We start from the raw sequence: 142,544 nt of genomic DNA on the forward strand, positions 1-142,544 counted from the left end.
GCTTATGCTGGTCTGATCTTTTATTGTGATTTTCCTCCTATCTATTGGAGTGAAAATGTTTGCTCCTTGTCATTGTGCATGTGACGTGTATAACTTGTTTTTACCTTGGAACTGAGAAGACTTCAAGTCTATCTGCCTTAGCTTCCTTCCTGACTGCTGGCATTCTAGTCCTGAGCCACCATGCCAGGCTCTGAATTTATGTTTCTAACAATATAAAAACTATTGAGATTTGAGATAAACATGCATTTTGTATTATGAGGTCGACATTAGACCTTATGATCCTGGAGTGAAATGTTATGGTTTAAAGTGATTTGTTTCAGTATTAGATTTGTGAGAAACCTTTTTTTTTTTGTCAAAGATGGCTAGCTCACCAAGGGGCAGTATTCCAAGAATCTCCCTCATCATGTGAGACTCTTGTGTATGTGCTTGAATGTCCAATCTCTGATATTCCGTAGACTCAACTATCACAACCTTTCCCTTCACACAAATTATTATTACTATTATTATTATTATCATTATCATTATTTGGTTTTTCGAGACAGGGTTTCTTTGTGTAGCCCTGGCTGTCCTGGGACTTTGTAGATCAGGTTGGCCTCAAACTCACAGAGATCCTCTTGCCTCTGCCTCCTGGGATCAGAGCAGATGCATTTATATCCTGTCCACGAGTTGGTGTTCATGGCTGAGAGCCAGGGGTTTGGGTATGCTCCTTGGTGTATCTCTGTATGATTGTGTTCCACTCTGTTGTGTTATAAATAATTCTGGTTTTTGAAAGAAAATGCTCAGCGGAGTTCCTGGTCTGCTCTTTATGTAAGGAATAGCTCAAAGAACAAAACTATTTTTGGGGGGTTAGTGGGGTTCAAGGCATGGTTTATCTGTGGCTTTGGAGGCTGTCGTGTAACTAGCTCTTGTAAAACAGGCTGGTCTTGAACTCACAGAGACCAGCTTGCCTCTGCCACCAGAGTGCTGGGATTAAAGTTGTGCACCACCACTGCCCAGTGCAAAGCTGTATTTCTAACCAAGTTTTATTTAAAGTTGTTTGGCTTTTAGTCAAGCTTTATGTAATATTACACAGTAGCTAAAAGTAGCAAACTGGTGTAAATGAGCTTCCATGTCTTCTGTAACCATAGTTAGAGGCCTATAAGGATATTCCCAGACATTTTATTAAAAGGGGACAATAGTTTACTCCTTCTACCCTAATGTCAACTAAGTCCCAGGGGCATCTCCTGAATTGTCCTGTAACTGTAAGGAAACACCTACTCTTGTGTTCAGGGAGGCCATGGAGGCCTCACCCAGTAAACTGTAACCAGTCTACAAAGAGGAGGGTCAAGGCAGAGGGAGATTTATCTCAGTGCTGTCAAGTGGAGCCACTCAAGCAAGGCCTTTGGCTTCTCCTCACATGGATGGAAAACTTGTAAAGGGCAGGTTAAAGCAGCAGAGGTTCCTCTCAAGTCCAAGTGGCCCTGAAGACCAGATTCTCAGTGGACTTGACAGTGTGTATTAGCTACCGTTCTGTTGCTGTGATAAGACACCATAGCCAAGACAACTTACAGAGAGATTTATTTGGGGCTTATAGTTCCTGAGGGATAGGAGTCTTTCAGCACCATGGTGGGAAAGCGAGGCAGCAGGAAAACCTTGGTCATGGTGTCTCTTGACATCAACAGAACAATAACGAAGACACTCTTTATTCATAATGAACACTATTAACTTGTTTGTTAAAACCAACTATGTGTTGCGAATTAAGGAGTTTCGATTAAAAAAAACTGATGTCTGTATTCCTCCCTTAGGACCACTACAAACCTCTGTACTTCTCATTTTCTGTAATTATTTTCTCAAACTGCCAGGCGTTGGTAGCACACATCTTTAAATCCCAGCACTCCTGAGGCAGAGGCAGGCGAATCTCTGTGAGTTTGAGACCAGCCTGGTCTACAGAGCGAGTTCCAGGACAGCCTCCAAAACAATATAGAGAAACCCTGTCTCAAAAAACCAAAAAATAAAATAAAAATAAATAATAAGTTTGTGAAATCAAGAGCAAAATGGTAAGTTCCTGGTGAGCTTAGTCCAGGCAGCTGTGGACAGTAAGGGCCTCTCATTGCAGGTTTTGATCCACAGAAAGTGTTGGGTAGAAATACAGGTGGAGGCAGAGCTCCTCCTGTGGTGGATTCTTCTGGGGAAATGTCTCAGCATGAGATTTTCAGTGTAGATGTGTGAGGTTTTCAGTTTCATGACAAAAGTGTGTTAGGAAAAATACGGAACAGATCATAAGACTGGAGAGATGCTTGGAGGGTCAAGAGCTTCTTGTGTGTGGGTACCAGTGTTCTGGTCTCTAGAACCATTGAAAGCTGGGTGGGCATGGTGGCCTGCCTGTGACAAACACTGGGGAAACGGAGATGGAAACCCTGGAGTAAGTTTGCTACTTCCTGCCTGCAACAGCCAGCGCCAGGTCCATATATTTATATGGCAAAGAGTGATCAGGGAAGAAACCCTGTGCCAACCTGGGGCTTGCACACATACACACACGTATACACATGCTTGACCAAACACACACACACACACACACACACACACACACACACCCCAAAATTATAAAATATTGACTGACATGCCCATTGCTCAGGTTTCCTGTGTCAATCATCCCTCTAAATCTTTAGGGTCTGATGGCCGTAAAAGGGGAGATATTTGCCATCATTGGCATCATGTTAGAAAAACTGGCATAGACTAGTCACTACAACCTCCCAGAGTCTTCTTCAGGCCTTCTCTATTCAAGAAAGTGGCAGTGGCCAAGGACTCAGCCCCTCTGTCTCTATGACAGTGAACATGAGGACAGGCTCGACATTTTATTTGTTGGTGCTTCCAAGACTCAATTAGACAATGAACAACAGGCGACAGTGGTGAGTTGCCACTCACTGGGTCTCTCTAGTCTCAGTGTGGCCTTGGAGAGTTGGGGCTAAGCGAGTAGAGTACAGCCAGCCTCCTTAAAGGGAGGGCTCAGAACGTGGAGGAGGGGCTTTGGGCTACCCTTCAGATCCAGATGTCAGAACTGCAGTCACCGCCTGGGTATCGAAGCTCATGAGCCAGCGCTGGACCAAGGGGCTCCTTCCCAAAGTCCACCAGAAAGTTGGGGTTCAACTTGAGCCCTCCATTTGCAGTGTCGACATCAATCTGCAGCATCACGGAGCCTTCCCTGGAAGAGAAGAAAAGGGTAAGTGAGAGGTCATATGTGACCAGCCCTGCACCCCAAGATTTGGTGAGTGTACATGGGTTCCTGGGGATGGGACAGGGTCCAAATGGGTCATCTGTATGATGGGATTCAGGTGGAGTTCCTGAGGAGTCTTCAGAAGCCAACTGATCCTTCCAGAGAAGTCTGTTGGAGAGGAGATCCTGGGCTCTGCTGCTCACCTGATGAGATCAGGGTAAAACTGCTTGTCCCAGGCACTGTACAGTGACGAGGTGACATACAGACGCTTCCCATCTAAGCTGAGCTGGATCATCTGAGGGCCTCCAGGAACTCGTTTTCCCTTGGGGAAACAAGAGGTCAGACTCCAAGTGACACACAGGTAAGGGATTGGCACACTGCCTGCATCCCAAGAGCATCCCACCAGACAGTAGTTGAGCATGGATCTGAGGCGAGGCCAGGGAGATGTTCTCACCTTGACCACTAGGGGCTCAGGCTGACACTTCAACTCTTGGTCCTCCAGCACCTGCACAGGGCCTCCTTTAACAATGCTGCCCCCAAGGAAGATCTGGGTTCGGGGGTGCAGAGGACAAAGGGGTACAACAGTGAGAGATGCAGCGACGATTAATTTCATTATCAACTTGATAAGAACCAGGGGGTACCACACCCCTGGCATGTGCGTGGGGCTTTTCAGAGAGCTTTATTAGAGGGGAGAAGCGCCCTGAAAGTGAGTGGCGCCAACCCATGAGTTGGCTTTCGAGACTGAGTAAAAAGGGAGACAAGCTGGGTTCCCGCATTCAGCCGTCTGCCTCCTGTGACTGCATATGTCTTGTGACCAGCTGCCCGCACTCCAGTACCTCACATTCTGACTTGATGGACTCCACCCTTCCTCAAACACCAGATGGATTAAACCTTCCTTTCCCTCCCTCGTTTTTGTTGGATATTTTGTCACTAAAGGGCAACTCATGTAGCTGTGGACATTGCAGAAGAGCTGTTTACCTTCATTAGAGCCCTGAGTGTGTGTGTGTGTGTGTGTGTGTGTGTGTGTGTGTGAGAGAGAGAGAGAGAGAGAGAGAGAGAGAGAGAGAGAGAGAGAGAGAGAGAGAGAGAGAGAGAGAGTCTCACTATGGAACTCCGGCTGGCCTGAAACTCACTATGTAGACCAGGCTGGCCTTGAACTCAAATGCACCCCTCTGACCCTCTGACTGTCTCTGTTCCTTCATACCAGCTAGCATCCCTTTTGATTCTGTCTCAATCTCTGTGTTCATCCCTGACTCTCCAGTCCTGAGCCTGTACCAGGCTCACATTTGTCCTTTTCCTGCTCCTCCCTCATCACACCCTCCCGGAGCTTTCCCCAGTCTCTGCCATGCCCAGTCTCCTTCACTGGTGCCTCTACCTGCCCGGCAAGGCGGGGCTTCTGTGGGTTAGAGATGTCATACTGCCGAATGTCCCCGTGCAGCCAGTTGCTGAAGTAGAGGAAGCGGTCATCCAGGGACACCAGGATGTCAGTGATCAAGCCTAAGGAGTGGGTTGAGGGACTTTAAGCTTAGAGTCTTTCTTCCCAGGCCAGGAATCCACCCTCTGACTCCCACCATCTCCCGGCACTCACCTGGCATTTCAGGCAGCAACCAGCCCTTCACTTTCTTGGAGGGAACCTGGATCACCTTCTCCACTGACCAGGTGCCTCCCTACGTGGGGAAGAGAGGCAGAAAGTGTGCTGAGAGCGAGGGTCATGGAGGAGCAGACCCTGGGCCTTGTGGCTAGGGTCTCCTTCCTTGCAAGCCCTAAGGCAAGGAGCTGCTTCCCATGGCACCGCCAATGCCTGTCAGAGTGGCTGACAGATGCTCACTAAGTGATGTTTTGTTTTCATTCGTGAGACAGTCCCATGTAGACCAAGCTGGCCTGGAGTTTGTTTGCTGTTCCTCCTGCTCCACTTTCCAAGTGCTGGGATCACAGGCAGGGACTACAGTACTACTTTAGGTTCTGAAAGAATGTTTCAATATGGCCAACTAGGTTTCAAGTGTCAATGCCAAAAGTCATGCTGAAATTCAATTACCATCGTGAGAAATTAAGAGGTGGGACCTTAACTGGGTTTCTGAGACAGAGGTCTCACTGTGTAGAAGAGGCTGGCCTTGAACCCGCTCCCAAGTGCTGGGGGGTTAGAGGTGTGAGCCTTTCTAACTGGCCAGATGGGACCATTTGTTTTGTTTGTTTGTTTTTAATTTAGTTTACTTTTATTTTGTTTTATATGTGTGTGTTTTGTGTGTGTGTGTGTGTGTTTGTTTGTGTCTGTGTGTCTGTGTTCAGAGTCTAGAAGAACACTCATATCTCCTGGAACTGGAGTTGCAGGCAGTTGTGAACCCCATGTGGGTGCTGGGAATGGAACCCAGGTCCTCAGGAAGAATGGCAAGTGTTCCTAACTGCTGAGCCTTCTCTCGAGTCCTGTTCATGACACAGGGTTTCAATACACGGCCTTGACTGGCCTGGAAATTGCTGCATAGCCCAGGCTGGCCTCCCCTTCACAGAGATCGCCTGCCTCTGCCTCCCAAGCGCTGAGATTAAACTCTTATGTCACCACCTGGGGACTAGGTGGAATCGTGAAGTAGTTAAGTCAGAGCTCACGGAGGATGGGCTCACCTAGAGAGGATTCGTGGTTATCTTGATAATGAGTCTGTTTAGGAAGCCTATTTGTTTGCACATGGCTCACTGTGTGATGTCCCTGGAGGCAGAGTTCCCAACCACAAGAAAGCCCTCACCAGATGCCACTCCTAAAACTGGATGGGCTAATGTCAGACCTCTGAGCAACTAAACCTCTGTTCTTTGTAAGTGTCCTGCTTGTGATGCTCAGTTGCTGGGTTACAGCACCGGGAAACAGACTTGGCCCAGCGAGGAGAGAGGTAGGCTCTGTAGCAGCATTTCTTCCTGGAGCAGCCTTAGGCTGGTGAGACCAGCAAGTGTGAACCCTCAAGCTACAAGGATGTCCTCATGAGACTCTTGTAGGAGCAGTGTGGGGGAAGGGCGGGGGAGTCGCAGAGTTACCTCGTTCTTGTAGAAGCGCTGGATGCTGGAGCTGAGGGCACAGCCTACAAAGCCCTGGGTGGCAGCTGGGTCGTGGAGGAAGCGGACCTCCAGAGGGATGAGCCCATCCTTCATTTGCAGGGTCTGGATAATCTCACGACGCTGCCAGTCCCACACGTTTATGCTGCTCCCGTACAACCCTGAGGTGGGAGGGGATAGGCACCAGTGGCTCGGCTCAGGTTCGGGTGGGAGGGCATGGGACAGAGGCCGGGTGCTGACAAGGATGGAGAGCTAGGAATGGGCACGGAGGACTCTTGAACAGGTCAGAGCGCTCTGAGCCCCTGGCACGTCTTAGCCTAATACAAGTAGGGCCTGCAGATCTGGTGTAGGTTAGAGGGTGCAAGCAGCAGGTGTGGCCCAAGACTCCTGTCAACCCAGAGGCGATTCTCACCGGCTTCCACGTCAGCAGGGTTGAAGCCGTCTTTGAGGACATTGGGTGCTGCCCACTCAGTGCTGACCATGACATTGTGTCGTGGTTGGTACCAGAAGTCATAGCCCATGGGAGCCTCGCTCCCAGGCTTCTCCCATGTCCCTTTCACCTCAAAGGTCTCCCCATCCAGCAGCACAAAACCTCCTGAGAAAAGGGGAAGAAAGGTAAGAAAGAGGCTTAGACAGAGCCCGTGAGCATTGCTGGCCTTCCCACACAGCTGTCTGGATTCTTAGACTCAGATGCCCAGACCCCATTTCAGAGAGAGCAGGGGTGAGGTAGGGGCCTCACTCTGCCCTCTCCCTCCTAGGAACTTTATCTTTGTCTTAGAGCTCTTGGGAAAATGTGCTTCCCCTAAACAGAGAGCTCTGGGACTCGGCCCCATAAACATTTGCCCAGGCTGCCACAACCACCATGGGATTCTAGCCCAGAGTCCAAGCTTTGTTGGGCGGCTACAGGTGGGCCTCCAGTCATGTAAGCCAGCTGTCCTTTGTGTAAGCAACATTTTTGTTTGTTTCTTTGTTTTTTGAAACAGGGTTTCTCTGTGTATAGTACTGGCTGTCCCAGAACTTCCTTTATAGACCAGGCTGGCCTGGAACTCACTGAAATCTGCCCGCCTCTGCCTCCCTAGTGCTGGGCTTAATGGCCTGTGCCACCACTGCCTGGCTGTGTACTCAATACTTTTCCCCCTCTCTCCCACCCACTCTCCCTCCCTCCTGTCTTCCTCTCCTTCTCCTTCCTCTCTCCTTTATCACTCCTCCTTTCTTCCCTTCCTTTATTCTCTTTCTTGAGACGGGATCTCTCTCGGTAGTTCTGGAACTTGTTCTGAAGACCAGGCTGGACTCCAACTCACAGAGATCCTCCTGCCTCCTGGCTTCCAAGTAGTATGATCCAATACACACACACACAGACACACACACACACAGACACACACACACAGACACACACACACACAGACAGACACACACACACACAGACACAGACACACACACACACAGACAGACACAGACACACACACACAGACACACACACACAGACACACACAGACACACACACACACAGACACACACACACAGACACACACACAGACACACACACACAGACACACACACACAGACACACACACACAGACACAGACACACACACACAGACACACACACAGGCACACACACACAGACACACACACACAGACACACACACACACAGACACAGACACACACACACACAGACAGACACAGACACACACACACAGACACACACACACAGACACACACAGACACACACACACAGACACACACACAGACACACACACAGACACACACACACAGACACACACACACAGACACACACACACAGACACAGACACATACACACAGACACACACACAGGCACACACACACACAGACACACACACACAGACACACACAGACACAGACACACACACACAGACACACACACAGGCACACACACACAGACACATACACATACACACATAGACACACACACAGGCACACACACACAGACACAGACACACACACACACAGACACACACACAGACACATACACACAGACACACACAGACACAGACAGACACACAGACACAGACACACACACAGACACACACACACAGACACACACACACAGACACACACACACAGGCACACACACAGACACAGGCACACACACACACAGACACACACACACAGACACACACACACAGACACAGACACACACACAGACACAGACACACACACACAAACACACACACACAGACACACACACACACAGACACACACACACAGACACACACACAGACACACACACAGACACAGACACACACACACACAGACACACACACACACCAACTAAGCTAAACCAAGGTGATGGTATTACATTGTGTACTTCCTGGGTTCACAAGTGTGTTCATATCTTTATAACCGACTCCTGACTATGCCTTCTAGCAAACTCAGCAGTCACAGGTCATTTTGTATGTCCTTGTGTTGTGAGTGTAAGTGTGTGTATGTGTTCTTGTACTGGGGGTTGAACCTGGGACTTCACTGATGGAAGACAAGTACTCTGTCACTATGGTTTATCTCTAGCCTTTTATGTTTATTTTCAGACAAGGTCTTGCTAACTTTCCCAGGCAGGCCTTGAACTTGTTATCTTTCTTCCACAGCCTAGAGAGTATCTGGAATTATAGCCTGCACCACCAGGCCCAGCTGAGCCTTGTCACTGTAGGAACAGTTGGAACAACTGATGGTACTTGCTGACAGTTTAGATATTGGTGGATAGGACTCAGCCAGCCGGTTCTCCCTGGTTCCTCACTCCATTGCTCCCCAGGCTTTGGACCTGCTACCACCCAGCAGCAGTTTCGCACACTTCTTTTTTTTTTTTTTCTGGTTTTTCGAGACAGGGTTTCTCTGTGGCTTTGGAGGCTGTCCTGGAACTCGCTTGGTAGTCCAGGCTGGTCTCGAACTCACAGAGATCCACCTGCCTCTGCCTCCCAAGTGCTGGGATTAAAGGTGTGCGCCACCAACGCCCGGTGCTCCCATACTTCTTATCTGCTGAGGGTTCGGGGTCCTCAGTGCCAGCAGATACCTTTGGCATTACCCTGGGCATCCCCCAAGGTGCTGATCATCACTTCTCCGCTGGCCAGGCAGTGGCTGGTGTGCAGATTGCCCAGGTTGCACTTGGTATGGAATTCACTGGGTTCAATGACCTGGAGAAGGTGAGGAATGGGGTCAGACTTTACAGAGCTGGGGGTCTCGCTCGACTCCCTGGTTCATTCTCCTGCTTTATCTGTGGACCTGCCTTCTTGTCCTCTACTGAGAGAGGACAGCATGGATTCAATCTGCTAACTGGGGAGCAGCAAGAGAAGGGCCCAGAAGCCACCATTGACTCCTCAGTCAGACAGCATCATCTTTCCCCTATCTCTCCTGAAGGCACTCCCAGCTCCCGGGGCCCCTCCCATGCCAGTGTTGGCTCTGCACCCTCAGCAGCCAGCTGTGAGCATCTGGTGTGGAGGGAGTGTGTCCAATGGAGTGTTGAGAGGAAGGCCTGGGCCTCCTGCCTGGGGGAAGCCATGAGCTCCTAACTGGGTGGGGAAAGATGGCTCTCCTGCCCCTCAAGAAGAAGTCCTGTCTTCAGGCACCAGCCCATGCTGCTGGATGCTGCCAGCCCAGCAGGCCAAGGAAGCTTCTGAAGTCTGCCCTCCTTCCCTGCTGCTGAGCCAGACCCTGTGTGCCAGCTGGAGGCAGCTGGTCTAGGACTGTGGGGTCAGTTGGTGCGAGGCTCTCCATCCATGAGGACAGAGGACTTGCCTTGTGTAACTTTGGGGCTCGAGGTTCAGAGCCCACGTCCACCACATAGAGGCGGGAGGATATGAAACTGGGTAGTATCAGCTTGTTGCGCGACTTGGTGCTGTCCCCAAAGCAGCTGCTGCAAGTGTTCCATCCCGAGTGATGAAGCTCATCCTTCAGGTAGGGCATGGGCAGCCTGTGGATGACCTAGGGTGGAGAGGGGCAGGAAGTGCTGCTTGCCACGGTCATGCCTCTATAGACTCATTTTTGACTTGGCATCTCAGCACTTGCAGGGGTTCAGCTCAGCACCCCCTGCAGTGAAGAGCCCATTGCCATAGAGGGGTCATAGAAGGATGGAGTCAGGGAACCAGAGGTGTGGTTGGTGTCTCAGGGGTGACAGTGACCATACTTCACCTCACCTGGCTATACTGGGGAGACTTTGGGTCAACATCCACAGTGGCCAAGTAATCTGGGGCCTCAATGCCTGTGTTTCGGTAAATACAGGGCAGGTAGACAATCTCCTCTCGGGGTCCTGGGAAGTAGAGAGCAGGTTATGGTCATGGGCTGGGCAGAGGGAGCCCAGGGTGAGTGAGTGAGAGATAGAGGGCTTTGGCTAGGCCTCAAGTCCTCCAGTCCTACCATGGGGTGGGCAGAGGGATGCTGGCTCTCAGATGTGCAATTACCTTTCATGGCCTCCAGAGGGGTAGGGTAGCCTGGGCCACACTTTCCACATTTTGTAGCTGTGGAAACAATGGGATCATGTTAGCTGCAGTCTGCTCTGGAGCAAGAATTCTCCCTCTCTACAGCCTGTAACAGACACCCAGAAGCCAGGGCAGACTCACAGCTGTCCCTGGACCCTACTCCAGCTCTGTCACTTTGGCCTATCCTCCTTGATCCCCGACTCTGATGGGTGTAAAGGGGTGGTGGGAGAGAGTGGCCACTTGACCTGGAAGTGGACAGACTCTGGCTGGGTTTGGACGAGGTGGGGCAGAGGCTGTGTGCTTAGTAGTTATGACATTGACTTCAATTCCAGCCTCAGCCTACATGGCTGGTCTTAGGAACTTGGGCAAATTATCTAACTCAGTTTCCACTTCATCTGTGAAAAGCAGGTATTGAGAGTATCACAGGGGACAGGGCATTGTGACAACATCTATAGGGGCAAAAGCAGGAGGGGCATGAGTTCATGAAAAGCCTTGCTACATAACAAAATCTGAGTTGGGGCACACTACTTTAACCCCAGCATTGGGGAGGCAGCGGGAGAGGCAGGTGGAGCTCTTGAAGGTAAAGGTCAAACTAGTTTGCATAGTTTTAGGACAGCCAGGGCCACATAGAGAGACCCTCTAAAAGAACAGCAACAAACAAAACTGAGTTAGGCACCGGAGACATGGCTAAACAGTTCAGTTCCCTCCAGGCCACTCACAGCCACCCAGCATTCAGTAGGTCTGATGCCTGTGACCCCTTGGGCAATGGTACTCAACAGCACACACTCCCACCCAGACATATGCGATAATTAAAACCAAAATAAATCTTAAAGGGAAAGAAAAAATCCAACAACAAACCACTGAGGGAGGCAGCTCAGTGGGAGAACATTTGCCTATTGTAAGGCCTTGCTTGGATTCCATCCTAAATATGACAAACAAAACAAAATATACACAAAATCCCCAAGGGGCATTTGTGGGACCTAACCCAGGTGGGCAGTCTTCCTGATGTCTGTCCTTGAGGAAACATTCTTTGGGAATGGGGCAGGCTGCAAATGCCCAAATTTATCCAGGGCAGGGCTGGGAACTTCCTGCTTACAGCCCTGGGTCCTGAGCCAGGCTGCTGCTAGCCACGCCCAGGATTATACAACCAATCCAGATGAGGGGAGACATGTTTGTGTGTGGTCAAGACTGATAGCCAGATGTGTGTCCCTGGGCCACTGTCTACTTTCCTACCCACCACAGCTGTAGGGAGAGGCCCTTCCTGACCCTATGGTGTGACAAGAAAAGTCACCTTAGTCACAAAACAACCGCCAGGATTCCAGTTTGAGAGTGTGAGCCAGACCTTTGGAGTGTTGAACTGGGAAGGGGTTGATGCAGATGAAAAGAAATCCTGGCATGGAGTCCACGAGGACTGGGCTCTACATAGTCACAGACCAGACAGAGCAACACAGTGAGACCCTGCCTCAAAATGCCAAAAAACAAGCAAATAAAAACCCCCAACAGAACAACAAAATGAAAGCAATAAAGGGCTCATTTGGGGCTGGACAGTTTGGGCTGGAGAGTTGGGGCTGGAGAGTTGGGGCTGGAGAGTTGGCTCAGGAGTTAAGAGCATTTGCTGTTCTTGCAGAGGACCTGGGTGAGGTTCCTAGCGCCCACATGGCCACTCACAGATGTCTGACACGTGGCCTCCACAGGCACTAGACAGGCCTGCGCTGCACACACGTACACAGAGGCAAACACTCTCGAAGTAAAGACATCTTTGGAGAGAGGAAAGAAGTGGAGGAGGCTTGTCCTGCTATCCCAGGATGTGGTCCAGGCTGCTGTGTTGCCTGAGACACCAGCATTCTTTGTAGGGCACCCTCCAGTAGTAAGCATCTCAAGCAAGGTCTCTGGCTTTCTGGGTTTGGGGAGTCCAGGGAACATTTAAGTGGGGTTTCTATGTCAGGCTGTCCACTGGATTGCCTACTAGCCCAGGCGAGAGCCAGCTGCAAGGGGAGCAGGATCTCCACATTCTCACCCCAGCCAGAGCTCTCAGCCTGACACCAGGAGCTCACAGGCCAAAGGATGAGAGTTGCAGGACTTGGGAAGGGTGCTGAAACAGGTCCTCAGTGGGCCAGTGTGGCCATCCCTTACCCCCCAACTGACTGGTGTTCTGGGCTGGGAAGGCTGCTCTGTCCCGCGCCCCCCGCCCCCTTGCCAGCAAGGTCTGTTTGCTAGGGTGATAGCCAGAGATATAGGGGCTCTTCCCCAGAATCCCCATCCCCTTGGATTTTCTCAGTTCAGAGAGACAGTCCCTTGCCCCTGTCCCGACATGTGTGCTACCCCTGCCCTTGTCCCTGTCCCCTACCTGTATTTCCTGCCCCTGTCCCTGTCTGCTGCCCCTTCTCCTGTTCCAGGGCCCCTCCCTCTTTCTACTGCCCCTGTCCCTGCCAAGGCTGGGTAGGATGCCCAGACTACCATTTCTGGCAGTCCCTCTCTGCTCCTTCCTCAGAACTTCAGCTGGCTGGGAAACACTGTGCATGAATGCCTGAGTTTGAGCTGCACCACGCATGCCTGCAGGGTAGCAACAAGAGTACAGTTTTCTCTTCCCTGCCCTCTCCAGTTCTGAGTGTCTTCCTGGAGGAAGGAGGACCCTCTAAACTAGGGCTGAACGATCCATGGTTTTGGAAAACCCCTTTCCTTACCCATGCTGATGCTCTGATCCTTCAGGATTTGCCAGGAATGGGCAGAGGCTCAGCAGAGACCAGTGCAGAGGCTGGAGGCAGACTGTACAGGGAGGGGGCCAAGGGAGGGAATTTATGCAACCAATTGGGGGAGAGGTGGGGCAAGGGGAGGGACCTGGCAGCCATCCAGGGTAAACTACACAGGGCCCCTGGCCAGGATGCCAGCAAGTGGCCTGCCTGTTCAATTTACACTGTGTGTGTATACATGTAATACATGTGTGCTGTTAGTGAGTACCTATGTATGTATTAAGTTTGTGTGCCTGTGTAACATTGTCCTGTGGGTTCCATGCTTGTGCATAAGCTGCTTGCCCAGGGAAACCCCTGTCCATACACTTCAGGGAATTCGACTGTCTGCAGAGGCCACTTTCATCCTTTTAGATGAAAGCTGTGAGGTGAGGCATTCACTCTTCCTGTCAATATGCTTGCTTATGTGCGGCTAAACTCCCTTCTGCAGAAGTCAACCGTCTTGCCTTGCTCAAACACTTCGGATTGTATGGTTTCCCAGTTAAACTCAGCTGTTGGTTGGACACAGCCTAGAGTTATTGAGGGAGTTTCTGTTGAGGTTGCCCTATGGGGCTCTCAGTTGCTAACTGATGAAGAGTTCAGCCCTCTGTAAACAGTGCCTGGGCTGTGGGAGAAAGGCAGCTCAAGCAGGTAGGGAGTGAGCCAGTGAGTGCCTGTCCTGCATGGTTCTGGCCTCTGTTGCCTAACTTAGTGAATATATTTTGAGATTTTTATTAGTCAGGAGACTGTTAGGCCAGAGAGAAAGTTGAGGAAATTGGCCTAAGATAGCTCAAGATAATTTTGGTGACCCTTTGTTTGTTTGTTTGATTTTTGAGACATGGTTTCTCTGTGTAGCTTTGTAGACCAGGCTAGCTTCAGACTCACAGAGATCCACCTGCCTCTGCCTCTGAGTACTGGAACTAAAGGTGTGCACCACCATGCCTGACTGGTGACCCATTTTTTTGCAACTGTGATTTTTGTTTTCCTTTCTTTTTAAATACATGGTTTTGGGGCTGGAGAGATGGCTCAGTGGCTAAAAGCACTGGCCACTCTGATTGCTCTTCCAAAGGACCAGGGTTCAATTCCTGCCACCCACGTGGCAGTTCACAACTGTCTAACTCCAGTTCCAGGGGATCTGGCCTCTCACCCAGACACACACGCAGACAAAACCACAATGTATATAGGGAAAAAAACTTTACATGGTTTTACTCTAGTCAAGTCTGACCTTGGGTCCTCCATGTACCACATGTTCATCGTGAACTCACTGCAATCCTCCTGCTTTAATCTCAGAGTAGTTTTAATTTGCATTTCCTTGATGTCTAGGGATATTGAACACTGTTTAAAATAGTTATTGTGTTGCAGGTTTCATGGCACACAGCTTTTCCCAGTACTAGGGAGCCTGGGGCAGGTGAGACTTTGTGAGTTCAGGACCAGCCTGGTCTACACAGTAAGTTCCAGGCCAGCCAATGGTACACAGAGATGCCTTTTGGAAACTGTCTTCTTTTGGAAACTGACTTTTTACTCTTTGGTGCTTGGCAGTTCTATTTCATTGTTAATTAACTTCTACAATTCTTGGTAAATTCTGGATGTTAGCGCTTTGTCTGAATTGTGGCTGGTAAAGATTTTCCTCCATTCTGGGGGCTGTCTGTTTCTTAATTCTGAGAATTGTTTGCTCTGCTATACAGAAACTTCATTTTCCTGTAGTTCTGTCTGTTACTACTTGGGGTTAGTTCCTGTACAGCTGGTGGCATTTGAAAGAACTCTGGCTATACAGTCCTGGATGACCTGGAACTTGCTGTGTAGATCAGGCTGGCCTCAAACTCACAAGAGATCCACCTGCCTCTGCTTCTAGGATTAGAGGTGTGGTCAGTTTTGCCAGCACCATTTGTTGAATAGGTTATCTTTTCTCCAAATTATGTTTCTGTCTTCTTTGTCAAATATTATGTGAGTTTTGTCATTTTAGTGCTGGTTCTCTGTTCCATTTCATTCGCCTGTCTGTCTCTTTCATCCCAGGACTGGGCTGTCTTTATCATTATAGCTCAAGGATGTAGCTTGTCGTCAGGCGTTTCAATATCTCTAACAGTGTTAGTCCTCCCTAGGAATACTTATCTACTTGTGGTCTTCTGTGGTTCCATGTAGCTCTTGTATTGTTTTTTCTAACTCATGGAAAATGGCTTGGAATTTGGATAGGTATACATTCATTCTTTATCTTAAGTTTTCAGTACAGGTATTTTCACAATACTAATTCTGCCTATTCAGGAAAATGTAATAATTTCCCACTATTTGATATCTCCTGCAATCCTTTTTCAGAATCTTGAAGTTTTCATTGTATTCAGTTAAATATATCCCTAAATGTTTAATTTGGGGGCAGAGTTATTTTGAATGGAATTTGTTTCCTAATTTCCTCCTCCAGGAGTAGACTGTTAGTACAAATGAGTATGACCCTAGAGACAAATGAAATTGAAAGCACATCCCATCACAGCCTCTGGGATGAAGCCAGGGAAGCCCTAAGAGGAAAGTTCATAGCTCTAAGTCCTCAAATTAAAATCTGAGAGATAGCCGGTGATGGCATTCACCTTTAATCCCAGAACTTGGGGGGCAGAGGCAGGTGGATGTCTGTGAGTCTGAGGTCAGCCTGGTCTACAGAGTGAGTTCCAGGACAACCAGGGCTACACAGAGAAACCCTGACTCAGAAAACGAAAACCAAAACAAACAAACAAAGTCAAGAGATATGAAATAATGTAATGATGAACCGTCAGAAATCGAGCAGCCACCCCTAAACATAGTAGACATCAAGAAATGATACAGATCAGGGGAGAATAATGAAATTGAGATTAAAATGACAGTACAAAATCAAAGAGTTGGTTCTTTGAAAAAGTGAGACAGACAACTTTTAGCTAATGTGACAAGAAGACAAGTTAATAAAATTAGAGGTCAAGGGTGTCGCACTGAAATCAGAGCGTATTAGAAATTACTGTGAACAACTGTACTCTGAAATGCTGGACAACTCAGAGGAAATTTTCTCACCTCCCATCATCTCCCAAGATGGGACCTGAAGATGCAAAGAACTTAAACAGTGTGTGTGCGCATGCACACAAGTCACAGCACTTGGGTGACGGTCAGAGGACAACTTGCTGGAGTCGGTTCTCTCCTCTCACCCTATGGGTCCTGGAATCTGACTCAGGCCATTATGCTTGCTTGGTGGCTTTACCCGCTGAGCTGTCTCTCTGGATTGCACTCAGGGTTCCAGTGGATGCTCTTTCAAGCTGTCACTTGCATTACTCTTTATTTTGAGAGAATCGTAGGTTCATATACAGTTGTGAGCAATAATCCAGAAAGCTTTCATGTGCCCTTCAGCCCATTTTACTCACTGGCACATCTTACGTAACCATAGTACAATATAATAACCAGGAAATTGGCACTGACACAATCAGCCAAGCTTATCTAGATTTCACCAGTTTTACACGTGCTCATTTGTGCGTTCATATTTAGATCTCTGTGATTTTTATCACATGGTAGATTTGTGTGACCACCACTTAGGTCATGAGACTGAAGAGTCATCACCACAGTATACCCGATGTTACCCTTAACCCCTGGCAACCATTAACCTGTTCTCTGGTTACATGATTTTGTCCTTTGAGAATGTTTTATAATCAGAATCATTTTATATACACATACACACATATGAAACAATAAATATCTTTGTGTGTGTATGTGTTTTCATTGGGCTGGTAAGATGGCTTAGTGAGGAAAAAATTGCTGCCAATTGAAGAATTAACCTGTATTGTGGGCCTGTCTGTGAGATGTTCTCTTGAGTTAATGGTTGATGTGGTGGTACCTAGCTCACTGTGGGTGGTGCTTCCCCAAGAAGATGGTCTTGGGTTCTATAAGAAGCAAACTGAGAGCCGGGCATTGGTGATGCACACCTTTAATCCCAGCACGTGGGAGGCAGAGGCAGGCAGATCTCTGTGAGTTCCAGGTCAGCCTGGTCTACAGAGCGAATTCCAGGACAGTCTCCAAAACAATACAGAGAAACCTCTGATGAAGGACGTTTGGACTGTTTCTAGTTTGGGGTTATTGCCAGAAAAGCTACTATGAATAGTTGTGTACTTGTTTTTATATGAATATACATTTTCAATAGCTCTCCAGAAATAAATGCACAAAGGGCAGTTGCTCGTATAGAACCATACTTAATTTTCAGAAGGTCTGCCAAACTATTATTTTAATGTGCATTGTTGTTTTGCCTTCATGTTTTGAAAGACCTCGGCATCAAAGCGCTGGGCACTGAACCGAACCCTCTGCCCAAGAACCGGGGCCAGACCACTGGCTGCAAATGCAAGAGGTGATTTATTGAGTACACAGGCGCCTGCGGATGCTACTGCAACTCGGGTGCAGAGCATACCTAGCTTCCAGGGAGCACAATATTTATAGAATTTTAATGGTTACATAAGTATCAGCATAGCAACAGGCATTTCATTGGCTCATCTTGGGGGCAGGGGTAGTTCCCACGGACTAAGTTTCCTGGTATTACCTCATGAAAGACCCCGGCAAGCTTCAGCAATTATTATCCGGGTCCCATGACTGCTCTGGTGACCACAGATCCTGTTTGACATCCTGCCAGCTGGGCGAGGCACCTGGTCTGGGTTTTTTCATTAGGCAATGGCCTGGCCTTGTTTTTCTTTTCCTAGGGGGTCCTGGGTAGGGGTCTTTCAGTTTGTGTGACTGTGTAGGCTTCCTTGGACCTGGAGTTACAGACAGATGTGAGCTGCCATATGGGTGCTGGGAATTGAACCTGGGTCCTTTGGAAGAGCAGCCAGTGCTCTTAACTGCTGAGTAATCTCTCCTTCTCTGCCAGTGAGTGGCACACACTTTTAATCCCTGCATTCAGGAGTCACAGGCAGGCAAATCTCTGTGAGTTCAAGGCCAGCCTGGTCTACAGAACTAGTTCCAGGACAGCCAGAACTGTTACACAGAGAAACCCTGTCTCAAAAAACAACAAACAAAAAAGGATGGTTGTTTTGTGCTGGAGAGATGGTTCAGTGGTTAGTAGTAATAGCTGCTCTTCCAGAGGTCATGAGTTCAAAGATCAGCAACCACATGGTGGCTCACAACAATCTATAATGAGATCTGGTACCCTCTTTTGACATGTAGGCAGAACAGTGTATGCATAATAAATAGATCTTAAAAAAAAAGAATTGTTGTTCCATGCCTTCCTATCCATGATAGACTATACATTTGAACTATGAGGCAGAATAAACTGTTGTCTTCATTAAAAAAAAAAAAAGAATAGCTATTCCTGGCGCTGGTAAGATGGCTTAGTGGTTAAAGTGCTTTTTACACAAGCATGAGGACCTGAGTTTAGATCCCCACACCCTTGTAAATGACATTTTACATGGCAACCCACCTTTAATTCCAGTCTTGGAAAGCTGAGATGAGAGTCCCAGAGTAAGTTTGCTAGCAAGGTTAGTTGTATCAGTAAGCTGTGTGTCTGATTGGGAGATCCTGATTCAGTGAATAATGGTTGATGAATAAAGCTGATTTGGCAAATGGCCAGGCAGAATAGAACCAGGTGGGAAATCCAGAGTTATGGAGAAAAAGGAGGCAGAGTCAGGGAGACTCCGTTAAACCACAGGGGAAGCAAGGAGTGAGATAACAATCCAGGCGCCCAGGAGCCTCGTGGTAAAATATGGAATAATAGAAATGGAGTAAGCCTGTAAGCCACTGCCATGTGCTACACGGATTAGTAGAAATGGGTTAATCTAATTGTGAGACCAAGTCAGTAATACGCTTGAGCCACTGGACAAACTATTGTAATAAATATTAAGCCTCATTGTGATTATAAGTGGCTGCAGGAAGGGTGGAATGCATAAAAGTTTCCAGCCACATTGGTCGCCCACTGTCTGGTATGGATCCACATAAGACCTAAAAAAGCTTTAAAAGGGTTCTAAACACACAGAAACAGAACCTCACTAGGGTTTCTAGTCTTTTATGCTGGCTGAGATGCAGAAAGAGAGGCATTTCCGCTGAGGGGGGGCCACCAATCACCATGTGCTAAGCAGCATGGCAGATTCCCCAGTCTCTTAAAGTGGCTGCAGTACAGAGAGAGAGGCTTCTCCCAGCCACTGACTGCCTGTGGGCTTGAGAAGTAAGAGCTCAGCTGTGTGCTACTTAGTACTGCTTCCCAGAGTTTGGGAAGTGTGATTCTCTCTGTTTCCTCCCCTGTTGGAAAGCCAAAGCTGCCACTCTGGTCCTAGCCAGTCCCGCTTAACAATTTAAGTCAACGGTCACAAAGTGATTACAGATGCGTAATAAGGACAGATTCAGACAAAGAAGGGTCACAGTGTGTGGTAAATGTGCATGGGCTTGAGAGAGAGAGAGAGGATAGAGGATGGACAGAGCCATAGATAAAAAAATAATTTAAGGATAATAAACTGAGGTCCTTAAAGAAAAAAATTATAATGGGCATGTAAAGATGGAAAATACACAGAGAGTCTGGATTATGTATACTACTGTGTTTTCTTGTTTTTTGACTGTTAATGAGCTAACTACAGAGAGACAATTATTGGGCCACTAAGCTAAACATAAAGGTATCTTGCCTTTGAAATTTGGGTCTAAGAATATGTTGCTTTGGAAAAGAGGTTCTGCTTTCGCTTCTACAGAAGACCAGAAGCTGTGGATTCCTTCTAAGCTAATATGGTTTGATCAAACAAGACCCCCCTGAATCAATGGCCCATGTGATCCAACATGCAGAACAGCTTCAGGACTGCAGGTTGAGATGGACCAACCACACAAAATACCCCAGGCAGGACTTGACCATAAATCTAAATTTTCTCAAGATCCCCATAAGATTACCAATGCCCCCAATCAGCAGGAAGTAGTTCTAGAGTGCCCAAATTCCCAAATATTGTTTATAAAGGTTTGTTTTAATTTAAAGGGGGTTGGATATAAATGGTTAATGGTCACAGTCAATCTGTTTCTAATAAAAAAAAGAGGATATGATATAGAAATGAGTACTTTAGGCCGGGCGGTGGTGGCGCATGCCTTTAATCCCAGCACTCGGGAGGCAGAGGCAGGCGGATCTCTGTGAGTTCGAGGCCGGGCTGGACCAATAGCCTCCGAAACAATATAGAGAAACCCTGTCTCGTAAAATAAAAACAAATAAATAAATAAAAAATAAAGAAATGGGTACTTTACTTTGGTATGGATTTGGGTTTATCAATATAAATTTAAGATCAATTTTGTTATGCTATATATATATATATTTCTACTCTTGTTTAAGGTATTATATCTATACAGCTCATTTTAAAGTGTAATGTATAGTTAAATACAAATTAATAGTCATCTATAATAGTCAAACTTACAGTCACATTAGGTTTTCTAGATATGCAGTGATGTATTTCAGATGGCTAGATAATTTTCCAACACTTCAAAAACTTACACAATATAGTATTAAAATGTTTTAAGATCTTAGACTTTACTGGACAGTGAGACATGTCTGCTCCTGGCAGCAACAATTACTTCAAGAGGATGATGGGCATTGAAGAGGCTTTTTATGGAGTTTGCTAGTCATTTGGGCAAGAAACTGCTCTTGCCTGATTGCTTGATGGTATGCTGTATAAACTGGACATGTAGGATCCACAGGAAAGTGACTGTTGAACTTGCCAAAAGAAGATGGGATGGTTCTTTGGGTTTTCTGCTTCACAGAAGAAACTGGTCGACAGTCTACACGACACAGAAGGAAGCAGCTGATGAACTTTGCCAGTACAAGTTAGAACATATCTTTAACTTTCCTGCTTCACTGAGAAGTCCGCCAGGTACTCTAGGCCTATAGGCTGAAGATGGGTGCCCCAATGTTACAGAAGAACTTTGGGTGACTGTCCAGGCAGCCAGATATCTCTGTCATTTCTAGAGTTTTGGAAGTTGCTTATGATGAACTTACTGTTTACTTAGATAATAGTATATCCTTCTGGGGTCTTTGATGAAGTTAAAGGCTAGATACTTATAATCATGGCTTCCCTTAGTTATGATGAAAGATAAATTAGATATAAAACTTTAAACTCACTAAGATAGAGTAAATGATAGAGTATTTTCTTTAATTTTGGCAAATAGAAATAGACTATTATAACTAATTCTTACTTTATACCTGTTTTTTATATACAATTTTATATGTTAAAGATAAAACCTCCTTTGTAATTAGACACAAAAGGGGGAGATGATATGGAATGCCCCTCTGTATGCTACAGTCATGTTTTATTTTATTTTATTTATTTGTTAATAAAGAAGCTGATTTGGCAGTAGCCAGGTAGACTATAGCTATGCAAGCATAGATACAAAGAGAAAGAAGGTAGAGCTGGGGGGCACCGTGCAGCTGCTGGAGAAGTAGGATGCCAGAACATTACTGGTAAGCCACGCCACGTGGTGATACACAGATTAGTAGAAATGGGTTAATTGAGTTGAGAGAGCCAGTCAGTAATATGCCTGAGCCACTGGCCAAACAATTATAATTAATATTAAGCCTCAGAATGATTAGTTTATAAGCAGCTGCAGTACTCAATAGCTTCCAACTACATATAAGAAAAACATATACCGGGTTTTGAATCCAGAGTCTTCATGTACGGTCAGCAACCACAAGCTACATGAGCAGCTCAAAAATGGGGGGAAAGAATGATTCCTTTTACATTCCAGCAATGCAATGAATGATCTAGTTTTTCTATAGTCTCACCAGTTTATTTCCTCCTCCTCCTCCTCCTCCTCATCATCATCATTTTGGTAGTGAGAACTGAAGCCACAGTCTTACATGCACTACATCACTGAGATATTGTTATAGAATTTAAGACCACCGGGAAAAGACCAGCAGACTCAATTGAGATTATAGTTAGCCAGATTTATTAAAGCTGCTAGCAAGGCCACAGTCTCTAATCCAAAATCAGAGATGTGCTACCCACAAACAAGTGAAGAAAGAGCTTTTAAAGGGAAAAAACCCACTAATTTCTGCAGAATTTACAGCTGTGTGAGGAACTGCCTGACTCCCCCTGCACACAGTGATAAGTGAGTTTACAGAACCCAAAGCAAGTGGTTAATCATTTCATAATACTTACGCAATTCTGGGGAGCCAGGAGGAGTCAGGAAATTTATCCTTTAGGAATTTAGAATGGATGCCTAGCACAAAACAGAGGCTCCTTAGCCATCACAATATACCTGTAGCTTCAATGTTTTTTTTTTAGTTGAACTATTTTAACAAGTGTGTAGTGACAGCACATTGTAAAGTGCATTTATTAATTTATTATCATTATTGTTTTTTTTTGTTCATTTTTGTTTTTTGGTATGAGTCCAGGCTAGCCTGAAACTCACAGTTTACTTGCCCGAGCTTCCCAAGCCCTGGGAACACGGGTGTGTGTCATGTCCTGGCTTGAGATGCTTGGTTTTCTGCCACTGAGTTTTGTGAGTTTCCATGCACTTTATCCACACGTCGTTTTCAGATGTGTCACAGGTACTCGAGATGTAACCCAGCTGTCTAGTAGATGAGTTCCTTTGACTGTCAGTATACCTAGATTAGGAAAGCCCTGGGGCGTCAGTGATGCAGGCCTTTGGATGAGTGGGTGGGGCATCCAGAGAGAACTGAGGGATGTGTAAGGCAGCATCTCATCCAGTGGGGACGGGGCTCTGGGCTGAAGAAAAAGGGAGAAAGAAGCCAACTGAGTGCACCATTGCCCTTCCTCTGCTTTCTGATCTCTGAGACAGGAGCCAACAGTCTTCTGCTCCCATGCCTTCCCCACCAGTATGGGCTGCATGCCCTGAGCCACAAGGCAAGCCAAACCAGTCTCAAGTTGCTTCTTTCAGGCATTTCATTATAGCAACAAGAAAAGTAACTAACACAAAATTAGTACTGGGAGTGGGGTCTCTACTGTGGCTTCCTAACCTTGTATTGTTAATACTACAGATCATAAATAAGACCCTACCTGTTGACAGAATTTTGTATCCTACCCTGTCCTGCAGTTGTTGAATACCAAATAAACACACAGAGGCTTATATTAATTATTAACTGTTTGGCCTCTTGCTCAGGCTTATTACTGGCTAGCTCTCTCTTAATTATTTATCTATGTATCTCCACATGGTCTTAGCTTACTGGAGAATGCCCAGACCTCTTGCTTCCTTGGAAGCTACATGGTATCTCCTGTGTGACTCACTCTCTGCATAATTCTTCCCAGAATTCTCTTAGTCTGGTAGTCCAGCCTACACTTCCTGCCTAGCTACATCATGTCTGTCCATTGGCCAAAACAACTTTATTCATTATTCAAAAAGGGAAACATATATTTACAGCATACAGAGGGACATCCCCCATCATCTCCTGTTTTCTGTCTAAATAAAAATGAAGGTTTTAACTTTAACATAGTAAAAATATATATAACAAAACAGTTTTTTTTTTTTTTTGGTTTTTCGAGACAGGGTTTCTCTGTGGCTTTGGAGGCTGTCCTGGAACTAGCTCTTGTAGACCAGGCTGGCCTCGAACTCACAGAGATCCGCCTGCCTCTGCCTCCCGAGTGCTGGGATTAAAGGCGTGCGCCACCAACGCCCAGCAACAAAACAGTTATTAAGCAAAAATTATGGTTACAATATTTAGTCCATTAAGATTTGGCAAAATTTAAAGAGAATATTCTATCATCTTTTCTATCTTTGTGAGTCTATATTTTTATGTGTAACTTATTTTTTGTCATAACTAAGGAAAACTATAATCATAACTGTAGGTCTTCAATTCCATCCAAGACCTCAGAAGGATAATATATAAACTACAGAGTTGATAGAGACATCTCACTGCCTTAATGGTCACCCAAAATGACACACTACCTCCAAGAAGACCACACCACCCAATGCTCCTCCATTTGGGGGGAATTTTTTTCAGAGCACCACATTCTACTACCTGGCACCCAAAGTCTTGTAGCTATATCATAATGCAAAAATGAGCTGAGCCTTGGTGGCATACCCCTTTAGTCCCAGCACTTGGGAGGCAGAAGCAGGCAGATCTCTGTGAGTTCCCAGCCGCCCTGATCCCTAGATTGAGTTTCAGGAAGGCCTCCAAAGCAATACAGAGAAACCTTCCCCCACAAAAAAAACCAAAACAAAAAATGTAAAAATGCATTCAGTTCAATCTCAAAAGTCCCCAAAGTCTATCACAGTCTCACCAGTGTTTAAAAGTCTGCAGTTCAAAGTCTCTTCTGATATTCATGTAATTTCTTAACTGTAATTACCTTTAAAATAAAAATAAAAAGCAAATCACATACTTTCAACATATAATGGCACAGGATATACATATTACCATTGCAAAATGTACAGAAGGGTGCATAGTAAAGAAATACTGGACTAAAGCAAATCTAAAAACTAGCTGGGAAAACTCCAAACTGCCTCTCCATGTCAGATGTCAAAACACTCTCCAGATCTCCAGCTCCATTCAGGTTTGACTGCAACACACCTCTTTCTCTTGGGCTGAGTCCACTCAGTATTAGCAGCTCCCCTTGGAAGGTATCCCATGACTCTGGCATCATGGGGTCTCCAAGGCAATCCGGGATTCAACTTCACAGCTTCATGCAATGGCCTGTCTAGGCCTGCATTCAGGGAAACCCCTGATACATGCTGGGCCTCAGCAGCTTTCCTTAGTCCCAAGGACAAATTCCACCGCCCCTTTCTTCCATCCTTAACTCGAGAACCACGTGGCTGAAGATGCCAATTTCATCTGCTACTAGGGCTGGAACATGGCCCCTTGTTCAATGAAATCTTCACCAGCTTTCTTTCTTTCACTGCCTAACCTTGGCTGTGCTGAAACTGGATCTGTGGACCAGGCTGGCCTCAGATTCAGAGGTCTGCCAGCCTTTGCCTTCCCGGTGCTAGGACTGAAGGTGTGCACCACCACACCTGGCTCTAATCTCTTCTTTAGTTCCTTTGCACAAGTTACAAACTTAGCTGGGTGGACTCTTGCCCTCAGGTCACCACTCCCTTTGTTCCATTTCTTAATCTGTTTATCTCTTTGAACACAGGGCCTAAGCCCATTCCATTTAACTCCATTCCGGTTTTCCTCAAAGTTTTTATTTTATCACTCATTTTCATTATAAATCTTCACTAGAGTTCCCACTAATACCCACACAACAGAGTCTATACTAGGCTGTTGTGAGATTTCCTCTGCCAGTGGAATTAATCCAAATCTCTTCATTTTAGCTTCAGGCAGACTCTTCAGACAAGGGCAAAAAGCAGCCACATTCTTCACCAAAACAGTCACAAGAAAGATGTCTAGGTTACATACTAACATTCTTCCCCTCTGAAACCTCTGGAGTGAACCCCCAACAGTTCAAGTAGCTCTCTGCATCACTCACTGTCTTCCATGCCCCTAAAGTATGGCCCATTAAGCAGTGCCAAAACATTCCACTGCTTTCCTAACCCAAACTCCCGAAGTACATATTTCTCCCAAGAAAAACACAGTCCAGCCTATCAGAGCAATACCTCGATCCTTGGTACCACCTTCTTTCTGTCTTAGGGGTTTTATCCCTGTGACCAGGGCAACTCATAAAGGAAAAACATTTAATTGGGGTAGCTTACATTTCAGAAGTTCAGTCCATCACCGTCATGATGGGAGCATGGTCTCAGTGTCAAACTGACCAAAGCCAGGGCAAACAGACCTCAAAGACTGCCATCACAGTGACATACTTCTCCACAAGACCACACCTACTCTCCAAGGCCACACCCCCCAATAGCGCCACTCCCTTTTGGGGCCATTTTCTTTCAAACCACCACAGTGGGACCATGCTAGTAGGAACATGGAAGACAGTGGTGCTGAAAGTAATGTAAGTTACAATGGCCTGGCTCAAGAGGTTTCAGAAGAGAAGAAATATCAGTAATGGGCCTAGAGACTGTCCCTGTGATATTTTGGTCAAGGCTATGGTGTTTTGGCCCATGTCCTAAAAATCTGCCTGAGGCTAAATCCAAGACTTTTGGATTGACAGCATTGGCAGAGGAGATTTCAAGATAGCCAAGTATTGACTGTGTTGCTTGGTTATTAATCGCCACTCCTAGGCAGATCTATAATGAAAAGGAGCAGGCCAGTAAGCAGCCGTCTTCCATGGCCTCTGCATCAGTTCCTGCCTCCAGGTTCCTGTCCTTACTGCTGTGGATGATTAAATGGAACTGTGGATAAAATGAACCCTTTCTTGCCCAAGTGGCTATGGTCATGGTGTTTCATCTCAGCAATAGTAACACTAAGACAAAGCCCCAGGATGCTAGACATGTCAGGATCATGAATCTTGTACCAAGAAAATCTACAAACCCAGAGCAGCTGCTACCCAAGAGAGAGGCTGTGTATGCCACAGGTAACGGGATGTGAGGGGTGGGGCCGAGTCTGTTGTAGCTCATATAAGGCCACATAAGCCCTGTGAGCTCTTGATAATGGCTCAGGAGTTGTGTCTTCCCTGCTGCCTCTGGGCTTATGCTGGTCTGATCTTTTATTGTGATTTTCCTCCTATCTATTGGAGTGAAAATGTTTGCTCCTTGTCATTGTGCATGTGACGTGTATAACTTGTTTTTACCTTGGAACTGAGAAGACTTCAAGTCTATCTGCCTTAGCTTCCTTCCTGACTGCTGGCATTCTAGTCCTGAGCCACCATGCCAGGCTCTGAATTTATGTTTCTAACAATATAAAAACTATTGAGATTTGAGATAAACATGCATTTTGTATTATGAGGTCGACATTAGACCTTATGATCCTGGAGTGAAATGTTATGGTTTAAAGTGATTTGTTTCAGTATTAGATTTGTGAGAAACCTTTTTTTTTCTGTCAAAGATGGCTAGCTCACCAAGGGGCAGTATTCCAAGAATCTCCCTCATCATGTGAGACTCTTGTGTATGTGCTTGAATGTCCAATCTCTGATATTCCGTAGACTCAACTATCACAACCTTTCCCTTCACACAAATTATTATTACTATTATTATTATTATCATTATCATTATTTGGTTTTTCGAGACAGGGTTTCTTTGTGTAGCCCTGGCTGTCCTGGGACTTTGTAGATCAGGTTGGCCTCAAACTCACAGAGATCCTCTTGCCTCTGCCTCCTGGGATCAGAGCAGATGCATTTATATCCTGTCCACGAGTTGGTGTTCATGGCTGAGAGCCAGGGGTTTGGGTATGCTCCTTGGTGTATCTCTGTATGATTGTGTTCCACTCTGTTGTGTTATAAATAATTCTGGTTTTTGAAAGAAAATGCTCAGCGGAGTTCCTGGTCTGCTCTTTATGTAAGGAATAGCTCAAAGAACAAAACTATTTTTGGGGGGTTAGTGGGGTTCAAGGCATGGTTTATCTGTGGCTTTGGAGGCTGTCGTGTAACTAGCTCTTGTAAAACAGGCTGGTCTTGAACTCACAGAGACCAGCTTGCCTCTGCCACCAGAGTGCTGGGATTAAATTTGTGCACCACCACTGCCCAGTGCAAAGCTGTATTTCTAACCAAGTTTTATTTAAAGTTGTTTGGCTTTTAGTCAAGCTTTATGTAATATTACACAGTAGCTAAAAGTAGCAAACTGGTGTAAATGAGCTTCCATGTCTTCTGTAACCATAGTTAGAGGCCTATAAGGATATTCCCAGACATTTTATTAAAAGGGGACAATAGTTTACTCCTTCTACCCTAATGTCAACTAAGTCCCAGGGGCATCTCCTGAATTGTCCTGTAACTGTAAGGAAACACCTACTCTTGTGTTCAGGGAGGCCATGGAGGCCTCACCCAGTAAACTGTAACCAGTCTACAAAGAGGAGGGTCAAGGCAGAGGGAGATTTATCTCAGTGCTGTCAAGTGGAGCCACTCAAGCAAGGCCTTTGGCTTCTCCTCACATGGATGGAAAACTTGTAAAGGGCAGGTTAAAGCAGCAGAGGTTCCTCTCAAGTCCAAGTGGCCCTGAAGACCAGATTCTCAGTGGACTTGACAGTGTGTATTAGCTACCGTTCTGTTGCTGTGATAAGACACCATAGCCAAGACAACTTACAGAGAGATTTATTTGGGGCTTATAGTTCCTGAGGGATAGGAGTCTTTCAGCACCATGGTGGGAAAGCGAGGCAGCAGGAAAACCTTGGTCATGGTGTCTCTTGACATCAATAGAACAATAACGAAGACACTCTTTATTCATAATGAACACTATTAACTTGTTTGTTAAAACCAACTATGTGTTGCGAATTAAGGAGTTTCGATTAAAAAAAACTGATGTCTGTATTCCTCCCTTAGGACCACTACAAACCTCTGTACTTCTCATTTTCTGTAATTATTTTCTCAAACCGCCAGGCGTTGGTAGCACACATCTTTAAATCCCAGCACTCCTGAGGCAGAGGCAGGCGAATCTCTGTGAGTTTGAGACCAGCCTGGTCTACAGAGCGAGTTCCAGGACAGCCTCCAAAACAATATAGAGAAACCCTGTCTCAAAAAACCAAAAAATAAAATAAAAATAAATAATAAGTTTGTGAAATCAAGAGCAAAATGGTAAGTTCCTGGTGAGCTTAGTCCAGGCAGCTGTGGACAGTAAGGGCCTCTCATTGCAGGTTTTGATCCACAGAAAGTGTTGGGTAGAAATACAGGTGGAGGCAGAGCTCCTCCTGTGGTGGATTCTTCTGGGGAAATGTCTCAGCATGAGATTTTCAGTGTAGATGTGTGAGGTTTTCAGTTTCATGACAAAAGTGTGTTAGGAAAAATACGGAACAGATCATAAGACTGGAGAGATGCTTGGAGGGTCAAGAGCTTCTCGTGTGTGGGTACCAGTGTTCTGGTCTCTAGAACCATTGAAAGCTGGGTGGGCATGGTGGCCTGCCTGTGACAAACACTGGGGAAACGGAGATGGAAACCCTGGAGTAAGTTTGCTACTTCCTGCCTGCAACAGCCAGCGCCAGGTCCATATATTTATATGGCAAAGAGTGATCAGGGAAGAAACCCTGTGCCAACCTGGGGCTTGCACACATACACACACGTATACACATGCTTGACCAAACACACACACACACACACACACACACACCCCAAAATTATAAAATATTGACTGACATGCCCATTGCTCAGGTTTCCTGTGTCAATCATCCCTCTAAATCTTTAGGGTCTGATGGCCGTAAAAGGGGAGATATTTGCCATCATTGGCATCATGTTAGAAAAACTGGCATAGACTAGTCACTACAACCTCCCAGAGTCTTCTTCAGGCCTTCTCTATTCAAGAAAGTGGCAGTGGCCAAGGACTCAGCCCCTCTGTCTCTATGACAGTGAACATGAGGACAGGCTCGACATTTTATTTGTTGGTGCTTCCAAGACTCAATTAGACAATGAACAACAGGCGACAGTGGTGAGTTGCCACTCACTGGGTCTCTCTAGTCTCAGTGTGGCCTTGGAGAGTTGGGGCTAAGCGAGTAGAGTACAGCCAGCCTCCTTAAAGGGAGGGCTCAGAACGTGGAGGAGGGGCTTTGGGCTACCCTTCAGATCCAGATGTCAGAACTGCAGTCACCGCCTGGGTATCGAAGCTCATGAGCCAGCGCTGGACCAAGGGGCTCCTTCCCAAAGTCCACCAGAAAGTTGGGGTTCAACTTGAGCCCTCCATTTGCAGTGTCGACATCAATCTGCAGCATCACGGAGCCTTCCCTGGAAGAGAAGAAAAGGGTAAGTGAGAGGTCATATGTGACCAGCCCTGCACCCCAAGATTTGGTGAGTGTACATGGGTTCCTGGGGATGGGACAGGGTCCAAATGGGTCATCTGTATGATGGGATTCAGGTGGAGTTCCTGAGGAGTCTTCAGAAGCCAACTGATCCTTCCAGAGAAGTCTGTTGGAGAGGAGATCCTGGGCTCTGCTGCTCACCTGATGAGATCAGGGTAAAACTGCTTGTCCCAGGCACTGTACAGTGACGAGGTGACATACAGACGCTTCCCATCTAAGCTGAGCTGGATCATCTGAGGGCCTCCAGGAACTCGTTTTCCCTTGGGGAAACAAGAGGTCAGACTCCAAGTGACACACAGGTAAGGGATTGGCACACTGCCTGCATCCCAAGAGCATCCCACCAGACAGTAGTTGAGCATGGATCTGAGGCGAGGCCAGGGAGATGTTCTCACCTTGACCACTAGGGGCTCAGGCTGACACTTCAACTCTTGGTCCTCCAGCACCTGCACAGGGCCTCCTTTAACAATGCTGCCCCCAAGGAAGATCTGGGTTCAGGGGTGCAGAGGACAAAGGGGTACAACAGTGAGAGATGCAGCGACGATTAATTTCATTATCAACTTGATAAGAACCAGGGGGTACCACACCCCTGGCATGTGCGTGGGGCTTTTCAGAGAGCTTTATTAGAGGGGAGAAGCGCCCTGAAAGTGAGTGGCGCCAACCCATGAGTTGGCTTTCGAGACTGAGTAAAAAGGGAGACAAGCTGGGTTCCCGCATTCAGCCGTCTGCCTCCTGTGACTGCATATGTCTTGTGACCAGCTGCCCGCACTCCAGTACCTCACATTCTGACTTGATGGACTCCACCCTTCCTCAAACACCAGATGGATTAAACCTTCCTTTCCCTCCCTCGTTTTTGTTGGATATTTTGTCACTAAAGGGCAACTCATGTAGCTGTGGACATTGCAGAAGAGCTGTTTACCTTCATTAGAGCCCTGAGTGTGTGTGTGTGTGTGTGTGTGTGTGTGTGTGTGTGTGTGAGAGAGAGAGAGAGAGAGAGAGAGAGAGAGAGAGAGAGAGAGAGAGAGAGAGAGAGAGAGAGAGAGAGAGTCTCACTATGGAACTCCGGCTGGCCTGAAACTCACTATGTAGACCAGGCTGGCCTTGAACTCAAATGCACCCCTCTGACCCTCTGACTGTCTCTGTTCCTTCATACCAGCTAGCATCCCTTTTGATTCTGTCTCAATCTCTGTGTTCATCCCTGACTCTCCAGTCCTGAGCCTGTACCAGGCTCACATTTGTCCTTTTCCTGCTCCTCCCTCATCACACCCTCCCGGAGCTTTCCCCAGTCTCTGCCATGCCCAGTCTCCTTCACTGGTGCCTCTACCTGCCCGGCAAGGCGGGGCTTCTGTGGGTTAGAGATGTCATACTGCCGAATGTCCCCGTGCAGCCAGTTGCTGAAGTAGAGGAAGCGGTCATCCAGGGACACCAGGATGTCAGTGATCAAGCCTAAGGAGTGGGTTGAGGGACTTTAAGCTTAGAGTCTTTCTTCCCAGGCCAGGAATCCACCCTCTGACTCCCACCATCTCCCGGCACTCACCTGGCATTTCAGGCAGCAACCAGCCCTTCACTTTCTTGGAGGGAACCTGGATCACCTTCTCCACTGACCAGGTGCCTCCCTACGTGGGGAAGAGAGGCAGAAAGTGTGCTGAGAGCGAGGGTCATGGAGGAGCAGACCCTGGGCCTTGTGGCTAGGGTCTCCTTCCTTGCAAGCCCTAAGGCAAGGAGCTGCTTCCCATGGCACCGCCAATGCCTGTCAGAGTGGCTGACAGATGCTCACTAAGTGATGTTTTGTTTTCATTCGTGAGACAGTCCCATGTAGACCAAGCTGGCCTGGAGTTTGTTTGCTGTTCCTCCTGCTCCACTTTCCAAGTGCTGGGATCACAGGCAGGGACTACAGTACTACTTTAGGTTCTGAAAGAATGTTTCAATATGGCCAACTAGGTTTCAAGTGTCAATGCCAAAAGTCATGCTGAAATTCAATTACCATCGTGAGAAATTAAGAGGTGGGACCTTAACTGGGTTTCTGAGACAGAGGTCTCACTGTGTAGAAGAGGCTGGCCTTGAACCCGCTCCCAAGTGCTGGGGGGTTAGAGGTGTGAGCCTTTCTAACTGGCCAGATGGGACCATTTGTTTTGTTTGTTTGTTTTTAATTTAGTTTACTTTTATTTTGTTTTATATGTGTGTGTTTTGTGTGTGTGTGTGTGTGTGTTTGTTTGTGTCTGTGTGTCTGTGTTCAGAGTCTAGAAGAACACTCATATCTCCTGGAACTGGAGTTGCAGGCAGTTGTGAACCCCATGTGGATGCTGGGAATGGAACCCAGGTCCTCAGGAAGAATGGCAAGTGTTCCTAACTGCTGAGCCTTCTCTCGAGTCCTGTTCATGACACAGGGTTTCAATACATGGCCTTGACTGGCCTGGAAATTGCTGCATAGCCCAGGCTGGCCTCCCCTTCACAGAGATCGCCTGCCTCTGCCTCCCAAGCACTGAGATTAAACTCTTATGTCACCACCTGGGGACTAGGTGGAGTCGTGAAGTAGTTAAGTCAGAGCTCACGGAGGATGGGCTCACCTAGAGAGGATTCGTGATTATCTTAAAAATGAGTCTGTTTATGAAGCCAATTTGTTTGCACATGGCTCACTGTGCGATGTCCCTGGAGGCAGAGTTCCCAACCACAAGAAAGCCCTCACCAGATGCCACTCCTAAACCTGGATGGCTTAATGATAGACCTATGAGCAACTAAACCTCTGTTCTTTGTAAGTGTCCTGCTTGTGATGCTCAGTTGCTGGGTTACAGCACCGGGAAACAGACTTGGCCCAGCGAGGAGAGAGGTAGGCTCTGTAGCAGCATTTCTTCCTGGAGCAGCCTTAGGCTGGTGAGACCAGCAAGTGTGAACCCTCAAGCTACAAGGATGTCCTCATGAGACTCTTGTAGGAGCAGTGTGGGGGAAGGGCGGGGGAGTCGCAGAGTTACCTCGTTCTTGTAGAAGCGCTGGATGCTGGAGCTGAGGGCACAGCCTACAAAGCCTTGGGTGGCAGCTGGGTCGTGGAGGAAGCGGACCTCCAGAGGGATGAGCCCATCCTTCATTTGCAGGGTCTGGATAATCTCACGACGCTGCCAGTCCCACACGTTTATGCTGCTCCCGTACAACCCTGAGGTGGGAGGGGATAGGCACCAGTGGCTCGGCTCAGGTTCGGGTGGGAGGGCATGGGACAGAGGCCGGGTGCTGACAAGGATGGAGAGCTAGGAATGGGCACGGAGGACTCTTGAACAGGTCAGAGCGCTCTGAGCCCCTGGCACGTCTTAGCCTAATACAAGTAGGGCCTGCAGATCTGGTGTAGGTTAGAGGGTGCAAGCAGCAGGTGTGGCCCAAGACTTCTGTCAACCCAGAGGCGATTCTCACCGGCTTCCACATGAGCAGGGTTGAAGCCATCTTTGAAGACATTGGGTGCTGCCCACTCAGTGCTGACCATGACATTGTGTCGTGGTTGGTACCAGAAGTCATAGCCCATGGGAGCCTCGCTCCCAGGCTTCTCCCATGTCCCTTTCACCTCAAAGGTCTCCCCATCCAGCAGCACAAAACCTCCTGAGAAAAGGGGAAGAAAGGTAAGAAAGAGGCTTAGACAGAGCCCGTGAGCATTGCTGGCCTTCCCACACAGCTGTCTGGATTCTTAGACTCAGATGCCCAGACCCCATTTCAGAGAGAGCAGGGGTGAGGTAGGGGCCTCACTCTGCCCTCTCCCTCCTAGGAACTTTATCTTTGTCTTAGAGCTCTTGGGAAAATGTGCTTCCCTAAACAGAGAGCTCTGGGACTCGGCCCCATAAACATTTGCCCAGGCTGCCACAACCACCATGGGATTCTAGCCCAGAGTCCAAGCTTTGTTGGGCGGCTACAGGTGGGCCGCCAGTCATGTAAGCCAGCTGTCCTTTGTGTAAGCAACATTTTTGTTTGTTTCTTTGTTTTTTGAAACAGGGTTTCTCTGTGTATAGTACTGGCTGTCCCAGAACTTCCTTTATAGACCAGGCTGGCCTGGAACTCACTGAAATCTGCCCGCCTCTGCCTCCCTAGTGCTGGGCTTAATGGCCTGTGCCACCACTGCCTGGCTGTGTACTCAATACTTTTCCCCCTCTCTCCCACCCACTCTCCCTCCCTCCTGTCTTCCTCTCCTTCTCCTTCCTCTCTCCTTTATCACTCCTCCTTTCTTCCCTTCCTTTATTCTCTTTCTTGAGACGGGATCTCTCTCGGTAGTTCTGGAACTTGTTCTGAAGACCAGGCTGGACTCCAACTCACAGAGATCCTCCTGCCTCCTGGCTTCCAAGTAGTATGATCCAATACACACACACACAGACACACACACACACACACACACACACACACACACACACTAACTAAGCTAAACCAAGGTGATGATATTACATTGTGTACTTCCTGGGTTCACAAGTGTGTTCATATCTTTATAACCGACTCCTGACTATGCCTTCTAGCAAACTCAGCAGTCACAGGTCATTTTGTATGTCCTTGTGTTGTGAGTGTAAGTGTGTGTATGTGTTCTTGTACTGGGGGTTGAACCTGGGACTTCACTGATGGAAGACAAGTATTCTGTCACTATGGTTTATCTCTAGCCTTTTATGTTTATTTTCAGACAAGGTCTTGCTAACCTTCCCAGGCAGGCCTTGAACTTGTTATCTTTCTTCCACAGCCTAGAGAGTATCTGGAATTATAGCCTGCACCACCAGGCCCAGCTGAGCCTTGTCACTGTAGGAACAGTTGGAACAACTGATGGTACTTGCTGACAGTTTAGATATTAGTGGATAGGACTCAGCCAGCCGGTTCTCCCTGGTTCCTCACTCCATTGCTCCCCAGGCTTTGGACCTGCTACCACCCAGCTGCAGTTTCCCACACTTCTTATCTGCTGAGGGTTCGGGGTCCTCAGTGCCAGCAGATACCTTTGGCATTACCCTGGGCATCCCCCAAGGCGCTGATCATCACTTCTCCGCTGGCCAGGCAGTGGCTGGTGTGCAGATTGCCCAGGTTGCATTTGTTGAGGAATTCACTGGGTTCAATGACCTGGAGAAGGTGAGGAATGGGGTCAGACTTTACAGAGCTGGGGGTCTCGCTCGACTCCCTGGTTCATTCTCCTGCTTTATCTGTGGACCTGTCTTCTTGTCCTCTACTGAGAGAGGACAGCATGGATTCAATCTGCTAACTGGGGAGCAGCAAGAGAAGGGCCCAGAAGCCACCATTGACTCCTCAGTCAGACAGCATCATCTTTCCCCTATCTCTCCTGAAGGCACTCCCAGCTCCCGGGGCCCCTCCCATGCCAGTGTTGGCTCTGCACCCTCAGCAGCCAGCTGTGAGCATCTGGTGTGGAGGGAGTGTGTCCAATGGAGTGTTGAGAGGAAGGCCTGGGCCTCCTGCCTGGGGGAAGCCATGAGCTCCTAACTGGGTGGGGAAAGATGGCTCTCCTGCCCCTCAAGAAGTCCCGTCTTCAGGCACCCAGCCCATGCTGCTGGATGCTGCCAGCCCAGCAGGCCAAGGAAGCTTCTGAAGTCTGCCCTCCTTCCCTGCTGCTGAGCCAGACCCTGTGTGCCAGCTGGAGGCAGCTGGTCTAGGACTGTGGGGTCAGTTGGTGCAAGGCTCTCCATCCATGAGGACAGAGGACTTGCCTTGTGTAACTTCGGGGCTCGAGGGTCAGAGCCCACGTCCACCACATAGACACGGGATGATATGAAACTGGGTAGCATGAGTTTGTTGCGCGACTTGGTGCTGTCCCCAAAGCAGCTGCTGCAAGTGTTCCATCCCGAGTGATGAAGCTCATCCTTCAGGTAGGGCATGGGCAGCCTGTGGATGACCTAGGGTGGAGAGGGGCAGGAAGTGCTGCTTGCCAGGGTCATGCCTCTATAGACTCATTTTTGACTTGGCATCTCAGCACCTGCAGGGGTTCAGCTCAGCACCCCTGCAGTGAAGAGCCCATTGCCATAGAGGGGTCATAGAAGGATGGAGTCAGGGAACCAGGGGTGTGGTTGGAGTCTCAGAGGTGACAGTGACCATACTTCACCTCACCTGGCTATACTGGGGAGACTTTGGGTCAACATCCACAGTGGCCAAGTAATCTGGGGCCTCAATGCCTGTGTTTCGGTAAATACAGGGCAGGTAGACAATCTCCTCTCGGGGTCCTGGGAAGTAGAGAGCAGGTTATGGTCATGGGCTGGGCAGAGGGAGCCCAGGGTGAGTGAGTGAGAGATAGAGGGCTTTGGCTAGGCCTCAAGTTCTCCAGTCCTACCATGGGGTGGGCAGAGGGATGCTGGCTCTCAGATGTACAATTACCTTTCATGGCCTCCAGAGGGGTAGGGTAGCCTGGGCCACACTTTCCACATTTTGTAGCTGTGGAAACAATGGGATCATGTTAGCTGCAGCCTGCTCTGGAGCAAGAATTCTCCCTCTCTACAGCCTGTAGCAGACACCCAGAAGCCAGGGCAGACTCACAACTGTCCCTGGACCCTACTCCAGCTCTGTCACTTTGGCCTATCCTCCTTGATCTCCACAGTGAGACCCTGCCTCAAAATGCCAAAAACCAAGCAAACAAAAACCCCAACAGAACCACAGCAACAAAATAAAAGCAAAAAAGGTTTAATTTGGGGCTGGAGAGTTGGGGCTGGAGAGTTGGCTCAGGAGTTTATTTGCTGTTCTTGCAGAAGACCTGGGTGAGGTTCCTAGCGCCCACATGGCCACTCACAGATGTCTGACACGTGGCCTCCACAGGCACTAGACAGGCCTGCACTGCACACACATACACAGAGGCAAACACTCTCGAAGTAAAGACATCTTTGGAAAGAGGAAAGAAGTGGAGGAGGCTTGTCCTGCTATCCCAGGATGTGGTCCAGGCTGCTGTGTTGCCTGAGACACCAGCATTCTTTGTAGGGCACCCTCCAGTAGTAAGCATCTCAAGCAAGGTCTCTGGCTTTCTGGGTTTGGGGAGTCCAGGGAACATTTAAGGGGGTTTTCTATGCCAGGCTGTCCACTGGATTGCCTACTAGCCCAGGCGAGAGCCAGCTGCAAGGGGAGCAGGATCTCCACATTCTCACCCCAGCCAGAGCTCTCAGCCTGACACCAGGAGCTCACAGGCCAAAGGATGAGAGCTGTGGGACTTGGGAAGGGTGCTGAAACAGGTCCTCAGTGGGCCAGTGTGGCCATCCCTTACCCCCCAACTGACTGGTGTTCTGGGCTGGGAAGGCTGCTCTGTGTCCCCCCCCGCCACAAGGTCTGTTTGCTAGGGTGACAGCCAGAGATATAGGGGCTCTTCCCCAGAATCCCCACTCCCATTGGATTTTCTCAGTTCAGAGAGACAGTCCCTTGCCCCTGTCCCGACATGTGTGCTACCCCTGCCCTTGTCCCTGTCCCCTACCTGTATTTCCTGCCCCTGTCCCTGTCTGCTGCCCCTTCTCCTGTTCCAGGACCCCTCCCTCTTTCTACTGCCCCTGTCCCTGCCAAGGCTGGGTAGGATGCCCAGACTACCATTTCTGGCAGTCCCTCTCTGCTCCTTCCTCAGAACTTCAGCTGGCTGGGAAACACTGTGCATGAATGCCTGAGTTTGAGCTGCACCATGCATGCCTGCAGGGTAGCAACAAGAATACAGTTTTCTCTTCCCTGCCCTCTCCAGTTCTGAGTGTCTTCCTGGAGGAAGGAGGACCCTCTAAACTAGGGCTGAACGATCCATGGTTTTGGAAAACCCCTTTCCTTACCCATGCTGATGCTCTGATCCTTCAGGATTTGCCAGGAATGGGCAGAGGCTCAGCAGAGACCAGTGCAGAGGCTGGAGGCAGACTGTACAGGGAGAGGGCAAAGGGAGGGAATTTATGCAACCAATTGGGGGAGAGGTGGGGCAAGGGGAGGGACCTGGCAGCCATCCAGGGTAAACTACACAGGGCCCCTGGCCAGGATGCCAGCAAGTGGCCTGCCTGTTCAATTTACACTGTGTGTGTACATGTAATACATGTGTGCTGTTAGTGAGTACCTATGTATGTATTAAGTTTGTGTGCCTGTGTAACATTGTCCTGTGGGTTCCATGCATGTGCCTTTATGTTTGTGTGTGCGTGGTCAGAATTTTTTGGTGTTTGCCTGTGTGTGGATGTGTGCATGCTTGTGTGTGTTCATGTGAGCAGGTACCATGTGAGAGAATTGGGAAGTGTTTATCTGTATGTAGTCACATGTTCCTGTGCTTTCAGATGCTCATCTATGTGTCTGGCCCTGTCCCTGGACATTTGGGGTACCCAGAGCCGTGGACCTGTTTGTTTGGACTTCTACATCCAAGGGCAGCTTTCCCTTAAGATTGCCCTCTTTTCCAGACATCCATGCCCCAAAAGGCAGGTTCCTGCTCACCCAGACCCCTTCCTGTGTCTCTCTGCAGCAGCTGCCTAACAGAGTCCAACGGGAGGGTGAGCCTAGGTTCCAGGTTTCCCAGAACCACTCATGACCCTTGAGCTTTGAAGTGGGAGAAAGCCTAATGGTGTAATTACTGTCAGTCACCCCCTAACCCTCAGGGTGTGAGAGTGCACTTCCTCCCCCTAGTCTGGTGCCTCTGGGATATGCGTTCAGGATCAGAAAGGGATCAACAGAATCTACTGTCCCAGCTGGCCTGTGCCAGAAAACGCTCAGGGGCACTGTCTTGGGGTGGGTCCCCTAGCTTGAAGAGTGAGTGTCTGATCAGGTTGTTAATCCTGCAGCTGCAACTGCGATGTGTAAGGGACAGGCAAACCACCAATGCTCGCTGAGGAACTCTTAGTGCCCCTCAAAGCTACGCTGAGCCTGGTCCTGCTACTCCTTCTGGGGCTGCCCTCCATCTTGGAAGGTTGGTGTTTGAAGGGCTATGGCAGAGAGGACTGTGGGACCTTCTCAAAGTGTCTCCACCATGGAGACAGTGATTTCTCTCTCCTCAGCATAAGCTGCTTGCCCAGGGAAACCCCTGTCCACACACACTTCAGGGAATTTGACTGTCTGCAGAGGCCACTTTTATCCTCTCAGATGAAAGCTGTGAGGTAAGGCGTTTATTGGATAGGGAGACGGGTAACATTTGGACTGAATATCACCAGTAGAAATATCTATGGGGTCAAAGTAGTGTCAGTGAGGAGGCCTCGGCAATCTCTGGGGCCTCGGGTAGTAGATCAGTGTTTGTCATGGCATACGGATGAATTTTGGGAGCTCATTCCACAAGAAGGGATGCTCTTTCAGCCTGGACACATGGAGGAGGACCTAGGTCCTGCCCTGGATGAAATGACAGACTCTGGAGTTCCCCTATGGAGGGCCTCACCCTCCCTGGGGAATGGTGTGGGGATTGGGTGGGGGTTGGGAGGGTCAGGAGATGAGGGGTGGGAGAGGGAGATGGGATTGACATGTGAAGCAAGCATGTTTCTAATTTAAATAAAAAATATATTGGAAAAAATAGAAAGAAATGACTATAGGGACAGTGACAAGGGGAGACAGTCTCTGCGGGTAGGGCTGGAGCTGAAGTGGTGCATCATAAGCCATCCTCCACTTCTGAAGGAATTAGCTAGAACCCAACGGAAAGGCCTGAGAATTTCTCTGGACTGACTCACCGTGTGTAGCTGTGGGATGTCAATCCATTGCATAGAATGAAAGAAAGGCAAAGGAAGGACGCGGCCTGGGAGCAAAATAGGGTTTGGTGTAGTGTACACTGCCATCGTCCCTCAGACTCCTATCAGAGAGTTCATGTCCCCATCAAGAAAGGTCCTCTTGCCAGGAGGTGGTGGCGCACGCCTTTAGTCCCAGCACTCGGGAGGCAGAGGCAGGCGGATCTCTGTGAGTTCGAGGCCAGCCTGGTCTACAGAGTGAGTTCTAGGACAGCCTCCAAAACAATACATTGAAACCCTGTCTCGAAAAACCAAAAGAAAAAGGAAAAAAAAAAAGAGAGAAAGAAAGAAAGAAAGAAAGAAAGAAGGAAAGAAAGAAAGAAAGAAAGAAAGAAAGAAAGAAAGAAAGAAAGAAAGAAAGAAAGAAACTTTCTCTGGCTGGTTATAGCAGTATATAGCTATAATTCCAACAAGGATTCAGAGGCCAGCCTGGTCTACATAGTAAGGGCCAGGCTAGACCTTCTGTGGCTCAGAGGCATAAGCTTCCAAACCTGGGTTTTCCAAAAGTTAAGTTAAGCAGATATAAGTGGGGGGCTCAGTATTTAAGAGCAATTGCTGCTCTTGCAGAGGACATAGGTTCAGTTCTCAGCACCCAACAATGGATGGCTCTCACCATGTGTAACCCAAATTCCAGGAACTCTAATGCTCTCTTCTGGCATCTACAGGCACATGGTGCACACCCATATGTTCAGGTATGTGTACACACACACACACACACACACACACACACACACACACACTAAATAAATAAATATTTTTGAAATGTCACTCAGAGCCTCTTGTCCCTCCGTCGTGTCATCCTCCCCATTCACCAGACAGACAGAGAGCAAAGTTGGCCTCCTGCGTGCGGCTGCCCTGGCTGCTTCCTTGCTTCTGCCATCTCTCTGCCCTCCGCTCGGCCTCTGCACAGCTGCCTCCTGACAATCCAGCCTCCTCCTCCTGAGTTTCTGTCTGGGTTACTTCCTCTTTACTCTCCAGGCTTGAGCCAAGGCTAGAAAGTAAACAGCTTCCTCCACTGCTGGCAGCAGGGCCTGTAGGTCCTACTAACTGCTGCTCGGGAGCTGAAGGGCTGGCTCCCTCCCCAATCTGGTTCACCCTTCGCTAGCCTGAAGCCAACCAGACTGCTTGAGCTTGTGGAAGTCACCATTAGTGGTGCCGTCTAGGGATGACCCAAATCTGCAAGGCAGAAGGAACCCCATCCTGGGCCTCTCAAGTCAATAATCCCAGAGGAGGGACTAGCGTGTTTTGTTTGTCCTTGAGTCTGTTTTGACAACCAGGTCATCCAAGGCCCTGCACTCTGACCCCGCTGGTCTTGGCAGTGTCTCCATAGCACCGCTAACTTCTGCCTGCTGTTTTCTCACTGACTGCTTACTTGAGAGCTGAGAGGCTGTTTTAGGGGGGAGTTGTCCCAGTCTGGGGAGAAGCCAGCTGCTAACAGAACTACCCCTGGGCCCTGGGCTTCCGGAGTTGGGATGGAAGGATCTTTGCCCACTACTAGCAGCAGGGGCTGCAGGTCCTACTAATTTTGCTTCTCAGGAGCTGAGGGGCCCCTCCTCAAACTGGTTTGCCATTCTGAGCCAGAAGCTAACCAGACTGATGAGTATGTGTATTCACAGGAGTGGCGGTAGCTAGGGAGTGCCCAGAGCTGCCACAGCCCACGGAAGGCCGGGGCACGGGCCTGCGTGTTTCAGTGAGTTCTAAGCCCAGGCCATGGCAGCTTTGGAGGAGGCAGAGGGTCTAGCTAATGTTGCTCATGGTCTTTGACCCTGGGCTCTGAGAACAGGAAGTGGAAGCCCTGACTGTGGGCACCCCGCAGGAGGTCAGGCTGCTCTGGGTGCGCCCCCTTTCACCCACCTTCAGCTAGAATGCCTGGCCCCATTAAGCAGGTTTCAAGACCTCTGATGGGTGAGATGGAAAAATGATGGAAACCAAAAGCAAATTAAGCCTAATGAAGAGAAGGGAGGGAGATGATGAAACTGATCTCCAAAAATAATTTAAAATGGCAACAGAAATTGTGCCTGGTGGCACAGACCCGCAGTCTGGCAACATAGGAGACTTGGATCTGAGGATCACAGTTCAAGGTTTAAAGAGTGTGGTGGCTGTTCTTGGTTGTCAGTGTGACTGTTTCTGAATTACCTAAAAACCCAAAGATGGAGGAACACGCTTGTGAGGGACTGTTTCTAGATTTGAAGCAGGCAGGTCCATTTCTAATCTGGATCTTTGAGGTGGGAAGACTGGCCTTTCTTCTAGATCCTTTGAGGTGGGAGACCCACCACTAGTCTGGACCAAGTTCTCTGCTGAAAGCCCGTGTCAGGACATGGGAAAAGGAGCTTTGCTTCTTTGCCTGTTTGTCTTTCTTGGGTCCTAGACTGGATAAAACTGAGAAGGCTAGAGGGCAAGCTTCCGTGAGTGGCTTCTTCCTGAACACAAGGTGAAGGTGACAAGCTGGCTCCCGCATCCGCCGCCTTCCTGCCATATTTCTTTATCTTTTTTAAAGATTTATTTACTTTATGTGTGTGACCATTTCTCTGCCTGTGCGTGTGTGTGTGTGTGTGTGTGTGTGTGTGTGTGTGTGCCCATGAGACAGTCCACTTCCTGTTGCCTGTGGATCAAGATATAGGACTCTCAACTCCTTTCCAGCAACATGGTTGCCTCCATGCCACCATGTCTGCCTGTCCACCACCATGTCAGCCTGTACACCATGTCTGCCTATACACCACCATGTCTGCCTGTATACCACCATGTCTGCCTGTACACCATGTCTGCCTGTCCACCACCATGTCAGCCTGTCCACCACCATGTCTGCCTGTACACCATGTCTGCCTGTACACCACCATGTCTGCCTGTATACCACCATGTCTGCCTGTACACCATGTCTGCCTGTATACCATGTCAGCCTGTACACCACCATGTCAGCCTGTACACCACCATGACAGTCTGTACACCACCATGTCAGCCTGTCCACCACCATGTCTGCCTGTATACCATATCAGCCTGTACACCACCATGTCAGCCTGTACACCACCATGACAGCCTGTACACCACAGGTCAGCCTGTACACCACCATGCCAGCCTGTCCACCACCATATCTGCCTGTACACCATGTCAGCCTGTACACCACCATGTCAGCCTGTACACCACCATGTCAGACACCACCATGACAGCCTGTATACCACAGGTCAGCCTGTACACCACCATGCCAGCCTGTCCACCACCATGTCTGCCTGTACACCATGTCAGCTTGTACACCATGTCTGCCCATACACCACCATGTCTGCCTGTACACCATGTCTGCCTGTACACCACCATGTCTGCCTGTACACCACCACGTCAGCTTGTACACCACCATGTCTGTCTGTACACCACCATGTCTGCCTGTACACTACCATGTCTGCCTGTCCACCACCACGTCAGCCTGTCCACCACCATGCCAGCCTGTCCACCACCATGTCTGCCTGTACACCATGTCAGCTTGTACACCATGTCTGCCCATACACCACCATGTCTGCCTGTACACCATGTCAGCTTGTACACCATGTCTGCCCATACACCACCATGTCTGCCTGTACACCATGTCTGCCTGTACACCACCATGTCTGTCTGTACACCACCATGTCAGCCTGTACACCACCATGACAGCCTGTATACCACAGGTCAGCCTGTACACCACCATGCCAGCCTGTCCACCACCATGTCTGCCTGTACACCATGTCAGCTTGTACACCATGTCTGCCCATACACCACCATGTCTGCCTGTACACCATGTCTGCCTGTACACCACCATGTCTGCCTGTACACCACCACGTCAGCTTGTACACCACCATGTCTGTCTGTACACCACTATGTCTGCCTGTACACTACCATGTCTGCCTGTCCACCACCACGTCAGCCTGTACACCACCATGTCTGCCTGTACACCACCATGTCTGCCTGTACACCACCATGTCTGCCTGTACACCACCATGTCAAACCATGATGATACTAGACTTAACCTCTGGAAATGTGAGTCTCCCAATTATATGTTTTTTTCTTTGTAAGAGTTGCTATGTTCATGGTGTCTCTTCATAGCCACAGAAACCCTAACTAAGACAATATGTGTCTGTGCATTATGGGCATGCCTAATGCCCAAGGAAGCCAGAGAAGGCACTGGATCCCCTAGAACTGGAGTTACATATGGCTGTGAGCCACCATGTGGGTGCTGGAAATGGAGCTCAGATCTGCAAAAGCAGCCAGTGCTCTTAACTCCTGTGTCATCTCTACAGCACCAGCGCCCTCACTCTGTTTTGCTTTTTTTTTTTTTTTTTTGCTTGTTTGTTTGTTCTATTGTTTTCTTGAGACAGGATTCCTCTGTGTAGTTCTGGTTGTTCTGGAACTTGCTTTGTAGACCATGTAGGCCTCAAATTCAGAGATCTAGCTGTCTCTGCCTCCCAAGTGCAGGAATTTAAGGCATGTACTATTACCACCTGGTTCTCTCTTTCCCCTTTTAAAAATTAACTAGTTAGTTAATTAATTTCTGGCACAGGGTTTCTCTGTATAGCCCTTGCTGTCTCAGAACTCATCATGTAGACTAGGCTGGCCTTGAACTCAGACATCCACTTGCCTCTACTGTCAAGTACTGGGATTAAAGGCAAGTGCCATCACCATCCAGCTTGATTTATTTATTTTATAAGCATTGGTGTTTGCCTGCAAGTATGTCTGTGTGGGGGAATCAGATCCCCTAGAAGAGGAGTTACAGACAGCTGTGAGCTGCCATGTGGGGGCTGAGTTTTGAACCCGGGACCTCTGAGAGAGCAGCCAGTATACTTACCCCCTGAGCCATCTCTCTAGCCCCAAATTTATTTATTTCTATTTTATGTGCATTGATATTTTGCCTGCATGTATGTTTGAGTGAAGGTATTGATCTTCTGGTACTGGAATTACAGACAGTTGTGAACTTCCAGGTAGGTGCTGGGAATTAAATCCGGTCCTTTGGAAGAGCAGCCATTGCTCTTAACTACTGAGTCATCTTTCCAGACCAACCCTTCCATTCTTAAATTGCTTTTGTTAGAGTATTTGTTACTCATGCTGAGTAGCCTTGCCTTTAATCCTAGTACACCAGAGGCAGAGGCAGGCAGATCTCTGTGAGTTCCAGGACAGGCTCCAACACTACATAGAGAAGCTCTGTCTTGGAAAACCAAATAAATAAATAAACAAATAATAAATAAATAGTCAAGGTCAACTTCTGGCCACATGTTAACTGCACCTGCATACAAAGGTGCACACATATGACCACACATACACATGAACACTCATATACACAGCAGGATACAGGGAGAAGAAGGAGTAATTGGCTTGCATCAGTCCATTTAGTCTTTGCTATATCATGTAGGTAAGACCATCTACATGTTAGCTTCAAGGAAGCTAAGGTGCTTGACAGGGTCAAGGCCACTGGGGGATAACAGAGCAGGACGCCTAGCAGCTTCTCTGACTCCAGGACACACCGTTCTTGCAACCCAATATGCTGTCTGTGTTTCCTTTGCTTTATTTGGTTTGGGGGGAAGGAAGAGTGGGAGGTGGGATATCCTGAAAGGAACCTACAACTCTGGGGGTTTGTTTCTTGGAAGTCCCAGGACAGACAGGCGGGTTCTCTGAGGGGACAGAACTGAAGGAGCAGTTGTGTGCAGGAATGAGAAAGGAGATCCTCGTGGGCGGAGCAGTGAGGCCTGGGTGACCTTGTCTCCCCAGAGGAGAGACTAGAAGGGTTTACAACCCCAGTGCTAGCGGCTGTCACCTATGGAATGCTGATGAGGGATCAGATGATTTCCATGGCTACTTAATATGCTTTTGTGCTAAAAACAAACAAACAAATAAACAAAAAAGAAGCAAGCAAGTAAGCAGGAGTCTTCGTGGCCAAGACATCAGCTCTTGCCTCCAGATTCCTAACCTGTTCTTGGCTTCCCTTGATGGACTGTAATTCAGGATAATAAGCCCAATAAACCCTTTCCTCCCCACCTTGCTTTTGGTCATGGTGTTGCATCACAGCAGTAATAACAGAGTACCACATTCTATAACGTCTGATATGTAAAGTGTGCAGAGGTGTACACACAACTGTATGCAGGGTGTCTGGAACTCGAAGATGCAGCCTGTAGAGGCCCGAGGCAGGCCTGGCTAGACGAGTTGAGATTTCCCCCAGCTAAGCAGACTCCAGGACTCTGTATTGCTAATTTTTCCTCATATTGGCTGACCAAGTACACACCCTCAGAGGACCAGAGCATTGGGACTAAACCTGTTCCCCAATATGGCTGACACCAGGTCAGGCCTGGCTCCTAACAGTTAGCTCAGGCACAAAACTCAGTAGAAGACATTTTTTTTCCTTTTTGGCCTTACACCGAACTTGTTTTACCAATTCACTCAGTGATCACATTCACGTTGGTTTTTTCTGAACAACAATGGAGCTCAGAATACTACTAAGAGGAAGAAAACTTTAAGATGACGCTGTCTCTGCCAGGCTCCTGTGAAGAGCAGGATTCGAGCAGCACCAGAGGACCTTCTCCCATCTCCAGACTCTCAGAAATACCTCCTATCCGTGGTGCTTCAAACTCACCATTTCCAGTTTCTTTATTTGCACTTAGGGTGCCCTCTGGCCCTGGGCTGCAGGCTTATCTCTGGGGTAATAACTCTTTAGATTCCTGGTAGCTCCATGAGACTTGGTTTTTTTCAGAAGTGTGTTTCAAAGTGGGCAGCACTGAGCCTGGTCTGTGGCCTAATGACTAAGGATGTGTTTTAAAAAGCAATTGCTGGAACCCCTGGCAGTGAGCAGAGATGCGTTGGTGGTGGTAGGTTTTGTTTTGGTTTGGTTTGGTTTTTCAAGACAGGTTTTCTCTGTATTGTTTTGGAGGCTGTCCTGGAACTCGCTCTGTAGACCAGGCTGGCCTCGAACTCACAGAGATACACCTGCCTCTGCCTCCCCAGTGCTGGGATTAAAGGCGTGCGCCACCAATGCCCAGATGGTGGTGCTGTTCTATCAGCCAGGGGCAGAGCAGATGGCAGTCCTTTGTTCATCCTAGCTTGACGCCTGGCTTGGTGGCCAAAGCAGTCTCATGCCTAGGGCACATAAATGATGGGAGATGTCACTCTGTAAATATGTTTCTCTTATTGTTTGATGACTAAAGTACCGTTGGCCGATAAGGAAACAAGATTGGCGGGTTTAGGAGATGAGGAGGATTCTGGGAAGTGTAGGCACAGTCATCATGTAGGACACCAGAGGAGTAACATGTCTCTGGATATTTCTCCTGTAAGGTAAGACCACGTGAAAATACTTAGACATAGAAATGGGTTAGTAATTAAGATAGAGCTAGCCAATAAGAAACCATAGCCAACAGTCAACAGCTTTATAATTAACATAGTGTCTTGTGTGTTATTTGGGGGTTGAAGCGGAGGCGGGACCCAGGCGGCTGGCGGGAAAGAGTGCATGAACCATAATGGCGCCCAACGTGAGGCACAATTGAAGGTGAGGATATAACTATATCACTAGGCGCTTCTGCGGAAACGTGGGAGGTGGGCACGGGGAATTCTAGGCTGTTCCCAGGCAGCACCAAGAAACAAAAGACCCTGTCAGAGGGGGTGGGAGGTGAGGTTGTTCCAAGACTGTCCCCCTACTTCCAAAAATGTCAATGACACACAAACACCCAAGTTCACACACACGAGTGTGCATTCTCTCTCTCTCTCTCTCTCTCTCTCTCTCTCTCTCTCTCTCTCTCACACACACACACACACACACACACACACACAAATTAGATAGAAGCAATTATTAGTTGGTAGGAAGTGTAGCCCTGTGCTTGGGCACCTGGTGCCTGGGGCTCTGAGCACAGAACAAAAAGTGGGTGAAAAAACAATTGTTTTATTATTGACCATTTTACCTCTACCCATAAATAAGAAACTTTCACAAATAAGTTTATTTTCCATTTGTCAGTCATAATTTAGCACATGATAAAAACTGTCACAAAGCTGCCACCCTGCTTATATATATCCAGAGAACCAGGCATGGTGGCTTAGGCCTGTCTAATCCAGGAACTGGAGAAGGTCAGGAGTTCTGGGTTATCCAATCTACACATGGAATTGTTGTTTTTTGAGACAGTTTTAACTATGTAGCTCTGGCTGTTCTGGAATTCACTCTGTAGACCAGGCTGGCCTCAAACTCAGAGATCTGCCTGCCTCTGTCTCCTGAGTACTGGGATTAAAGATATGTGCTACCAGTGCCCAGTTTACCCAGGAATTTTAATAATAGCTCAGGCTACATGAGACCCCATCTTAAAAACAAAAAAATACACAAAACTCCTCAATTAAAACAAACAACAAAGATTGATCAAAACTATATTTTCATATAGATATTTTGGTAAAGTAAGTGGGAAAATGTTTACTATCTCTAATTATAGCCCTTCCTTCCTTTCTTTTTCCTTCCCTTTTGTTAAATACCATGTAGCCCAGGATGATCTCAGAGTTCCTATGTAGCTGAAGATGACCTTAAACTTCTGATTCTCCTGCTCCACTTCCTGAGTGCTGGGATTGCGATTATGCATGACCAAGCCAGATTTACTCTTTGCTGGGATGAAAACCAGGGCTTCCTGCATACTAGGCAAGCATTTTACCAACTGAGCTACACCCCAGCACTGCAGATCTCATCTCAATGGCAGTAAAAATCATTGAAGAAATGACTGAAGGTTGTGCCAATGTCTGATGTGCACTGACAAAGGCTATAAATATCTTAAACGTTTTAGGCAGTGCCGGAGAACAAATAGAGACCACATGAAACGGGTTTAGTACCATGTAACTCCACCTTTGACATTGGGCAATCTTTCTCTTGCTTTTCTTACAATTCAGTAGCTTGGGAAGTCAGTTATCTGTATAATCTTATCAGGCAGTAGACTTTGATTTAAGAACCTCTCTCTCTCTCTCTCTCTCTCTCTCTCTCTCTCTCTCTCTCTCTCTCTCTCTCTTTTTCAGAACCACTATAAAATGGTTAACAATTATCTGGTCATTGTGGAGAGTGAATGAAACCCAAGCACTTGGGAGACAGAGGCAGGAGGTGTAATTCAAAACCATTCTCAGGTATACAATAAATTTGAGGACAGTCTGAGCTATAGAAGACCTCATCTAAAAACATAAAAAAGTTGGGTCTGTGTGGTGATACCCTATTTATGATTTATTAATTTTTGATCTCAGACAAACATTAATAAATCATAATAATATACCACCACAGGCCTACAATAACCTCAGTTATTTAGGAGGCTGAGGCAACGGATTGTAAATTCAAGACCAACCTGGGCTACAGGATGAGTTCAAGGCTAGCCTGGGCAACTTGGTGAAACCATGTCTTGAAATAAAAGTGAAAAAAAGGACCAGGGATAAAGCTCAGTGGTATATAAAAGGCTCTCGTTTCACCACTACCACCAGAAAGAAGTAGAAGAGGAGGAGAAGAAGAAATAAAGAAAGAAGGAAAAAGAACGGAAGGAAGGAAAGAAGGAAGGAAGGAAGTTGGCAAGAAGCCTACTCAAGTGAAGGTGCTTGTCCCCCAAGACTGCCGTTCAATCCCAGAAACATACTCAAAGGTGGAAGACCAAGATCGCAAAGTCCCCTCTGATTTTCACATCTGTGTCCACACACATATTGTGTCCACACACAATAATAAACAGACAGACAAGGCTGACACTAAGAACTGTAACGCTAATTATCTGTTCTCAGTCAGAGGTCAGAACAGTACCAGGAAGGAAAAGTCAAGTTTTTCTTGTAAATCTATAGCACGGGGTAGAAAAATAAGATTGTTGTACATGTTCTTAATGCAAACAGCCGGCCGGGCATTGGTGGTGCATGCCTTTAATCTCAGCACTTGGGAGACAGAGGCAGGAGGATCTCTGTGAGTTTGAGACCAGCCTGGTCTACAGAGTAAGTTCCAGGACAGCCTCCAAAACAATACAGAGAAATCCTGTTTCGAAAATAAAAATAAAAAATAAAAAAGGAAACAGCCTTTCCCCATTTTAATTTTTTTATTATTAAGATTTATTTTATTACTTATTTTATGCATATGTGTGGGCAGGTGCTTGAGTAAGCCAGAAGAGGGCGTCAGATCCCCTGGACCTGGAGTTACAGGTTGTGAGCTGCCCCTGATCCTGTGTGGATGCTGGGGTCTGAGTTCCAGCCCTCATGATGCAGCAGCAAGTGCTCTTAAGCACTAAGTCACTTTTCCTGTCCTGAATTTATTTCTTGTGGAGACAGGGTATTGTGTAACCCAGGCTGGCCTCAAACACCATATGTAACTCAGCTTAGTCTTGAACTACTGATTTTCTTACCTCTACTTCTCCCAAATGCTGGGAACAGGTATATACATCATTGCCTCCAACTTCAGGCTAGAGCTTTATTTATTCATTTGTTTGATACAAGGTCGCACCATGTTACCCTGGAACTAGCTGTGTGTAGACTAGGCTGGGCTGTAACTCACCAAGGTTCACCTGCCTCAGCCTCTTGAGTGCTGGTGGTAAAGGTGTGTACTACTGTGCCCAGCTTAAAAAAAATAAAATAAAATAAAAAGCCAGCACTACCCATTATTTCTTGTGTAAATATTTTGGATTATATCTTTTCAAGATAAAACTCTTGCCTGGGTGTGTAGCTCAGTTGGAAGAGTGTCTGCATACAATTCCCAGTAACACAAAACCTCTGGTGTAGTGGGTGTTTACCTGAATCCCAGTACTTAGCAGTTCAAAGAGAAGGCTTAGGAGTTCAAGTTCATTCTCTGCTTCCTAGGAAATTTGAGGCCAGCCTCAGCTACATGAGACCCTATGGATGAGTTCAAGGACAGCCTTGGCTACATAGTGAGAACCGGTCTCAAAAATATGCTGATAAAGCAAAGGCCTGGAGAGACAGCACAGTGGTTAAGAACACTGGCTGCTCTTCCAAAGGTCCTGAGTTCAATTCCCAGCAACCACATGGTGGCTCACAACCATCTGTAATAAGATCTGGTGGCCTTTTCTGGCCTGCAGGCATATATGCAGACAGAACACTGTATACGTAATAAATAAATATCCATTCTTTTAAAATTGCATCTGGGATTTTTAGTTTTCTGAGTCCCCTGGCTGTTTTACAGAGGGTCTTTTTCTCTGCCTGTTGCATGTGTGTGTTTCCTCAAGTGCAATAAATGCCTTCTTTAACTGTTAAAAATAAGTTCGAGACCAGCCTGGACTACAAGAGCTAGTTCCAGGGCAGCCTCCAAAGCCACAGAGAAACCCTGCCTCGAAAAACCAAAAGAAAGAAAGAAAGAAAAAAGTCAATCACCTCTTAACTGATAAGTTTTCCCTGCTGTGAGATATTTACTTCACTGTATCACTTGATGAGTCTCCTAAGACCCTACTTTGTGCTGAGTGGGTAGGGTGTGACTAGCCCATAAGTCAGGTCTACGCTGTACTTCTAGGGGAGGGACGAGGGGGCACGCAGCCGTGCAGTCCGGGAGAGGAAGGGGCGCTTCAGATCTCAGGGGCTCAGGGCGCCAGCCTACCCAGGGTCCCCTCCCTCTGACTCTCTGCCGGTGCCAAGCCTGGCTCCGGAAGAGTTGAGACAAAAGCCATAAAACAGCTGTTATGCAACAGTTTCTGGCTTCGCTGAGGCACGCTTGGCAGCACCCTGACAGTCAAGGGTGCTGGGAGTGAAGAAATCTGTCTCGGTTAATGGTTAAATTGAGCTGTCAAACTCCCCAATAAAGCTTCCACCTTGAACGGGTTTCAAAAGGTAACATATCCAAAGGAAGATAAAAGCTCTTCTAAAGCTCTTCTCTTCCCGGTGGGCAAGACCTTCTCAGGATGCGCAGGAACAAATCCCAACTCTCTGAGGACCCCAGGGCTCCGTTTCTCAGGGTAGCACTGCCTGGGAAGCGGGCAGGAATCCCTCTCCGGGTCCCAGCAGACAGGACTCTACTGACTGGGGATTTGGGCTCAGCTCTACACTGGAATCAAAAGAAGAGACTCATGGCCTGCGTTTGCCCCGTGTGTCTTGCTACACCGTGATGAGCTCTCCGGGGTCCCATCTGCATGTTGCAGCAATGTTGAAGGCGTTCTCTGAGGATGGCAGTGTGAGACCCGGAAGCCCAGACTTCCTACCCACTGACCAAAGGCTGCCCAGAAACCAAACTTGTTTTATTTATTTATTTATTTATTTTTTGGTTTTTCGAGACAGGGTTTCTCTATGGCTTTGGAGGCTGTCCTGGAACTAGCTCTTGTAGACCAGGCTGGCCTCGAACTCACAGAGATCCGCCTGCCTCTGCCTCCCGAGTGCTGGGATTAAAGGCGTGCGCCACCAACGCCCGGCCCAAACTTGTTTTAATTTCATTTTTATCCTTTGAGGATTTTCTACAAGAATACAGTGCAATGACTATATCCATACCCACATTTCTCTCCACTCCACCCTACACCATCCAATATATTTAACCTTCAGCTGGATGCCATCCGCCGTTTCTCGTTTCTTCCTTCCTCGTCTTCACTGAGTCCAGTTACTGCGTATGCGCGTGGGTGTGGGCCATCCACTGTGGCAAGGGAACCCTATCATTGGCCGCATCCTCAGAGAACGCACTAGTCGGGGCTTCAAAGGCCTACAGCAGCTCTTCTCAACAGTCACCTGCGGGGAAGCGGCAGGCAAGGAGGACAGCTGTGTGGCTGCTGAGGCCGGGTTGGAGAGATTTAACACTGAGCCAGACATCAGCCAAGGCTTCGAAGCTGCAAAGAGGAGCTCTTCCCCAGAGACAGGAGCAGAGCATGGCCTGCGGGCATCTTGATGGGAGTCCCGGCTAGTCTCCACAGCCGGAAGACGGAAACGCCGCGTTTCTGGTGGAAAGAAGGAGGGAAGGGAGGGGAGGAAGAGGAAGGGAAGGAGGGGATAGTACTAGGGCGAGGAAATGGAAGTCGAATGGCTGACACGCACTAGTCATGAACAAAACATTGTTAAAGCGCCACTGAGCAGGCAAGTCAAAATGAGAAGTTATCTGAGTAGGTGGAATACCCTTGTGACCCCAGCACTTAGGAGGCCGAAGTGGGAGAATTCAGTGTTGGAGGCTAGCCTGAGCTACATAGACAATGATTTATAAATAATAACAACAAGAATAATAAAAAGCTGAGGAGTCGGTGGGCAGAGGCACTTTCTGCCAAGTCTGGTGACCCAAGTCCCATCTCTGGGTCCCACAGTGTAGAAGGAGGGAACACCCTCTCAGAAGTTGGCCTCTAATTGACAAATAGGTGCTATGACACCACCCACCCACCTGCCAATAAATAAATAAATAGATTTTTAAGTTGGTAATATTCAAGGTTAGGAGTGGGTAGGGACAGGCATTTCCATTTTATTGTGGTGAGATATAATGGTGGGGTAGTTTTAGAATGCCCACATTAAGCAAATTTCAAATGGGAGTCCGTTTCCGAAGATCTCGAGGGAAACCGGCAAGCTTGAACAGGGTGACCCTGCAGCAGGGCATAGCAATGAAAAAGCCAGAGCAGCCAATGCAGACTATTGTTACTGCCCCATTCTACAGTGCCTTGGTAAGTGTGCAGCTTGTGTGCGCATGCTTACATGGTGGGACAGGAAAGGAATGCGGCAGGGGTGCTCACTTTGGCAGCGCGTATGCTAAAATTAGAGCAATACCAGGGGCAGCATGGTCCCTATGCAGGGAGCACACAAATTTGTGAAGTCTTCTGTGTTAGAAAAAGAAAAAAAATGCAGTTGGGGTAGAAAAGGAAAGAACTATAGTTCAATCAAAACTACATATAGCCGTGCGTTGGTGGCGCACGCCTTTAATCCCAGCATTTGGGAGGCAGAGGCAGGTGGATCTCTGTGAGTTTGAGGCCAGCCTGGTCTACGGAGTGAGTTCCAGGACAGCCAAGGCCACACAGAGAAACTCTGTCTTGAAAAACAGAAAAACAACAACAATGAAACAACTACATATAAAAGTATTTAAATAAGATAGACTAATTAATTAAATAGCATATGTATTTTTGTACTTATAGGTGACTAGGAAATCATTTGTAGATATAAACCATTTTTATGTAAGTATAACTAACAATACCCACCTTTGTTTTGAGTGCATTTCATGTAGCACAGGCTGGCCTCAAACCTACCATGTAGTGAGGATAACTCTGAGCCTCCAATTCTGCTGCTGTCCCCTGCTGAGTGCAGGCCTTGCCTGGTTTATGTGTGCAGGGGATTGAACCCAGTACCTAGTGCATGCCAAGCCAGCACTCTGCCAACTGAGCCACCCCCCCCCGGTCACATTTTTGTTTTTGTATTTGTTTTTGAGACAGAAGCTCTCCTAGGTAACCCTGGATGGTCTGGAACTTGAGGCAATTCCCCTGCGTCCATCTCTCCAGTGCTGGTATTACAGCCCCGTGCCACCACGTCTGGCTACAGTGGCTAATTTTAGAGATTTTTACATTTCATATTGTGTATCAATTTAACACTTTTTAAAAAACCTTCTTTTTGGTGTTGAGAATTGATAACTATACGCTTTTAAGTTTTATACTGAGCTTAAAATGTATGTATAATTTAAGAACTGAAATAGTGAAAGGATATAGTAATGATACTGCCTATGAGATAACACAGCAAGGCTGGAGAGATGGCTCTGCAGTTATGAGTGCACAATTGCTCTTCCAGAGGACCCACGTTTGGTTCACAGGCAGCTCACAACTCCTGTAATTCTAGCTCCAGGGGACCAGGTGCCTCTGGCTTCTGTAGGCACCCACACATACCCACAAAGGGACACACACAAGTACATATAATCAAAAAAGAAATACATCTTCAAAACAAAGCAAACCAGCAACACAGACATTATGGGGGAAGGGCACAGGCTTAAGGACTGGTAGTGAATGGGTCAGTGGGAGTCCTATGCAGGCACTTTTGCCCATGGCCATCAAAAGGAAGAGTGCCGTGCCGAGCAATGTGGGAATTCCAGCCTCATGGAACTACCTGGGCAAGCAGGCTGAACATAGGCAGTCACAACAGTTACCATTTGTTAACCATTTAACTTGCACTGTTCTAAGCCCTCAGGGATAGAAGGCTGAACCACACCCACTCCCATAAAGGCGGACTGACACTAACTTCTATAAACTCTTTATTAAGGTGGCTATGCTAATCTCCGACAACTCCATAAAGTGGATACTCCATTAGGTTCAATTTTCAAATAAGGAAGTGACAGCTGAAAAAGGGGGAGTAACTTGCTCAGAGTCACACGGTGGAGCCCGTGGTTTGATTCCTGGTTTTGACTTCAGATTTTTGTACCTCTACACCACTGGGAGGAGTCACCCAGTCCCATTGTAGCCTTTGACACTGGGGTTTGCTGAGTCATATCGCTTGGGATTATTGTTTGGAGGGCGGGCCAGTACATTCAATTCATCACTTTTTAAAAAAATAGTATTTGAAGAGAAGCAAAGGTCAGCTTCTCACGTGTCCTTGCAGCAGGAAGAAGCATGCAATTGCTCTGGGTGGAGTAGTCACAGTGCTGCAGGAACACACACACACACACACACACACACACACGGCCAGAGCACACACACTGCAGGAACACACACACACACTGCAGGAACACACACACATTCTGCAGGAACACACACACTCTGCAGGAACACACACACACACACACTCTGCAGGAACACACACACACTCTGCAGGAACACACACACACACACTCTGCAGGAACACACACACACACAAACACACACACACACACTGCAGGAACACACACACATTCTGCAGGAACACACACACACTCTGCAGGAACACACATACACACACACTCTGCAGGAACACACACACAAACACACACACACACACACACACACGGCCCAGAGCACACACACTGCAGGAACACACACACACTCTGCAGGAACACACACACACACACACACGGACACGGACACACACACACACACACACGGACACACACACACGGACACACGGCCCAGAGCTGTCAGGGTTTCACCAGAACTTGACAGGCAGAGACAGTGACCTCTGAGTGCAACAGGAAAGCTCTCAGGCTGCTTCTAGATGAAGTTCAGTCACATCTGCCCTCTGGGCCTGTGACTCAGCAGATTCAGGGTTTGGAGGGCTGGGGCAGTTGCGCAAGCCCAGATCACTGGCTCCGGCCACATAGAGAATGTGGAGTCCTAGCCCTCTTCAGCAAGTACTAGCTCTTCCCTTGAGAAATAACTAACCACTTGGGGGCTTCTGGATCTCAACAAAAGCCAATGACTCATCTCTCCTCCTAAACCAGGGATTAACTTATTTACCCGGAGAGCCAGGCTGAGCCTGAGAACACACCGAGGGCCAGGGAGGCTGCAGATCCCTAGTTTGCCCCGGCTTGCCAATAATCTCTCCTTCCTCCGCCCACTGCAGGGGATTCAGGAGCACATGTGAGGGATAATGAGAACAGCATTCCAGCCTGGGTTGTGGGGGGCGGGGGTGGGGCGGGGTGGGGAGGCGCCTCCCCGTATGCTACCAGCTCAGAGACCTATTATTAACAGATAAACCACAAACTTTTAGAACCACACTACCTGTGTTTGCATTCTGGTCTCACCAGTTACTAGATACAAATTGGGGTACATGGTTTAACCTTTCTGTTTCATCTCTGCAAGAATAACCAGTTTGGAAAATTAAGTGAGAAAACGTGCAAAAAGCACCCAGGACCCATTGTGTATTAAATGTGACTGCAGTTACAGTAGCAAGGCCCAACCCCTCGCCCACATGTGAGTCTCATTATGCAGCTCTGGCTAGCCTGGAACTCAATGTATATAGACCAGACTGCTGGCCTTGAACTCACAGAGATGCACAGCCACCTTAGTGCTGGGGTTAAGGGTGTGGGCCCTCTTGAGATTGTTTACTGGAGACATGTGTGTGTGTGTGTGTGTGTGTGTGTGTGTGTGTGTGTGTGTGTGTGTGTGTGTGGTCACAGCCAGGGGTCTGTGCTTAGCTTCACTGAGCTACAGCTTAAGATACCCATGCGCCAATGTGATGGCTCAGCAGTTAGGAGCACTGGCTGCTTTTCCAGAGAGCCCAGGTCCAGTTCCCAGCACCCACAGGGTGGCTCACACCATATGTAACTCCAGTCCCTGGGATCCAAGTGGCACTGTGTGCACATGGCACACAGACGTACTCACACTCAAGATACACATTTAAAGATAGAAAGGAAGGAAGGGAGCTGGCGATACACACTTAGCACTTTAACCACAACAAAAATGTTATAAAACATAGGATCTTAAACAGACTCGACTTTTTAAAATTTCACATTTATTTACGTATTTGTGTGTGCGTGTGGGGGCCATGCGTGTAGCATGGTGTGCATGGGGAAGTCTTAGGACAACTTTGGGGAGTGGGTTCTCTCCTTCTACTAGGTGGGTTTGGGGAACTGAGCTTGGTGGCAAGTGCCTTTACCTGCAGAGTCATTCTGCAAGCCACAAACATAAAATTTCATAATTCAAATATTCACTTTCTCTAAGAGCTTACACACACACACACACACACAATGATTTGTACATACTCTCTCTCACACACACACACAGGCACACAATAAACAAATTAAAATGTAATTTAATATTGTTTAAAAAGTATCGTAAAATCTAGGAAATCAGTGGTCTTTGCATCAAATTGCAAATAACGAATAATAGCCTCTTTACTAAAAAATAAATAAAAAGGGGACAGGAGAAATGACTCAGAGGTTAAGAGTACTTACTTCTCTTATAGAGGACCTGGGTTCAGTTTCCAGAATCCTTACTGAGTGGCTCATAACTGCCCGTGACTCCCACTCCAGAGAATCTGCTGGCCTCAACCAGCACATGCATACATACACACAGAGACACATGAATAAAAACAAGATTAGTAGATAAATTCCTTGAGAGGTGGTCTTGGAAGTTGGTGGAGAAGGAAAATCCTCCAGTGGACAAAGCAAAGTCTGAGTGCTGCCTTGAAGTTGACAAATGCAAATACTTTGGCTGGGTACAGAGACTGGGTAGGGTGAGATCAGAGTGCTAGGGAAAGGGGGCCTGGGAAGAAGGCCCCTAAATGGACCCCCCGGGGAAAAACCCAGGCTAGGGGGGCCTTCCCCAGCGGTGCCGAAGGTCCTCTTGGCACACAGAAGCTGCCAAACCAGCTCACTGCCTGTGAAGGGCTGCTTACATTGGCCCTCTTCCAGCAGGGAGGGTGTAGAAATATGCTTTCTCTACAAGGAAGTGTCAAGGGTTTAGTTTGTTTACTTGCCTTGCTACGTGCACCTGCTACCTGGCCCCCTGTGGCATTCTGGGGTGTTTTAAGTGCACTTAGGGTGTCCCACACTCTGGTTTCTGACCAAGGTTCTCAGTTCACATGCTGTGTTAGTTTGCTTTCTATTGCTGTGGTTAAAAGCGTGTTACCGAAAGCATCTTGGGGAGGAAAGGGTTTATTTGGCTTACAGATTACAGTCCATCTTCAGGGAAAGCAAAGGCAGGAACTGATGCAGAGGCCGTGGAGGAGCTGACTACTGGCTTGCTGAGTCTGCTTTCTTATGCCTACTGAGGGGGGACAGTAGTTCTGATTTTTTTTGTCAAGTCAACACAAACTGGGGTCTTCTGGGAAGAGGGAACCTCAACTGAGAAAATGCCTTCATCCAAGCGGGCATTTTCTTGATAATGATTGATGTGAGAAGGGCTGGTCACAGTGGGCAGGTGATCCTGGGAGGTCTGAATTAGCCGAATGTGAGCCTGGGGAGCAAGTCAGTAAGCAGCATCCCCCATGGTCTTTGCTTGGATTCTCGCCTTGGCTTCCCTCAGTGACGCACCGTGATTGTGACTTGAACCTCCCCAAGTTGCTGTTGGTCAAGGTGTCTATCCCAGCAATAGAAAGCAAACTAGAATAGTGCTCAGAAAGATTTTCTTCCATTAGCAGTGACTCAACTGGACAGCTGCCTGGCTTGTTTGAGCTCTTCAAGCCATTGAGTTATCAGGTAGAAAAGGGGAACAGATGTTAAATGGGAGATTTATGACTTAGAAGAAATAGTGTTACCTTTACATAGTGGGGTCAGGGAGGAGGGAGAATGCAGTGCAGGGGAACACTCGGGGGTACCTTGTACCCCTGTGTCCCAAAGTTCAAGTTAACAGAACCCCAAAGCAGCAGGAACAAGCAGTTACAAGTTTAGATCCTCCAGGAATGAAGGGCTTTGGTTACTCCATAAGGAAAGAACCTGGGCCAACTGGAGTCTGGTACTAGGAGCCTTTATCATTTATTACAGAAGTAGGTATCTAGGTATCTAGGTATCAACTCCAGAATATTTGTTACTATGAATTTGGCCCCAGAGAAAGGAACTCCTTCTCACAGGGCGTCAGCAGTAAGAGCTGCAGTCTCAGGATCTCACACTGCAGAGCCTTACTCTTCCTTTTCATGTAGCACTGAGAAGCCCCCTTTAGTCAGTTAACAGCACCTGTGGCAAGTCCTGTCTCCCCTGAGACTTAAGTTTGCCAGGATGTTTAGGAAGTCCTGTCCAGGGGGGAGACAGGAGGCACCTGCTTTTCTTAAGATCCTACCTGCCTTCCTGGCTCTGAGAGAGATGCATGCCCAGAGAGTTGTTAAATGTGCCGGTGGATATAAAAACTACAAGTCTTGCGGAATCGAGAGAACTTTTAGAAGAAGAAACTTTTGGAGGCTTTGTAGAAGGAACTTTTAGATCTTAAGAGAACCTTAAGAGAGCTTATAGAGGGAAAATTACTAGAGAGAACTTTAAAGGAGAAATCTTAAAGAGAGCCTTTGAGAGAACTTTTGGGAAGAACAATTTTTGAAGAATCAAGAGCCATGAGAGGAACACGTGTGTGAGCCGATTTATTTCCTTTTTACCCTCAGATCAGAACTTTTCAGCAAGCCCCTAGCCCGACTGCTGTAAGTCTCCTCTCTGAACCCCCAGCAGGTTGGTTGTGGAACACACTGGTGAGGTGGTCGGTTGCCCAGACTTTAGGCTCAAAGCTGAGTGCGCATGCGTGCTGGCTGTGTACTGCTCTCATCATGAGTTCCCACATCTGTTCCGTGGGGAAGACAATAACTCCTTCCTGAAACAGTAATTGTGAGAATTAAGGGATGCCTGTAAAGTTCTTAGAACAGGGCCCAGCATGTAAGAAACACTCTGTAAATATGGACTATTAGCAAAGTAAAGGAACGAGAAACACAAAGGGCCATAAATACCATCTTAGCCTGGGGGCCAGTTGAAAACGTGAGACCAGTGCACACAAAACTCTGGGCAGAAATGCTTATAGCAGGCAAAACCGGAAGGAAAGCAACCCAGATGCCCTTGAAACTTGTGAATGATTAAACAAATGTTAGCAATCCACATCACGATGCATTTAATACTCAGGAGTAAAAAGGGACTAACTATTGATACGCACGACAACTGAGTGAGTCTGCAGAAACAATGCCCAGTGTAAAAGGTTACACAGCACATGTACATGCATAGAACATTTTTGAAATGACAAAATTGTAGTGTTAAACTTACTGGTTGATGCCAAGAGTTAAGAGGATGTGGGGAAGGGAAGAAAGTGACCCTGCCATCTAAGGGACCTTGGGGACCTTGGTAGTGACAGAAACGTTCTGTATGTTTACAAGGTAGCACGTGACTGTCAGCCCAGCGTGCTCGGGAGCTTGAGGCAGGAGGATGGTGAGTTTGAAGTCAGCATGGGGCGGGGAATAACAAAAAGAAAAAGAAATGCTTCTTCATATTGGCTGTATCAGTCAAAAGCCTGGCTGTGGTATTGTACTAGAACTCTGCAGGTATTGCTACTGAGGAGATGTGTAAAGGGGACCCTGCCTCTATCTTGTTTCTCACAACTGCAGTTATAAGAACAAACAAAGCTTCAGTAAAATATGGGAGCCTGGTGTGGTGGCACATGCCCCTAAACATGGCACCTGGCAGGCAGAGGCAATCTCTAGGGCTTTAAAGCTGGCCAGCTCTGTCTACATAGTGAGTTCCAGGCCAGCCAGGGCTGCATAGTAAGACCCTGCCTGATGGGGGCAGTATAGCTGAATGGTAAAGTTAACTATGTAAGAGTACTTGGCTTCAATATTCTGACCCCTTCAGATTGGGGGTGGGGTACAAGTTGAGATTATAGCTCAGCTGATAGAATCCTTGGCTATCAGGTACAGAGTCCAGGCTTAGATCCCCGGCGCTATAAACACTATGGTGGTGCATGCTTGTAACCTCAGAACTCTGTAGTGTTGTGACACACTGTGGTTGCAGAACATAGAGAAATCAACTTAGAACTGGCCTGGAAATTTCTTTCCTAGTGGCTAAGTTTCATAGACTAGACAAAAGGTACCATGCAAGTCACTACCGGGGGAGAAAAGTCATCAATGAACTTATCTGTTATGGTGGAGAGAAAGGAGAGAGGCCAAGACCTGCCTGCCTCTTCAGATGGAGGGGGTTGGGATTAGGTGGTGGCTGGGGCTTAAAGGGACCTCCTGTGCCTTCTTAGAGATAGGAGGATACTGCTTGCCATGCACGGAGGGGTGACGCCCTCTGCAGGGTCCCCAAGGGGTGAGGGCCAAGGTGTGTGCCTGGATGCTAACAGAAGGGATGGGCTAGAAGCCTGGGAGTGCTGTTATGGCTGTTGTACTGATGGACTACAGCAGCTATGATTACCTACACAAGGTCAAGCCAATCAGCATTCCAGCATGGATGTGGGCGGGGCTCAAGAGGCCTCCCCCTGGTGGAGGAGCTATTGGCCCTTGATGGCTGCTGAGGGAGGGAGAGTAATTTTCCTTCTGCAATGTAGTCACAATTTTGTTTTGTTTTGTTTTGTTTTTTGTTTTTCAAGACAGGGTATCTCTGTATTGTTTTGGAGGCTGTCCTGGAACTCAATCTGTAGACCAGGCTGACCTTGAATTCACAGAGATCCGCCTGCCTCTGCCTCCCGAGTGTATACGCCACCAACGCCCGGCCCTGGTAGTCACAATTTTTAAGGCTTATTTTTATTTTGTGTAAGTGGGTTTTTGCCTGCATGAATGTTTTTGTAAACTTCTGTCCTTAGTGCTCAAGGAAGCCAGAAGGAGGTTGTAAGGAGTCTTTTTCTGTCCCGCCAGCCAGCTCCCAAATAATGACACAGAGACTTCTTATTGATTATGCAAGATTGGCCTTTAGCTTAGCCTTGTCCCCAACTAGCTCTTATAACTTAACCCATTTGTATTAATCTGTGTTTTATCACGTGGTGTTACCTCTCTTCTATCTTGCACCCCATTTCCTCTCTGTGTTTCCATGGCCTCTTTGGCATGCCCGGATCCATCTCCTCCTTCCTCTCTGCCTCTATTTCCCACCTACACCTCCTGCCTAGCTATTGGCCGTTCAACTTCTTATCACACCAATCCCAGCAGTACATCTTCACAGTGTACAAGCATCCCACAGCAGGGGTGTCAGCAGCTCCTGAACTGGAGTCGCAGAAGATTGTGATCACTACGTGGGTGCTGGGGACCAAATCCCAGTCCTCCACAAGAGCAACGAGTGCTCTGAGCCAATGAGCCATCTCTCCAGCATCCCAGGGCATTAATTTTTAAATAATCTGCTCATAAATGGTTGTTAAATGCTATTACATGCTATTTCTGCTTCCATTGAAATAGTTATATAATTGCTTCCTCTCTCTGTCTCTCTCTCTCTCTTTCATCTCTCTCTCTCTTTCTCTCTGTCTCTCTCTCTCTCCCCCCCTCCTCTCTCTCTGGTTTTTTGAGACAGGGTTTCTCTGTGTAGCCTTGGCTGTCCTGGAACTTACTTTGTAGACCAGACTGGGCTTGAACTCACAGAGATCTGCCTGCCTCTGCCTCCTGAGTGCTGGGGTTAAAGGCGTGGGCCACCACTGTCAGCAGTCTCTCTCTCTCTTAAATGTTTATTTATTCTTCTTTCATTATTACATCCTAACTACAATCACCCCCCCCATTCTCTCTGACCCTTCCCCCAACTTCCTATCTCCCCCAGATCCAATTCTCTGTTTCCCTTCATAAAAACACAGGCCTCCCAGGGATATCAACCAAACATGGCGTAGCAAGTTCCAATAAAGGCACACACCCTCATATCAAGGCTGCATGAGGCAAACCAGCAGGAAGAAAAGGGTTCCAAAAGCAGGTAAGATTCAGCAACATCTCCCAGTCTCTGTGAGCCCATGAATCCTCCTTAGTTGACCCTGGGGGCTGTCTCAGGGTATCCTTTGACCCCTTTGGCTCCTACAATTCTTCCTCCCCCTCCTCAGCAGGATTCTCCCAGCTCTACCTAATGTTTAGCTGTGGTCTCTGCATCTGCTCCCATCAGTTGCTGGGTGAAGCCTCTCATGATGATTATGGTAGGCCTAGGTCTATGAGTATAGCAGAATATCATTAGGAATCACTTCATTGACTTTCCAATTTATTTTATTTTTGACCAGTTGTGTTTTATCCTAGGTCTCTGGGCTGTCCAGCGTCAGTTCCTGACCCTCCAAGCAGTGTCAAGTGTGGGCTCTCTCTTTATCTGGTAAATTACATGATGAATTATTTAGTTTGCTGTTCAGTCAATTCTCACAAATATAGTTTGAACCTAAACTTACCTAAAGCCTTAGTAACTCCACAGAGGAATAAAACCAGATGGTAATCTAATCTGACTTTTGGGAATGCATGCTATTTTTTATAGATTTATGATTTTACTTCATGCGTATGAATATTGTATGCATGCAGATTGAATCTCCTGGAACTGGGGCCCCAGGTTGGGTGCATGAGAACTGAGTTCCAGTCCTCTGCAAGAGTGCTCTTAACTACTGAGCCCAGGCACATATACCCTCGGCAGGGAGCCCTCTCACCTCCAAACTCAACGTTTATTCATTTGAGTCAGGATGCATTAGGGGAAGTCTGATATCAAAAGCAGGTAGGTTCCTGTGTCACGGTTGGGTGTGGAGTATCCCCAACCCTTCCAAACCCTATCTCTGAAGTTCAAGAACAATGGAAGGTGTGATATTGGCAGAATGCAGGGAACATAATGTGTATAGTTTGTTTCCCTCTGGGCACTGGCTTCTTAGCAGGTGAGGTACTCAAGGGGATACGTGGGCCCCATGGTCACGGGAGAACTCATGTCCTCCTGTGCCCACTCTTCAGAGCACGAAAGTGACTCTGTGAGTGGCAGTAAAAGCCCCGTGATTAAGTGGAGTATTTTAACTGTGCCTGTTGAGAATGCTTGAGGCAGGGCTGGAGAGATGGCTCGGGCTTAAGAGCTCTGGCTACTCTCCCAGAAGACCCAGGTTAGAGTCTCAGCACAAACACGCCAACTAACAACTGTCTGTAACTCATTCCAGCCACACTCTGGCTTTTCTGTGCTCTTGTCACATACATAGTACAGGCAAAATACACATAGAATTAAAAAACTGTTTAAAAGAAAGAAAGCTTGGTTGTGGCAGAGTGGGTTGCAGAGGAGCCCCAGAGGTTAAGAGCACTCCCTGCTGTTCAGAGAACCAGAGTTTGGCCATCTGCACATCTGTCTGACAGCTCACAGTTGCCTGTAACTGCAGCTCCAGAGATCGCACACTCTCTTCTGACCTCCTTGGACATTCACACATATGGCATATGCATACACAGTTACACAATGTCTTAGCTAGGGCCTCTATTGATCTCTTGTTGGGTTTCCGGCCAAAAGGGAAGGTTGTCTGGTTGCTTCTCTGATCTAGCAGGTTTTTTTTTTAAGGATTTATTTATTTATTACATATACAGTGTTCTGCCTGCATGCCAGAAGAGGGCACCAGGTTGAATTGTAGATGGTTGTGAGCCACATGTGGTTGCTGGGAATTGAACTCAGGACCTCTGGAAGAGCAGTCAGTGCTCTTAACCTCTGAGCCATCTCTCCAGCCCCCATCTAGCAGGTTTTTACGCCAACATCTGACTCACGAATCTTTACTGGTAAATAGAACAACTTAGATGAAAATAACAGCAACAAGAGAGGCTTATGGAGGTGAGGTGACTAAGTTTTGGCTGAAGTCCAACTATCAGTAGGTCCAGTGGGTCCCTGAATTTATCCTGTGGTTATTACCTCAGTGTCAGGATGCCTAATTGGGGTAGATATACTTAAAAGTTGGTGGAATTCCCACATTGGTTCCCTGACCTGTGGAGTGAGAGCTATTATGGTTGGAAAGGCAAATGGAAGCTGTTGGAGTTGCCTCTGCTAGGGAAAAAAAAAAGTGAATCAAAACCAGTATTGCACCCTAGAGGAATTGCAGGAATTAGTGCCAACATCAAAGACTCGAAAGATGAAGGACTTGGGATTTCCATCACAGCTTCCTTTGACTCCTATCTGACTGGGCGGAAGGCAGGTGGATCGTGGAGAATGACAGTGGACTGTTGCAAACTTAATCAAGTAGTGACTCTGATTGCAGCTGCCGTACCAAATGCAGTGTCTTCACGCGAACAGATTAACACATCTCCTGGTACATGGGATGCAACTGTTGGTCTAGAAAATGCCTTTATTTATCTCAGTACCTGTCCATAAGGGCCACCAGAAGCAATTTCAGTTGGCAAGATCAGCAGTACACCTTTGTAGCTTCACCTCAAGGATATATTAACTCTCCTGCTCTGTGTCATAACTTAGCTCAAAAAGATATTGACGGCCTTGTCTCGCCACAAAATATCAATTTGCCCACTGGATTGACTGCTAATTAAAACCATGAGGAGGAAGCAACAACAGGTCCAGGCTGTGCAGGCTGCGCTACCGCTTGGGCCGTATGACCTGATGATACCTGAGGTCTCAGTGCCAGATACGGATGGTGTTTGGAGCATGTGGCAGGCTCCTATAGGTGAACCACAGAGGATGGAATGGAAGCCCGCTGACGTTCTTGCTGGGGGTAGAGGGAATACAGAATGGGTAATAGAGAAAGTCGATTATAAATACCAGCTAAGACCACATGACTAGTTACCTAGTTACAGAAATGGATTATAACTGCCATGAGTGTTTCTGTCATATTTTGTTAAGAATGTGTTTGTACAGGTATTTATGTTTCTTTCCTTGATTTATTATGTAATATAACATTAATCAAAAGAATATCGGTGATTAGTTGGGCGTTGGTGACGCACGCCTTTAATCCCAGCACTCGGGAGGCAGAGGCAGGTGGATCTCTGTGAGTTTGAGGCCAGCCTGGTCTACAGAGCGAGTTCCAGGACAGTCTCCAAAACAATATAGAGAAACCCTACCTCAAAAAAACAAACAAACAAAAAAATAGAATATCAGTGATTATCATGTTTAAGTTTGTGGTACTAAAAGAATATACATATATATGTGTGTGATATATCATATATATATGTACATATATGATTCATTCTCTAAGTTCTGTTCCTCTAAAAAAACCTGACTAGAATACTTTCTCCCCTCTTCTGCAGGATTCCCTGAGCTCTACCTAATGTTGGGCTGTGAGTCTGCATCTGTTTCCACCACTTGCTGGATGAAGCCTCTCTGATGACAATTGGGCTACACACCAATCTATGTGTATAGCAGAATATAGTTAGGCATCATTACATTGACATTTTTAACCCACAGAATCAACTATTCTGGGCTCACGGGGGCCTCACAGAGAGTGAACTGACAACCAGGGAGCCTCTTGCTGGCTTTCAGGATCCTACTCCTCATACTGGGTCACTTTGCCCAGCCTTAGTCTTACTGCAACTTGGTATGATATCCACGGGAGGCCTTCCCTTTCCTGAAAGAAGCAAAGCAGGAGTGGACTGGGGGGGGTGGAAATGGGGGTGAGGATGGGGGTGGGGGGATGTTAGAGGTAGGAGTCGGGAGATGGGAAGGGGAGGAGAGGAGGGAGACTGCAGCCAGGCTGTAAAATTAATTAGTAATTTTAAAAAAGAACCTTGACTAATAGACTGGCCCAGAGGTTAAAGCAGCAAAGGAGGCAGACAGTATGGAAGTAGCGATGTCAAGCTTCCTCATCCTGTGTCGGCCCTCATCGCACACTCTCATGGGTGCAAGTAAACAGAGTTGGCACTGAGCAACGGCCAGCTTCACGTTCCTAAAAGTAACCTAAGTGGTCACTGTCGTCATAACCCATGTATCAGAGCTGTCACCTACAGCAAAACATGCTGAACTGTCTAAGTCCCCAGATGAGTGGTTTCCAGCCGACTGGAAGCAAGTGAAGTGGAGGGTTTCAAATGAGCGCTCGTGAACACTGCAGCGGCCAGCAAGCATTATTTATGTCTTCTGTTTATGTTGTTATTTGCATAGTGTTTCGTTAGCAATGGCTGCTGAGTTTCTTAAAGTGATTTTAGAATCTAATGACACAATGTTCTCTTATTTTGTTGATTTATTGAATTGTGCCAAACAATCATTAAAAAGCAATAAATCTAAAGCCTTACCTACCTGAGATAGGGTCTTGCTGTGTAGCCCAGATGAGCCTGGAGCTCACGATATAGACCAGGCTGACCTTGAACTCACAGAGATCTGCCTTCCCTTGCTTCCTCTGTGTTGGGATTAGAGGTGTGTGCCACCCAGGTTTATTTTTTTAAAGATCTATTAATTTATTGTGTGGGGATGACATATGTGTGTCATATGGAGGTAAAGGGGCAACTCTTTTTTTTGTTTGTTTGTTTTTTGAGACAGGATTTCTCTGTATTATTTTGGAGGCTGTCCTGGCACTCGCTCTGTAGACCAGGCTGGCCTAGAACTCACAGAGATCCGCCTGCCTCTGCCTCCCGAGTGCTGGGATTAAAGGCGTGCGCCACCAACGCCCGGCTCTAGGGGCAACTCTTTGGGGACCAGTTCTCTCCTTCCACTTTTTTTTTTAACGTGCATGGGTGTTTGGCCTGGGCAATTGATTGTGCACCACACACAAGCCTGTTTCCCCATGGAGGCCGGAAGAGGCCTCGGATCCCTTGAGATTAGAGTTACAGGCGGTTGTGAGCCACCCTGTGAGCACTGGCAGTCAAAGCCAAGCCCTCTGTAATAGCAGCCAGTGATCTAACCGCTGAGCCATCTCTCCTCCTCCCACCTGCTTTTGAATCAGGGTCTCTCATGTTTCTGCCACTGTGTTGGGTTCATCTCTTCACCTCTCATATCATCAGCCCCCAAATCATAACAGAGACTTATTACTAATTATGAAGGCTTGTTTCTAACTAGTTCTTGTAACTTAAATTAGCCATTTCTATTCATCTATATTCTGTCATGTGGTTTGTGGCTTTTACCTCTCCTCCTGCATGCCCTGCTTCCTTTGGGTCTAGCTGGGACCCCTTCTTTCTTCTCCCTGGGATCTCCGTCCCCAGAAGCCCCACCTACCCTCTTCCTGACCAGCTATTGGCCATTCAGCTCTTTACTAAACCAATCACAGTGACACATCTTCACACGGTGTAAAGGAATACTCCACAACAAGTGCAGGATTACAGATGAATGCCACTGAATTTGGCCTTTTATGCGTTCTAGGGATTGGTCTTGGGGCATCAGGCTTTTGTGGCAAGAACTTTTACCCACTGAATGAACTGCCAGGCCCTAATCTTACTTAAAATATTCAGAAATGACTTAATGCCAGCTACTACAAAGAGAAGCATCTCTCTTGAGGGCTGAGAGGTGCTCTGATCTATGAGCATAGCCATAAATCATTAGCAGTCATTTTAATACTATATCCATTTGGCAGAAGAATAGTATTGATTCCTCTCCTAGAGCCTATGACTGATCTAGCCTCAGGTTCTTGGCTGCTTTAACAATGCCAGGTATGGGTTCTATCATATGGATCAGAAAGAGGTTGGTCACTCCCATAACATGTGTGCCACTATTGCTCCAGCGGGCATACCTTGTCGGCCCAGTTATAAGGTGCAAGGTTCACATCTGGATGAGATTAAGGACTACTGTTCTCTGGCAAGGTGCATAACACCTTCCAACACCGTGAAAGCTTTCCAGGTGACGCTTCCAGGTCAGTAACAGCTTGATGTTTACATGTTCTGTGAGTCAAGTATATATTATGTTTAACAAACACAGAGATCCCCCCCCCAAACTGGTCAGTGGCAGAGAATAAGAGACTGGAGCGATCAGCCCTAAATGAAACATGCATATCACACCCTCCCCCCAACACCAAAGGCTCAGGGATCTTGGTGAATTGGGGGAAGAAAGATTGTAAGAGCCCGAGGTGGTAAATAAATCATAGATTTATGTACCACATGTGTGCTGGTGCCTTTAAGCCCCTGGAACTGGAGTTACAGACAGTTGTGAGCTGTCATGTAGAAGCTGAAGATCAAAACAGGGTCCTCTGGGAGCAGCCAGTGCTCTGAACCACTGAGTCATCTCTCCAGCCCCAGGCACAGAAAATGGCAATACACAATGTCCTTCCTCTTCCTCTCAGGATGGAGACGAAGCTTCCCTGCCTTCCCTGCCCTGGCAGATGGCATCCCCCTGAATGGTTCCTTCACAGACACCTGACAAACAGTTTCTCTACCCATGGACTTCTCAGAATCTACATGCAACTCCCTGTCTCTGCTTCTACAGCAAGTCTTGTCTTACTCCACTCCACCTGTCCCTGGCACTGAGACCCTGTCTTTGGGGCACCCACCCCCCAGCAGCGGCTAGCAGCAGTCTGTCACCATTGGACCTTCTGCAAGTGGAGCTAGCCACATCTTTCCTGAAGTCTAAAGGGCACACATCCTCTGAAGGTCTCCTTCAAAGCCTTCGTCCCTTCTCTGCACATGACAAACGGCCCGAAATGAAGACTCAGGTTCAGATCAAAGACTATTTGCATGATGGGGCTTGAAATTCTGACCAAAGGCTTCTAAAGCTATTAAGCCTGTACCTAGTAAAACTCTATTCTGACATGACTTTAGGGGTAGTTAAACGTGCTCCTGGCTTTCCCAGAGTTCCAGAATCGAACCCTAGAACTTACATTGGTCAGCTCACAGTTACCTATAACTCTAGCTCTCTATTACCCTCTTCCAGGCTGTGGTTACCTAAGAGCATGTGTGGGAACATGCAGACATATTCACAAATTAATTAAAGACAACGCATGTGTGGGAACATGCAGACATATTCACAAATTAATTAAAGACAACGCATGTGTGGGAACATGCAGACATACATATACACTAATTAATTAAAGACAACGCATGATTTTGAAGCTAGGTGTGGGGTTTCACTTTTGTTATCCCATCACTGAGGCAGGAGGACCACCATGAGTTCAAGGCCAGCTTGGGGCTACACAGTGAGACCTAGTGAGAATCTGCCTCAAAAATAACTCCCCCCAAACATCAGGGGCTCTATAGGCTCCTAGTGATATTCATGTACCGAGAACAGACATTATAAAAGTGTTGAGGTTAAAACAGTGCGATCATGGACATTGGGGATGAACGTTGGAGGCTGCGGCTGAGTGTGTGACGGCCAGGCTGATCATGTGGGTGGCTAAGGGCTTTCACGAATCCTTTTCCTGAAGAACATACACAAAGGTCTGCTGTCCTTTCACATGGACTTGCTTCCAGTGCTGCTATTTCTAACAGTCTGAACTGTGGTTAAGGACAGCTTCTAAGAGGCTTCTACCTACTCCAGGGCAGGGGCCGCTGCAGACAGCCTGCCCTAGTTTTGCTTCTGTTGCTGTGATAAAATACCCGGACACAAGGCAGATTAGGTGAGAAAGGGTTCGTTTTAGTCCATAGTTCCAGATTCTAATCTGTCGTAGCAAGGAAGTCAAGGCAGCTTTAACAGCTAGTCATTGCTCTATCAAGAGCTGAGAGAGATGAATGTGTGTGTGTAGTGCTTGGCTAACCCTCTCTACTCGTACGCAGTCCAAGACCCAAGCCAAAGAAATAGTGCATGCCTTGACATGAGTGGTTTTGGGGTTGACCTGACTGGGGCAAAGGGGAATCAAGAAACGACAGACTGAGAACAGAGAAGCTGGGGTTGGGTGGCCCTGAGCTCTGGTGGAGACACAGCAGCAGCCAGGAAACTCGGTGCGTTTATTACATACAGCTCTTGTCCCCATTAGGGTTTCTATTGCTGTGATGAAACACCCTGACCAAAAGCTAGTTGGGGAGGAGAGGGTTAATTTGGCTTACATTTCTACCCTGTAGTCCATCGTTGAAGGGAGTCAGGACAGGAACTCAAGAAGGACAGGGGAGCTGATGAAGAGGCCCTGGGGTACTCCCTTCTTCCTCCTGGCTTGCTCAGCCTGCTTTCTTATAGAACCCAGGACCACCATCCTAGGGATGGCATCACCCACAATGGGCTGGTGCCTCCCACATCAACCGCTAATTAAGAAAATGCCCTGCAGCTGAGTCTTATGGAGGTATTTTCTTAATTGAGGTTCCCTCCTTTCAGATAATGACAGCTTGGGCCAACATTACATAAAACTTGTTAGCACAGCTGTGTAGAGATCCCTGGGTAAAGGAAGTCCTGAGTGAACATGTATTGCTGACACAAGTGTGACCATGCCAAAGACTCCAATGCTTCAGCCCTGTGGGAGCGGCAAAGCCTCCCCTGGAGAGACTCAGATAGATGGCAATGCTTTCTTTGGTGGTGGGCGTTCCAAGTTCCAGGATTGAAAAGTGTATGCAAAAAGTACAATTGCAGAGTCCTGTCTGGATGGTCACAGCCTGGGACTGCTCACCTACAGACCTCCTACCAGAATTAGCCAACCCCTGCCTCCATGCTGTGTTTAATAAACACGGCTGAAGTTCCAGACTGTTGAGATGCCACTCAGTTAGAGTGCACACTCATCTGACCCCAGCTTTTCTGTAGGTGAGTCTTTCTTTATTTCTTCCCCAACCCCAATCAGGGTTCTCAAACTCAAACTGCTCAGAACTTGGTACCGTTGAATGGGGTGGGTTTGTTGTGTACAGCTTGACGAGATGTCATCCAGGAGGAGGAAACTGAGGGCTATACAGTCTACTCTTAGTGGCAACATTCACATTCAGAACACAGAAAGGCCTTGCCATTTCCCTGAATTTGACCTGGGTAAATAAACCTTTGCCATTCCTGTGTGTTTTCAGAATTGGGCTCCTTGACACGCCTGCGTTTGTGTCAACGATACACACACACTCAGGACTTTATCAACTCCATAGTAGCACCCACATTCAGAGTGGGTCTTCCCACCTCTGTCAATTAAGGAGAATCTCTCATTGGCGAGCCCACGGGGCAACACACTCCTGACAGACCTGCACTGAGACTCTTCCCAAGAATGTGTCAAGTTCACCATTGAAACGAATCATTCCAGGGCCTGGTAGACAGGAAGCTAGATATGGGGAACTCCAAGAAGACTGCAGCTACCTCTGAGTGGCTGAGGCGGAGTTAGCTCTCGCCATGGTGAAACAGCAAGCTGGGCATGTGAGTGTGAGAACGAAGAGAATGCAGCCTAATTAATAACCTAGACCCTGCCAAGGTCTAAGACTGGTGTCTTAGTCAGGGTTTCTATTGCTGTGAGAAAACACCATGACCAAAAGTGGCTTAGGGCCAAAAATATTTATTTTAACTCACACTTCCAGGTCACACTCCAATGCTAAGTGAAGTCTGAACAGGACTTAAACAGGGCAGAAACCTAAAGCAGGAGCTGATGCAGAGGCCATGGAGGGGTGCTGCTTACTGGCTTGCTCCCCAAACTTGCTCAGTCTGCTTTCTTATAGCACCCAGGACCACCAGCGCAGGGTCGGTACCAGAAAGTGCACCATAGCCTTGCCCAGGGGCCAATGGGGTGGTGGCACCCGTGAGGTCAGTACCTACACCAATCAGCTAATGATCGAGAGTTAACAAACCGGAAGTCAGAGGTGGACAGAGTGAGGGCTTCAGCCACTCACCCAGTCCCCTAGTTGAGCAAGGAGCCTGTGAACAGTGATGACTGAGCCCCCTGGGTCAGGGGACGAGCACAGTGCGTGTGGGCTGGCCACTGGTTCAAGCTGTAAGATCCTTGGGGAATTAGCCAATCTCAGCAAAAATGACCCCAGTCTTTTCCAGTTCCTGCCACAAGTCCACAGTAGTCCCTACAAGGTCACTCTGTGGTTCCCCCCTCTGTGGCCATCTCCAGAGCGTTGTTTCCATAGCTCTGCTTTCTGCAACCTGTAAGCTTTCTCTATAGTAACAATGCCTTGCTAACCTCCTCATCCTCATCGTCCTTTTGCTGGTTTTTCGAGACAAGGTTTCTCTGTGTAACAGCTCTGGCTGTCCTGGAACTCTCTCTGTAGACCAGGCTGGCCTTGAACTCACAGAGATCCACCTGCCTCTGTCTCCAAAGTGCCGGGATTAATTCTTGTCTGTGAAATTCATTTTTTTAAAAGATTTATTTATTTATTACATATACAGTGTTCTGCCTACATGGCAGAAGAGGGCACCAGATTCAATTATAGATGGTTGTGAGCCACCATGTGGTTGCTGGGAATCAAACTCATGACCTCTGGAATAGCAGTCAGTGCTCTTAACCTCTGAGCCATCTCTTCAGCCTGAAATTCACTCTTAAATTGGTGAGACAAGATCCCAGGGCTCAGCCACTGACTCTGTGGGAGTTTTGTATGACCATGTCTGGGCAGCATGACTTATACACACCTGAGCGGGAAAATCCCATTTGTTCTGTTTCTCTTTTTTAGACAAGGTCTCATTGTGTATCTCTGAGTGACCTGGAAAACTACACAGACCAAAGATCTGCCTTCCTTTGTCTCTCCAAATGCTGGGATTGAAGGCAAATGTCACCACATCCAACCTTGTGTTTTGTGGTCCTCCTCCTGTTCCTCCTTCTCCTCCTCCTCCTGTTCCTCCTCCTCCTCCTTATTTTCTGTTTGTTTGATTTTTAAGACGGGTGGCTAAGGTTGACCTCACGCTCACAGTAACTGAGCCGGCTTTGAATTTCTGATTGCTCTGCTTTACCTCCTGGGTGCTTGAATCACAGGTGTGCGCCACCTGGTGGAACAGGTAAGCATAGGAATCACTTTTTCAGCCTGGGGCTCCATGTAGCTTGGGCCAACAACACACGGGAAACCTAGGATCCTTACCTGTCTGTACTGGGCACACACACCTTCTCCAAACAATGAAATAAATAACCTGTTAGCAACCTGGGGCCCTCACCTTCATTGAGCTGCATGCACACTGGCCCTCTCCCGCCTCGTTCCCCTCCCCACCCCCATCTGAACAAGGGAACAAGTTCTCCCCAGTTTGTTTAACTGTACTATAGTTATGTGTGAATATAGGGTTGGGTATTGGACCCAGACTGGTCTAGGCCATATGTTAGTTACTTTTCGTTACATAAAAAGTAAAACAGTTTAGGGAAGAAAGAGTTTATTTTCGCTTGTGGTGTGTGTGTGAGAAAGAGAGAGAGAGAGAGAGAGAGAGAGAGAGAGAGAGAGAGAGAGAGAGAGAGAGAGAGAGAGAGAGAGAGAGAGAGAGAGAGAGAGAGAGAGAGAGAGAGAGAGAGAGAGAGAGAGAGAGAGAGAGAGAGAGAGAGAGAGAGAGAGAGAGAGAGAGAGAGAGAGAGAGAGCATAACAGCAGGCCCTGGATCAAGAAGCTAAGAGATCACACCTTTAACCCTCTGCATAAAGCAGAGGAAGAGGAATCTGGAAGTGCAATGGGTCTAAAACTCTCAGCGTCTCCCCAAATGTACTCTCTACCCCCTCCTAAAGCTTCCATGACCTTCCTGACCAGTGCCAGGGTCTTGGAACCAAGCACTCAAGTTCATGAGCCTCTGGGGACATTTCTCATTGAAACCACCACAGACTGCACTGCAGTAAGGCCAGCTGTCCTCTGAATGGACTTTTAGGGAGAACCTTTGTTTACTATCTTATCCCTATGCATAATTGGGTGTGCGTATTACTAAAACTCAGATGCATCGTGCACAATGAGCATGCCTCCTGCCAATCAAAACCCCTGGGGCTTGAAAGAGGACCCAGGTTTAGTTCCCAGCACCAACTCCAGTTCCAGGGTATCAGATGTCTTCTTCTGGCCTCCAAGGACACCAGGCATGCATGTCGTGTACGTACAAACATGCAGGCAAAATACTTATAAAATAAAATAAGTGAATCTAAGAAAATAAGGAATAAAGTAACCACCTGTGTTATAACCCCCAGGCAACAGAATTCTTCCTTTTCTTGAACTCCATAAAAAGGAAGCTCCAAGCAATAATTGGGGCTCTTGAGGATCTTCACTCATGTGACCCATTGTCACGCTTTTTAACATTTTATCCACGTATTGTGTCTGTGCACGCATCTCTGTGTGTGCACTTGTGTCGTGTGGAGATTACAACAATATGGAAGTCAGAGCTTCCCTTTCACCAAGTGGGTTCCAGGGCTTGAACTCAAGTCCTGGCAGCAAAATCCTTCCCTGCAGGGATGTCTTACCAGCCCCCTGCTGTCACTCATTTTATATATTTATATTTAATATTTATATTTGCTAGCATCTTTTACATTGTTTTCCTTCTCCTCCTCCCTTCCCTTTCTTCTCTGCCTCCCAACATGCACACACATAAAGTTGAAAAGTGTGAAAAACGACAAATATGGCATGATTCCACTTACATGAGACGCCTAAATAGGTAAATTCAAAGAAGGGAGAGGCTGTCAGGGGCTGGTCACAAGAAGGAATGAGTGTTTCTTAGGAATCCAGGGTTGAATGCTTGGATGAGGGAGTTCTAGGGTCTGTGTTACAGTTAGCTTTGGCTGTCAACTTGACACACACAGCAACAAAAGGCAAATTATAGCAGCATTACAAACAGAACAATGACAAACTATATGTTTGGGAATCTAGCCTCTGAGGAGTGGGGAAGCTTCACTACAGACACAGAATGCTATGGAATATGGAACTTATCTTTATAGTGCAAGAACATCAAACAGTTTGAATTTTTTATCCAGTTACCAACATTTCCCTGACACCCACGTCCCAGCTTCTGGAAACTTCTCTGTTTCTATGACACCAACTTTTTAGCTTCTATATAGACAGGAGTGAGAACATGGGGTATTTGTCTTTGTGCCTGGCTTATTTCACTTAATATAGTTTTCTTTCTCTAGGCTCATCCATGTTGTAGGACTTTATTTCAAAATGATTGAGTAATGGTTCATAACATAATATTTATCTTTTGAATTTTTGCATCAATAGGCAGCTAGATTGATTTCCTATCTTGGGTATTCAGTTATTTAAAAACACCTTTATGTTCTGACATTGTAGCCCAGGCTGGCATAAAACTTACTGTGTAACTGAGGCTAGCTTCAAACAGCCGGTACTCCTGTCTCCCCTCCCAAATGCTAGGGTTATGGGGTGCACTGTCATGCTTGGTTAAAGAAAACAATGTCTGCTTTGGGTGTCCTTGCTTCTTTTTCTTGTCTAACTACTCTGGGTAGGTGAAATAACTTTTAAAAAGAAAATTGCTCAACACATATTCCTTTTGTTTTGTTTTTTCAAGACAGGGTTTCTCTGTATTGCTTTGGAGGCTGTCCTGGAACTCACTCTGGAGACCAGGCTGGCCTCGAACTCACAGATATCTGCCTGCCTCTGCCTCCCAAATGCTGGAATTAAAGGCGTGCACCACCAACGCCCGACCATTCTGAAATCTTATTTGTAGTGTCTGACTTGTATCTTTGAAATAAAAGTTCACTAAAATAAAGAAATATGAAGACATAAACAGTGTTAACAAAGGGAAAACTTGGTTTTAAACTCCTTGCTACACACCCATAGACCTAGCTGTTGCAGGAGGAATGCTTTGAGGTTAAGGTCAGCCCAGGCTACAGAGTGAGCTCCATGCTTAGTCAGGGCTTCATCGTGAGGACGTGTCAAAAACAAGCAAACAAACAAACAAGGCCCAAGCCAAGCTGTCTCTGGATGATGGGTTAGTTACCTATTGATGCAAAAATCTGTTAGGGGTAATGTTTTGCTTTTAAACATTTTAGTTAATTTTGGGGCAAGTGAGACGGTTCCGTGAGTAAAGGCGTCTGCTACTGAGCCTGGCCACCTGCGTTTGGTTCCTGGGACCCACATGGCGGAAGGAGAGAATGGACTCTTGAGGTTTGTCTGCTGGCCTCCACAGGGTGTCATGTGCCCAACTCTTCCCCTGGGATGACACATACACCAAATCAAATAATAAAAAGTTTAAAAACTAAATTAATTTTGTTCACTTAAAATTTACCCACAAAAATGTTCACAAATGAGTGAGTTTATTTTCTTTGACATGTAATTATGCATTTGTAAATTGTAAAGCTATATTACAGGGTTCTGGGACAATGATGGCTGCCTGGGTTATTGATTTATTGTGTGTGTGTGTGTGTGGAGGTCTGAGGACAACTCTGAGGAGTCTTCTGCCACCTTGTGGGGTACAGCAACCACACTCAGGTCAGCAGTACTTGAACCTGCCGAGGCTCCCTGGCTGCCTGACACAGGTTTTTAAAGAGAGTTATTTTATCTTCATTTATGTGTCTGTGTTTGTGCTTGTGTGGGTGTGTACAGGAGTGCGGGTGCCTTTGGAGGCCAGAGAAGGATGTGAAACCCTCTTGAGGTGGGGTTACAGGCAATAGCAAGCTGCCATATGGGAGTGGGAACTGAGCTTGGGTCCTCTGCCAGAGCAGACCGCCCTCTTAGTCACTAAGCCGCCTCTCCAGTCCCCAACACAGACCTTTAAACACGCATGAAACTATGAAACTTCCTCATAAATCAGAGTGAGCGTAGCAGAATCAAATCTCATGAACTGCATTTATTACCAAAAAAAAAAAAAAAAAACCCAGAAAACAAAAACCAGGCAACGCAGGCAGGTATAACTCAGCTCCAAGACCACCTCTGTGGGCACACACACACAAATTAAAATAAATTTCAAAATTAAAGTGACAAGATATCATTATGTCTAGATTCCATAGACAATTTTCTTTAACCCCAGGCTAGCCTTGAACTTACTATGTGGCCCACTGTGGCCCCAACTCACAGCAATCCTGCTGCTTCAGCCGCTCGAGGTCTGAGATTATAGGTATAAGTCATCACAGCCGGTTAATCTTGAGAACTGTTGTTTGTAGTCAGGTGTCTTTGGTCCTCCTGCCGTTCCCTCAGCATAGGAACGCTGGAATCACGGACGCGCACCTCTGTCCTTTACCTACGTTGGGGGACTGACAGGTTTGCTCACTGAGGCATCTCCCCAGCCCTCTGGCCCCAGGAACTCTTAAATTGACTGGTGTTCCTGTCTGAGGCAGAGCCCCAGAGAACAACGAATAAAAACCCAGAACAAGGACAGCAGAGCCCAGCGAAGAGGTCTGGCTAAGCGGGGACCTAACGGAGATGATCTGGTTGTGAGTTTTGAAATATTACTGAAAGACGACAGCAGGGGCCACTGAGACACTAGGAAACTATCTTGAGCCATCACTTTCTAAACCCTTGGGAAAGAAGCTTTCTTCCAAAAGAAACAAGCAACAGAAGGCTGTAGTACTTTCTTGTAGGCGTGCCAGCGGGCAAATATTGACATGGAAACTTATTAGTAATTATGAAAGCTTAGCCTTTAGCTTAGGCTTGTTTTCAACTAGCTCTTATAACTTAATTAACCCATATTTTAAAATCCGTGCTTTGTCACGTGGCTCATCTCTTGCTGGCAAATCCCATTTGCCTAGATTCCTTCTCCTCTTCCTCTCTCCTGGGAAATCCCGCCTGTGCTCTCCTGCCTTGCTATTGGCCATTCAGCTCTTCAGTAAACCAGTCACTGCGATACATCCTCACACAGCGTACAAACTGCCCACAATAGAAGGTGCCGAAGAGAAACTTCTGCACAAGGTTATTGAGGGGGTCGGGAAGTAGCTCAGCTGGCCTGGTGTTCGCACAGCTTTGGCTATAAATCCAGCACTGCATGAACCAGGTGGTGCACGCCAGCAATTGGGAAGTGAAGCCGATCAGTGTAAGGCTGCCAGAACTGTAGGAGGCCTGTGCCAAAGAAAGCAAAAAGGCTGGGGAGTGGCTGGGTGGTTAGAGCACTGGCCTTCCAGAACCGGAGTGGAGTCCCAGCACAAGGCCGCTCAAGCTCGGTAGCACAGGTTTCCTGGTCACCCAACACCCTCTTCTGGCCTCCTCAGGCACTGCACGCATGTGGTGCACAGACACACACCCAATACATAACACAAAATAAAGTACTAAAACAAAAACAAAGCCAGTGTGGCCATGCACAACTTTAATCCCAGCACTTGGGAGACTGGCAGGCAGATCTCCGAGTTTCAAGGCCAGCCTGGTCTACAGAGTCGATTCCAGGACAGCCAGGGCTACAGAGGGAAACCTTGACTCAAAAAAAAAGTGGTGGTGCTTTAGGAATCACATTGAAGACTCGCTCCTTTAGCTTCTTTTTGCATAGACATCTATACATATATACACACACACACACAAACACACGTACACACACAGGTACACACATACCACACACACACCATACACACCATACACACACCACACATATATACACACATACACATACATTCCACACACATATACACACCACACACACATACACACACACCACACACACATGTATACACAGACATACACACAACATGCACACACATACACACACACCACACACACATGCATACACAGACATACACACAACATACACACACATACACACACACCACACACATGCACACACACCACACACATACACACACATGTGTACATAGACATACACACCACACACACACACACACACACACCATACACATACATACACACACACAGAAGACCAATTGCCTTAAAATGATTCATTAGGTCGATGATTTGTTTGAGGTGATTTTCTGCATGTGTTTTATTTTCCATTTCAATTTTTTGTTTTTGTTTTTGTTTTTTTCTTAAAAATTTATTTACTATTCTCTCCCCCAACACAACACAATGTCTGACTTCCATTTTGAAGTTAAGATATTTTTAAATATGTAGGTTGGCTTAATTTAGCAGTTTCTATAATTTAATGTCTCTCAGCAGTTATTGCTTTTTTGTACATTAATATTTTAAAAATCAAAGTTAACAAGACACAATATAGGATCTAGATTCCTTGTGTATTTTCCATCCTTACATGGCTTTTTAAAAAATTACTTTACTCTCTCTTTAAAGACTTTATTATTTTTAGAAGTACTTACAATTTTTTTTTTTTGGTTTTTACGAGACAGGGTTTCTCTGTATTGTTTTGGAGGCTGTCAGTCCAGCCCAGCCTCGAACTCACAGAGATCTGCCTGCCTCTGCCTCCCGAGTGCTGGGATTAAAGGTGTGCGCCACCACCGCCCGGCAGTACTTACAATTTTTAACATTTATTTTTGTTACATACTCACTGGGGGTGTGCCTGCATGTGTGCCCATGTGAGGGTGTGGGATCCCATGGAACTGGGGTTAAAGTTAGTTGTGAGCTGCCATGTGGGTGCTGGGAATTGAACCTGGGTCCTCTGGAAGAACAGTCAATGCTCTTAACCCCTGAGCCATTTCTCCAGTCCTGACTTTATTATTATTATTATTATTATTATTATTATTATTTTGGTTTTTCAAGACAGGGTTTCTCTGTGGCTTTGGAGGCTGTCCTGGAACTCGCTTGGTAGTCCAGGCTGGTCTCGAACTCACAGAGATCTGCCTGCCTCTGCCTCCCGAGTGCTGGGATTAAAGGCGTGCGCCACCAACGCCCAGCAAAATGTTTATTTTTGTCTGACTGTCTATACCCATTTTCTTTTTTTATTTTTTCCTATACCCATTTTTGTTAAGCCTATGCACACTATTAAACACACTGTAACCTATTTAAAGTTTTTTTCCGTTTGAACCTTCTTTACTGCTTATCAATATAACCTTTCCTGACTGCATGAGCAAAACCTAAAACCCACCACACTTAACTCATGGCACTGGTAAAGTTAAGGAGTGCAGGGAGATGGGGAGAGGAATGGGGGAGGGTCAGTCAAAACTAAAGATGTATGAAAATGTCATAAGGAAAGCTAAGATAAAAAAATAAAGTAAAAAGCAGTTTTAGGGGCTGGGTATATAGCTCAGTTGGTAGAGTGCTTGCCTAGCATTCATGAAGCTCCAGGTTGAATCCCCAGCACCCATGTGGTGGCTCACAACCATCTGTAACTCCAGTTAGTCCCCTTCTACATTGATGTCTTTGTGTGTTTGTGTGTAGCATAATTAGGGTTGCTTACAGGGGCATGAGTGAGAGTTACTTACAGGTGCATGGACACATTACATGGTTACACCACCAGGGGTGGGAATCGCTTTCTCCCCCAGTGTCTGAGCTACTTTTCTTTCTTTACTCTTCTCTCTCTCTCTCTCTCTCTCTCTCTCTCTCTCTCTCTCTCTCTCTCTCTCTCTCTTCCTTCTTTTTTTTCCTTGGTTTTGTTTTTTTGAAACAGCCCTGGCTGTCCTGGAGTTGACTTTGTAGACCAGGATGGCCTCAGACTCACAGAGATCAAGCTACTGAGTTACTTTTCTATTGCGGTGAAGAGACCCATGGTCAAGGCAATTTATAAGAGAAAATGTTTATTGGGACTCACGGTCTCAGATTTATGTTGCTGTTGTTTGTTTTTCGAGACAAGGTTTGCCTGTGTACCCTGGGTGTCCTGGGACTCTCTCTATAGACCGGGCTGGCCTCGAACTCATAGAGATCTGCCTGACTCCCGCATGCCGGGATTAAAGGCATGGGCTACCACTGCCTGGCAGATTGTTAGAGTCCATGACCATCATGTTGGGGAGTGTGGCACCAGACAGGCAGGCATGGCATCGGGGCAGTAAACGAGAGCTTACATTTGATCCTAACACCTCCCGATTAAAAAAAAAAGAAAGAAAAAATGGGGTGCAGTAGTGTACTTTTAGCCCCCCCTTTTAATACAGGATCTCTCGGTTGTTCAGGTTATCTTGGATTCAGAATGTAGTCCAGAATGGTCTCATACTGGAGGCAATCCTTCTGTCCCAGCCCTCTGACCCTCTGAGTGCTCAAGCAATCTCTCTCTCTCTCTCTCTCTCTCTCTCTCTCTCTCTCTCTCTCTCTCTCTCTCTCTCTCTCTCTCTCTCTCTCTCTTTCTCTCCCTTCCTCTCTGTCTCTCTCTCCCTCTCTGTGTCTCTGTCTGTCTCTGACCACATAAGTGCCCGGTGCCCGAGCCCCAGAAGAGAGCATTGATCATTTGGAACTGGAGTTACAGATGGTTTTGAGCCATCATGTGGGTGCTGAGATTCGAATCCAGGTTTGGTTTGTATCTTTTCTACCTTTACCGACTGTAATGCGGTAAATCACTGTATCTCAAACGTCTGTAAAATGGGTTGAATAATGAATACCTGGTACATATGCCGGCTTTCAGAAGGGAAGCTGTAAAGAGAGCTTGTGTTCAATGAGTATTCAAGACAAGTTTTGGATACTGATCCACCCAGGACATGCTTGTCCCACATAGTCTGCTCCTCTTAAATTGTCAGAATCCTCAGATCTAGTCATCCCTACGGCAGTGGGACACAGGGATGAGACGTTGTGCATTTTTTTAATTGTTTTGTTTTGTTTTCGAGACAGGGTTTCTCTATGGCTTTGGAGGCTGTCCTGGAACTAGCTCTTGTAGACCAGACTGGTCTCGAATTCACAGAGATCCGCCCGCCTCTGCTTCCCAGCATTTCTGTCAGTCTCAGCAATTACTCTGGATCAAGACTTTTCAGACGACCTCATCAACACGGAATCTGGCACTCATGGTACCTGGAAGTGCCTGGCAGGAAGAAGAGAGGTGTAACAACAAAGGACCACTTCCGCTTCCGGTGACACAAGCGCTTTCATTTTTCGGCTGTGGTGGCTAAGATGGAGGCGCTCTGGGAGTCACGGGCTGGCCACTGGGCCGGGGGGCCGGCTCCGGGGCAGTTTTACCGCGTCCCGTCCACTCCCTGCGCCCTCATGGACCCGGTGTCCGCGCTCTGCGAGGGTCCGATCACCCGGACCCAGTGAGTTGCGCCTTAACCGCGCCAACAATGGGCGGCGGGCCGGGATTCGGGACCCGCGGCGCGAAGGCGGCAGCACCCGGAGCCCCGGCCGCTGCGCTCAAAGACTCTTTTCCTTCTTCAGGAACCCCATGGTGACTGGGACGTCGGTCCTCGGGGTGAAGTTCGACGGCGGAGTGGTTATTGCTGCAGACATGCTGGGCTCCTACGGCTCCCTGGCTCGTTTCCGCAACATCTCTCGCATTATGCGAGTCAACGACAGCACTATGCTGGGTGCTTCGGGAGACTACGCGGATTTCCAGTATTTGAAGCAAGTTCTCGGCCAGATGGTGTAAGTCGCCTCCAAGCGGAGCGGAGAACCTCCCGTTTTTATTCCCTTAGGTGGAATGGAGGGACTTGAGGCTTTGGGGAATTGTTGAGTCAAACATGTGAATGTGTTTTGAATATCTTTTGGTATAGGGGTGTGTGTGAAATTGAGTGTAGGTCAAGGATGGGATGGGGAACCTGACTTCCGTTATCGTTACTTTCTCAACCAATTGTTTTTAAGGATTGATGAAGAGCTGTTGGGTGACGGACACAGCTATAGCCCTAGAGCTATTCATTCATGGTTGACAAGAGCCATGTACAGCCGCCGCTCCAAGATGAACCCCCTGTGGAACACCATGGTCATTGGAGGCTATGCTGATGGAGAAAGGTATTTGTTAACTTTCTTGACTACCTGACCTAGCACCTACTGAATGTGTCTCTAGTTTTTTTGTTTTTTTGTTTTTTTTGAGGCAGGTTTCTCCATTCTTCAGGCAGCTCTGGCTGCCCTGAAACTCTCTGTAGATCAGGCTGGCCTCCAACTCAAAGAAATCTGCTTGCCTCTACTTCCTGAGTACTGGGATTAAAGGCATACACCACCACCGCCCGGCTTTCTTCAGTCTTTTAAAAGAAATTTTTTACACTTAGTTTTGTGTGTGTGTAAGGAGTTGGTCTCTTCTACCATGTGGGATCTAAGGATCAAACTTGGGTCATCAGGAATGATGGTGGCAAATGTCTTTACCTACTGAGCCCTCCTGCTTCCTCCACCCCAGACTCTTTAGCCCCAGAGAATTCCCATCTTTTAATTTAGACCTTGTGGTCCCCTTCAGCCAAGAGAAGGAAGGTTAAGTGAGGTCTTTGATCTGTTTGTCCCTCTAGCTTCCTTGGTTATGTGGACATGCTTGGTGTAGCTTATGAAGCCCCTTCACTAGCCACTGGCTATGGTGCATACTTGGCTCAGGTAAGTAGTGGGCCTGGCAGTGTGGAAAAGAGGTAAGAGACAGACTGGGACCCTGACGTTGGGATCTGGTTTTCTTTGTATAACAGTGTATTTACATGACCTTCTGGTGGCAAGATGTGGTTAGTGGGAATAATAGCCTTGTAGCAGGCTGGAAGCCTTAGGACTTCCCCTTTAAGAGGATCTTAGCTAGGCGTGGTGGTACACATCTCTAATCCTAGGGTACAGGAAGCTGGCGCCAGGAGGACTCTGTATTCCAGACCAGCTTGGGCTGCACAGGAAGACTCCATCTCAAAAACAAAACAAAAATGGCTCATGGGTAAAGGCACATGCTGCCAAGGCTCATAGCTACCCCAGCGGAGAGAAATAACTCCTACAAGCTCTTTTCTGACTTCAACATGCATATGCATACTTATATACAAAATAAGTAAATGTCAAATGAAGCAAAAAAAAGCCAGCAGTAAATTCTGTTGAGACAATTGGTAGAAGTCTATTCACTTTGGTGATTGTTTAGATGGGTTGGAGCAGGTTGCCTATTTTTAAGCCAGTGTCTAATTTCTCCCATGTCTTACCCACCTTTTTAGCCTCTGCTTCGAGAAGTTCTAGAGAAACAACCAGTGCTGAGTCAGACTGAGGCCCGAGAGCTTGTAGAACGCTGCATGCGAGTGCTGTACTATCGAGATGCCCGTTCGTACAACCGGGTAAGAAATGGGCAGAAAAATACAAATTCTGGGGCCAGGAACACTGTTGAACACCTTTAATCCCAACATTCAGGAGTTTGAGGTCATATTCGTCTACAGAGAAAGTTAGTTGCAGGACAGCCCAGGGGTGCATACTGAGACCCTGTCTTAAAAACTAAATTCTGGGACCTAGATTCTGTTACTTCTGTTTTCAAATGATGGGACAGTAAGTTTGACCTGTCCAAACCAGGTCTTTTCATTGTGTGTTTTGTTTTCTTTCAGTTTCAAATCGCCACGGTAACTGAAAAAGGCGTTGAGATAGAAGGACCACTGTCAGCAGAGACCAACTGGGATATTGCCCACATGATCAGGTAGTTTACGGTGGCGAAACTAAGTGTGGGAGAGTTGCAAAGATTTGGCTTGCACAAAGCTGGGCCCTTCTGGAGAGCTAATTCCAGGTGGTTCTCGGGGGCGGGGAGCTCCCTCAGAAGCTGGCGCCTTGCACTTACCTTTCCCCAATGTCTTTCAGTGGCTTTGAATGATGCAGATGAGCTGCCCGCAGCTGGAGCTGTGCCCTTCTATATTTCAATCAGCTGGCTCAAAGGTAGACTTTTGTAAAATAAATCAGCCCTTTGAAATGTTTGCTGAGTTGTTTATTTTTGAAACTGGCTCTCACTATGTAGCCCAGGCTGACCTGGAACCCAGAAACCTGCCTGCCTCAGCCTCAAATGCTGGAGTTAAAAGCTTGTGCCACCACACCTGGTGACTGTTTTTACTCTAAGGGGTCACACCAAGAACTCAGCTGCTGCTGTGTTCCATCCTGTTGTCTTTCCTGGACAGAGAATTTAGCTCCTGTCTGCATGCCCAGAGGTTGATGTCTTTGACATAATTCTACTGAACCTGAGCTTATTGATGCAGCCAGGCTGACCAGCCAAGGCCCCAGGGAGCCTGTCTCTCCCTGAGGCTGGCATTTGACATGCACAGCATGGGCACTCACGCTTGCATGGCAACCACTTGACTGAGCCATTTCCCTAGGCGCTTCAGTGTGACTGAGGTTGACCTCAACTCAGGGCATCAGCCTCCCAAGTGAAGGATCACAGGCACTGAGTGGTGATGGGAGCATTTACACTCTTGGAGCAAGTACAGGAGTCTGCATGATAACATAGAAGACCCCAGACAGTATTCAATTGGGATTGTCCTAGAGCTAGCTTCTTGAAGGGTCAACTTGATCTTTGGTAACTCAGTTGACTTACATATACATACACATTTCTCTTCATTTTCACCCATGTAACGTATTTTCAAAGAATGTAGAGTAGATGTGGGGGTGGGGGTGGGAGGTGCAAACCTGACTGGATAAAATGCAGTTTCAGACAGGTACCTGGTATGAGGCAGAGCTACTTTGTAAGGCGGTGCTCAGCCCCTAAGCCACCACATGTAGCCACACATTCAAGTAACATTTATTGTCTATAATTCTAGCACCTGGTACTTTGAAGGAGCATTTGTGTTCATTGAAAATAATCCTAAGAGTAGATACTACTACTCTTGCAGAAGAGCTGACTCGAGTTTGAGTCCCAGCACCCACGGGCGTGTTGCACAACTGCCTGACTCCAGCACCAAGGGACATCCGATGACCGCCTCGCGTGAGCACCTGCACTCTGCACATAGCCACTTAATTAAATCACTTAAAAAAATCACCCAGTGTGGCTGGGTAGATGGCTGGGGTGCTAAGGCACCTGCTGTGCTAGTGTGAGGACTTGAATTTGAGTCCCCAGAGCCCGTGGAAAGTTGGATAAAGCAGCTCAAATATCAGGTCCTACAGGGAGATGGGGGGCAGAGGCAGGAGAGGCCAGGCACAAGAAGCAGAAAAACTGTCAAATAGGGGAGAGTGAAGTCACCCAAAGTTGTCATCAGACACCACACTTATACTTTCCACATGAGTGCACAGGCAAGTCCTAGGACATAGGCCTGAAGACCTGAGTTTAATCCCCAGGTCCCACAAGACGGCAGGAGCTCAAGAGTTGTCCTGACTTTCGTGCATGTTGTGATAGCAGGTGGTACCTACATTCAACGCATAAAAACATATTCTAAGTGTAGCTGTTAGGGTTGGGAATTAGCTATGGTCTATCCCTGGAGTGGTTTTGAACCTGTATCTGTTAAAAATGAAAGCAGTAGGTCTTCTCATGATGCTGAGAGTATGACAGCAGCAGACAGGTTCACATAGAGAATCCTGAGCCTTCAATCAGAATTTTGACATATTTGATCTCAACACAGAAAGTTGTCAATAAATACATGTTTATTGATTAAACTGAATTATAAAAAAAAAAACAAAAACAAAAAACTTCCTTCTACTACTAAGCCATGCAGGCAGAGTCCACAAAGACAACTTGCTTGCCAAAACCCAGCCGATCCACTGTTACTATGATCTTAAAAAAATTTACCCATCCAAAGTCAATGTGCAGAGGCCAGGAACCCAGCTCCGCTAAGGCTGTGGCTGCTGCAGGGACGACCAAAGAGGGTTAGGTTGTGGACTGAAGTGACCACTTACAGTTAGTTCTCCAGCTTTCTCAAAGGCAGAAGGTTGGCTCTGACGTACAGTCCATCAGTGAAATGGCATTAGAGCAAAAAGCTGGGGTGAGAAGCCCAGGTGGATCCTCGTTCAGATCTCCAACGCCATGGTCTCAGAGCTGGCCAAACGTCTGGGATCCGTCCTGTTCACTGCTGGGAGCTAAAGCAAAAACTGCAGGGAGAGGAACGGGTGGTTACAAACACCACGCCTTTACTGTCACATCTCAAGTATCTCCCAGCTATAAAAGCCTATTAAACAGGGACACATAGAAAAAGGGTTATAAATCCACTTCCTCTCATTTTATTAAATGCTCCACTTATGTACACTTTAAAGATGAACCACTTATAAGCTTGTGCAGGTTGCCTCCTGGGCTCATAGGAGGAAACATTGCCGAAAGCCTCAGGCTGGACAAGAATGGTGTGGCTGTGGGAAAGGTAGACTTGGTGTTTTTTTGTTGTTGTTCTTTTTCCTCTATGGTACAGTACATTTTGGTTTATCACCATGAGTATATCATTTTCTTAAAAAAGAAAATTCCTCATGCAAATTGTAGAAAACTTTTCCTTGAAGTTGGCAGTGAAAAATAAAGATTCATGTCTGTCTCTGTGCACACCTCTATGCTTTTTTTTTTTGTATCAGTTTCTTCTCTAAACATTGAGAGAAACGGGAAAGCCATGGGTTAGCGGGAGTTCAAGTGGTCTGTGTCTTTTTTGAGTTCAACACTTAACATATGCTGCCAGTTAGTACCTGTGATGTCTTGAGCAGGTGTGCTGTCTGAACATGTTTAACAGGACAAAGTCCGACAAGGCAGGGGTACACCGGGGCTCGCTGATGGAAGACAGACTAGGGATGGCTTCCACTGAACACTAGTTGATCACTTCACTCAACCTCTTGCTTGCTAGGGACACATGTCTCCTTTGTCCAGAGTAAAGGACAGTGTGAAAATCAGGAAAGGGGTCAAGGGTCACAAGTGTAAAAACTATTGTTTCTGTTGTGTTTTGATGGAGGGTGGATGGAAACATCTATCCATTCTGGATGATTCAGGGTGGTTTCATGCATTTTTAAAGCCACAATTTTCTATTAGAGTTGCTGTAGAAACCAACACCTCTGGAGAAGGGGAGAAGGGAGGAGAAGGAAAGAGTTCAGTGGGATTCTTTTTTCATTTTCATTTTTTATATAAAAGTGTTAAGACCACAATGAAAAAGATTTATCCACATATGTAATAAACCAGTTTGTGAGCTACATATTTTTTTCTTTCCCATCTGCAGAAAAGTTCTCACATTAACAATGATTAGATAGTATCATGCCCAAAGACATTGGCCACACAGTAAAACAAACAAAACCCAGAAATACTATGATACAATTGAGGTAAAAGGGGAAACAACAAAACAGTATCTGCCCACAAAGGATTGTTTTCCTAGATTTTGTCAGAAAAATAGCAAACACAGTGATTTAAATTAAAGAGGGAAAAAAAGTCACAAAAACCTGTTTTTAGCAGAAGTGAGTAACCAATGGACCAGCTCCTTGGCTCAGAAGTGATCACTACTGGCTTTCCTAATAACCCACAAATTCACAGAAGTATCAATGTCAGGGGAGTGGTGGTGTAATATTAAAAGTATAACCAAGTACTCCGTTGGTACTCCCCTTTCTCTAAGCCCCTCTACCATCCTCAGCGCTCCTACCCAACTCCATAAGCTCTCATAACCCAGCACCTAAATCTCCATCAGATCTAGGTCAGCTTCCTCAAAGCCATAGAAGGACTCCGTCTCACTTTCCCCCTCAAAGAGCTGGTGCAGGCTTTCAGGCTCAACTGTCTCTTCAGGAGATGATCTGGGCCGCGGGGTAGAAGCTGAGGTCTCCTCAGACCGATCTCCACTCAGCTTCAGCTGCTCCTCTAGGGAGGAAATGAGCTCCTCCTGCATGTCAGCATTGCGGGTAGGTGAGTTAATGTTGCCATCAGGACCTGGCAGAACACTAGCCACAAGGAAGGACCGCTGAACTAGGTCTGGGGAGTCCCCAATGACACCCAGCACCTCACTCAGCCAGTCCAGCACCAGCTGAAGCAGGACATCAGAATCACATGCAGTATCTGCCATTTCCCGAGCCTGCTCCTTCCATTTTTTGTGCAGGAAGTTCTTAACAGTTCGTTTGATGCATACATCTAGTGGCTGGATTTTAGAGCTACAGCCTGCAGGGACCACGGCAGGCAAAGTGCTCGAGGCACTAAGCAGGGCCAGCACCTCTTCTGACAAGTGAGTACGGTGGCAGTCCATCACCAGCATGCCTTTGCTGTGCTGACAAGCGGTGTGCTTCTTCCACACACGGGCCGACCAAAGCTCCATGATCTCATCATCGCTGTAGCCACTCTCTTTGGCCTCTAGCAATATACAGTCTGGCACATTAGCAGGCCGATTCACTTGTCCTCGGTAGAAAACCAGGGTGGGGAGGACAGTGCCATCTGCCAGGATAGCCAGCACAACATCACACCAGGGCTCCCCTGTGCCCACTGTCTGCAGAGCATTCTCCTTGCGGTCATCACTGCTCAGTACTTCTGTGTCCAGGAACAGGGAGACCTCATCAATAGCTACAATCATAGACAAAGGTAAGTCCTGATTGTGAATCTGCCGCTGTACAAACTCAATGAAGAGTCCTGCGTTTTCTGCTACATCCTTGGGTAATGTGTGGGCTACAGCTCGCCGGGCATGAGGAGTGAGGTGGTGCCGCAGCATGAAGCGTACAGCCCACTCATAGGATATCTTAAAACCCCCCTCCAATGAGCGTCCTATCTTGGTGGCCTTCTGAAACAAGGTCTCCTCGTTTACAGGTAGCTGTTGCTCTCGCTGGATCAGCACCCACTCAGCCAGTTTCTCTTCTGCCTCAAAGCTGAGATATTTGCCCTCTAAATTCTCTCCCTGAGAGGCCTGGAAGCGTCGAAGCCAACGACGGATTCGACGCTGGGGGTTTCGGAAGTGTTCAGCTGCCAGTTCTGTGTTGCAGCACAGGGCAAACAGGACTACCCGAAGCTTCTTCACGGACAGCTGCTCTTTCTTGCCAACCCCACTGCTGCCTCCACCGCCGGATGCTGGTTCAGGTTCCTGGGTGACGGGGCTTCCCTCATCCTGTTCCTCGACATTCAGACATTCAGCCCCCTCTGTGGCCAAAGGTGGTAGGGATAAGGGCTGTGGGTGAGTAGGGGTTGCTGGTGGGGTCACCGTTGAGGCTGGTGATGGAAGTGCCTGGGCCACAGGAACTGCGAGCTCTTGAGGCTCTATTGGGGTGGCTCCTATAGGTCTCACAGTGGCAGCTTTGTTAGGGAGGGAGGGAGGTGGGAGACACACATTCTTCAAGTTCCGGTCGTGCACTCGCTCAGGAGTCTGGCCAGGCCTAAACAAGTGGAGGTGGAGAGGGGAGCAGAGAGCGGAAACATCAGTTAAACTTAGGAATTTAAATATCAGTATTAGTAAGAGTAAACGTCATGCAAAGTGCACATGAAATCATGAAATGAATGTTACCTTGAGTGAGAGATCCAATTGAGTCCTGGGAAAATGAGATTTAAAAAAAAAAGTTAGATCATGGGGAAAAACCCAACTTTCCATAGATGATACCTTGAGATTTCAACATGCTATCCACTAATAAGACAATTCACGGGGCAACCTTTCCAATCGTATCTAACTTCAGGTTAGAATACTAAGAGTCTAAGTATAGTGTGAGTCTAAATAGTGAATGGGTGAGGCCAGAGAAAGATGCTCCTGGCTCACAGAATGTGACATCCCTTCTCCCACCCCATTTTCTCCCACTTACCCCTGGGTAAGATGCTGCTAGATCTGTGGGAGGGGTTGAACACTAAATGCTTGGCCATGGCATCTCCCACAGAGGTAGCAAAGGTACAAGAAGTGCAGGCCAGCTTGATTCCACTGAGAGAGAGAGAACACAAAGGGACCAAGAATATATTAGATACATATGGCAATGACATTAGACAGTTAAACTGTGAGGCTTAAATAAGGGAGAGATGCACATAACCACTCCACAAAACAAAGACATGATATTAACAACTTAAAAAATTAGAGTACCAAGAAGTGTTCATTACCTTACAGAGTTTTTAAACAAAGCCAAATACTTGGGGCTCTTCCGTGGAACATGATTGCTGAGAAAGACAAAGAAGCAGAGTTACCAGCCAATGACAAGTCCAACCAGAGAGATGGCGTCTCAGTCCAGACCAGTCTGACCATCAATCAGCTTCTCAAACTTCAATATAAACACAAAGAACCTGAGAGGCAATTACAATTCACGTTCTCATTCAGGTCTAGGCTGGGGGAAGAATCAGCATCTCTAACAAGCTCTCATCCAATGCCTGAACTGCACTTTCAGTAGCAAGACCCTAGAGGCTATTTGGAGCACAGACTAACAAAGCCAATGAATATGGGTTTGCTCTTTTATCTACCTAGGAGGAGTTGAAGAAAGAAACAAAATGGAAACAGGAGGGAATGAAGTGCGTTTAACTAGAAGTCCTGGTTTGCTCTCCACTTACTTGATCATGTGATTGGCATAAGCTCGAGAGCAGCAGGTGCTGTATCGACAGAGAGAACAATGCACATAGGTAGGGAAATGATTAGGGAAATCCGGGATCTCAAAGCTGCACTCCAGACACGTCTGCCGGCCCATGACACTCCTGTCAAAAAGATAATTTTTATTACTGCCACCGACCCTGCGGCAGACTGTATCTGATTTCCTTGATTACTAGGAAACGCCCTGCCCATACAGTTTCCACCCGCCTAGCATTTAGAAGGAGGCACTGACATTTTCCTCACGGCTCTCTTCTGCATGTTGCGTTGGACAGGGGGGTAGAGGAAGACAGGCAATGGGTCGGTGGAGGAGGTCAGTGGCACTGCCTCCTGCAAGGCGCTAGAAGACGTATCATTTGAAGACACAGGAACAGTTCGTGGCTGCCCCCGAGAAGCCCGGATTGTCACCTAAGAACCAAAGAACAATTAGATGGCACCCACAGTAGACCTCAGGGTGCTGTCTCCTGTACGCTCACCCTCCCCAGCTCTGGCTAAACCTTTACCTTGGTGCCTGGCTTCAAGCCTTCTAGCTGCTTAGGTTTGCGGAACGTTTTATGGTGCTGAAGCTTGTGTTCAATTTTGTCCTTGGCAAAGAGAAACTGTAGCCGGCATTTGTTGCAGTGATAAACATTTCTCTTCTGAAGAGGAGAAAAACAAAACAAAGAATTCCTTAAAGGTTCCCAGTCAATCAGTGTCAACATTATTCTTTCTTTCTTTCCTTCCTTCCTTTCTTTATGCTGAGAATGAGAGTAAGAAAAGAACTATTTAAGACTAGGAAACTTATCCCTGAGAGCCACCATCTCACGGATGCACAGATCCTCAGCCACTCCTTTGTGACCTGGAGCACATGGGCCAGCAACACACACTTGCTTACCCTATCATCGGGACATTCTTTATGATTTTTAAAAACACACATACAAGACAGTACTCCCCTCTGTACTGTTGTTTTCTCCCTTTTTCTGGGGTGGGAGGTGGTGGTGGTGGAATGGGGGAGGCTCTTAATACATCTCTATATGTAGATGTTTCAATGTTTCAGGGACCATTTTGAGGGCTTGGTCTGCCTAAACAGGACTCACGTCTATAATTAATTCTCTTTGCTTGGACAGCATATAAATGTAACATTAAGCTAAGATTAAGATTTGGTTTCCACAAGCCATACTATGAAAAGGAGTGTGAGCGAAGGAGGCACTTTGTGAGAGTGCATGTGTGCACATGTCAACATGGAGCACTCAGCAGCCACCTTATCTCCACTCTTTCTCTTATAAACCTTCACTTTCTTCTGGCAGGTTCTTTCTTGCAGCACTGTTTATAAAGACAGAGTCTCACTGCGTATCCTAGGCGACCCTGGAACTTACTCAGCAGTCTAGGCAGCACCCAAATTAATGGCAATTCTACCTTCTCAGCCTCCTGAGAGCTGAGATTACAGTGTGAGCCACCATTCTAGGCTTTCTATAGCATTTTAAAACAAGGTTATGTCTATTCTACATTGTGAAATTCAACAAAACCAGCAACATCACCTGGCTCCCCCAGCCCTCTGCCCTGCTCTGCATATGCCCATCTTCAGGTGTCTCCACTGACTCTTGCAAGTCCTCTGTTTCCCCTGCTAGAGCTACCAACCAACCCCAGTCTCTTAATGTTGATTAATAAAGGGTCTGCCTCAGGCTTCTTTCTAGCCTAACATTCCTGCAGTCTGGGCATTTTGATCACATCCTTTTCTTCAGAATACTTCAGTCTCCTTGGCATCAAAACTCCTACTAGGATTATTGTGGAGGTTTCATGGACAGAAATGTCAATGACTCTCACAGCCCTCTCCTTGACACATCTGTAGGACTTAAAAAGTTTAAAATGTTCAGTGGTTAAAAGTACTACTGGCTTCTCTTCAAATGACTCTGGTTCAATTCCCAGCACCCACACAGAGGCTTACATCTGCAACCCAGGCACTGGGCATGCACATGAGACATAGACACACATGTAGGCAAAACAACATACATATAAAATAAAAATAAAATCAACTAGGTGTGCTGGTACACATCTTTAAGCAGTCAGGAGGCAGAGGCAGATGAATCTCTTTGAGTTTGAGGCCAGCTAAGGCTATATAGTGTGACCAAGTCTCAAAAATAGAAAAAAAAGATTAAAACCTAATGAATTTATATAATTCTCAAATTATTCTTGTAGCAACCCAGACTTCAGATCTTTTATCTACCAGCTATAGTGTAATATCCACAGACAGCTGGACCGAAAGCCTCCAAAACAATACAGAGAAACCCTGTCTCGTAAAAACAAAACAAAAATATCCACAGATAGTGCTAAGACAAAACACTCAAATCTGAATATTCTCTCAAAATTTGCTTTCTTCAGTATTTCTCAGTAAATAGTCCTGATATTCATTTGACTGTCAAAGAAGACTAGGCACCATTTAAGATTTTTTTTTTCTTTTTTGGTTTTTCGAGACAAGGTTTCTCTGTATTGCTTTGGAGGTTGCCCCGGAAATCACTCCATAGACCAGGCTGGCCTCGAACTCACAGAGATCCACCTGTCTCTGCCTCCCGAGTGCTAGGATTAAAGGCGTGCGCCATCACCGCCCAGCTACCATTTAAGATTTTTTGACAAAAGGCCCTGCTATGTAACCAGGTTACAGCAGCTCAAACCCTTGAGCCCTTAGGGACTCCGCCTGACAGCAGTATGGCTAGGACTCTGAAGACAAGACAGTACTTATTTTAGGAACTATTCTTATTCTCTTAACCCACGTCTAAACCTTAAGTACCATATTATCTTAGCAATAACTGTTAACTCTATCCCTTTTCTTCACTTCATGAACCAACACCCAGGGTCATCTCCCACTAAAAGCCTCTGACTAGTCTGTCTCTGCTTGTAACTTCCATTCAGTTCACTAAGTACAGCTGGGGTATAATCTTGAATAAAACAAGTAGGAACCTATCACTCAGGGCTTGTACTCCTGTCCCCACCTAGCTTCTGACACCCGCCTTGTGTCCCACAATCTACACAGACCGTCTCTCACTTCCTTACACTGCCCAGGTGGACCTTGTGCTTCAGGTGACTACTCCTCTGTTCTCTGTTCTTCTTTATTACTCATCCCTCAGACCTCAAACGCCACTTCTTCCTGGATATTCCCTCACCTCCCAGAATAGGTAGATGCTTCTCTGTCTCTTGCCCTGTTAACACATCCCTCATGATGGTTTCATGTATTGTTTCCTTTAGTACTAAATCTCTAACATCTAACCTAGTGTGTGGCAAGTAATAGGAACTAAATGATGTTTGTTCTCAGTTGTGTCTTCTCTACCAACATTGTTTATCTATCTCATCCCTGACCCTAGAATCCAGAAATTCAAATGAGAATACAAGATTGTCTTGGTGCCTGATACCTGGTGCCTCATGTAGTGCTGCTGGAATGCATTGCCATTTTTGAAGACTTTTAGGCAATACGGGCAGAGCAAATGCCGGGTATCTTCATGGATCATCCGAAAATGGACATCTACTTCAGAGTAGAGGGAGGAGCGATACTGACACACCTGAGTCATACAAGAAGGAAAATAAGAATAAGAGTGAATAACTGGAGCCGTAAACGAGGTAACAACAAGGATGGGGGGTAATTCTTGAATGTATAGGTATTATTGTTCTGGTACTGTAATGGAGACTAGGTGAGTGATAAGTTTAGTTGTGATAAAAACAGTAAAGGACAGCAGAGTCTGAGAACGACCCTTATTATCTAAGGAATAAAAGCATCCTGTATCCTGAGAGGGGGAGCTCGGGGACACTCTTAGTATACACAGGAGGCCCCTGTCTGGGTGTTACCCTATAGAAAGTCCTAACTATAGGAACTATGTTAACGTCTCCTTCCGTATGTCTTCAGAGTACCTAAATGGAATGTGTACAGTGGGTATTTAGGAATATTCATTAGAGGATTTCTTTATAATCAGTTTAAAAACAAAATGCCTAAAATGCTCTGGAGAAAAAGGCAATACCTGACAAACATAAGGCATCTCTCCAGGCTTATGAGTGTCCTTCATATGCTGGAGAAACAGTGGCTCGCTTTCAAATGCCCACTCACAGATCTTGCACTTGGCTGTAAGAAGAAAAATAATCTAGACATGCACCTGGATGTAAGATCATAGCTTAAGATTCTTTCTGACTCTGTATCTCCACTTGCAATCACCAACACATCTGTAAAATGGTTCTGCTCTAACATTTGTATTGCTGATGACAACTGATGTCCCTATGTCTCTAACTCACTCTTTTTAAACAAAGCGCTATTCTAGACTGTGAACTATTTACATTTTAAATTGGGCATTCTCTCTACTTCTAACTCGACATCACATTCTCTGTTTACCACTTCCACCTCTTACCTCTCTTTCTAACTCAGTACCCACTGCTGCCATCACTCAATGATAGGTAAGAACTTGGCAGAAAGCCTTGTTTGTGACTTACCACTGCTCATCAGCTTCCACCTACCTAGTGTGCACTCTCCACTAAGTGAGTTCTTTTAAAGTACTACATGATTTTATGCCTGTGCCTAAGGACAATGAATCTACTGACTATCCATGAAGTACCAGGAAGATTTGTTCTGAAAAGGCTGACAAACACTAAGAGGTGTATACTTTCTATTTTTGTGACAGGGTCTCATTACACAACTCTGTATGGCCTGGAATTCAGAGACCACTTTGCCTCTGCCTCCCAAGTCAGGGAAGAAGGGTATGCATCACCACACTTGGCTGGACAGATGCTCTTAGTCATAAGTGACATTTCTCCTTCTATATAAACAGATTCAATATAATTATACTCTGAAATTAGCTAATTTTTCAAGCTTGATTATTAAGGATATAGTTATACATTTTTCATAAAAATTTCAATTGCTTCATATTTTGAATTACAAGGTATGGCTAGAGAAGGGGACATATTTGTGTTTTTCTTTGTTCACTGGCCTTTAACATTTCTAGAAATACAGAAATTGAATACTTAAAGTTGTAAGCACATATCAGACAATGGCCCACCCCTTGAATCTTTCTAAGTTCTTTCTACATTGAAAACTCTGAAAGTGTAACTGCTACTTTTCGTGAAATCTGGACACAAGATCTTCTCCCCTCTTGTATCCATCACTGCTATCATATAAGGCATGTTTGATTATTTAGAGATAGGTCTTATGTAGTCTAGGATTGCCTTCAACTCAGTAATATTTCCTACCTCGGCTTTCTAAGTGCTGGGATTACAGGCATGGGCCTATAAACCTAAACATATAATACAGTTTTTTATTCTCACATCCTATAATTACATAAGCTCCTATACTTAACATAACTCTTAATACAACTGGCAATCCTTTAAAGGACACCAGAAATTATTTGAACAGGGAGGCAGAGATGGTTCAGTGGTCAAAGTGTATACTCAGCTCCCAGCATCCATACTGAGCAGCTCACAATCATCTCTAACTCTAGCTCCAAGGAAATCTGATGCCTTTGGCCTCTGTACGTCCATGCCTAGGAAGATGTGTACATACATGCACACACTCCTTAAAAACTAAAATCCTGCAGATGGGTGGTGGTACACACCTTTAACTGTAGCACTCAGGAGGTGGAGGCAAATGGATCTCTGAGTTCAAAGCCAGCCTGGTCTACAGAATGAATACAGGATAGCCAGAGCTATACAAAGAAACCCTGTCTAGAAAAAACAAAATTAATTGATTCTAAACACTGGGCTCACATCTCAAAATGTCAACTCAATAGAAATAATATGTGTTTTTTGAGACAGGGTTTCTCTGCATAGCCCTGCTGCCCTTAAACTCACTCTGTAAAACAGGTTGGTCTCCAACTCAGAGATCTGCTTGACTCTGCCTCCTAAGTACTGGGATTAAAAGTGTGTGCCACCACTTCTGGCTTGAAATGTGTTTTAAGCAAATGACTTCATTACTCTAAGCTAGTGCTCTCATTTTATAGTACTTTAAAATCAGGCTTGAAAAACAGTAGGGAAAAGCAATTCCTCTAGCACTATGACCTGCATGTAAAGAGCTCTTTGCTAGTGCCCTTCAGTAAGTGAAGAAGAGGTAGCTCCCACCCCTCCACTGGAGTGTGCATTTCAAACTTACTGGTGGACTCATAGGGACTGTGAACATTTTCCAAGTGGCACTGGAGCTGGAAGGGGGTGGAGAACTGGCGGTAGCAGTGTTGGCAGATGGTATGACCATCCACCTCGCCATTCTGCTGATCAAGTTCCACGTGGTGTTTCATATGGTTCATGAATCTGTAACAAGGCACAAAGAGAAAGCACCGAAAACAAAGTCAGGAGTCTTTGAGAGATATGAGGACACAATTATAAGCAAACATTGTCTGCTCTCTCCTCCAACTTCCTCTATTTGTGATAGTCTTTTTCTGAGCTGGAGAGATGGTTCTTTTCAAATTCTGTGCATGTATGTGTGTCTATGTAGGTGGGCATGTACTCACAGGTACAAGTGATTGAGGAGGTCAGAAGCATTGGATCTCCTGGAGCTGGAGTTACAATCAGGAGCACCTGATGTGGTGCTGGGAACTGGGTTCAGGTCTTCATGTTTGTTTTGGTAATGTTTGGTTTTTTTGGAGACAGGGTTTCTCTGTATTGCTTTGGAGGCTATCCTGGAATTCACTCTGCAGACCAGGCTGGCCTTGAACTCACAGAGACCTGCCTGTCTCTGCCTCTCAAGTGCTGGGATTAAAGGTGTGCACCACCAATGTCTTTTTTTTTTAAAATGATTTATTTATTTTCATTTTATGTGCATTGGTGTTTTGCCTGTATGTATGTCTATGTGAGGGCATCAGATCTTGGAGTTACAAATAGTTGTGAGCTACCATGTGGGTGCTGGGAATTGAACCTAGGTCCTCTGGAAGAGCAGCCGTGCTCTCAACTGCTGAACCATCTCTCCATCCCCCAGTTATAGACTCTTAAAACTAATATTAGGTTCTGTGCAAAGAGACTGGTATCCTTTATTAATATAATAACAGCATTGTACATTATAACTTCCTACAAGACTGAATCAAAGTTAATGTTTCCAAAAAGAAAAACTTAGCAATGTAAGAAAATTTGTCTACTTTTATGCAGGGTAACCTCCAAGACTATTTGATGCTTACCGAATGTTGTTTTTTAGCCTTTTGGTACAATGAGGGCATCGGAAAGACGTGGCAACCTTAGGAAAGCTCGTGAGCTGGGCCACCTTGCCCCCATCCCGTCCATAATAAAAGTCATCAACTAGCATAATAAGCTTGGTCTGGACACCATCTCCAGCGTTCTCATTTGGCTCCGGTACTTTGGTAGGTGGTGAGAGAGCAGGAATAGGTGTAGAGGAGGGTGTGGAAGTGACGGGAGCTGTCTTCTCAGGGGATGAGGGCTTTGCTGCCAATGGAGTACTGGGTTCTGCATCGAGGGACTTGCCTTTCTTCTGGTACTCAACCATTTCAGGGCAGCAGTACTGTAAAAGAGATGACATCATGATTCTGACTATCTGAGACTAGGATGAGCTAAATCCATGTCACTAATAGTCACTGGGAGTGGTCTGTTAATGTAGACAATAAGGGATGTGTTTGTGGACACCTGGATCTCTGCTCAGACAGCCCACTGGGTAGCTGGGACTATAGGCATTCATTAGCACACCTGAGCTGGGTTAAGGTAGTAATCTTCCAGATTTCATCTTGCTTTTTTAGTAATACCAGAGTTCACATTTCCCTTTTATATGTACACACAACCTCTAACACTGAACCTTTCAGATATCTCCCTCCTGCCTGTTAAGAGCCTTATATTAGCATCATTTGACTTGGAACACTATAGAGAAAGAAGTTCCAACTTCTTCATTTGGATTAATACCAGAAATTTACAAGACTATAAATAAAGCAGGGGCCAGATAACAGGTTTTAATTCTCCCAGTGACACTGAGCTGAGGTTATGACAATTAATTGTCTGTGGTCTTATGTAACAAACTCGCTGTCCTGTGAGATCAAGTCCACCATATTAAGACAGTAAGTGTTCCATCACCTATCAGCAGTCTTTAAATGCTGATATTGTATTTTCAACTTATATAGATAGTCCTTTACTACAATATACCAAAACAGAGAACAGCGATTAAAAGTTTCCAAGCCAATTTAAGTATCTGCTTTTCATGCTCTCAATATCAGAGGAGGAAGAAGAGGCCACTTAAGCTGGCTCCTGATCATGGGTGGTGTCACTTACACACATGTGACCTCTTAAGGCTTCAGTAACACGGAACTGAGCATTACACCGTGGACATATTTTCCGTCCACCATCCTGGAGGTCAAACACTGGGATGGAAGAGGTCACTGGAAGAATGGATAAGAATTAACAGGATTAATACAGCACACTGGGGCAAGACAATTCACTCCCGAGAAAAAAGCCACAAGTAAGAAGCAAGCATGAGAGGCACATTTTTTTAACTGCTCAGACCCGAGCCTAGGGCTGGCAGACTGAAGCACAGAGGCCATTTTGGCCAGAGTCAGTTTCTAGTTTCACTCACAAGCTAGGAATGCTCTTTTACCACCACCTCTAATTAGGCAAAGTTCGGCTTTTCTCTCCCACTTAGGTCTTTTTTGGTTTGTTTTCAGACAGTATCTTTGTATAATTCAGGTTAATCTTGAATTCAAGATTGGCATGCCTTCACCCTGAGTGCTGAGATAACAGGATGTGCCATATGGCTGACAGACACTTTTCTTTTTTAAAATTGTGATGGAGCTGAGCACGGTGATGCACACCTATAATCCTAGTCCTTGGGAGGTAGAGGCAAGAGGGTCGCCAAGTTCCAGGTCAGCTTAGTCTATATATCTAGTTCCATTTGGCCTACATATTTAGACCTTGTTTTAAAACAAAACAAAAATAATAAATGGTGACACTATGATATAGAGAAAGCAATATTCAGCACTGTAACTAGCTTTGAGTATATGTTTTAGGTGGTTAAAAATTCATGTTGTATAATTTTCAGAACTTTTTTACTTATTTAATTTTATGTGCCTTGGTGTTTTGTCTGCATTCATGTCTGTGTGAGGGAGTTGGATCTGCTGGGAGCAGCTGCCACGTGGGTGCTGAGAATTGAACCCAGGTCCTCTGGAAGAGCAGTCAGTGCTCTTAACCACTGAGCCCTCTCCAGCCCTGCAGAAGTCTTCTTACCTTATAGAACTGAAATTATTTTGGGGAAAATTTTGCCTGAAACAGTGCCTCTTGTAGCCCATACCAGTCTTAAAGGCATGATGTAGTGGAGGCTGGTTCTGAGTTCCTGATCCTCCCCCCTCCACATCCCAGGGTCTATGATAACAGATGTGTACTACTGCCCATGGCCTTTCTGTACCAGCGTCTTCTATGCCACCTTACTGGCTCAGACTTTGACAGTATTTCACATAGCCTAACAATGCCCTTAAAGTTCTCCATGTTGTATTATGTCAAAATGACTTCCTATCCACACAAGTAACATTATATGGATTCAAAATGGTTATATTTAGGAATATGTATGTATATACAAATACATATATGCGTACAATAACAACTGATTAAAAAAGCCATAAATTTATAGAAGAGCGAGAAGAGATATATGGGAGGATGTGAAGGGAGGAAAGGGAAGGAAGAAATGTAATTAAATTTACAATCTCAAAAATAAACAAAAAGAACTTTTAGAAAGAAGACTTCCTTTTTAAACCTAAATAACATACCATTATAAAACAAGCCAAATTTTGTTCACACATTCACAATCTGATGGCGATTTGGGCTGTTCTCACCTTTTACCTATTGTGAATGATACAGCTAAGAGCACAGGTGTATAAATTCCTGTTCTAGTCCCTGCTTTCAATACTTTTAAATATATGCTCAAAAGCAAAACTCCTAAAGCATACGGCAATTAAAATTTTTTTGAGAAACACTACACTATTTTTCACAATATCTGCACTGTGTTATATCCCTGCCAATAATGCATGAGGATTCCACTTTCTGTACATCATCTAAATGTTAAATTTATTTTGTGTACGTGAATGAGCATGTGGTCAGAGATCAAACATGTCACTTATGTCCTTCAGTGTGGGTACCAGAGATCAAACTCAGGCTGTCAGGCTTGGAGATAAGAATCTTTGCATCAAAAAAAAAAAATTAAAAACAAAACAAAAAAGAATCTTTGCACGCTGAGCCACCATCTTATCTTACCTGCCCCATTTTGTTACTTTTTAAAACAATTACAGGGGCTGGAGAGATGTGTTAGTAAGAGCACTGGCTGCTGTTTCTCTAGCACTCACAGTGGCTCACAACCATTTGACACCCTCTTCTGGTTTCTCTGGGTGCCAGGAAACGTGGCGCACCATATACAAGAAGACAAAATGTTCACACACAAAATGAGTAAAATTAAGAGAAACAAAACAGTGACAACAACAACAAAAACCAATTATAACTTCCTTTTATTATATTCTGATACTGAATTATTCAACTTCAGTCCACATGCAGAGAGAAAAAGTAAAACCACTTGGTTAGATGAAGGTGGTACTGTCTCACAATCTTTTTTAAAAATATTTTTTATTTCATTTGCATTGGCATTTTGCATGCATGTATGTGTGAGAGTGTCAGATCTCAGGGTTACAGATAGCTGAAAACTGCCATATGGGTGCTGGGAATTAAACCCGGGTCCTTTGGAAGAACAGCCAGTGCTTTTAACTGCTGAGCCATTTCTCCAGCCCCTTGTCTCATAATCTTAGCTCCTCTCTTTAGAGATCTTTTCCTCAGTTACACACATCAGTGTGCAAAGTGAGTTCCTTAAGGCATTTTCAGGCACACTTAGTCTTGGCCGACTCTCTGTCTCTATCTGCTTCTCTCCGTTACCTACCTGTCCCTGCTTGTACCCTTCCAATCCTAATTTCCCTTTGCTACGCGTGCTCTATTCATCTCTGTCCACTTCCTTAACCCCTACTCACCTCTCTACCCAACCATTTGCCCTTTCTAGTTTCCTGGCCTCTGTGTACTCAGGCCTACATAAGCACACACATTGAAATTAGGATCCACAGAGAACATACAGTACTTATTTTTCTGAACTGAGGTTAACTTTCTGGTTTGGCTGGTTTAGTTGGGTTGTTAGCTTTTTGAGTCACTATCCTAATGGGTACAGATGGCACTTCACCATGATTTTTATGTTTCCCAAAGTTGATACTGCGGGCCATCTTCTGTTTATCAGACATTTCACTGTTGTCTGTGGAGAAATGTCTCGGTCCCCATCCCTGCAGGACCTCATCCTGCCACTGCTACTTCCCTACAACCTCTTTGCCTCATTAAGGGACAGGTTCCAAAGCAATACAGAGAAACCCTGTCTCCAAAAAGACAACAACAAAAAATTATTATTATTTGTTTTTCACTTTTTGAGACAAGGTCTCTATGCAGCCCTGGCTGTTCTGGATCTTACTGTGTATGTAGACCAGGCTGGCCTCAAACTCTGAGATCTGCCTGCCTCTGCCTCTCATGTGCTGGGATTAAAAACATGGGCCACCACAACAGGCATAACAATAAAAACCCAACCTTTTTAAAAATTATACTTATTCTGTGTATTTGCATACATGCCACAACCGGTGTAAGGGGCCAAAGGACTACCTGATGGCTCACTCCTACCACCATGTAGATTCTAGGGACAGAGCTCAGCACCAGGCTTGGTGGCAAGCACCTTTACCCGCTGAGCCATCACACCAGTCTGCTTTGCCCTCCTGTCTGGTTGAGCTTGCTATTATTGCAGGGCAGGAATTACAAAGGGATTAGCAATCTCTCAGCACAATGTATGTCCCCCATTCTATAGGTTCCTATTTCACTGTGCTAGTAATGTTCTCTGATGCATATAAGTTTAAAATTTCAAATTTAGCAATTTTTATTTTGCCTGTGCTTTTGGTATCCAAGAAATGGTTGTTAAATCTAATATTGCCAAGCATTTTTTCCCTTTGTTTTTCCTAGAAATTTCTGGATTTGGCCAGTTGTTTTCTATATGCTACAACAGTCTGCATATATCAGCCTCGTGAGTGCTAGAGCACAAGCATGAGCCCCGTATTGGTCATCTGTTTTTAAGATGGGACCTTCGCACTACTGGGCTCCTTACTGGGTACCAAGCAATTGGTCTCATAAGTAGTTGAGTCTATTTACAGGCATGTATAACTTGTCAACTTTTTGTTTTTGTACATGGTTTATACATGTATGTATTATGCATGTTTGTATGTGCTCGCTCATAGGTCAGAGATTGACTGTAGGCCTCTCCCACTATCACTCTCCAAATTATTTTAAAGACACGGTCTTTGACTGAACCAGGCCGTCACCACACCGCTTCAGCTAGACTGACTGGCCTGCACGATCCATCTGTGTCCACCCCTTCAGTGCTGGAGCCACCATGCTGGGTTTTACTTGGGCACTGGGGATCTGAGCTCAGGTCCTCACACTTAGATAGCACGTACTTTACTGACTGAGCCATCTCTCACCCCCATCACCAGTTTCTTGTGGGTTTTTTTTTTTTTTTTGATTCTTGAGATACAGTTTCACTGTGTAACCCAACTGGCCTGGAGCTCAGATCACATCTTCTTCCTCAGGCTTTGAGTGCTGAGCACAGACATGCACTACCACACACCCAACTTCATGCCTGTGTTTGCTTAGGTCTTTGATTTACCTTAAGGTTTTTCTTTTGTTACTGTTGAGACAGGTTCTCACTATGTAGCCTGGGCTGGCTTAGAATTCACTATGTAGTTTGAGGCTGGCCTCAAACTCACAGAGATCCATTTGCTTCTGCTTCCCAAGTACTGGGATTAAACGTGTGCCACCACACCTAGTTTTGAGTTCATTTTTATATTGCATAGAAAAGAATTTCAATATTTTGTGACTATCTAGTTTTTTCAATGTATTTTAAGAGTTTCAATTTTTTATGAGTGAACTTTGGGAGCCCATTTCACATGGAGGGAGGCTCTCTCAGCCTGGACACATGGGGGAGGGTCCAGGCCCTGCCCTGGATGAAATGACACTTTGGAGATTCCCCCATGGAGGGCCTCACCCTCCCTGGGAAACGGTGTAGGGATTGGGTGGGGGGCTGGGGAGATGGTGGAGGGGCAAGGGAGGAGGGGAGGGAGGGGGAACTGGGATTGACATGTGAAGCAAGCTTGTTTCTAATTTAAATAAAAAACTCATTAAATAAATAAATAAAAAGTTTCAACTTTCTTAAATAGTTGAAATAAAAGCAAAAGAAAAATTTGGCGCACATGAAAAGCATAAAAAATTCCAAATTCAAATCCCATAACTTTAGTGGAACACAGTCTAGCTCTAATTATTTGTCTGGTATCAGTAGCTGCTTCTACACAATGGCACCAGTGTATGTAAGCATGGAACATGCTGTGCATAAAGCCTAGGATAGTCACAAAAAGTTACCAGTCTCTGCCATGGACCACTGAAAATCCTCACAATCATATTCTCCATCTTTTAGAAAACCTCTCTACAGCATTGCAATTTTAAAAATTCACCCCAGAGGAATCAGATGTGGGACTCAGTGTTTAAGAACCTAGCTACTCCTGCAGGGACCCTCAGTTCACCTGCCAGCACCCATGGTGACTCACAACCGTACAACTGCAGTCCCTAGAGATCCAATGTCGTCTTCTAGGATGCAGACGTACATGAAGACAAAACACGAACATATATAAAATAAATAAATCTCAAAAAAAAATTTCACCCCAGAAAACCCAGCCGCTGCAGTTAAATTTCACAATTGATACCTTTCTTACTACATTAGCATTTCTGTAAGCCCAAATCAAAGCACTTACATCCTATTTCATTTCTCCATTTCAGAATAGTTTCAATGCATCAACTGTTTTATCAGTGTTTTCTAAATGACTGACTGGAGGTTCAGTCTCTCATGTTACCTTTCATTGAAGACTCGGGTCCACTGGTCCTTTGAGTAGAATTGTTGTTGGACACCACCACTGGCCCAGGACTCTGGCCCAGGGAAGGGACAGTGTTAAGAGTATTCACCAATTTGGCCACTTCGTTGCTATTTTCACCTGTAACCCCAGGTCTCTTCACAGTGACAAAGCTGGCAATGCTCACTGCAGGTGGAGAGGGGAAGGAGGGAGCTACATTGACCAAGTGAAATCATCTGCTTCCCACCCGCTCCCCCACGCTGTTCTGCCGTCTCCTCACCCCAAGTCTCACCTAGTTTGGGATTCGAGGTCTGGCTGGGCTGGCCCAGAGGCTGCACAGCTAGCTGCCCCAGTGAGGTTGGCTGTGTGGCAGTGGGAGTGGTGGAGGTGCTGGGAGTGGACTTGGTCTGCTGTGACTGTGACTGTGGGACAGTACTTCGAATGGTCAGAGTAGCTGGGATGACGGTGGTGAAGGTGTTGGTGGTGGGCCTCACAGGCACGGTGGAGCCTGGCCTCACGGGGGTCATCTGAGAGAACACCTGTGGGACGCCAACTGTCGGCTTAACAAACTGTGTACCTGGGGCTTTTAAGAGAGAGACAAAAAAGTCCCAAACCTTCATCAGTGAGCTCACCTATAACACATTTTCTTGCCTTTCCTAGAAATACAAGAACAGGAAAAAGTTATTTCCCTAAACTGACTGAGTGACCATCAGAGGTTACAAACAACAGCATTGATCTTAACATCTAAGGAGCAGCAGCTGTGCACACCATGAAAGGAGTTACCCTAAGCAGCCTAAAGCAATCACTAGAAGACAGCTCCCGTCAACTCTGCAGACACCTTCATAAACAGTAGCTTGGCCTCTGTATTAGGAGTGGGAGGAAGAACAAGGAGATATAGGCCAAAGGTCAAACTTGGTCCTTAAAGTCCTATTTCAGATTCTAAAAGGATTTTCCATTTTTTCTATACACTCAAATAGGAAAGGGAACTTCTCTACCAGAATGTCCCAAAGGGGAATGTGTTTTTTAAAACAATTGTTCTGGTCTATCTACACGATAAAATAAAGTAATTCTCTTTTCTACCTGAACTGTAGGAAACCTGACAGATAAGAAGAGTGACTTGAGGGGAAATTACAAGATTCTTTTTGTTACTAGAAGTTGAGCCCAAAGCCTCAAGCAATGCTAAGAATTCACTCTACCCTTGGCTACACCCCAGCCCCAGTATTCTTTAATATTCCTTTATATGGTCATTGGTAGTATTATCCTAAAGGGTATGTCATTTACTTAACTTACACCTAAAGTCCCCCAACCCCCTGCCTTGGTTTGTTTGCTCCTTGAGACAAAACTGGCCTTGAATTCACAGTACTCATCCTGCTTCAACCTCCTGAATGTTGGATTCCAGGAGTGTGCCATCATGCCTGGCTGCATATCCAAACCTAAGCTTTAAAATTAAAGTAAAATTCAATTTATAATACTACCACATAAATGAGTACATATATATGGAGTATGAGATTTGTGACTTTGCATTAGAAATATTCTTTCAAGATAACAAACAACTGACTTAATCAGCAGATATTGGTGACTAGATAAACTTTATTTTAACTCACACAGGGTAGTGAAAAGCTAAATATAAAAATAAAATTATTACCCTGGTCAAAGGATAGAAACTTTTTTTTTTGGAGACAGTGTCTCTCTGTGTAATAGCCCTGGCAATCCTGGGACTTGCTCTGTAAACCAAGAAACAATTTTAATTGGGCTTAAATTGGTTTTTTGTTTTTTCAAGACAGGGTTTCTCTGTGTAACAGTCCTGGCTGTCCTGGAACTCACTTTGTAGACCAGGCTGGCCTTGAACTCACTGAGATCCACCTGCCTCTGCCTCCCGAGTGCTGGGATTAAAGGCGTGCTTTATCACCACCTGGCAGGTTTAAATTGTTAAGATCATATTTTAAATTTTTCTTTAAGTACATGCTTTCAAATGAACTAGAATATTTTGAAACAATAAGAACAAATATCTGGATGCCAGGTTATTCCAAATGGGTAAACATTCCCTTACCTGGGACCAGTGTAATTGGTCTAACTGTTTGTCCTTGCTGTACATTCAGCACAATTCCAACCTGATTCATTGCATTTTGTACAGGCCGAACATTCCTTACAGGAAATCCCTGTATTAAAAAGCAAAATGACCTTTAACACAGAAAGCAGCTAGCCCTGACACTGACTACAGTATGAATGACAGCCCTATATTCTTACCCAATGGCTCTCTAGTCTCTAGACTTACATCGTCCAAAGGACTGAAATGCAAAAACTTAGGGAGTTCTCCCATGCTAGATTTTTGTGAAGTGTTTGTTTTTTGAGATGGGTCTTGCTATGTAGCCTACACTGCCCCCAAACTCCTGTGTTTGCAAACATCTTTATTTTGAGACAGGGTTTATAATAGTCTAGGTTGGCCTTAAACTTGCTATGTTGCTCAGGCTAGCCTTGAATTTATGACAATACTGCTTTATTCTCTTAGGAGCTAGATTTACAAGTATGCACCACCACACCCACCCAGCCTGTTTACCAAACTATTAAGTAACAAATACCCCTCAACTGAAGAGTAGATGGAGAAAATGTGGTACATTTACACAATGGAGTACTACTCATCGGAAAAAAAACAATGGAATCTTGAAATTTGCAGGCAAATGGATGGCACTAGAAGAAACCATCCTGAGTTAGGTAACCCAATCACAAAAAGACAAACATGGTATGTACTCACTCATATATAGATTTTAGACATGGATCAGGAGAGTGCCAGCCTACAATCCCACTGCTAGAGAGTCTGGGAAACAGAACCTTCAGCCAATACTGATGGAAGCAGAGGCAGACATGAACAACTAAACACTGAGCTGAACCCAAGTAACTCGGTGACAGAGAGGGAGGACTGATGAGCATAGGGGTCAAAGACTGGGCTTGTTTAACCCACAGAAACAACTGACCTGAACAAAGGGGAGCTCTTGGACCCCAGACTGATGGCTGGGAATCCAGCATGGGACTGATCCAGACCCCCTGAATGTGGGTGTAAGTGAGGAGGCCTAGGCAATCTATGGGGCCTTGGGTAGTAGATCAGTATTTATCCCTGGCATACAAATGGACTTTGGGTGCCCATCCCACAATGAGAGATGCTCTCTCACCTGGATTCTTGGGGGAGGGACTAGGCCCTGCCCTGGGTGAAATGACAGACTCTGGATACCCCCATGGAGGGCCTCACCCTCCCTGGGGAAAGGAGTAGGGACTGGGGGAGGGGGGGGGGTTGAGGGAAGGCATGGGAGGAGGGGAGGAAGAGGGACCTGGGATTGACATGAGAAGCAACCTTGTTTCTAATTTAAATAAAAAAAGACCCCCCCCAAAACAACAACAACAAACTATGTATCCACAGACTGGATACATAGAGAAAAACCAAAATCACTAACAGTATTTAATTTAATATTTCAACACATAAATAATCCTTGTTTTATATGCTGCTCCCAAAGCCCACTTTAAAGGTCACAAACCTCTAATAAATTAATAAGATTATAGAAATCAGGAAGCCTCCAGCAGAGAGAAGCACATGCCTTTAAATTCCACTCTGACTTGGGCTTTCAACTTCCAATCACTACACTGTATGGTAAGCCTTCCTTCTTCAAAGACATGTATCTTCAAAATCAATGAATGTACCCTAGGGGATAGAAGCAGTCCAGGCAAACAGGAACACTTGGAAGGCAAGTGTGAGAGCTTTAAAAAAATTAAAATTTATTTTACGTGTATGTTTTGCCTGCATACATGTATATTCACCACAGGAGTGCCTGGTGTCTACAGAGGTCAGGAGAAGGCAACAGGTTCTGGAAGTGAAGTTCTGTAACAACTATGAGCTGACATGTTGATACTGGGAATTGAACCTGGCTGGGTCTTCTGCAAGAGCAACAAATGCTCTTGACTGGTAAGCCTTCTCTCCAAGTCCTGTGTGAAGACTCTGAGGCTCCTCCTCCCCATTTTTAGGGTCAGGGTTTCTCTGTGTAGTAGCTCTGGTTGTCCTAGAACTTGTTTATGTAGACCAGGCTGGCCTTGAACTCACAGAACAACCTGCCTCTGCCTCCAGAGTGCTGGAAGTAAAGGTGTGCACCACAAATGCCCAGCATATGAAGGCTTTCTAACTTTCCCAATGATTTCTGCCTAGACTTTAATCAACTACAGTGTTTGGACAGGAAATATGCAGGCATGATGCTATATTGGGCATTCACAAGGAAGAGAAGTAAAGAGAACCTCAGTTCAACAGAACCATTTCTAATGGTGATGGCAGAGACTCTGGAGGCTCAGTCTTTACTTCCTCTACAGGTTCCAGAATTCAGAGTCCTACTCACCTGGGTAGTGATGAATATAGGTTGTGAAGCCACAGGGGAGCTAGTCACATGATTGGCATTCTGCATGACCTGGACAGGTCTCAATACTGGTTGAGTAACCATTGTTCCCAGACCTGGTGCTGGATTCTGGGTCAGAATGAGTGGCTGTCCACCTTGCTGGACCAAAGTATTACCAGCTAAAGAGCAAAAGGGAGGAAAAGCAAAGGTAAACAACACAAAAGGGATATTAGAGTATTGGTAAACTTATACTCTATAAGAAACATTACTGTCTTGGTTAAGAAATGGTGTCTCAGATGCCAAAATTACTTAGCTACCACTCAGACCGGATGTTATCATACTCAACAGAACTTAAGCTTCACCCAACTCTATACACAGCTAACAGAAAACAAGTGGGTCGGGGCAGCTCACTAACCTTTACCCACGTCTTAACTAAGGCTGAGAGGTGACACCAGTTCCCATCTTCACACCAACGACTTAAGTGACCACACAATTCTCCCCCATCAGCAGAGCAAAAAACCAGAAGACCTCCCATATTTTAGGTAAAATCTATTTGTAAGAAGGTAATACGTTACTGACTAATCCCCTTCATTACTTTTTACACTTATTTAGTATAACGTGTGCTTAAGTATGTGTTCCATGTCCAATGTGTGAAGATCAAAGCACAACTTCTGGGAGGCAGTGTTCTCAGGTCTTTAGTCATCCTGCTGGCCCTAAATAGGTAGTTTGATCCAAACAATATCAGACATTCTTCTATAGGAACTATCAACTGTGGTGCTTTCAGTGAGAATGGCCCCTATAAACTCACATGTTTGAATGCTTAGCCCACAGTTATGGAACAGTTGGAGAAGAAATGGGCGCCTAGCCTTGTTGGACAAGGTGTTTTTTGAAATAGCCTTATTATAGCCCAGGTGGGCCTCAAACCTAGCCAATATTCCTGCCTCAGCACCCTAAACGCTGGGATTACAGGTAATGTATGCACAAATTGATTCTGACACTCACTGTAACTCTTTTTTTTTTTTTTTTTTTTTGGTTTTTCGAGACAGGGTTTCTCTATGGCTTTGGAGGCTGTCCTGGAACTCGCTCTGTAGACTAGGCTGGTCTCGAACTCACAGAGATCCGCCTGCCTCTGCCTCCCGAGTGCTGGGATTAAAGGCGTGCGCCACCAATGCCCGGCTCTCACTATAACTCTCTAGAAGTGAAATATCAATGTACCTTTTTAAAAGCATTTATTAATTACGTATACAGTGTTTTGCCTGCATGTATGTCTGCACACCAGAAGAGGGCACCAGATCTCATTATGGATGGTTGTGAGCTACCATGTAGTTGCTGGGAACTGAACTCAGGACCTCTGGAAGAGCAGCCAGTGCTCTTAACTTCAAGGTACTTTTTTATAATCTATTGTTAACACATTGAACAAATAATGGGAAACATAGTCATTAAAAATGTCAGAAAGGAGTTGGGTAAGGTTTATATAAGTGAGTTCCAGGACAGCCAGAGCTACACAGAAAGACCCTGCCTCAAAAACAAAACAAAACAAACAAACAAAATTGAACCAAAGGGCAGAAGAGGTAGCTCAGTTGGCAGAGTGCCTACCCAGCACACATGAGGCCTTTGGTTCAAAGGCCAGAAGTACACAAGTAAGGCTTGTGTTACATGACTGTGATCCCAGCATGCGGAGTAAGGAGTTCAAGGTCACTCTGTTGCTATAGCGAGTTTGAAGCCAACCTGGAAAACAAGCCCAAGCTCAAAAACAAACTAGCAAACAAACAACTGCATGTGCACACACCTGTAAATCTAGTACTTGAGAGACAGAGACAGAAAGATCAGGAATTTAGGGCCAGCCTAGGCTATATGAAACCCTACCACTAAATCAAAACAGAGGTCTAGAGAGAAAGTTGGCTCAACAGTTAAGAGCATTTGTTGCTCTTGTAGAAGATGTGGCTTTGATTCCCACTGCAACCATCTGTAACTCCTATTGGAAGGGATCCAATGCCTTCTTCTGACCTACAATGGATCCAGGCAATACACATGGTGTACAGACACTGTGCAGCTAAAACACTCATGCATATAAACCAAATAAACTAATTAATTTAAAAACAACACAGACCGGCATGGAGACCAATTTTTTAATCCCAGTACCTGGGAGGCAGAGGTAGATAGATGAATCTGGGAGTTCCAGACCAATCTAGTCTATAGAGTAAGTTCCTAGCCAGAGTTACATGGTAAGACACTTTCAAAAATAACAATAAAGCAATGAAAGTTATAAGTAACTATTAAGACAGTCACTGCATACTACAAGAAAAAAGTAGAGAAAAATGTAGTTTGTATGATTCTATTTTTGTAAATAGTATATCACTACACATAGTATACAATAGTGTATAAAAGTAACTATTTGCATAAATGAAGAATGACAAATAATCATTTCACATGACAGGACTGTTAATTTTTCCCCCTTTTGACTTTGTTGCCTAGATTTTTCTGTTTTTCTTTTCAACTCCATTTTTTTCTTTAAGACAAGGTCTTGCTATGTAGCAGATTGGCCTTGAACTCACAACCCTGAGTACTATGATCACAGGCATGTACTGCCACACCTTGCAATCACTTGTGTGTGTGTGTGTGTGAGAGAGAGAGAGAGAGAGAGAGAGAGAGAGAGAGAGAGAGAGCATGTGGAGGACAGTGGCTAGCCTCAGGTGCTGTCTGGCTGGTTTTGGTTTTAGCTTTGTATTGAGACAAGGTTTTTCACTGGCCTGGAGCTGGATGAGAGGGCCAAGCTAGACAGTGAGCTCCAAGGATCCACCTCTTTTCATCTCCTTGGTACCCAGGACTTTACATGGGTCCTGGGAATATAACTCAAGTCCTCATGCTTGTGTGGCAAGCACTTTAATGAATAAACCATTTCCTAAGCCCCTGCTCTTCTTTTTCTGTGATAGGGTCCCAAGAAGCCTAGATTAGCTTCAAATTCACTATGTAACCAACAGTGACCTTTAACTTCTGATGCTCCTGCCAACTGTGGAGTGCTGGGATTACCGAGGTGTGCTACCACATTCAGTTTATGTGGTACTGGGGACCTAACTCAGAACTCTGTCATATGTATGTAAATGTACACACACACACACACACACACACACACACACACACACACACACACACACACACACACACACACACAAACTCAGTTACATTTCCAGTCCCACATATTATTCTTACATCAATAAAATTTCTAAAGGAAATGCCTTCTTAGGCGGACAAAGCAGAAGGAACCAAATTTACAGTCAGCCTGGATCGTTTAGCTAAACTCTACCCCAAAATAAACACTTAAAAGGAGGCTGGGAGAGGCGGGCAGTGGTGGCACTTTACATGGGTCCAGCACTCGGGAGACAGAGGCAGGTGGATCTCTGTGAGTTCAAGGCCAGCCTGTCTACAGAGCTAGTTCCAGGACAGCCAGAGATGTTAAAAATCAAAATTGAAAAAAAAAAGGGGAGGGGGCTGGGAGATGGGACTATAGCTCAAGGGTTGAGTGTTTACCTTAGAATGAGTAAGACCTTATATTCAATCCCCAGTGTTTGTCTGTCTGTGGGGGGGGGGACCATGCTCAGTTCCTAATAACACACACACACACACACACACACACACACACACACACACATACACACACACACACACACACACACACACACACCAAAAACCATGTAGGTTTGAGACCAATCTGGGCTACATACTGAGTTCCAGTCATCCAGAGCTTACACATAGACCTCAAAACAAATGCATAATCTGTCTGTGGGGGGGGGGACCATGCTCAGTTCCTAATAACACACACACACACACACACACACACACACACCAAAAACCATGTAGGTTTGAGACCAATCTGGGCTACATACTGAGTTCCAGTCATCCAGAGCTTACACATAGACCTCAAAACAAATGCATAAGTGAATAAAGAAAGGAAGGTGCTGGGGAGGTCCTTCTGTATGTGTTTCTCTTATTGGTTGATGAATAAAACACTGATTGGCCGGAAGGCAGGAAGTACAGGCAGGGCTAAGAGACTAGGAAAAGTCTGTGGAGAGGACACATAGAGAAGCCACCAGAGGGAGATTCCATGTAGCTATGGGGGAAATAGGATGTGCCAGGCGTTCTCTGGTAAGATAAGGCCATGTAGAAATACATATTAATAGTTATGGGTTAATAATTAAGAGAGAGCTAGCCAGTAAGAAGCCTGAGCCATTGGCCAAACAGTTTATAACTATTATAAATCTCTGTTTATTAGGGGCAAAGCGGTTGTGGGACCAGGCAAAAAGAAACTCCACCTACAGGGAGGGAGGAAGCTAATTCTTTTAGCAGTGCAATGAGGTGATAAAAGCATATATCACTATGAATCCTAAAATGGAAACTGTCAGGAATCATTTTCGGTGTGTAGAAAGTCACCAATAATGAAATTCAAGCTGGGTATTGGTGGCACAAGTAGAGGCAGGAGAATCAAAGAGTTCAAGGTGAGGGCTGGGGATGGCTTAGTAATGAAAAGAACATATTTTGTTCTTACAGACAACCCAAGTTCAATTCCTAGCATCCACATGGCAGCTCACAACCATCTATAATTCCAGTTCCAGGGGCCCCCTTAAAGGCATCAGACATGCAAGTGACATACAAACATACATGTGGGTAAAACATCCATACACATAATATATACATATTTTTCAAGAGTGAGTTACTGGTCAGCCTGGGCAAAATAAGACCCTATTTCAAAAAACCAAACCAAAATAACGAAACATAGTTTCTCTAATCAATAAAACACCCTAAAAATGGAATTCCTTCACAATATCCTAGCAATATCCTAGCAGAAAACAAGTCCCTTTAATACCAAGGAGTCAACAATCAAAGAAACCTCTCAGAGAAAATAGAGAACATGAAGCTGCCCTGGGAAAAGTCTTTAACCAAATCCAAAAGCAGGATTCTTCTAATGGGGGGGGAGAGGAAGGGAGGGAGGGAGGGAGGGAGGGAGGGAGGGAGGGAGGGAGGGAGAGAGAGAGAGAGAGAGAGAGAGAGAGAGAGAGAGAGAGAGACACACACAAAACCAACCAACAGCCCCAGATCTCTAGAAGAGTTAGCAATGTTGAGTGCATCTTTTCTATTCCAGAAAATATCAAGCAAGAATCTGTTGACCTGACTCAAGATGCAGCGCCAACCCAGCACTGAAGGAACACAGCATCCGCAGCATTCCTTCCATACCAGAGAACAGTTCCTAGAGAAGCCTCCAGCTATCCCAGAAGACTCCCAATAATCCCACTTACCATTGTTGTTGGCAATTAGTGTGACAAGAGTCTTCTTTGTACTGTCGCTGTTCTGTACCCCACTGCTACTAACAGAAGTGGGTGCAGAGAGGTGCCCAGCAACAGAAGCATGGGCAGCAATGGGCACCGGAGCTGAGACTGGCTGCTGGCTCACAGAAACTGTGGGGAAGGGAAGGCATAGTCACTTGGAGACAGGGACAAGGGACACTAAAGGATTCTGCTTCTTCTCTTTCCTTTTACCTTGTTTCAACAGTCAAAAAGTTTCCTACTTCATTCAAAACTCCACAACTACTGATATGATTTTTCCTCCTAATAGTTTCTCAGCCTACATTGAGACACAATCTCTTTGGTCTTCACATCTTCTCCTACTGCTATGATAAAACACCCTGACAAAAGCAATGTAAGGGAGAATGGGTTTCTACAGCTCACAATTTCCATTACAGTTCATCACTGTAGGGAATTTAAGGGTAAGAGCTTGAAGCTGCTCATCACACTACACTAAGCCAAGAGAAGAAGAAATGAATGCGTGCATGCTAGTGCTCGGCTCACTGACCCCACTCCTAACAATTCAGAAGCCTCTTCCTAGGGAATGAGGCCACCCACAATGGGCAGGTGGGTCTTCTGACCCACCATGTCTGTGGAGGATTATCTTGGTTACATTAATTGGGGGTGAGTCTCTGTACATTCTAGCTTGTAAAACTAACCATCATACGTTCTCTGTCTTACATTTCCTGGTTAATTGTTAGGTCACTACAAGGCTGAAGAGATGGTTCAGCAGTTAAGAGCACTGGCTGCTCTTCCAGAGGACCCAGGTTCCATTCCCAGCACCCACATGGCAGCTCCACTGTTAACTTCATTCCGGGGGATTCTTCTGGCCTCTGTGTACACCATGTATGCATGTGGTGCAGATATACATGCAGGCAAAGCAACCATATATATATATATTTTTTAATCTCAGCAAAGTTAGATCACTGATCTCCAAGCAGGACTTGAACATTTTGGTTTCTACAGCACGGCTTTAGGACTCCAAGATTTAACATCACCACTACTACAATTTATATCCTTCATAACAAGCCACCTGTAAAACCTGTACTGTGTGTCTTTTTTCAACCTAAATCAATGCTATCTTCAGGTCTCAAGGAGAGAGAAAAACAAACAAAACAAAATCCAAACTGGTATAATTTAGGAGAAAATGCCTACTTTATGAATTCAGAGTAATCAAGAATTTTACCCCTGTATCACTGATAAAATAAAGTAACAAATCTTAATTTATGAACTGACCACTAAGACAAACACAAAGAATCTTTTCTCAACTCATAAAGGAAACCAAATTCAAGAAAACAACAACTACACTGTGACTAGGGACACAGATCCGTTCTGATACACCACTTTATATCCTTGTTCCATAGTTGATAAACATTAGTTAGTTCAATCTTTCAGAGTTTCACGTGAACTAAATAGATTTTTACAAATTTTAAGAAGTAGGCACTCATATGCTACAGCATGGAAAAGGTAATACCAATGCCCAATGCCATAAAAAGGCAGCCATCTCTCTTCTTCTCCCCGCCTCCCCTGTACCCTTCCCCAGGGTCTCACTCTATAGCCCCTAGTTGGCCTGGAACTCATTATGTACCTGTGGCTTGAAGTATTCTGTCTTAAGCCTCCCAAGAGTTAGAATTATAGGTGTGAGTCACCATGGCTTTCTCTGGTTTCTTTTTTTGAGACAAGGTCCCATGCATCTCAGAATGGTTTCAAACATGCTGTATAGCTGAAAATGACCTTGTGTTTGTAATCCTCCTGCCTCCACCTCCACTACTAACATTACAGGCAAACACTGCATAACTGAACAACATTCCCCAGTCCTCTCTCTGAATTTTTTTTTTTTTTTTTTTTTTTTTTGGTTTTTTGAGACAGGGTTTCTCTGTGGCTTTGGAGGCTGTCCTGGAACTAGCTCTTGTAGGCCAGGCTGTCCTCGAACTCACAGAGATCCACCTGCCTCTGCCTCCCAAGTGCTGGGATTAAAGGCATGCACCACCAACGCCCGGCTCTCTCTGGATTCTTAAATTCTTTCTTTATATCACACATTTTTTTTATTGTGTATACAGTCTTCTGCCTGCATGCCAGCAGAGGCACCAGATCTCATTCAAGATGGTTGTGAGGCACCATATGGTTGCCGGGAATTGAACTCAGAACCTCTGGAAGAGCAGTGAGTGCTCTTAACCTCTGAGCCATGTCTCCAGCCCCTATATCACAATTCTTAACAATTCAATATAATCAATACAGACAACAATCTAAGAACAAAAGAGCTTTAGTTACCTGGAGTAGTTTTATCCACTGAATTGTAATCTTCAACTACAGAGTCCTCAATGACATCACTAATTTTCTGCCACGGCTCCAGTTCCTCCTCCTCACATTCCATAAACAGGTCGGTGTCCGCCATGCTACAAGGAAAAAATGAGTAAGATATTGACCCAGAAGTAGATCAATATTATACCAAGTGTTGTAGGGAAAGATCTTACATACCTGTAGCACTAACTACACCCGCTTAGGCATAGCCACAGATATGTGGGAGAAGGCAGGGAGATAAAAAGCTGGAAGAGACACTCCTCTCTTAGGGTTCCAGTCAAGACTCAGAGACCAGCAGAGCACTGACCTCAGTTTCTCATGTAAGTGACTTCCCCCTCAATAAATACTATATGACAACCTACCATGTGTAGCTCCATATTCCACCTTAAAGTGTGAAATGTTTGTTTGAAAAAGGGCATACTAAAAAATAGGCTAGTCTGGCACTTACTAAGTTGCCTACACTCGTCCTCAACTCAGGGCAATCATCCTGCCCCAGCTGCCAACTGCTGGAATAGTGTGAGCCACCATCTATAGCTGCAATTTTCATCCTTGAATATCAGAATCCTTTCTACATCAAATCTTTCAATAATTGGGCTTATAAAAGTTAAAGATATAATACCATAGGAGCCAGGGTGAGGTAAGCGCAGTGGCATGCAAGGATACGGTGAGGTCTTTTTATTATTATTACATTATTTAGTATGTATATATGTATGTATACAGGTATGTGTGTCACAGCACACATGTGGAGGTTAGAGGACTACTTTCAGAAATAGATTCTCCTCTACTATCTGGGTCCCAGAAATTAACTCAGTTGTCAGGTCTGGCAGGAGACACTTTTATCTGCTGAGCCATCTGATCGACCCAATAATTTGTTTCCCCCTCTTTGAGACAGGATCTCACTATATAGTTCTAACTGGTCTTGAATTTGCTATGGCCTTGAACTCATAAAAAGCTACCTGTCTCAGTCTCCCAAGTGGGGAATTAAAGGCATATGCCCAAAATGGCATGCTATAAGTGACGGAAAGCTAAAAGGAGGCTAGGCTATAGGGTGGGAGGGATTGAAGGGGACAAGAAGGGAAAAGCTAGGAAGATAGGGAAGGGCCAGAGTCCAGTTCCCAGAATCCATACACAAAACAGAACAAAACTGGGGCTACAGAGATGACTCAGTGGTTAAGAGCACTGGCTGCTATTCCAAAGGACCCAGGTTCAATTCCAGGCACCCACCTGGCAGCTCACAAATGTCTATAAACCCCAAGATTTGACACTCTCACACAGACATACATGCAAGCAAAAATGCCAATGCACATAAAATAAAAATAAAACAAGTCGTGGTAAGGTACTTTTAATCAAAGCACTGGAGATGGGTAGATTCTGAGGTCTCACTGGCCAGCCAGCCGAGACTAGACAAAACAGTAGCTCCCCCCCTGTCTCTCTCTCTCTCTCTGTCTCTCTCTCTCTCTCTCTGTCTGTCTGTCTCTGTCTCTGTCTCTCTGTCTCTCTCTCTGTCTCTCTCTCTCTCCTCCCCCACCTGCTGCCCTCCCCTCAAGAATACAAGTTTTAGTAGGAAATGCCACAATGAAACCTAACACTGTGATTGCAATGTAAAAATATTTAGTGGTGCACTCTGCACAGTGCTGGCTGTTGTTTGTTGTTGCTGTTTGTTTTGTTTTTGAGATAAAAGTCACACATGTAGCCCTTGATATTACTATGTAGATCGGGCTGGCCTTGAACTCAGAGAAATATTACTATTTCTGTCTCCCAAGTTCATGTCTGACTCAAGTTAGTTGTTTATGTTTTGTTTTCTTTGTTCATTTTGGTTTTGCTGAGACAGTGTCTCTTTATGTAGCCCTGGATTTCTTAGAACTCAGTAGTATGTAGACCAGGCTGGCTTGAACTCAAGAGATGCACCTGCCTCTGCTTCCCGAGTACTAGGATTAAAGGCGTTCCCCTCCATGCCCAACTTTGACTTGATAGTTGTCATTAGAGTCATATGAGAAGAAAGTCTCAGTGAGGGACTGCCTATATGCATGTCCTGAGGAACTCTTAATTTCTCATTTATATATGAGAGTGTTCTGCCTGCATGTATGTCTGTGTGCCACTTGTGTGCCTGTGCTCTTGGAGGCCAGAAGGTATCAGATCCCCTAGAACTAGAGTTACAGATGGTTGTGAACCTCTATGTGGGTGCTGCTAACAGAACCCCAGACCTCTGGAAGAATAGTCAGTGCTCTCAACCACTGAGCCATCCCTCCATCCCCTTTAAGTTAACTGCTGTGAGAAGACCCAGCTCACTGTGGGCATCACCATATTTCCTAGACAGGGGGTTGCTGAACTGTGGACCTGTAAGAAGAGCAGAGCACAAGCAGGAAGGCGAGCATGCATTCATCTATTTCTCCTCTGTTCTTGACTATGCACATGATGTGACTAGCTGCCTAAGTTCCTGCCTACAATAATGATACGCTATAACCTGGAATGAAATATTGGCTGAAATAAACCCTTCCTACCTAAATTGCTTCTTAAAAAGATTTACTTTGGCTGATCAGTGGTTGCACATGCCTGGCAGATGGATCTCTGTGAATCTGAGGCCTGGTCTACACAGCTAGTTCCAAGACAGCTACGGCTGTTACACAGAGAAAATTTTGTGTCAAAAATAAAAAAAAAAAAAAGATTTACTTGTGTGTATGAGTGCTTTTGTCTACATGAGCACCCATGTTTGTCTGGTGTCCACAGAGGTCAGAAGTATAAGGAATTAATTCCCTGGAACTGGAGTTAAGGGTGACTGAACCACCACCTGAGTGCTGGGAACCAAACCTAAGTCTACTGCAAGAGCAGCAAGTACGGAGGCGAAAGCCTTTAATCGCAGCACTTGGGAGGCAGAGGCCAGCTTGGTCTACAAAGCTAGTTCTGGGACAGCCAGAACTGTTACACAGAGAAATCTTATCTCAAAAAAATCCAAGCTGGGCATTGGTGGCGCTCACCTTTAATCCCAGCACTCGGGAGGCAGAGGAAGGCGGATCTCTGTGAGTTCGAGGCCAGCCTGATCTACAGAGCGAGTTCCAGGAGAACCTCCAAAACAATACAGAGAAACCCTGTCTCGAAAAACAAAACAAACAAACAAACAAACAAAAAATCCAAAAAGCAGCACGTGCTCTAACCGGTGAACATCTCTCTAGTCCCTAAGGTGCTTTATGTCCACATATGTTTGTCATAACAGCAGAAAGGAAGCTATGACTGTGGCTACTGAAATTCTGCACCTAAGTAAGGTAAGAACCCCATTTGTCATACTCTATTCCTGTTTAGGAATTCGGCAAACTGTTTCTAGGACCCTGGAGTCTACTTTTAACTTGCAAACACTGCCTACATTATGCCTCTTTCAGAGACAAAGCTTTCATTTCTGTGCTAAAAAGAGCTGCCGCTGTGTGTACTCAAGTATGGGCTGAGAAGGGTCAGTTTCTTTGTCTTGAAATGAAACTAATACTATCTTCAACGCTCACACAAAGTCTTCACTGCAAAGATTATCAGCATCCTTAGCATCTTTCTGTACCAAATTCACAAGCCTGTAACAGCAACACAGGAGGAGCTAACCAAACCATCCTGTGATCAATGTATAAACCTGGTAGCCGTTTCTTTGGGCAATGCCCAATAGATGGTGCTGTCTCCTTTGAAAATGTAAACCATCCCACAATGACTCGATGAGTTAGGAACAACCAAGAGCTCAGTCTGGAAACCTGTTTTAACAGATAAAGTGCTTAACTTGAATTCTAAAGGGCCTCTAATCATCTGTGCCAACACAATTAAAATCTTCAAAATGTAAAGAAAATTCAAGAGCGGGTGGGGGGGTGGTGGTGTTACTGCTGCACACCTTTAATCCCAGCAGAGGCAGGTGGATCTCTGTGAGTTTGAGACCAGCCTGGTCTACAAGAGCTAGTTCCAGGACAGCCTCCACAGCCACAGGGAAACCCTGTCTGGAAAAACAAAAAAACAAAAAAAACAAAAAAAAAAAAAAGAAAATTCAAGTTATCAAAAAGCAATTTCCTTCCTTCTTTTCTTATGTAGAAGAAACATAGAATTGATGAGTAAGCTGTTCAATCCAGTTAGCAGTAACTGCTGACTGAAAGCATATTTTATTATATTTAATCCCCAAAAGGTATCTGGAAAGACAGTGAGTCCAAGATTTTCAAACATGCAGTACAGTCCTTGATTCTGACCTAGAATGGCATCTCAGTGTCTGACCACTCTTTCACTTCAGCATGGGTATCGTTTAGGGGAAAAGAGAGACTGTAGAAGGTACCAACCTAAATCAAATACTTGCTGAGCTTTAAAATTAGCATCCCTGCTGGAGCATCCCAGTTCATCTTCAGGACTGGGTTGGTAACTAAGGAAGGAGGTCAGCAGTGGGGAGGGGAAACAATGGAATCCCTGTAAACCTAGCCTCGAGGGTCTAGCCTTGAGGGTGTGAATCCTAAACCAGTGAGATTCAAGGCAGATGGGGCTGGTGAAGCAGTCAGGGTTAAGAATGCAGAACACTGCCACAAGAGCACTCAGTTTTCAGTACCCATGGCAGGTGGCTCACAACTAACTCTAACTCCCTCGCTCTGTGGGTACCTGCACTCATGTGCATATACCTACACACATACACAGATGGAGATGGAGAAACAGCTAAGGTTGTCCTTCACACACATGCATATACAAACAAGCATATCCACACCAAAAAAAATTTCAGCAATATGAAAAACTGTTGTATTTAATAAAGACACTCAAAAGATAAGCATTCCCTTCCGTGATCCATGGTATATACTTTTGTACTGTTTCTGTTGGCTTGTTTTTAGAGAAGGCCTCTTCCTCTTCACACAGTTCTGGTTGCTGTCTTACAACTCACTATATCAGACTAACCAAGCTAGCCTTGAATTCAGAGTTGCACCTGACTCTACATCACGAATGCTGGAATTAAAGGCACTATCTTTTATTTAAAAAGAAAGTGTTATCAAATATGTAGCATTAAAAATGTACATATATAGTCAGGAGTTGGTGGTGGCACATGTCTTTAATCCCAGTACTCGGGAGGCAGAGGCAGGCGGATCTTTTTGAGTGCGAGGCCAGCCTGGTCTACAAAAACTAGCTGTTCCAGGACAACCTCCAAAGCCACAGAGAAACCCTGTCTCGAAAAACCAAACCAAACCAAACCAAAAAGTACATATATTGCCAGGCAGTGGTGGCCTGATGGGGGAAATCCTTCTGTGTGTATATGCTGTCTTATTGGCTGATTAAATAAAGCACTGTTGGCCAATAGGGAAGCAAGATAGGTAGGCCTAGGGGTCGAGGAGGATTCTGGGAAACAGAGGCACAGTCAAAAATGATGTAGGACACCAGAGGAGGAAGAGGTCCAGACCCTTTCTCTGGTAAGAGAAGACCATGTGGAAATAATCAGATTAGCAGTTATGGGTTAATAATTAAGCCAGAGATAGGCAACAAGAAACCAAGCAAACTATAGTGTTTCACGTGTTATTTGGGGGCTGCGGGACCCAGGCGGCTAGCAGGAAGACTATATGTTACATATGGTGTCAAGAGTGGGATCACGAATTTCCACGTGGAATGACAAAAGCTTAACAGGGATTTTAGAAACAAAAGAGCAGAGAGAATCATGGCTTCTTAGTAGCAGCACTTTTCTCAGGTGGGCTCTGTTTTGCTAGAGACAAGTAGACTCACATGGCTCCCTTAAGGGAGTCTTCCTGACTTGGTATAAGCAGCAAAACAACAACAACAAAAACAAAAACAATAAAACCCCCCCAAAAACCTGCAAGGCTCTTTTAAGAGGCCCTGCCAACAATTGAATGGTGTGCACAGCAGCTGGCACTGGCAGTGACATCTCCAAGCCAGCACAGACTAAGGCAGTGAGCACAGCTCCCAATGCTGGTGGCACACTTGCACCCGCCATGTTGGGAAGGCAGCAGCTGCTTCTGCTTCTGTTTTAACTTTAGCAATGTTGTTTAGCAGATAAAAAACATGTGGCCAGAAAAACAAAGATTTACAATAAAGTCAGATTCAGATAAAGTAAAGCCTCTAAAAGGTTTACAATGCGTTTAAAAGTATACATAGGTTTGAGAGAGAAAAAGAAACATGATCGTGGTAAAAGAAATAGAGAAGCTGGACTGTGGTGGCGCACGCCTTTAATCCCAGCACTGCAGAGGCAGAGGCAGGTGGATCTCCACAGAGAAACCCTGTCTCAGAGGAAAAAAATAAATAAATAAAAGTAAAAGAAATAGAGTAATAGAAATGCCACTAAGGATGGAAAATACACAGGAAGTCTGGATACTATATGCTATTGTATTGTTGTTCCGTTGTTCAATTGCTAAAGAAGGAGCAACAACTACCAAAATACACTTGATTATGGCTGCTGCTGAATTAATCCAACTTACATTTGAAAATGCCTTGACTTCAAAATTTAAGTGTAAGGATATGTTACTTTGGAAAAGATATTTTATTTCTGTTTCAACAGAAAACGGAAATCTGTGGATTCCTTCCAGGTTTCTGTGGTTTGATGAACCAAGACCTCCCCCCCCCCCGCCCGAAGTAGTGGACAGCTAAGATGATGCAGCCTTACAGACCACGAAAACAAGGACTTAATACAGGTTTCTGTGTTTTGTCATGATCCCCATGTTATGGACCCCCTATCAGCAGGAAGCAGTTTGGAATGAGCAGCGTCCAAATTCCCAAATATTGTTTATAAATCTTTTGTTTTCATTTGAATGGGGTTGCTTATAATTGGTTAATGATCACAACCAATTTCTTTTTAAAGGTAAAAGGGGTATTATGGTATGGAAATGATACTTTGTATTGGTATGGTTTTTCATTTATTGATACAAATTCCAGGTCAATTTTGTGATGTGTATATTTCTGCTCTTGATTAAGTATTGTGCTTATACTGATCTTTTAAAACATAATGCATAATTAAATACAGACTATAGATAGTTACTTATAATAGTCAAAATTTATAGTTAGGTTAGTTAGGTTTTCTAGATACAGAGATATATTTGAGATAGTCTTCAAACCTTTCAAAGACCTTCAGAAAATGGCATTTAAAATGGTTTAGGGTTTTTCTTGACAATGAGAAATGTCTGCTCCTGGCAGACATGGAATTTGCTTTCAACATGGCAAGATTAGCCATTAGGGCAAGAATGCTCTTGACTGGACTGCTTGACTGTTGCTGTATAAACTGGACATGCAGGACCCTCAGGAAAGTGACTGCTGAACTCAAACAGTCCTTCAGGGTTCCTGCTTCATGAGTCTACGAGACTTTCTGCAGGACACAGAAAAAATTAATGACAGGCCGGGCGTTGGTGGTGCATGCCTTTAATCCCAGCACTCGGGAGGCAGAGGCAGGAGGATCTCTGTGAGTTCAAGGCCAGCCTGGTCTACAAAGTGAGTTCCAGGACAGCCTCCAAAGCCACAGAGAAACCCTGTCTCGAAAAACCAAAAAAATAATAATAATAATAATAATGATAGATTGCCAATGCAGATGGACAGTTTAAATTTCCTGCTTTGCTGAGAAGTCTTCTGAACACATTGTGGCCTATGGGCTGAAGATGGATGCCCCAATGTTACAGAGGAACTTCGGGTGACTGTCCAGGTAGCAAGATGTCTCTGTCAATACTAGTGTTTATATATTATCCTTCTGTGGCCTTTGATGGAGTTGAAGACAGTTATAGTTTTCCTTAGTTATGATAAAAAGATATATATATATATATAAAACTTTAGACTCACAAAGATAGGATAGATGATAAAATACTTTCTTTAAATCTTAATAAATGTTAATGGACTAAATATTATAACTATAGTTCTTACTTGATAACTGTTCTGTTATATATAATTTGACTATGTTAAAGTCTTTTTATTTAGACAGAAAAGAGGAGATGATGGGGGAAGTACTTCTGTGTATATGTTGTCTTATTGGTTGATTAAATAAAGCACTGTTGGCTATAAGGAAGCAAGATAGGTGAGACTAGGAGTCAAGGAGGATTCTGGGAAACAGAGGCACAGTCAAAAACGATGTAGGACACCAGAGGAGGAATAGATCCAGACCCTTTCTCCGTAAGAGAAGACCATGTGGAAATACTCCAATTAGCAGTTATGGGTTAATAATTAAGTCAGAGCTAGTCAACAAGAAACCAAGCAAACAGTCAACAGCTTCATAATTAATAGTGTTTAGTGTGTTATTTGAGGGCTGAGACAGCTGCAGGACCCAGGCGGCTGGCGGGAAGACTACACATTACAGTGGCCCATGCCTCTAATCCCAGCGTTTGGGAGGCAGAGGCAAGTGGGTTTCTGAGTTCATGGCCAGTCTCATCTACAGTGCATTCAGGGCTACACAGAAAAAGCCTGTTGGGGAGATCATACATACATACATACATACATACATACATACATACATACATACATACAAATATATCTAAACTATCATTCCACTTACATTTAAAACCTTTCTACATCAATGTTTTACTTGGGAGTCAGCATAGAGGGAACTGACATTTGTTTCCAGTGATAAAAGAAAATTAGAATTCTAAAAATCTTTTTTTTTGTTTTTTGTTTTTCGAGACAGGGTTTCTCTGTATTGTTTTAGAGGCTGTCCTGGAACTCACTCTGTAGACCAGGCTGGCCTTGAACTCACAGAGATCCGCCTGCCTCTGCCTCCGAGTGCTGGGATTAAAGGCGTGCGCCACCAACGCCTGGCTAGAATTCTAAAAATCTTAACAATTTCAGTTTAACATCTTCCCAGGACTTGACAATTAAAAAAAAAATAGCCATAATTAATAACTGTGACTTTAAAAATGTAGTTGAGGGGGTTGGAGAGGTGGCTCAATGGTTAAGAGCACTGGCTGTTCTTCCAGAGGACCCAGGTTCAATTTCCAGCCCTCACATAGCTAATACGTGTCGTCTGTAGCCCAAGATCTGACACCCTCGCAGACAAACATGCAGGCAAAACAATGCACAGAAGATAAAAATAAATAATTTGTAGAAAAAAATCTAGTGCATGCTAGTAATCCCAATGAATGGCTGAGGCAGAAGGATTGACTTGAGTTCAAGGCTGTCCTGGAAAGAGAAAGAGTGAGAGAGGAAGTGGGGAGAGATTGGGAGATTCCATGGTGCGTAAGATCTTTAAAAAAAGCATGCTGTAGCCGGGCGTTGGTGGCGCACGCCTTTAATCCCAGCACTCGGAGGCAGAGGCAGGCGGATCTCTGTGAGTTCGAGGCCAGCCTGGTCTACAAAGCGAGTTCCAGGACAGCCTGGTCTACAAAGCGAGTTCCAGGACAGCCTCCAAAACAATACAGAGAAACCCTGTCTCGAAAAACCAAAAAAAAAAAAAAAAAAAAAAAAAAAGCATGCTGTTTGGAAGGTGGACATAACTCAGCCAGTCAGTGCTTTCTATGTAATCAATGTACAGTGGGAAATAGTACAAGGGTGCGGGCTGGAGAGGTGGCTCAGCAGTTGAGTCGTTGTCCTGAAATCTTGAGGACCATAGTTGAAATCCTAGCACTCAACATGACAAGCTGGGCAAGCTGTGCAGAGTACCTGTGGCCCCAGCTTTGCTGGCAATGGGAAGAGAAGTATCTGTGGGCTCGGTGGCTTTCCAGCCTAGCAGAGATGCTAGCTTCAGGTTTGGGGAGAGTGATAGAAGAGGACATCCAACACTTTGTTCTGGCCTTTACACACATACAGAAGTACCTGCATCTGCTCTCACAGATGTACAATCAAAAGATGTTTTTTAATGCAGAAGTAAAAAGAACCTACCAAAATACAAGTTACAGCATGCTGAACATTGAAATGAGGACTTGGCACATGCTAGGCAAATGCTCTACCATGGATGGAAGGATGAATGCTAAAGATAAGACTAGTTATTACTAGGGCTGGAGAGATGGCTCAGAGGTTAAGAGCACTGCTTGCTTTCCAGAGGTCTTGAGTTCAATTCCCAGCAACCACATGGTGGTTCACAACCGTCTATAACGAGAACTGGTGCCCTCTTCTGGTGTGCAGGCAAAAATGCAGACAGACACTATACATAATAAATAAATTTTAAGACTGGGTATTGCTGGTAGGACTGTGTGAGCTACATTGTTAAAGCCAATGGAGTGAAGTGTTTGTTACCAGTATAATTACTGCAAAATACAGAAGAAACCAGCTAGTTTGCCAAGATGTTAATATGGATTAATGGGAGACTATTTATCTTACAGTATATCTTTGGTGGCCTAGGATTCATTTCTTTAAAAAATCCCCTATTTCTTATTTCTTGATTTTTTTAAAGATTTATTTTTATTTATTTATTATGTATTCAGTGTTCAGCCTGCATGTATGTATTCCTGCAGGTCAGAAGAGGGCACCAGATCTCATTACAGATGGTTGCGAGCCACCATGTGGTTGCTGGGAATCGAACTCAGAACCTCTGAAGAGCAGCAAGTGCTCTTAACCTCTGAGCCATCTCTCCAGCCCTCTTGATTATTTTTTAGTGTCTGAGAAATGTGTATATATAAGCCTCATGATAACTGCTTTTAGCATTAGGTTAACTTAAAAAACTTAACCAAAATTATTACTAGCCAAAAAGATAATGGTAGTTGAAGGGACACTGGTCCCTGAAGTATGTAGCTCTTGCCCTTCTCCATTTCCCTCTGCTTGCTAAAAACCATTAAATTACATTTTTAAAGCTAGCCACCAGTCTATTCCCTTATTATTATTCTTTCTCCTGAGGCTGACTACTAAAGTTCAGCAATCAGAAGCCCCTTTAGTTCATCTGATTGACATGCCCAAGTAAAATTAAACACTTTATCCTAACATGGATGGGGTTTCCCCTTTACCTTTATAAACCATTTGCCTATGGGCCATGTCTGTCTCCTCTCTATCCAGAGGCAGTCCTTTGTCCCTTTGGGACAAATACCCCTCTCCCCTCCCCACTGTCCCCTTCCCCTTCTCCCTTGTCCCCTATCTCTCTTTACTACTGCATCCTAGTCCATTCTCACACAGACCTCCCTTTTCCTCCTCTTAAAAATCACACCTGCTGTTTGTCTGCCCAAGTCAGAAAGCAGCCACTTTAACCTTTCTTCCGCGGTTAATAAAGGATCTTTCTGTGAAAATAAATGTTTGGATATGATTTGTGCCTAATCTCGGTCCAGTAGGAAGCTCCTGCTGTGTGGGAGTCCCTTTCAGTAGTCTCCTACCCCATTTTTTCCCCTTCTTTTTAGAGACAAGGTCTCTCTGTGTAGCCTTGGCTAGTTTGAAACTCTGATTTGTAGACAGACTGGCCTTGAACTCAAAGAGATCCACCTGCCTGTGCCTCTGGAGTTCTGGCATTAAAGGTGTGCTCTAGTATACCAAGACTCACTTCAGTTTTTAAAGGAAGTCCACACGTGTAGAAAAGGTTAACAAATGTAAGCAACACTGTGGACCTATGACCTAGACAACAGCGATTTTTAATATTTCAGCCTGTGCCAAATATGGAAACTTGATAGACTGCTATAAAAAGGCCAAAATATCAGCTAAACCATATTAAAGTCACATCTGTGACATTTCCACTTATTGGTTCCAACTATTATTTATGTATTTCCTAGGAGTAAGTACTTTATACTTGATAATAGTTATACCATTACCCAATAAAATTAAAAATCCTGAATGCCTTCCAATGTGTAGTCTATATTAAAAAAATTCCAGTTACCCCCTAAATGTACTTAAAAAAAAAAGTGAGCTGGGCAATGGTGGCACTCATGCCTTTAATACCAGCACTCGGGAGCCAGAGGCAGGCGGATCTCTAGTTCGAGGCTAGCCTGGTCTACAGAGCAAGTTCCAGGACAGGCTCCAAAACAATACAGAGAAACCTTGTCTCGAAAAACAAACAAACAAAAAAAAGAAGTGGATTGGTGTTTTGCCTATGTGTATGTCTGTGTGGAGGGTGCTGAGTCCCTTGGAACTGGAGTTATAGACAGCTGTAAGCTGCCATGTGGGTACTGGGAATTGAAACCAGGTCCTCTGGAAGAGCAGCCAGTGCTCTTAACCATTGAGCCAGCTCTCCAACCCCCTCAACTACATTTTTAAAGTCACAGTTATTAATTATGGCTATTATTTTTTTAGTTGTCAAGTCCTGGGAAGATGTTAAACTGAAATTGTTAAGATTTTTAGAATTCTAATTTTCTTTTATCACTGGAAACAAATGTCAGTTGTTTTCCTAGTACTGACAAAAAAACGCACCCCATTCATTTTCCAGAATGAACACTGAAGTGTCACGTCTAGTTTGTCAATCATTCATTCTTCCAGGTAAAAGTGCAATTCTATAAAACGAGAGGCTTACTTACAACTCAATCCCACAAAAGCTTTTCCGCATGACAACAGCCCCACCTCCAAACAGTGGTGGCGTTACCTTCAGACAATAGTGCTGTGAATGTTACAGGGTAACCAACCATTTTCTGACTGAATTTGAGCCCCCTCCACAGGAGGAAATTTTCATGCAGTATTTTAAGTTTCATCAAAAGCTTGTACCTGAGAAAGTCATAGATCTTAGAGGGGAAGCTACAGCTGTCATTTTGCTAAATGGACACAACATACCCATCAAAGAGCCTTGTGAACATGAATGTTTATGTCCACAGGGCCATGTCAGCTTTAGAGAAGCATCTTTTTTGCAGTTTGATCATGCATTTCATTATGCAGAGATTCATCATTGGCCAAAGTGCTAAGAGGCTGTAGAAGAATGCTCAATTGTACATGGACGCAGAAAGAACGGTGAGAGTTGTGGACAGACATGCTCTCTTGAACTCACAGCAATTGTGACTGCCTGCACAAGGCCATGCCAATGTGCCATCATGAAGGAGAGAGGGCTCCAGAAGCCCCGCCCTGATCTATAGTCAGTTAATGGCGGCTGGGGTAAGAGGAGACACTTCATGGTAAGTCACACATGTTCCTGTAAGCAACACTAATTAAATTCACTAGGTCACCTGCCCCATGGCCAAAAAGATAGGAAGGTAAGAGGGGCTAGAGGGAGGGGATTAGTATGAGTGGGAGAGGGACAAGAGGGTAATGATGTATGAATACAGTCAAAGAACATATACATGCATAAAAATGTCATGATGAAGCACATGCTCATCTATAATGCATACTAATGAAAACTGTTAAGAATACTTCCATAGACAATATAAATGCTTTACACATGCTCTTCATTCTCATTAGAGTCTTGAAAGCTGAACTTTAACTACCAGTTGCATGGTAGCTGCCCGTGCTCCATCAAGGGCATTCTCACGTCTGCTGCCACTGCCTAGCTTTTACCTAGCAGCACTTTTGGATCCCCAGTGCAAAAGTCATGAGGAAACAAAAACGCTTTATTTAGAATTCTGAAATGTTAGGACCTCAAAACTCCCCTGAAAGGGTCTGCGGGGTATTTCCTGAGATCAGCTAACCACAATGTAGAAATTGCTTTCCTAGTATACCCCTATTCAAGATGGGAGTAGTGATAACTCTTAAGCCATGCTCACTCTCAAAGTCCATTCTGTTTTGTTATTTTGGTTTGATATACCCCGTAATAAAGGAAAATGGGCAGAATCTAATCAGTTTATATTTTGGTTGCCTTTCCACAGAATCAATAATTCTTAATATACCGATTATCTTAGTTAAGGGTTGCCCATTGTAAAAATGATATTGGCCCTCCACCACACCCAACCTCCAAAAAAACAAACTTTCAGATACACAGTCCTTAAACTGCACGTTTAACAACCTCCGAGATACTTTTTGTATGTGCTCTAAAGTTAAGAACGACTACAATCAATAAGTCATAGTCCAAGCTCCTAGTTCCAGAACAAGGAAGGGGTCTGGAAAGTCACTGCTGAACCCGCAGCAGCCCTCTCCTCCCTTCCCCCTTCACCTGGGGAAATTCCTTTAAAACCCCCATTTTTTTTCCCGACGTTTTGTGCTGCAAAGGGTGGTGAAGAGAAGTGTGGAGAAAAGGGCTACCCTCTGCGCTGCTCTCTAAGATACTACAGCTTGATCTCCATTTCCTCCTCGGGAAGGAAAAGCCCAAAGACTCTCAGCTTTTTTTCTGAAGGCTTAAAATAAGTGAGACGAGAAACGTGCAGTGTTACTGACAGTTAGAAAGAATTCCACAACCCGGGAGGGGAACCAAGAGCACGGGCAGAAACGAGGGAAAGCAGGTGGCTCGATGACATTACTCCTTTTCAGTAGGTGTTGGGAATCTAAAGAAAATAGTCCTTGGGCTAAACATGGCGTCTACAGCGGCAGAACATAATCACCAGAAAAGATTCTGCCCCATACCATTTTGTAAATCACGGCGCCATCCTTGCATAAATTTGGGGGCCGAGGGAGGAGACTTCGTCAACTAGCTGCAGAGGCTTGGGATGTCCTCGCAGACGGAGCGGGATTACATAACACAGGGGACCGGCAGAGCAGTCACTCGCTTCCCTCCTCCCGCGCAAAACCAGTGCTCACGCCTCCGCGCGTGGGGGCGGCGGGAACCCCGGACTCCGCAGCTGCGGCCCCGCGCGCCCGCCCGCCCCATCCCCAGCGACCGCCGCCCGAGCCCGCGCCGCCCACTCCTCCGAGGCGCTCGCGCCCGGCGTGCCTGTGGACGTCGGCGGTGCGCGGCCGTGGGGGGCGCGAGCGCGCGCGGCACCGCCGGGGGAAGGGGGCGGAGGGGGCATCCCGAGGCCTCGGCCACCGTCGGCCGGGGCGCGCGGCTCCGTGGCCCGGGCGCGCGCTCAGACTCGCGCGCGCTCTCTCACACACACACACGCGCGCGCGCGCCGCGCCCCACGGCCGCCGCTGACCCGCCGCCACTCGGGGGCCGCGGGCGCGCGCCCGGCCCTTCCCCCACCCCCCCGCGCGCGCCCCATCCCCCTCTCATTGTCTCGCTCCGGACCGCCTCGCCCAGCGAAAAGATAACGGAACCCCCGGGAGAAGGGGGTGGGGAGCGCCGGGGCTCGCTCGCTCACTCACCTCCCGTGGTCGTCGCCGCCGGTAGTCTGACCCGAGGAAGGCGCCGTCGCCTTAAAGGGACCTTGCACCCGGCGCCGGGAATAGGGGGTGGGAGCAGGGGAGGGGACGGGGGCTCGGGGGGAGACGGAGAAGAGGGAACCGTTGAAAGCTCCTCTCCCCGAGGGTGAAAGGAAGCCTCCCTCGGGTTCGAGTGATTGGGGTGGATTTTTTTTCCCGAGGGGGGCGGGGGTGCCCCGAGGGAGGGGGTGGGGGGGCCAAGGAATGCGGCTCCGTGTACGGGAGCTGGCGCGGGGGAGAGAGACGCCGACTCCCCCCACCGACCCTCTCGCCCCGCGGAGGGATATCTCTCGTCACTTCCGCCCTCCCCTTCTCGTGCTCTTTTGATTGGCTGGAGAATGTGCTACGTCATCGCTCATCCTAACCGTCGTCCGGGCCTCTTTCCTAATCAAGTTTGTGTGGTCCTGCAAATAAATAAATAAAGAAAAGATTTCATGGAGAAAAGAATAATTAGCTTCCCAAGCAGTATCCAAATTTTGCAGAGAAAAATGGGACTCCCAAAGGAAATGTTTTCCAATTTACTTTTTTTAGACTTTACAGAGGAATTTGGCCTCTCCCTACTTTGCACTCTAGGTTTATTCCCAACCAAGAGAACTTCATGCCACAGCAAGATGGTGAGTCCTAATGGCATTAACAGCTATCGATGCAACAAAGGGAAAGATAACACTCCTCTTTAAGACATACTTGTCCCAGTAGCCTTCCCTGACAGCGGCCTTGTCTAAATGAAATACTTTTTTGGCTTTGGGTTTTGTTATTTTGGGGTTTTTGAGACAGGGTCTCCCAACAGAGCCCTGGCTGTCCTGAAACAGTCTATGTAGACCAAATTGGCCTCTAACAGAGATAGGCCTGCCTCTGCTTCCCTAGTGCTAGGACTAAAGGCATACACCATCACACCTAGCTAAATGAAATACTGTTAAAACCAATTTACCATCAAGCTATTCTGAATTTTGGAGAGAAAACCCATGTGATTGATTATCAAGGTTATATTCTTCTGATGGAAGCTGCTTTGAAACCATTGTGAATAGACTCAAGAGGGATCCCCAATTCAGGAACCCTAAATTCTATGACCCTGTTTGATTACTTCAAACAAATTGATTGAGTACATTCAAGATTAATCACTTTTTCACACAAAAACTAACTTCTCGTAGCTAAGAAAATTTGTCTCTTATTGTGTCCTGAGATGATAAAATTTTAATATTTCCCTTGGATATTTGAGAATGATCTTTAACTATACATTGGCACTTGCTCCAAATCAAATGCTAAACAAAGGTATTTGGTGCTGGGATGGGTATATCCGGAGCCACATTTCCTCTTTTTTATTTATTCTTGAAGCTACTGGGCAGTCACTTGCAGACAATGAAAGATAGCTCAGCAAACTGTACCATGTTTTTCTGACCATAAAAGCCACTACCACACCTTTCTGAAGGTGTGTCATGTATGTGCCATTGATTCATTCACTATTCATTGTGTTTTTCATGTCCCAGGCATTGTTCTTGGTGCTAGGAATACAGGACTAGAGAAATGCCTCGGTGGATAAGAGCTGTTGCTGCCCTTCAAGAGGGTCAGAGTTCAATTCCCAGCACACCATCCTGCTCACAACTGTCTATTCCTCCAGCTCCAACGGATCCGGTGACCTCTTCTGGCCTGATTGGCATCTACACTCACGTCACGTGCATACCCTCCACCCCACACACACATATAATTAAAAATAAAACCATAAAAATAATTATAAATTATTTTTAATTAAAACATAAAACTACAGAAAACATCAGGCAGTGGTGGTTTACCCCTTTAATCTCAACACTCTGGAGGCAAAGGCAGGAGGAACTCTGTGAGTTAAAGGCTATCCTGGTGTACAGAGCAAATTCAGGACAGCCAGAACTGCATAGAGAGACCCTGTCTTGACGGAAAAAAATTATACATATGTATACATATATATATATATAGAGAGAGACAGACAGACAGACAGACAGACAGACAGAGAAAAAGATCAACAAAATCCCTGTATATAGGTATATGTGAAGTTTATACTCTACCAGGGAAGAGATAGGAAACATACACATAATAAACTCTTCTGCCAGCTATTAGTAGATATCAAATAGTCCCAAAATTTGCTGGTGTAAAATTATGATTCTCTTATCAATCATGATTCAGGAAGGTGATTGTCTAAGCTAATGGTTCTCATCTTAAATGGTGGTTGGTGCTTTGGTCATCTCAAACGTTTCCCTATATGTCTGGAAGTTGCTACTATTACAATGAACCACTGTTGGTCAGAATATTTACAAGTAGCCTCTCCCTGGGACCTTTGCTTCCTCATAACAAAATGACTAAATTCTGAGACTGGGTGCCTCAAGGTGACCAGGCAGAAATTGATGGCTTTTGTAACCAGGACATTTATCTGCTTCCTAGAAATGCAAACTGCCAAGTGTTATATAAATAAATAGTATGTGGTTTGGTAAGTGCTATGGCAATGGGTAGGATTCCAGGCTGGAATTCCAGGCTAGTGTAGGGAATGGTAAAGAAGTGACTGTTTTTTGTTTGCTTGGTTGATTTGTTAGGGGTTTTTAATTAATTAATTTTTTGTTATTTTTGTAGCCCAATCAGCTTCCCTTCCCCTCCTCCCCGTTCCTCCCTTACCCCCTCCCGTCTCCCCCTCACTGCCCTCCCCCATCACATCCACTCTTCTTCCACTGGTTCTGAGAAGGGACAAAGCCCTGGGCAAAAATCTGAAAAGAAAAGAAAAAGTTTAGGATTTAGTACTAATGAAAGCCAAACCACTGGAGGTTGTCAACCCCATAAGTGATCTCTTGCTTTTATTTATTTTATTATTATTATTATTTTTTTTTTTTTTGGTTTTTCGAGACAGGGTTTCTCTGTATTGTTTTGGAGGCTCTCCTGGAACTCACTCTGTAGATCAGGTTGGCTTCCAACTCACAGAGACTCGACTGACTCTGCCTCCAGAGTGCTGGGATTAAAGGCATGTGCCACCAACTCCCGGCTGACCTCTTGCTTTTAAAGATCACTCTGTTTGTGGGAGGGGCTCCTGTAACTGGGCGGAGTACCACAGGGAGACCAAGTAGGATATTACCATATTCATCCTGGTGAGGGATGATTGTAGCTTGGAGGAGGGTGGCAGTGGTAAAACGACCTCTGTAGCTGAGAGAGTTCTGCAGTTTTGTTTTGTTTACTTTTCCATAACTTATTTTTTCTGTCATTTAGTCTGTGCCCTGGGAGACACTTCTGACCCATGATAGTATGAATGATGGTGCTGTGTCTTAAAAAATGGAAGAACATGCTGAATGTAAAAAGGAGACATCTCTGAAGGAATGGATGAGCAAACAGAAGGTAAGGGTCAGCAAGCAATTATGGAATGGAGTAGATGCCACGGTGCTCAGTTCAGTTATGGAGAGCTGACAGGCAAAGGTATTTTGTAGACAGAGGAAGCTGCAAAGTATTACTTCAGGGCACTTCTAAAGGGACTGTACAAGCTGGACATCGTGGCAAGGACATACAATCCCAGTACTTAGGAGGTGAAGGCAGAGGATCAAGAGTCCAAGATCATCTTCGGCATACAGTGAGTTTGAGTCTGGGTAAAAGAGAACAAAGCTCTGCAGCTCTGCAGTCTGAGTAGTCCTGTGGTAGAGGGAATGTCTGTGTTTATTTGGACAATGCTGGAACATTTGGGTGTCATCACTTAATACATGGTTTTCTATGGTAGCTGTGGTCTGTCCCTCTTTTGAACCATCTTGATAATGATGAGAAACAAAGCAAGAGAACAAGCAACATTGAGCAAATCCTTAGAAATTAAGTCACGAGTGCCTCTGAGGCACTGGTAAGAGGTCTGGACAACAGTGCAGCTAGATGTTTTGAAGAAAGCAGACCCTAGTAATAACACCCCTAAAATCATCTACCCCTAGCCGGGCGTTGGTGGCACACGCCTTTAATCCCAGCACTTGGGAGGCAGAGGCAGGTGGATATCTGTGAGTTCGAGGCCAGCCTGGTCTATAAGAGCTAGTTCCAGGACAGCCTCCAAAGCCACAGAGAAACCCTGTCTCAGAAAAAAACCCAAACAAACAAATAAATAAACAAACAAACACATCTACCCCAGTCTTCAGTAGCCAAGTTAGAGACACTGAACGTTACAATCTGGGCTTCTAGGAAAGGAGGCTAAAGGTTAATGGCAGTTCCCACTGGAGCTTTTCACAATTAGATAGTAAGCAGGAGTTTCTTGTCCATAAATGGACACACTTGTTTGCTTCCTTGCCTTATGGTTTCTGCCACAGGTTGAAAATTGAGGCAACTTGTCACTTGGAAAATATCAAATGCTCCCAACAAGTCTTCAAAGGCACAAAGGCAGAGGTGGCCTTCGTGCTGTCCTTCTGTTAATACACAGACCCAGGAACTTGTATCTGAGGTTCAGTGTGAGGTGAAGCAGTGGGAGTTGCTGTGGGAAATGTGGTTGGGAGTGAAGAGGACCCCTACCCTCCCTATCACCCTCAGGGTAGTAGAAAATGAAAAGTAAAGAGACTTCATTTTGGGAAATGTAGCAGGAAAAACAGAAAGAACAAACACTTTTGCCATCTGAGCAGGTCCCGAATTGAAAAGATTGACAGCTTCCTGCACCGAGTCTGGGAGGGCAGTCAGCACACACAATCAGAAAGGAGGATGGGGATGCTGACCTCCACAGGGAAGTCACAGGAAGTACACAGAAAGGAGGATGGGGATGCTGACCTCCACAGGGAAGTCACAGGAAGTACACAGAAAGGAGGATGGGGATGCTGACCTCCACAGGGAAGTCACAGGAAGTACACAGAAAGGAGGATGGGGATGCTGACCTCTACAGGGAAGTCACAGGAAGTACACAGAAAGGAGGATGGGGATGCTGACCTCCACAGGGAAGTCACAGGAAGTACACAGAAAGGAGGATGGGGATGCTGACCTCTACAGGGAAGTCACAGGAAGTACACAGAAAGGAGGATGGGGATGCTGACCTCCACAGGGAAGTCACAGGAAGTACACAGAAAGGAGGATGGGGATGCTGACCTCCACAGGGAAGTCACAGGAAGTACACAGCAACTGGGGATTGTTTGAGCAGTCACAGAAGAAGCTTAGAAGCTGGGCTGGCTTTCATTTGCAGATGTCATTTGCTACCACCTTACAGGAGCGGAGGAAAAGCCCTTAAAGATTGGGTTTTGAAAGAAAGGGAGATTCTTCATTAGATTTTAGCAAGACACAATTAAAGAAAGGTCTCTAGCTCCAAAATGTATTTTGCAAAAAATTCACGAGAGCAACTTCATCAGCCATCAATATTTCACTGTGAATTACTGCCTGATTTCATAGGTGATAATGACTTAGTGTAGCTTCATCTTAATATTATTTAAGAGACACCCACAAACAAAACTACGCTGTTGCTATGGAGTTGACCAGGTGTGATTATCTAGTAATTTAATTAATGTTACAAAGCTTCATGGAAATGTAAATTGGACTATTTTATAGATATTTGATGTCTGACTGGCTCATATTTATAATGGGCTGCTGAGAAAAATGTACTAATCTTTTTCCAAATTACATTCTTTTTACAATTTAGCAATATTTGCATTTAATTATAGTCATGAATAATTTCCAGAAAGCAACCAAGAAAAGTAAATAATTTACCAACTCATTCTTTTGAAGGATTTGGAGATTAATCATTATAGATAGATGAAATACTTCAGAACCAAGGTTCAGAGGTTTGTAGCGCACATAGAGGTCAGCCCTCTTTTGGATGTGTTCCTGTCTCTGTCTGTCTGTGTAGTCTGTGTGTATCTCTGTCTGTCTGTCTGTCTGTCTGTCTGTGTCTCTCTTTGAGTTAAGATCACACTGTGTAGTCCTTGCTGTCTTCTACGCAGACAGATCTGGTCTTGAATTTGGAATGACCCTTCTGCCTCAGCCTCGGGAGTTGTAGGATATAATGCTCCACTGGTCTCGTTATTGAGGATGTACAGCAAAAGTAGGAAAGGAGAGGAAGTCATTGCCTATGGCAGCGAAAGAATCCATTTCTAATCCCTTTTTTGTTCCCTGAAACAAAAGGCAATAAAATATGAAAACATCTGCCAGCCAAGATTAAAGAAAATTTTTTTGTTGTTGTTGTTTTGGCTTTTCAAGACAGGCTTTCTCTGTGTAGCCCTGGCTGTCCTGGAACTCACTCTGTAGACCAGGCTGGCCTCGAACTCACAGAAATTCTCCTGCCTCAGCCTCCCAAGTGCTAGGACTAAAGGTGTGTGCCACCACCATCCAGCTTAAGATTTTTAAATATTAAGAAAGAAAACAGTAATGGCCGGGCATTGGTGGCGCACGCCTTTAATCCCAGCACTCGGGAGGCAGAGGCAGGCGGATCTCTGTGAGTTCGAGGCCAGCCTGGTCTACAAGAGCTAGTTCCAGGACAGCCTCCAAAGCCACAGAGAAACCCTGTCTCGAAAAACCAAAAAAAAAAAAAAAAAAAAAAAGAAAGAAAGAAAACAGTATCTCAATACTCACGGTCATCCTCCTGCCTTAGTGTCCTGAGTGCTTGGAGTGCACACATGACTTGTAATAATTTTATAGAAGGAAAACGATTTCATGTCTTCTGTCCAGGAAGTAATTCTTGTTGCTGAGTTTATGTAAATGCAGTTGTGCTATGGCATAAATACAAACCTCTTTCCTATCTGATCACCTGGCCAACATTGATCTCCTCTTCTAGTGTGCTGAGACCCTATTTCTAGCCAGGAAAAGTGATTTTTTTTAAACCTTTTCTGCATTGTGAACCACTCAAATATCTTGATGAAGGGGAAAGACTGTATTTCCCAGGAAAATGCACACTTGAACACACATTTACAGAACTTTCAGACTTGAGGCCCATTCGTGGGTCTGCTGACCCTGGGGAAAGATCCCCAGGTTCTTTGGATAAGAGAGTTCATTCTTGACCTCCCGGAGAAACAATATTTTTCTTGATAATCATATAGCATAAGAACTGAAGACCATTCTACTAGCATGTGGTTTCTCACTATTTTTACTCTCTGTCACAAAGGATGTTATTTAATATCTGTAATGTTGAGGAGCCTATAGGACCCCAGGATGACCCCAGCTGCTTCAGTGAGTGGAATTGATTGTTTCTGGCATTGAGGAGGATTTCTACACCCCTGCAAATATGGTGGTTCTTTTGAAAGCCTGGTCCTACTCCAATGACCAATGCCTTGACTATGAGTCAAGAAATATGCAGACCACTCTGCATTTTCAGGAACCTGTTCTGACTAGTTTCTTTATGGTCAACCTAATGCAACCAAGAGTCACCTGAGAAGAGGGAGTCTCAACCCAGGGAGTGCCCAGATCAGACTGGCCTGTGGCCATATCTGTGGGAAATTGTCATGACTGTTGACTGATATGGGAAGGCTTAATCTACTGTTAGCAAAGCTACTGCTGGGCAGATGGTCCTAGGGTGTATAGGAAAGCTAAGCACAGAGGAACAAGGGGGCAAGCCAGTAAGCAGTGCTCCTCCGGGGTCTCTCCTTCAGTTCCTGCCTCCAGGATCCTGCCTTGAGTGCCTGCCCTGACTTCCCTAATGATTGTTGTCTGGAAGTGTAATCTGGAATAAACCTTTGCCTCCCAAGTTGTTTTTGGTCATGATATTCATTACAGCAACAGAAAGCAAATTTGAACATCTCTCTTGAAGCTGAGATAATGATGAATTTGAATGAATCTGGCTCAGATCATTTAAAAATTAATCCAAGCCGGGCAGTGGTGGCGCACACCTTTAATCCCTGCACTCAGGAGGCAGATACAGGCCTATCTCTGTGAGTTCAAGACTGGCCTTGTCTACAGTATGAGTTCCAGGACAGCCAGAGCTAACAGAGAAACCCTGTCTCAAAAACCCAGAATAAATAAATAATAAAGGAAAAAGTTAATCCAAAAACCACTGGCCTGTTGTTACATTCCTGTAATCCCAATGTTCAGGGAGGTGAGGAAGTGGATCACAGGTTCAAGGCCAGCCTGAACTACATAGAGAGTTTTAGGCTAATTTGGGCTATATCAAGACCCTGTCTCATTAAACAAACAAATTTGATTTGCCTCCTATCAGTGAGAAGGCACATCTCTGTTTTAGTTACTGTTCTATTTTTTTTTTTTTTGATTTTTCGAGACAGGGTTTCTCTGTGGCTTTGGAGGCTGTCCTGGAACTCGCTCTGTAGACCAGGCTGGCCTTGAACTCACAGAGATCCGCCTGCCTCTGCCTCCTGAGTGCTGGGATTAAAGGCGTGTGCCACCAACATCCGGCTTGTTCTATTTTTTTTTTTAATGTATAGTATTCTGCCTGCATGTATGTCTGCATGCCAGAAGAGGGCACCAGATCTCATTAAGATGGCTCTGAGCCACCCTGTGGTTGCTGGGAATTGAACTCAGGACCTTTAGAAGATCAGCTTAACCACTGAGCCATCTCTCCAGCCCCCAAGACAAATCTTATAAAAGGAAGCATTTAATTGGAAGCTTGCTTACAGTTTTAGAGGGTTAGTCCATGTTTCATCATGGTGGAAAACAGACAGGAATGGTGCTATAGCAGTAGCTAAGAGCTTCGCATTCTGATCCATAGACATCAGGCAGAGAGACAGAATGAGACACTGGGCCTGGCATGGGTTTTTGAAACCTCAAAGCCCATCCCCATTGACACACTTCATCCAGGTCACACCTCCTAGTCCTTCTCAAACCGTTCCACTAACTAGGTTACAAGCATTCAAACATATGGGCATCATTCTCATTCAAACCACCATAGCCCCCAGTGTGGAAGAGACAACCCCTGAAGTACTGCTGGACTACTAAATTACCCAGAACATACTGGAATTTCCTGGAATAACAACAAAGCCTTTATTGCCTTAGGCCATGGAGAGTCCAAGATTAACATGCTAATGTAGCATATCCTACTTTTACTGACTGACACATTGACATAAAGGTTGAATTTTAGGTCTGGGACTGTAGCTCAGTCTAGTTCTTAGCTTGAATTATGAGGGCCTGGATTTGATGACTAGCACTACATAAGGGCACTTGCCATCAACCTCACAACCTAAGTTCAATTTTGGGGTCTCAACATGCTAAAATTACAAACAGGCTGCCACACTCAGCCATGGGTGGATGGTGGATCCAAGACAAGCGCTTCACTCTCTGAGCTATCTCCCCAGCTCTGGAAAGTCTTTGCTTGTGGGCCTATGAGATGGTTTGGCAGGGAAGAACATGGTGATGACCTGAGTCTGACACCCAAGGACAGAGAGCAGGGTCTCCCACTTAAACTCAGAGCTTGCTAAATTGGCCTAGCCAGCTTTCTCTAAGAACCCCAGGTCCCCACATTTAATTGTGGAAAATAAAGGGTATCAACTTTGGCCAGGTGGTGGTGGTGCACATCTTTAATCCCAGCACTCAGGAGTCAGAGGCAAGCAAATCTCTCTGAGTTCAAGGGCAGCCTGGTCTACAAAGTGAGTTCCAGGACAGGCTTCAGTGCTACAGAGAAACACTGCCTCTAAAAAAAAAAAAAAAAAAAAAAAAAAAATATCAACTTTGGCCTCCACAGCATGCATGCATGCATACATACATAAATACACACACACACACACACACACACACACACACACACACACACACACACACACACTCTCCCATGCACACACTGATACGATGTTTTAAAAGTAGCCCTCTTCTGTTCCTCCTTTTCTGTTACTTTCTCCTGCTCATGATCCTCAGATCAGAAAACATGGGCTTCCTCCTTCTCCTTTCCTTGCATGCTCTTTCAGTAGTGGGCAGTAGATTTTATGGTCTGGCAAGCATTCGAAGAGTCCATAACTTCTCCACTCTGTGGGGTGGTGCTCTGAGTTAAGGCCAGCCTGAGCTACATAGAGAGTTAAGTCTTCAGCATTTAACTCCCCAAAACTGGAGAGGGTTTTTGTTTGTTTGTTTGCTTGTTTGGTTTAGTTTTTTTTGAGACAGGG

At 45.7% G+C, this 142,544-nt stretch overlaps 4 protein-coding genes and 4 long non-coding RNA genes across 11 annotated transcripts in view; 3 read left to right on the forward strand and 5 right to left on the reverse strand.

The window, feature by feature from the left end:
* Window positions 1-2,819: 2,819 nt before the first annotated feature.
* LOC106023278 (methanethiol oxidase) lies at window positions 2,820-13,473 on the reverse strand. The gene is made up of 12 exons (XM_040752266.1): window positions 13,362-13,473; window positions 10,660-10,716; window positions 10,396-10,508; window positions 9,998-10,183; window positions 9,276-9,396; window positions 6,642-6,824; window positions 6,212-6,390; window positions 4,782-4,860; window positions 4,569-4,690; window positions 3,648-3,740; window positions 3,397-3,515; window positions 2,820-3,181 (listed from the first exon to the last, which is right to left on the reverse strand). The coding sequence occupies exons 1-12, from the start codon at window positions 13,363-13,365 to the stop codon at window positions 3,019-3,021; spliced, it is 1,419 nt and encodes a 472-aa protein (XP_040608200.1). The 5' UTR covers window positions 13,366-13,473; the 3' UTR covers window positions 2,820-3,018.
* Window positions 13,474-20,593: 7,120 nt separating this feature from the next.
* LOC121142409 lies at window positions 20,594-25,311 on the reverse strand. Its single transcript, XR_005879426.1, has 4 exons — window positions 24,871-25,311; window positions 24,584-24,649; window positions 21,991-23,071; window positions 20,594-21,125 (listed from the first exon to the last, which is right to left on the reverse strand). It is a non-coding gene; the product is annotated as an uncharacterized LOC121142409 (long non-coding RNA).
* Window positions 25,312-29,678: 4,367 nt separating this feature from the next.
* On the reverse strand, window positions 29,679-37,974 carry LOC106023276 (methanethiol oxidase). Its single transcript, XM_040752267.1, has 12 exons — window positions 37,851-37,974; window positions 36,436-36,492; window positions 36,172-36,284; window positions 35,775-35,960; window positions 35,055-35,175; window positions 33,511-33,693; window positions 33,081-33,259; window positions 31,649-31,727; window positions 31,436-31,557; window positions 30,507-30,599; window positions 30,256-30,374; window positions 29,679-30,040 (listed from the first exon to the last, which is right to left on the reverse strand). The coding sequence occupies exons 1-12, from the start codon at window positions 37,852-37,854 to the stop codon at window positions 29,878-29,880; spliced, it is 1,419 nt and encodes a 472-aa protein (XP_040608201.1). The 5' UTR covers window positions 37,855-37,974; the 3' UTR covers window positions 29,679-29,877.
* LOC121142410 lies at window positions 30,311-66,468 on the forward strand. Of its 2 annotated transcripts, XR_005879428.1 has the most exons (4): window positions 30,311-30,413; window positions 62,759-62,871; window positions 63,183-63,252; window positions 66,132-66,468. It is a non-coding gene; the product is annotated as an uncharacterized LOC121142410 (long non-coding RNA). The 2 variants fall into 2 exon arrangements; XR_005879427.1 differs by lacking the exon at window positions 30,311-30,413 and having other exon boundaries at window positions 62,561-62,871.
* Window positions 66,469-82,406: 15,938 nt separating this feature from the next.
* Window positions 82,407-85,161, forward strand: Psmb4 (proteasome 20S subunit beta 4). Its single transcript, XM_005084300.4, has 7 exons — window positions 82,407-82,581; window positions 82,703-82,909; window positions 83,126-83,272; window positions 83,761-83,842; window positions 84,424-84,540; window positions 84,802-84,890; window positions 85,049-85,161. The coding sequence occupies exons 1-7, from the start codon at window positions 82,442-82,444 to the stop codon at window positions 85,059-85,061; spliced, it is 795 nt and encodes a 264-aa protein (XP_005084357.1). The 5' UTR covers window positions 82,407-82,441; the 3' UTR covers window positions 85,062-85,161.
* Window positions 85,162-86,794: 1,633 nt separating this feature from the next.
* On the reverse strand, window positions 86,795-132,714 carry Pogz (pogo transposable element derived with ZNF domain). Of its 3 annotated transcripts, none has more exons than XM_005084302.4 (19): window positions 132,505-132,714; window positions 117,502-117,626; window positions 115,186-115,344; window positions 109,898-110,073; window positions 107,575-107,683; window positions 105,817-106,107; window positions 105,528-105,710; window positions 99,847-99,953; window positions 98,754-99,091; window positions 97,739-97,893; window positions 95,628-95,728; window positions 95,028-95,174; window positions 92,148-92,282; window positions 91,880-92,052; window positions 91,611-91,751; window positions 91,170-91,226; window positions 90,884-90,996; window positions 90,595-90,619; window positions 86,795-90,466 (listed from the first exon to the last, which is right to left on the reverse strand). In XM_005084302.4, exons 2-19 carry the CDS (start codon window positions 117,623-117,625, stop codon window positions 88,795-88,797), a joined length of 4,206 nt encoding a protein of 1,401 aa, XP_005084359.1. In that variant the 5' UTR covers window position 117,626; window positions 132,505-132,714; the 3' UTR covers window positions 86,795-88,794. The 3 variants fall into 3 exon arrangements, with proteins under 3 accessions (XP_005084359.1, XP_005084358.1, XP_012979263.1); XM_005084301.4 differs by having other exon boundaries at window positions 105,528-105,737; XM_013123809.3 differs by lacking the exon at window positions 132,505-132,714 and adding an exon at window positions 131,824-131,978 and having other exon boundaries at window positions 105,528-105,737.
* Window positions 132,715-132,801: 87 nt separating this feature from the next.
* The window catches only part of LOC106022344, a 12,433-nt gene continuing 2,690 nt past the window's right edge, over window positions 132,802-142,544 (forward strand). The window contains exons 1-2 of the long non-coding RNA XR_001197342.3: window positions 132,802-133,175; window positions 135,781-135,906. This is a non-coding gene — a long non-coding RNA (uncharacterized LOC106022344). The remainder of the gene's footprint in view (window positions 133,176-135,780; window positions 135,907-142,544) is intronic.
* LOC121142411 overlaps window positions 135,226-142,544 on the reverse strand; it is a 12,709-nt gene continuing 5,390 nt past the window's right edge. Inside the window, exon 3 of the long non-coding RNA XR_005879429.1 lies at window positions 135,226-135,287. This is a non-coding gene — a long non-coding RNA (uncharacterized LOC121142411). The remainder of the gene's footprint in view (window positions 135,288-142,544) is intronic.

The sequence above is a fragment of the Mesocricetus auratus genome, unplaced genomic scaffold (genome assembly GCF_017639785.1).
Source record: "Mesocricetus auratus isolate SY011 unplaced genomic scaffold, BCM_Maur_2.0 Super-Scaffold_100009, whole genome shotgun sequence".
NCBI lineage: Eukaryota > Metazoa > Chordata > Mammalia > Rodentia > Cricetidae > Mesocricetus > Mesocricetus auratus.

Excerpts from the sequence above, each read along its gene's own strand:
- LOC106023278 (XM_040752266.1), bottom strand. Across the intron at positions 10,509-10,659 it reads CCCTCTGGAGGCCATGAAAG|GACCCCGAGAGGAGATTGTC; the intron begins GTAATTGCACAT and ends TCTACTTCCCAG. Across the intron at positions 6,825-9,275 it reads TGCCCAGGGTAATGCCAAAG|GAGGTTTTGTGCTGCTGGAT; the intron begins GTATCTGCTGGC and ends CCCTTTTCTCAG.
- LOC106023276 (XM_040752267.1), bottom strand. Across the intron at positions 33,694-35,054 it reads TGCCCAGGGTAATGCCAAAG|GAGGTTTTGTGCTGCTGGAT; the intron begins GTATCTGCTGGC and ends CCCTTTTCTCAG. Across the intron at positions 31,558-31,648 it reads GTTGCTGCCTGAAATGCCAG|GCTTGATCACTGACATCCTG; the intron begins GTGAGTGCCGGG and ends CCCACTCCTTAG.
- Psmb4 (XM_005084300.4), top strand. The coding sequence starts at position 82,442 with ATGGAGGCGCTCTGGGAGTCACGGGCTGGCCACTGGGCCGGGGGGCCG. Across the intron at positions 82,910-83,125 it reads CAAGTTCTCGGCCAGATGGT|GATTGATGAAGAGCTGTTGG; the intron begins GTAAGTCGCCTC and ends ATTGTTTTTAAG. Across the intron at positions 84,541-84,801 it reads ATGCCCGTTCGTACAACCGG|TTTCAAATCGCCACGGTAAC; the intron begins GTAAGAAATGGG and ends GTTTTCTTTCAG.
- Pogz (XM_005084301.4), bottom strand. The coding sequence starts at position 117,625 with ATGGCGGACACCGACCTGTTTATGGAATGTGAGGAGGAGGAACTGGAG. Across the intron at positions 110,074-115,185 it reads ACTAATTGCCAACAACAATG|CTGGTAATACTTTGGTCCAG; the intron begins GTAAGTGGGATT and ends TTTGCTCTTTAG. Across the intron at positions 106,108-107,574 it reads ACCAATTACACTGGTCCCAG|CCCCAGGTACACAGTTTGTT; the intron begins GTAAGGGAATGT and ends CTCTCTTAAAAG.